The sequence below is a fragment of the Episyrphus balteatus genome, chromosome 3, assembly GCF_945859705.1.
Source record: "Episyrphus balteatus chromosome 3, idEpiBalt1.1, whole genome shotgun sequence".
Classification (NCBI taxonomy): Eukaryota; Metazoa; Arthropoda; class Insecta; order Diptera; family Syrphidae; genus Episyrphus; species Episyrphus balteatus.
The window spans coordinates 39,302,418-39,446,596 of record NC_079136.1 but is presented as its reverse complement, the minus strand read 5'-3'; the positions used below and the strand labels follow the sequence as shown (position 1 = coordinate 39,446,596).

At 29.3% G+C, this 144,179-nt stretch overlaps 1 protein-coding gene across 9 annotated transcripts; it reads right to left on the bottom strand.

Moving 5' to 3' along the window:
* Positions 1 to 27,460: 27,460 nt before the first annotated feature.
* LOC129913486 (neuropeptide F receptor) lies at positions 27,461 to 135,736 on the bottom strand. Of its 9 annotated transcripts, none has more exons than XM_055992194.1 (6): positions 126,453 to 127,520; positions 54,831 to 55,113; positions 54,578 to 54,747; positions 36,478 to 37,048; positions 36,276 to 36,408; positions 32,461 to 33,262 (listed from the first exon to the last, which is right to left on the bottom strand). In XM_055992194.1, exons 1-6 carry the CDS (start codon positions 126,483 to 126,485, stop codon positions 33,220 to 33,222), a joined length of 1,233 nt encoding a protein of 410 aa, XP_055848169.1. In that variant the 5' UTR covers positions 126,486 to 127,520; the 3' UTR covers positions 32,461 to 33,219. The 9 variants fall into 9 exon arrangements, with proteins under 9 accessions (XP_055848164.1, XP_055848170.1, XP_055848163.1 ...); XM_055992191.1 differs by adding an exon at positions 124,937 to 125,156 and having other exon boundaries at positions 32,462 to 33,262; positions 36,276 to 37,048; positions 126,437 to 127,517; XM_055992189.1 differs by lacking the exon at positions 32,461 to 33,262 and adding an exon at positions 27,461 to 27,698 and having other exon boundaries at positions 36,228 to 37,048; positions 126,453 to 127,515.
* Positions 135,737 to 144,179: the final 8,443 nt, after the last annotated feature.

Genomic DNA, 144,179 nt, shown 5'->3' with positions numbered 1-144,179 from the left:
GAAATTTTTCAAAAATACTTTGGAATATTATTTTTAACATAATATGCAAAGAAAAGTATCAAATTCGAGAAGTCGGTTTTAGGTGGCCCACTTGAGAAAATTTGACTTAATGAGAAATTAATATTTTAGAAGAATGGCCACTTTTGTAAGGGATTTCAAATAAGATTAATTTATCCTTTATCCAGGATTGAAAAAAATATCGATTTAAAAAAAATTTATTGGAAATTAAAAAAAAAAATTATTTACTACAGATAAAAAAATTTCCATTAAAAAATATTTATTCAAAAGTGTTTTAGTTACCTTAATGTTAAACAAAATAAAATGCACGACTGGGGTCGCACGTACTTGCTCATATGGTTAAAGTTACTCTAATGTTAAAGTTTTTTACTGAACAAAATTAGAGAAAATTTTATATTTTTAAGGAATTTCATAAGTAGTGAAAAAAAATCTGTTTTTATAGTTGAAAAAAAAAAAAAAAAAACAAATCAAAGTATGCCATTTGATTTCTTGTATAACAATTTTGAGAAAAAAATTTTAATAATTATTTATACCTGTATAAAAATTTTGTAACATTTTTCAAAAAAAAAGTTAGTAGGTATACAATTTTGAAAAAATAATAAATATACAGATGAAAACGAAATTAACAAAAAAAAATTGATATATGTATACCTATTTTAAAAATCCAAAAATGTGTTTTTTAAAAATTTTCTTAAATTTTAATATTACCTTTACCTGAACGCTTTTGTATAAAAATTTTCGTTGTAATCGGGTTAACCTTGTACGAGAAACTGTTAACTACCAATTTTGAAGAAAATCACTTAACTCGTTTAGGCTTTAGCTCGATCTATATACAGACAGACAGACAGAATTGCCGGACCCACTTTTTTGGCACTCTCAATCATCGTTATGTCATGTAAAATTGTTATCTCGAGTTCGATTTTTTTTTTCAAATCCTAAACTCGCAAGTAAAAAACTTAGATTAAAAAAAAAGTTGAAAATTTATTTGCAACTTTATTTGCATCAATGTTTCATTTTTTTTGGTATAACATTTTTTTTTGGAATTTGAAACATTTTGAAAAAAAAAACTTAATAACGGTACCCCTAACAACTCTTGAATTTTTCAAAATTTACAACTTGTTTACCTATAAAAATCGAAAAAAATCATAATTATTGTTAGATCTGAACGTGTTCCTCAAAATTGTTGAGTTATTAATAAGATCGTATATCAAATTATTCCCCACCCATTATTTATTAGTCAAGTTAAAAAAATCTTGTAATTGTCTACAACAACTAACAAGTTAACTCTCTTTGGCTATCTTGACCTTGAGAATTGATACAATTTCCTAGTATGTAATTACTTGCGTTCAACTATTTACGTCAGACATTTGATTTTTTTATATAAAAATGACTGCGCATTACTTTGGTTAATTCAGGTCCGTATCGATCTTCAAATTGAGTTAGGGGAGAGTGGGGCTAAATGTAACAGGGGTAAGAATTAACAGCTAAAAAAAGCGATGTTCCTTTCAATATTAAGAAACGCGTAAAGGAGAAAAATGCTCAATTTTTGCATATCTACCGGCACATTTTCTTCAGATGAAGATTAGACGACAGGGTGAGAAGTTACACTAGTGGTGCCCAAAAAATGCATGTTTGTAACTTTTTTTTTTAATTTTATTTTTGGTCTACCTCTTTACCCGAAAAAGATAGAGTGCTAAGTGTTTTTTTGTTATATGCAACTGTGTTTTGGCTCAAATTGCGTGTATATGTTATGTCTACATCAGTTTCGCTTTTTTTTTAAATTGATTTTATGTGCCAAATTTCATGCTGGGGCTAGTTGTAACATTTTTCCGGGGCAAGTTGTACCATGTAAAAACCTACCTATACTGAAAAATTGTTTACCTAATATAATTAACAACCCTGAATATGAATGCTTGTAAATGAATTTGTATTTATTTTGAAATTGGAAACACATTTTTGAACCACCACTTGAATTCATAAAGCTTATAAAACAATTTATGAATTCAAATAACTTTTATTTAAGACTACTGTCAAATTTTCTCTGGAAATCTTGGATTTGCTCCACTTTTTACAAATTTGCACCAAAATTTCATGACTGAGGTTTGTTTTTATTGTTATTAATTAAAAATAAATAAATATAAACAAATAAAAGTATTTTTCTCTTATTTTTAGTTCTTGGTACAACCTACCCCGGTATGTGTTACACTTTGCCCCGTATGTGGGGTAAGTTGAAACAACACGATTTTTTTTTTGGAAGCTTTATTTTTTAACATTACCGTTATGTTTTGCTAAATTTTTATGATGCATCTTGGAGCTAAAACATGGGTCTTTAATTTAAAAAAGGTCTGGTTGACCCACTTTCAAATTTGTAGGAGAACCATCGATTTTAGAAAAAAGTGTTACATTTGGCCCCACTCTCCCCTATCTGTTCAAACAGGCATGACCGAAAGTAAAATATCGAAATAAAATTTTATTAATTTCATTTGAAACAAAAATCTCCACAAGAAAAAAATTCATTAAAATGTTTGTTCTTGTTGATTCTCATGAATTCGTATGACTAAAATTAACAAAAAAAAAAAAAAATGTTTATTCGCTTGTGATTAATTGCTTATCACCTCTATTGAACAATTCCTATAAAAATAATTTAAAAAAATGGCATACAAAAAAATATTAGTATTATTTTTATTAAGAAATTACCAGAAAATACGTCAAAATATTTCTCAAAATACCATCTTAATTGCTAAGCCTAACCAGGGTGCCTTATACTTTAAAACTACGACACTAATTGTGGCTTTACTTTTCCGGAAGAAAATTCAATCCTAAAAGGAAGAAAATTGAATATTTTACAGTTGCTTTAACAAAGTTGTGAATAACTTTCTTTGATAAAGTTTCAGAAAGTAGCACATGATTAAACAAATTTTTGTTCAACATTTTAACTGTCATTGAAACTTTATTATACTCTTCAAACAAGTATGTACCTCAATTGAATTTGTGCTCAATGAAAAATATGTATGGCAAAGACCGTTCTTATTATTTTCCAGGAGTAGAGGAAAGTTTTCGCAAAAAGTTTCATTTAATTTTGAAAATCAATGGAAAAGTTTTGTCTTCTAAAATAACTTTTAAACCAAAATAAGATTAAAATAAAGGTGCAGAATAAAAATGAAATAAAGGTAGTTTCTAAAGGAAAATTACAAAACTAAGAACTTTATAAGGAATACAATGAAGAACTTGTTAGAAGTTGTTCTTCTGTTAAATTAAACTAAAAATTTGTCATTTTAAGCTGACTTTGATATATTTTAGATAGACTTTAACTTTACTGCCTTAAAGTTGTAAAAAAAAAAACCTGTAGGCATAAATGGGTCAAAAGGCTCTCTCTAACACAGCTTTGTGCGCTCATGGAAAGCTGAATAAAAAATAATATTCCATTGTTATATTTACCTGCATTGCTAAGAAGTTAATAATGAACAAAATATTCCACTATATACAGTGAATGAAAGCAAACTCTATTTTGTTGTGTTTTTAATTAAATTAAAGAGAACATGAACGTAATAAGAGATTTTTTTTTTAGTTTCAAATTGAATGAACAAAAATCAGCAATAGGGTAATTGCGGGAGAGATGCCGCGTCGGGAGAGTTGCCGCAGTCAACTGAAATCATATATCTAGTCGTCCAGGCAAAAAATTTTTTTTTGTAATTTGTTCGTTTAACATTCAAATTAAAACGTAGCAAAAAAAATCTGCACATATTGTATATGTAACGGAAGTTTTTGTCGTTTGTTTTGTTTTTTTCTCGCCTTTTGACTATGGAAATTTTTCAGCCTGTGTTAATTTTTCGTTTCTGAGACAAGTTATTGCGTTTTTTTCTAAATGTAATGATTTTGTTTAGTTAACATGTGTTTCAAGAAGTGATGGATGTGATTTTTTTTTTGTTCTTATTTTTTGTTGTTGTGTGGTGTCGTGCGGCATCTCTCCCTCACAAAAGGGAGAGATGCCGCATTTTTGTTGGGAGAAGATGCCGCATTCTGATTTTAGTGTCTTTTTTCGTTTAAAAGAAAATATTAAGCTTTATTAGGTCACGAAAATGTATCTGTAAGAGTTAAAGAGGAAGTTAGACTAAAGATGTCTTAGAAAAAGCTTTAAAATGCATCGAGAAAGGGATAACCCCGCAACATCTCAGCTTTCAGAAACATCTCTTCTTCCTACAACAATTTCAGAACTGACATTCCCACGTAAGCAATCACGTTCACTCTTGCAATCATTTTGAAAAGGGAATTCACACATCATCTTGTTTCAAAAGCGCTGCTCCAATAAAATTATTTTAAGAAATTCACCACTTCCTGAAAAACCGATGCCCAATTTTTAAAAACTTAAGGTATTTTCAGACGTTTTACCCACTACCTAACTACCTCGTTAAAAAAAAAAAGAAAAACAGGTTAAAAGAAGACAACTATTGAAAAGTGAATGTTGCTTTGGCTGAGCCCGCTGAGAACCGAAAAAATTGTGACCAATGTTGAAAAAACTATTTCTCAACAAAAAAAACAAGAATGTATCCAATGCAAAAAATGTAGCAAACGGGTACTAAAAAATCGTACCCTGTACAAAAAAAAAACGAATTCATCAATCGTACAGATTGTAGGCGTGATGAATAAAGAATACAACACGTTCCACATTAATTAACAAATACAAATTCAATGCATTTACTATGCGGCATCTCTCCCACACATGAAGGGAGAGATGGCCCACTTAATACTTTTTTCTTTATTGTTAATTTCATAAAAAAAATAATTTTTTTTTAGGTTAAGTATTTTTTTAGGATAGTAAACAAACCCATTGTTTAGTTTTTTTAAAAAAATTTAAAATTTTTCACCATTATATAATTTAAAAATTAATTTTCCAAAAACCGCGGCATCTATCCCGCAATTACCCTAAATCATTTTTTTTTCCAAATTCAATTACTTGTTTTGAGGAATTATTATTAAATTCTATTAAGTGTTTTCGAGGTTTTATTTATTATGATGCTTCCACCCCACAAAAGAGGGGATTTTATTTTTATATTGAGTGTGTAGTGAAAGAATTTCATAGAACATCCAAAAGCAACCTAGCAACCACAATATAGACCCCCGGAATAACTATATGTATATAAATTCAATAAAGTACTTGTGATGAAAAGTTCATTGAACTGAATCATTATTAAGTTTTATTATCTATATATATTTTTTTTATGATCAAGGAAACATAAAAAACTCTTTGATAAATTGGATACCATCCGAAACTGATACCATTTTTATTCTTCAAATTTTATTATATTTGGAGATTCACGTGCCACTAACCACTGCCACATTATGGTGGTTATTTTGAGAGTTGAAGTTTTTGATGTTGGTAAGAGAATATTTATTTTTGATTGGTCACATCTTTTCCACATCAAAGGTCAAGCCACAGTCAAATGGAAATATAGAGATTTCAAGTTCTGTCTCGATTGAGAGCTTGTATTTGCTTTTGGTTATGGTTGATTGGACTTTAAACAAGAAACCGCAATCTTTGTGTTCATTCACAGTTAGTTGATGCAGGTGAAGGTAAATATGGTAAACCAGGTAGAAGATATTTCTATATAAAACTTATATATTGAAATAAGCTCATGCTTCATATAGTTAACCATACCACAATGTATATAACCAATATAATGTGCAATCCAAAGAACTGGTCTTTTAATCAAGAAACACAATATGTGAGAATGTGAAGATGTCAGCCAGATGTAATAAAACATGAACTTTTATGGTCATGTTGAATTTTTTCTATGGTAACAAACTATGCGATGAGCATAAAGAAAAAAATATTTTTTTACCGAAACTTGAGAACAAATGTATCTCTATACTTATGTTTAAAATACCGCAAATTTTATTCAGTCCCTATTTGAGATGAAAGTCACTTTTCAACAATTTTGTATATGTTCTTGTAGTTTCATTATTATTTTCATATTATATTATATTCAATTTATTGTCAAAATTTTGAGTTGGTAAATTTAATTTGTTTAATTTTGTATATACCAATTATTTTTTAACCCAAAAAGAATAATTCAAAAGTCCATCTGAAGAGTTTCCAAAAAGTACCACCTACCAAGTTCGACTAAATCTTCAGAAATGCCTAATTCTTCGGAGAAAAAAGAAAACCTAACTGCGGAAGCTAACGTTATGGCAACCAAGGATATTAGTCAAGTGGAAACGCATGCGGTTCAGTCGTTTCACAAACCTCATACCTACAAAATGTTAGGGGTCAATACAAACTGTTTTGATCACAATTAAATGTGTTCTAATTCACTGCGTTACAAAAACAAGGTTTTAAATATCACGTTTTGTAGAGCTAGTTGCACTGATTACGAAACGTCATATAAAAACTCCATAACACCCCCAAAATCTGGAGTTATTGGCAAAAAACGGTTTTTTGGACCTTCACCCATTGAAAAAATTCTAGCTTAGTCAAATCTTAGATTTTTTTTATAGTTTTAGATAGAAGACATTTAGACCTTTTCAAAAATGTACAATGTAACATGTGGTTTGATTAAACCACCTAGAATTTATAAGCTGACAAAGTTCAAAAATTTCATTTTGTTCGTCATTTACCGAACTTTCACATCAATTTAAAGTATATATGTTTTCATTAAAAACATGCTGTTTTAAAAATATATTCTAAAATAATATTTATTTTCAAATCAATCGATGTATTTTTTATGAAAATCAGTTCAAAATTGGCTTAGAAAAAAAATTTACGATTTAAACTCAGATACAAAAATTCGAACTTTAAGGCATAGAACAAAAATGTTATTTTCTCACGTGGTAGGATAACTTGGCCGCCAGGATTTGATAACGGGTTTTTGTAGAGGAGTTCAATAAAAACATTTGTTTTCTATGAGAGGGGCGTCTATCTCCCCCCGTTTAGGTGGGAAGGGCAGTTTTCTAAAAAAAAATTATTAAAATTTAAAAAAAATATTAAAAAAAAAACGGCAACACTTACAATGATAAATATTACCATTCCCGAAAGCCAAAATTGTACATTTAATTTTAATTTTTAAATCAATATATTATAACCAATTGTTTTTGGAATAATCGATTTCAAATTTAAAAATAGGCGAAAAAAAATTTTTTAAAACTCATTTTATAATAGTTTTGTCCAGACTGTGAATTTTAGTAAAAATTTACTCACACAGAAAACTGCCTCAATTGGTTTCTTATCGAACAGTGAAAACTATGTGTTTCTTTGTCTTCTAGTTTTTGAGAAAATTGAAAAATAAAAACAAATACAAACAAAAAATATTTTGAAAAATCTGAAAAAATGAATTCATTAATAACGTTTCGTAATCAGTTTTACAGATCGTGATAGGTCTCCGTCCGCGTATATTTTGAGTGTTACACAGTGTTATTTTCTTGATTTTTTAATTAATTCATTTTTCATAAGCCAGATAAACCTCAGTTGAGGATTATTTATACTATAACAAAAAGAATAAACATTTTTTTTTTATATTGACTCTATTCACCTGATTACTAACGATTGAAAACTCAGGGCTTGGAAGAAACAAAAAAAAAAACATTTTTGGAAATTTAAAAAAAAAATCAAAATTTCAAAATTTCGAAAATATCAGTTGACTTTTTTAGGCAGCAGCTTGAAACAATTCAAAAAACTCAATATTCTCAAAAATGCCTCCTCCGATTTTGTTGTTAAAATTCTACCTATCTAAAATTCATTTTTTTTTTTTTTCTGTTTCCACATATAAATTCGGGTGCTTGACATCGAAAATCATTGATATATCTATTTGCAGCATTCAAAGTTTATTTTATTGTCTATTTCAAGGCTATGCAAAATTAGAATGTGTAAGAAAAATGAAAACACCTAAGAGTAGAATATTCGAAGACTCAGAGAAGACATCAACTTAATTTAAACAAAGTAAGGAAGACAAAGATATTTTGTTTATTTATAAAGTCTGAACTACTTTTATCACTAATATTAAAAGAGTTAGTTCTGAAAACATGTGTCAGTTAACACTAAACACTAAGGAAGCATTTTCTTAAGGGATTTTAGCTTTAATTATAATCTTGGCGAACCTTGGCGAACCTCGGCCACCCGATTAAGAGGCAACTAATAGCTCACCTAGACTAATACAACTTCTAAGGATTTGTAACACAGTGTTATTATTAACTTGCACTCATTTCATTATTAGTGATTGGAACTATCTAATAAAAACTATCAAACTATCGATAGTTGTAAAATATTCATTCATTCGATAGTCTTAAATCATTCATTTAGTTACTATTTTCATTCGAATAGTTTTTTCATTCGATAGTTTTTTATTCGATAGTTTTTTCATTCGAATAGTTTTTTTTTATTCGATAGTTTATTAATTCGAATCGTTTTTTTTATTTGATAGTTTATTCATTAGAAAAGTTTTCTTAAACGATAGTTTTTTTATTTGAATAGTTTTTATCCGATAGTTTATTCGATAGCTTATTTGATGTTTATTCGATAGTTTTTGTTTGATAGTTGTATTCGATAGTTTTTGTTTGAATGAATAAATGAATGAATGAACTATTCGATAGTTCAAATAATTCAGTTACTAATTATCGATAGTTGGAATCATTCGATAGTTCCCATCACTACTCATTACGAAATAATTATGGAAACAAAATTAAAGGCTCCAAAATAGTCCCGAATTTTTTAATGAAATTTTTTTTGAATCGGAAAAAGGAATTTAAATTTTCAATATAATACAGTCAAATAAGGAGAAAAAAGGCGTAAATCTCGGAATGAATGTTAGTAGAAATTTTTTTTGCTCAATATCTTCCTTTTGCCATTCTATAACATATCTCAAAAGTCTAGAAAAATCTCATGTCCGCTTGTCGCGATTTCAAGGTCAAATCGCGAAATGGAGATTTTCAAAATTAGCAAAAATAGGCTATGGTATTATATACACATATGATACATGATTTCAAGGTATTTTTTAATGCTGATTCCAAAAAATCTAAAATTAAGACAATCTGACGTCTCTGGAAAAAGTTATACCTGTTTTTCATCTGTCAACTCATATTATTATAACATTTGCAAACTTACTGCCGAAAAACCCTTAAAAGTTATGGTAGACGAACCAAATTTTGCATGAAGATTTTAGAATCCATCATTATTAAAAATCAAAACAATCCCTTACAAAAAATATGTACTACTACGAAATAATGGTATTTTTTGATGGAGGGGCAAATTTTAGAATATGCACTAAAGAAGATTCTTGTTCATCTTAGGAATAAGTGCAAATAGGCTAATTTTTTCATTTTAATCTTTGTTTGGATATTCTTTAATTACCCTCAAAAATCTAAAAAAATCTTATGTTCGCAAGACCTAACTTTCTTGGTTTGAAAATAAGGTGCAGATTTTAAAAAATTTAATAAGAAAAGTTTAAATTTTTATATGTATACCAACATAAGCGACATGATTTAAAGGTATTTTTTAACACTAATTCCAACAAAACTCACAAACAAGTCAACCTGACCATCCCTGAAAAGTAATGCACCTTATTCATGTTGATCTGACACAAAAATCTGAAGTGTAGTTTTCCAATTTTTTAAAATCTGCACCTTATTTTCAAACCAAGAAAATTAGGACTTGCGGACATGAGTTTTTTTTAGATTTTTGAGGGTAATTAAAGAATATCCAAACAAAGATTAAAATGAAAAAATTAGCCTATTTGCACTTATTCCTAAGATGAACAAGAATCTTCTTTAGTGCATATTCTAAAATTTGCCCCTCCATCAAAAAATACCATTATTTCGTAGGTATATATATTTTTGTAATGGAGTGTTTTGATTTTTAATAATGATGGATTCTAAAATCTTTATGCAAAATTTAGTTCATCTACCATAACTTTTAAGGGTTTTTCGGCAGTAAGTTTTCAACTGTTATAATAATATGAGTTGACAGATGAAAAACAGGTATAACTTTTTCCAGAGACGTCAGATTGTCTTGATTTTAGATTTTTTGGAATCAGTATTAAAAAATACCTTGAAATCATGTATCGTATGTGTATATAATACCATAGCCTATTATTGCTAATTTTGAAAATCTCCATTTCGCGATTTGACCTTGAAATCGCGACAAGCGGACATGAGATTTTTCTAGACTTTTGAGATATGTTATAGAATGGCAAAAGAAAGATATTGAGCAAAAAAAATTTCTACTAACATTCATTCCGAGGTTAAACCCTTATTTGACTGGATTAATAACAAAAAATCGAAATCCTAAAATATTGTATATAGATACTGGAATACTAAATCGAAATTAAAAAAAATCATTTAAATTTTATTAATAAATTAAATAAAATTTTTATTAATGAAATTTTTAATTGAAGGCTTTTACTTTTACTTTTATTATTTTTTTTTTTTTTGAAAAATCAAACACTTACTTAATAAAAATTATCTGCAAAACCCTCTAAATTATAGTGTGTATTTTATACATTAACAAAAACACCAAAATCCTAAAGAGTTTTGATTAAATTCAGAAATTAAAATTTTTTAAAGGATTTCATCTTTATTTTTTTTATTATTGATGCAAACAATGTTTAAATTATAAGCTTTATGAAAAACAAAAATCAATTTTTCCCAAAAAAAAAAAAAAATAAATTTGTAAAATAAAAAAAATATTATTTAATTTAAAAGTATTAAAATTGTTTAGTTATTTAAAAATGTTATATTAAAAAAAAAATAATATAAAATTTGTTTTAATTCATAACAAAAAAAAAAAAAAAACAGTTGTTTTTGATAAGAAAAAATATACTTTTGAAAAGTAAATTACTTTATTATTATTCAAATTAGGTATATAAAGGGTTTTGCAATAAAATCGATGAAATTGAAGCATGTAGTTGTTTCGGAAAATGTAAAAAAAAAAACGGTTCTTTAGGAAATACTGTCAATATCTAATAAGCGAATTGATTGAATATAAATACAGTCGACTCCCTCTAAGTCGAAATTCCTCTCAGTCGAACTTTTTTACCATTTTTAGTGAACAAGTTTGAAGAAAATATATTAAATAAATCCTTCCAACTCGAATTTCCCTCTAACTCGAACCGATTTTCGAGTCCCGTGAAAGTTCGACTTAGAGGGAGTCGACTGTATATGTACAGTAGCGAGCAAAAAAAATGCAAACAATAAAGACATTTGCATTTTTTTGCTCGTCTAAAAACGCATATTTAAGTAGACTTTTGACCAAATTATGGTTTTGGAATAAAATATTCCACAAATTGACTCTGTTTAATGAAAATAAAACAGTTTCAATATGCCAAATTTGGTAATTTAGACCTTGTTCAAAAACTCTTTAAACCTCTTTCGTTTGCATTTTTTTTGCTCGCTACTGTAATTCAATTAAAAAGTTCAATTGACCTGTACTTCGAAGCTTTTCCTCCAGCTATAATGGATTAAGATTTTTACAAAAAATCATTTACTCCCATTGAACATTATGTCCTTTTTAGACCAATTTAAATATTTCTTACGAAAGTGCTTTTAATTTTTGACCAATCATTCTTTTCAATGCACGTGTAACACAAAAGTAATAAACAAAAGTTTAACTCACAAATGATTCATCAAAAAATATATTTTAATAATGAATATGCATAAAAAAGACTAATTCGAATGTTTCCTAAGTTCCTTTTTTTTTTCTTTCAATTATTTTAGTTCCCTTGAAATATTTTGTCATTTCACTTTAATTAAATCCCAAATGGACATATTGTACCATTTCAAACCCAGTTAAAAAAGTTTTGGGTAATACTTTTGTGAGAAAATCTTCTTTTTTTTTTTGTGTACAATGAATTGTAATTTTCTTTTGAATTTCCCTTCATTAATTCACAGGAAATTATGTGATTACAAAAGTTTTCTTTTTTTTTTTTTAAGCTCAAAGCCTTTTTGCGAGAGATATAAAAAGTGTTTTTATTTTTCAATTTAAAATATGTATTCATAAGAAATTCAAAGCCTTTTTATGACAAAAAAAAAAAAAACATTTTTTAATAAGACCAAATAATGCCCTTTAATAAAAAAAAATCAGAAATGAAACTTCATTGTCATTGACAATATTGGTTTCCCATGAATATAAAATGAAAAAATGAAATAAATATGATTTGATATGATTATGACTCGCTGGATTGGATATCCTATGGCTTTTAATAGTGGTAGTTGGGAGAAGTTTATTTTTAGACTCAAAAAGGATAACGAAATTAAATGTAATTTTTGCAAGAAAAGAAAATGGACTGGTTAGTGAATCTATCGCTGATTGTGTTGAAAATAAAGAATGGAGGCTTTAATGCAACAAAAGGTTCAAGATAAGGCGACGCGACATGCTGATATGTAATTATTGAAATTAATTTCAATAATTTACACCTCAATCTTATTTATGGATTTAAATAAGAATTCAGCCATAACCTCGTCAACTTTTCATAGATAAGGTCAACTTTAAAGCTTTTAAAAATCAAAGGCTTCAATAAAGTCAATTACATTCTTAATTATTATTGATTTAAAATTTTATTCATGGCGTGATGATGTGACCAGCAAGTAGAAGTAGGTACTTACCACAAAAGTGTTTAAATATTTTATTTAAATTCTCAAATCGTGATGGTATTTTGCTTGAAAAGTTGTGTATAATTAAGTTTTAAGTTTCTAATTGGTACTTTGGAACAGAAAAGACTACTGCAGCTAATTTAAAGTTCATGCTTATGAAGATTTGTGGTTATTAGCTAGCGCATTAATTTATTAAAAATAATAACTTTATACAAAAATAATTCTAATATAAAATTGAAGGTTAAACGCTTATTTAAAGTCACGTGAGTGGGTAAGTCAAGGATATTTTATATTTCAAACTTGTTGATGCGATCAAATAATATGTAGTTGCATTTCATATTGCATTCAACAACCACTGTAGAATGGAATTCTAGGATGCACACACATTTCCTAGAAAGTTTTACTAATTTACTGTACCAAAGTTTGGTGTTTCACTAGAATAGCCCTTTTCACTCTGGCTCAGTCTAATGTTAGTTATCAGATTTTTAATTAAAAAATATTCTAGTGAAGTTACTAAATGAACATTGATAGATTTCTAGAAAAAAATTTAATTAATGATTTATACCTACTTTTGTGCGTTGCTGTGGTTATGAAACAACCCAACTTTTCACACACATTTTGTCATAACAAGGATTCATTTTTACTTGCTCAATAGGGCAAGTATTGGTTTCGTGTAAAAAAAAAATTCGAGGTTTTAATCAAAACTAACATTACGATGATGGAGGAGTCCGAAAAAGTGGTTTTCGTCATGACGTCCGTCGGTCTGTGCGTCGGTGCGTCGTCACAAAAAGCTGTACATAAAGCTGCAGCCTAAACGGGTTGAGGGATTTTCTTGAAATTTGGTACAGATGATTTTTTTGTATTTTCCAAGGTTGATTTTTTTTTTGTTTTTTAATATCTCGCTTTAAACGTATACCTCCCATACAAAGTTTTGGAGTTATTGCAACTTTCTCGAAAACGGCTCTAACGATTTTGATTAAATTTAACATACGTAATGCTGTTTGCAGTTCTAACATAACTGCGTTTTTAGTTTTTCTCAAAAAATGCGAATAGTGAAAATATGGCATTAACTCTTTTTTAAATCGCGGATGTCGGCTCTTCCAGTACATCTTAATGGAGTTATTGCAATTTTTTCGTAAATGACTCTAACGATTTCGATTAAATTTTACACAAGTAATGTTATACGTAAATCTAACGTAACTGCATTTTTAGTTTTTCTCAAAAAATACGGATAATGGAAATATGACTTTACATTTTTTTTAATCTTTGATGTCGGCTCTTCCCGTACACCGTTAATGAGTTATTACAATTTTCTAGACTAAATTTGACATACATAATGCTTTAAGTGATTTTAATATATGTAGCTAATTGCGTTTTTTGTTTTTGTCAAAAAAACACGAGTAACAAAAATATGGCGTAAGAAAAACTAAAAAAAAATAATTTCGTATTTTTGCATTTCTTATGAAATTCCTTAAAAAAATCAAATTTTAACTAATTCAAAATATTTTTTTTTAATCTTTGACATAAAAGCTACTTTTATCATAAGACCAAGTACGTGCGGCCCCAGTCGTGCATTTTATTACTAGCGATATAGGTACTATATATCAAGTTATGCATTCGTACAAAAAAAAATTGAGATAACATTTTTCCATGACATTACGATGGTAGACAATGCCAAAAAAAGTGGGTCCCGGAAGTCCGTCTGTCTGTCTGTCTGTCAGTCTGTCTGTCTGTAAACAAAGCTACAGCCTAAACGGATGGACCGATTGATGTCAAACTTGGTATGTAGCGTTATTTGGCGACTCTCCAGAGGGATTTTTGGAATTAATTTTTTTGGACCAAAAATAACTGTACTTGTCATATACCGATTTTAGTAAAATTGAAATATCTCAAAAACGGCTCCAACGATTTTGTTTAAAAAATTCAAATGTTAGTTTTAAGCTAAGGTCTATCTTCTAATGAACAAATTTTTTTTTTTTAAATCATTATTAATGGTACCTGCCATAGAACCGTTTTTTTTCAAATCTGATTATCTCCGAAACTGCTTATTCGATTTCAACGAAACTTTTTGTGTAGAAGCATTTATATAATTTAAATATAAACCAAAAATAAAATTTCCAAAAAAATAATTTTTGGGTTTTTAAAAAAATTTTGAAAATTTTTTTAAAATCAAATTTTCTAAAACGGGACATTGAATTTTTTTTGAAATTTTGTTTTTAGATGCTGATTAGTGTTTTCTACAAAATGGCATACTAATTTTATTTTAAAACATTTTTTCCAAAAAATTATTTATAAAAAATTAGTTTTTAAAAAAACGGCTCTAACGATTTTGAAAATTTTTTGTCTAAAAATGCTTCTTAATATATCATTCAAAACTGCATACTTGTTTTGGAGGGCATTTTGATTTCAGATTTTATTTTATTTTTTCAGATTTTATTTTATTTTTTAAAAAAACGATTTTTTTTTTCCAAATTTCTATATAAAAAGTCTTAAAAATTTAAGCAACTTTAACTCTAAGAGCAAGTTCGTGCGACCCAGTCATGCATTTTATTTTAATTCCGTCAAGGGCTGAACCAATTTTTTCAAAATTTAAACATAATAAATTTTATGAATAAATAACACCGGCACACAAAAAAAAACAAGTGTCATGTACCATTATCCAGACCTATCTTTCTATATGTTTTTGGGCACGCTGAATCCGAATTTCAAATCCGTTTAACCCTGTCATCCTCCAGTTTTGAGTAAAATGCAAAAAACTCAAAAAATGGAAGTTTTTTTGCCTTTTTTGGAGTCTTTTTTACATTTTTCTCAAAACTGGAGGGTGTTCGGGCAAAACGGACTTAAAATTCGGATTCAGCGGGTCCAAAAACATATAGAAAGATAGGTCTGGTTCCTGGTACATATAGGAACCAGACCTATCTTTCTATATGTTTTTGGACCCGCTGAATTCGAATTTTAAGTCCATTTTGCCCGAACACCCTTCAGTTTTGAGAAAAATGCAAAAAACTCCAAAAAAGTCATAAAAATTCAAACAAAATGCAGTCACAGCTCAAAACTGGAGGGTGACCAGGCAAAATGGACTTGAAATTCGGATTCAGCGTGCCCAAAAACATATAGAAAGATAGGTCTGCATCCTGGTACATGACACTTTTGTTTTTTTGTGTGTTGGTGTTCAGATTTTCAAAAAATGGTTTGGATTTTCATTTTTTTTTTCTGATAACTCAACGAAATGTTTTAATTTCCAATTTTTATTTTGGATAGATGGATACTATGAATTTCAAGAGCAAGTACGTGCAACCTAGTCGTGTATTTTATTTAAATTTGAAATGCACTCATTCTAAGAATTGTATTGGTGTTTCTGTAATTGAGTTAAAATCTTTTTTTCAGAACCAACACGCAAATTGAATTGGAAATTAGTCATTGGAATGCGAACAGTTGAAATGTATAAACTTTTTCATGTTTTGGAAAAGAAGGTATATGATCCAAAATCATGTTGAAGGATATGAAAGCCAAAGAACGAATTGAAATTGATTCAGGACATAAACAAAAACAGAATAAGAACTGATACTGGATTGAAATAAGCGTTCAAGTTTCAAAGATTCAAGCTCAAAAATATAATTTAAGCTTGATTATTATAGACCAGTGCCAATAATAATTATTGAAAATAAAAACATTATTAGCAGCATATGGGTGGTGGGAAAATTTAGGATAAATGGTATATGAAAGGGGAAAAATAAATTGCCCACAAAAAAATTGGGGGAAAAAATTTTTTTCTATAACTGCAACGGTTTAAAAAAGCAACAAATTTAAACACTTTAAAGCCCAAATGGATTCTTTAAATTAAAGAAAAGGAATATATTGACCTTTCCTTTTAGTTAAGGGGGATTTTTTGGGTCACAGAAGAAAAGGCAAAGTTCTGGCCCCAACTTTATCCATCCTATATTCTTTTGCGCTGGTAGATATCGCTATCACAAGATTCTCACTGCTGATATTTAAAGATATTTGAACTTAATTTAATAGTTGGGAATTATATTTCGCTCTAATGCGGTGTCCAATTTCCTCCATAACAAAATCCACCCATTCTGGAAACCCTCAATCGTGCATAGAGAAAAAATAAAGTAGTGATTAGGTTTGTTTGGGTACTGCCTAAAACAGAAATAATTTTACTTTTGTCAAAAATAATGTACATTAAAGATAATGCACCATTAAAAAGTACCCAAACAATAATTGGGCTTAAAATGGTGAAAAAAGTAGAAATATTTCTGTTTTAGGCAGTACCCAAACAGACCTATTAATTGATTACTATTATACTTTTGGTATATTGAACTTTATTTCTGGTTTATTTAACTTCATTCTGATTAAAATAAAGACCCTGGTTTGCATCAGGAGCTCGTGACATATGCCTTCTATACTCGCTGCTTAGTGCTTCTTTATATCTTTCTTGCAACGTTTGTTGTTTGCATCAAGGCGCAGTTTTTAAAATCAATGTTAGAGGGGCATTTTGACCAAGTTTTGAAAGAAGTAAATCAGATTAGTGGAAGCCAATGTTGGGGGAAATAAGCACCTTTATTTTGAATTTTGAAATTTTGAACTAAAAAAAGGGTAAAAAGTAGTTAAAAATGTAATGAGGAGGGGCTCTAAAATTACTTATTATTTAAATCTTTATAACATTCATTCAAAGTTAGGTAATTTAATTATTTCTTTTATGTAAAAACTTAAAAAAAAAAAAACAGAAATTTAGGAACTTGGCTGACCTTTTTCTGTATCTGTCGGGATATTGGACGGCACTCTATAGAGTGCATAATTGTATATATTATTAAGCTTACTGCACTCATCTTTTGGGTATAGGTATTTGTATATTATTTTGCTTTTAAACTATAGCATATTTTAAGGGGTTTCTCATACTTTTGGCCAAGACTGTAAGATTTGCATAGCTTGTTTGCCTAGCAAAAAAATAGCTATAACCAAAGGAGATGGCACATTTTTGGGCCCAGTGTTTACACTATCGAAATTGGTATCAAATGAAAGGTGATGATAAACACATTACGTGGGTAAAATATTTTCAAAATCGTTAGTGGGGTTTTGGAGATATTGGAGTTTGAAGTTTCGAATTTCAAAACCGAGAATTTTTTCAAACAATTAATCGTAGAATGCGTAGTAATGGATGTACAAAAATAAAGTTGGTATCAAATGAAAGGTATTTCTCTTGTCTATAAATCTATATTAAAAATCTTTTTCTATGTTTAAAAAAAAATTATACATATTAGGTATTTACTTCGCAAAAGGTGATTTTTTTAAGCGAGGCCTTTGGAACATCGAAATATCAAAGTATTCAGTGGTGACATGTACTTTTTTTGTAATTATTACATAGCCTAATGTGCTACCTTTTTATATATATAAAACTGTTCTATAAATCATACAAAAACCTTATAATAAGCAAAATACACAAAAATGCACTGAAATATGCCTATTAACTAATAAGAATAGAAACTAGGGTAATCGAGTTATTCGTTTATACCCGAATGCCGAATACAGTGTTTTTGTGTACCCGAATTTATACTTATGTATATGCATGCATGTTTGCATTTATAATCATTTATTTCATCATAACTTCCAAAATAATTATCGTGATTTGACAAATCAGGTACCTATATCAATAGATAGGCCAGGAAAAATAGATTTTTTTAAGAAAAAAAATTGTAACATTCTGATTTTTGGTAGAAAACTTGGTGTTAGGGTGGTTAACAATCTGTAAAAAGTCCAGAAGTTTCCTCTGTCCGCCATCGCCAGTCCCATTATAAGGGGTCAAAAGTCACAACATTATTTATTTTTAAAACGATAGGTTTCAGACAAAAATTATGTTCTACAAAATTGTAGCTGAGGTTATTTTAATAAAAATTGTCATATTAAGATTTTTTGTATCACTTACCGTTTAGAAATTAAAAAATTTTTGTACATCCATTATTACTCACTCTACGACTAATTGTTTGAAAAAATTCCTGAATTCTCGGTTTTGAAATCCGAAACTTCAAACTGCAATATCTCCAAAACCCAACTAACGATTTTGAAAATATTTTACCCACGTAATGTGCTTATCATCAGCTTTCATTTGATACCAATTTCGATGGTGTACACACTGGGCCCAAGTGCAATAGAAAAATGTGCCATCTCCTTTGTAGAAAATTGTCTCTTTTATTATATTGAAATTCTTCTCATAAAATGTGTCAGAATGGACTCCTTTCGGATGCTATTTTCCCCCAACAAAATTATTTTTCCCCGGACAAAATTTGTTTTCGTAGGTTCATTCTTCGGAAAAGTGTTTGTGTTTTGAACAGTTTTTTTAAACATTCAAATTCCAAGCTTTATAGATTGTAAAATAATAAACCTGTTAACTCACATTCAATTTCTAATTGCCTGTCTGTACGTGACGTTTTCTTATAAGAATATCAATTTTTTGTATTTATGTATAAGAATTATAAATTCATTTCCAAATTAGTCTGTACGTGACAGTGGGGTGCTCTATAAAAGCTCTATAAAACTTTTTATTTATCATCTTTTAACTGACCAAATGATACATACTCCAAGTACCGTTAACTACAAAATTTATCTCCATAAAAAAGAAACTAGTTCCGGCAGCAAATAAATCGCGTAACATATTAAAATGCTGCCAATTTGCAAAACCAATCGATAATGTGTTTTGTTTTATGAACACACCCACACTCAAAACAAATAAATCACTTTGCTATGCGTGGCTGGTTGTGTCACGACTTCACGATCTCGGAACAACTTTATACCTAAACAAGAAAAATAGTATAAAAAAAAATTAAAGAAAATTAGTCAAACTGGTTAAATGACTTTATTTACATAATCATACTTCATCAGACAAACTGCTCGTGTTTCCAAAGAACTATAAAAAAAAAGTTTATAAACAAACTAAATATCAATTTTTGATGAAAAAAAAAAAAAATATCCGGAAACATTCAAAAGAGAAAGATTCTTCTACCAAAAAAAAAAACAGAAATAAGAAAACCCACTAACACATTGACAAAAAAAAATATTATATTTACATTTATTTATTCACAGCAGCACACAGTTATTATAAAAATGTTCTTGACAATGTCATAGTCTTGAACTTATAGATTATAATCATAACGTAAAAGGTATGTATCTTAAAGGTTTCGTCACACTTATCCAGTCCCAGTAAGCCCTGCGACAACTTCCGGAGTTATTTGCACACATTCACCGTACGAGTCAAAATATTTGCATTTTCCTTTCGCTTGAACAGGAGCCACTGGCGCTGCTAGGAGCAATTCGCCTTCAGCAGGTCGGGGTACAATGTAATTGGCAACATTTGCAGGATAAGAATTCACCATCAATATTGGCAATGTTGCGGTGAAAGTGAAGATGAGAAAACCGAAAGTCAGTACTTTTACCCAAGATGTCATTTTGTCTGTTTTTAATAAAAATCTTCTCGTTCCTATATAATGCACACAATACAACACACCTTGAAAAAAAAAAAAATAGCACACCTGAACTCAAGCACACAAAAGTGATACTGAAACTGAAACTGACATTTCGAATTTTCGATTAGATGAGGGTTTAAGTTGGAAGAAAGGTGTTTTGTTCAGAAATGCGCCTTTTTTTTACTGAAGGTAAACCCGTTTACAAATGGAGTTTTCGTTTTCATTTTTTCGTTTTCGCGTCCTATTGTATTATTTTTGCCTGGCTGCTAGATATGCAAATGTTAGAGTAACACACAAACCCAATATCTTATAGACTTTGCATCTTGTTATTGTGACCAGGTTATAACTGTAACACAAAAACAATCTCTTACACTGAAAATAATAAATTTCGTAAAATTACGAAAATCTTTTCATACACTACATTTTCGTTGGCCCAACGAAACTTTCGTTGGCTCAACGAAAATATGTAATTTTTCGTAATATAAAAACCTTCGTCAATTAATGAAAACGTTTCATACACTTTTTCTCCCTTTTTAGTGCCAAAAAATCCAATTCAATGAAAAGATTCATCAATTAACGAAAAATTTCATACTCATTTTAAAGAATGAAAATAAGAATTGTTTCCTTACTTTATCAAAGTTTTAATTAAGTAACGAAAAAATTCATTAACTTATGAAATTCAACATTAACTAACGAAAATATTCATAAACTTATGAAAATCTTCATATACTAATGAAATATTACATTGGCTTATGAAAAAATACATCAGTTAACGAAAAAAAATCGTTGCCTTACAAAACAAAAAAACGTAGACTTGTGTGCATTTCTGTTTTAATATTGAAAATTTAATCTTGTTGGATATAGTTCACATTAGGTTTTTGTTTAAAAATCCATTTAAGTAGAGCTGAATATAAACAATATTTGCGTATTGACGTCTCATTGGTGTCTCACGATAAGTCAGTCAACTGATGAGTCCAAGTGAGTTCCACCGGGATAAGCGCCAATTTTTTGTTTGGACTATTAAATCAATGATTTAACAGGTCCAATTAAATATTTATAAAAAGAAAAATTAATGAAAAAATTCGTAGGTTAACGAAAAAATTCGTTACTCTACGAAAAGAATGTAAGAATAATCTACTAAAAAAATAATTAATACAACGAAAAGTTTCGTTAGCTAACGAATATTTTTTCGTAATTTAATTAAAATATTCATAAAATTTACGAAAAACTTCGTTAGCTTACGAAAGTTTTAATTAAATTTTACGTTAATTGATGAAAAAATTTCGTAAAGTGATGTAAAAATTCATTAATTCTCGATAAAAAAATTTTATGAAAAATTTCATTAAAATACGAAAGTTTTCGTTAATTGATGAAGTTCTTCATTAACGTATGAAAGCCATTTCGTTGAGCCAATTAAATTTTTCATCGGCTGAAAATTAATTAAATTTTCGTTGGCCCAACGAATTTTTTCGTTGTATTTACGTAAGGATTTGGTTCAGTGTATATTGGTATGAAGGTAGCTATATTGATTTATGAGAGATATTTGAGGAATGCAGGGGAATTAATAATGAGGTAAGCATCAGACTTAACCTTTATACCTTGGCTTGGATGATGTATGGACCATACCTAAATGTTTAACTATTGTTTATCTTGTTTGAGGTGAAGGTGGAGAGAGTATGGTTAAGAAATAGCATACAGATACAAAAGCATCTACAGACTAACTAGGTCTTGAGACTTGAAATATCCATGCGTCATTTCAATGAAAACAATTTATTTCAGTGTCCAATGAAGTCACGTGGTAGTCCAGTGATTGTTGTGAAAGTTTTATGTGGGTGACCACGGAGTTTGTAAACCTTCTCTGATTTTTTCTTTCAGTTCTTTTTAGTTAAGGGGGAGTTAATGATTTAGAAGAAAACAATTGAACTATTATATTTAGAAATTTATTATTAATCCAGTCAAATAAGGGTTTAACCTCGGAATGAATGTTAGTAGAATTTTTTTTTGCTCAATATCTTCGTTTTGCCATTCTATAACATATCTCAAAAGTCTAGAAAAATCTCATTTCCGCTTGTCGCGATTTCAAGGTCAAATCGCGAAATGGAGATTTTCATAATTAGCAAAAATAGGCTATGGTATTATATACACATATGATACATGATTTCAAGGTATTTTTTAATGCTGATTCCAAAAAATCTAAAATCAAGACAATCTGACGTCTCTGGAAAAAGTTATACTTGTTTGTCATCTGTCAACTCATATTATTATAACAGTTGCAAACTTACTGCCAAAAAACCCTTAAAAATTATGGTAGATGAACCAAATTTTGCATGAAGATTTTAGAATCCATCATTATTAAAAATCAAAACAATCCATTACAAAAAATATATATACCTACGAAATAATGGTATTTTTTGATGGAGGGGCAAATTTTAGGATATGCACTAAAGAAGATTCTTGTTCATCTTAGGAATAAGTGCTAATAGGCTATTTTTTCATTTTAATCTTTGTTTGGATATTCTTTAACTACCCTCAAAAATCTAAAAAAATCTCATGTCCGCAAGTCCTAATTTTTTTGGTTTGAAGATAAGGTGCAGATTTTAAAAATTGAAAAACTACACTTCAGATATTTGTGTCAGATCAACATGAATAAGGTGGTTTACTTTTCAGGGATGGTCAGGTTGACTTGTTTGTGAGTTTTGTTGGAATAAGTGTTAAAAAATACCTTTAAATCATGTCGCTTATGTTGGTATACATATAAAAATTTAAACTTTTCTTATTAATTTTTTTAAATCTGTACCTTATCTTCAAACCAAGAAAATTAGGACTTGCGGACATGAGATTTTTTTTTAGATTTTTGAGGGTAATTAAAGAATATCCAAACAAAGATTAAAATGAAAAAAAAAGCCTATTAGCACTTATTCCTAAAATGAACAAGAATCTTCTTTAGTGCATATCCTAAAATTTGGCCCTCCATCAAAAAATACCATTATTTCGTAGGTATATATATTTTTTGTAATGGATTGTTTTGATTTTTAATAATGATGGATTCTAAAATCTTCATGCAAAATTTGGTTCATCTACCATAATTTTTAAGGGTTTTTCGGCAGTAAGTTTGCAACTGTTATAATAATATGAGTTGGCAGATGACAAACAAGTATAACTTTTTCCAGAGACGTCAGATTGTCTTGATTTTAGATTTTTTGGAATCAGCATTAAAAAATACCTTGAAATCATGTATCATATGTGTATATTATACCATAGCCTATTTTTGCTAATTTTGAAAATCTCCATTTCGCGATTTGACCTTGAAATCGCGACAAGCGGACATGAGATTTTTCTAGACTTTTGAGATATGTTATAGAATGGCAAAACGAAGATATTGAGCAAAAAAAATTTCTACTAACATTTATTCCGAGATTTACCCCTTTTTTCTCCTTATTTGACTGTATTATATGTTTTTTACTATAATTTATTCCTTTCGCAGGATTTTATAATAATTTTTTATTTTGAGTTTTCTATAGAAAAAAAAGTTACGTATACGCAACAGTGATCCATCTATGAAATGATTGTTGTTGAAAATCCCTTTTGACCTATATTTGGAAAAAAAAAAATTATTAAGAGCATAAGGGTGTTTTTGGATAAATGATATATGAAAGGGGAAAAATAAATTTCCCATAAACAAATTAGGGGAAATTGGGTGGGTGTGTGAAAGAGTGAGGTGTGTGCCAAAAATCGTGATTTTTTACGATTTCTATCAAAAGTAGACGTCCTTTCGAAAAAAGTTAAATACAAAAGTTGTAGATAATTATAAAGATCAACATCTTTTACTCAAACCATTTTTTTGCATAACCTCAAAAATATTGGGAAAATGCAAAAATACGATTGTTTGGTTTTTTATTTTTACCTTTAAAAAAAATTGTTGGATTTTAACAAAACCTAGTCAAATCCTACTTTACCATGTTTTTTTTTTATCTATTTTAAATGATCTTTTAGAAAAATATAAATTTTTGGAGTTTTGACGATTTTATTTTGAAGAAAATAATGAACAAAATTTTGATTTTTTAAAAGTTTTGAATGCTGTTTTTTTACACTAAAACTTTGTTTTTAAGAGTATGTAGAAAAACTACACATTTATTCCTGAAATTATTGATACAAATTGAAAAAAAAAGTGTAAGAATTGAATATGAAAATATTTAAAAACGATTTCTACCGCTATTACAAACATAATTATTTGCGTCAACATGAGTGAAGGTACGTAAAAGCAAGCCTTTTTTTTAATTTATAATGCCCGCAAAGTCGAAAATCTTGATAAGGGATTTTAAAAAAGTATTAACTTTACTATTGAGACCCCCAGACACATTTCAACATCAAAAAATCTGAATTGCAAGAAACTTTGAGTAGTTTCGAGTTCAAACAACTCATCACAAAATGAGTGTTTTTCAAAGTTCATAATTCGATATCTCAAAAACTTGGCACCTTAGAGCCATTATAATGTTAGATTCAAATTAAGGAGGTCAAAGACCATTAGAAAAGTATAATATGGTTTCTAGAGAAAAATATTTCTCGCCAATATTGCTTTCATTTACGGAAAAATCGGTCTTATTGGTGTTTTTCAATTTTTCGCAATACTTTCCATCAAAAACTGGAAAATATATGGTAGGTTATACCCTCAGTTTTAGCATGTGCAAAAAAATTTTCTGACTTCAGATTCGAGTTCCAGCAACCACAAAACCTTCAGAAAAGTATATTTTGATTCTTGGTTAAAAGTCATGTAGATCAATGTTATGAAAGATTTATTTTCAATAATTGGCTTTGCATTTTTATGATAAAACAAAAACATTTCAATTTTTAAATAAAAAAAAAAATATGTAAGACTCAAAATAAAATAATTAATAATATTTTTTAGCGGTTTTTTAGTAGATTTAAAATTTCTTTTATATTTTTTAACTTTCTAAAAATTTTAAAAAAAACTCACTAACTATTTTTTAAAAGGTAATCCAAAATTCCATAAAAATTTAGACCTCGTCTGAAGTGGCGCAACCAAGTGCAATCAACTTTGCGTGCGAAACTGGAAGCAGCGACTTAAGGATAGAGCTAACATGGCGAAGCTTGTTGGTTGAGGCCCAAATCCACAGCGGATTGTAACCGCCTTACGGCGCTGGTCACCCTAACTAAGTAAGTAAGTAAAAAGTTATTTTTTCAGTTTTGCGACTTTTGGTGGTCATGAATAACACATTTGTTTTGCTACATATTATTTTGGAAAATAACTTTTTGCTAATAATATTTCTTAGTTGTGATGTTTTTGACACGATTATACTGAAAAACATTTTTTAATATTGATTTTCATAGCTTGGGTTCAAAAGGATTAAATGGATCTAAAATTCTTGTGAGTATTTTGGTGTGTTACAAATTGTATAGAAAGTCGGAAATATGTTAACAGCAGCAGTTTTATAAAACAAAGAAAAAAAAATGCTGTTCGAGGATATCAGTCAGGTATCTTTGGACACGCCTAGGAAAAGCTCACTTACCCTCAAAAATCATTTTAAGACAGAAAGCAAATCTCTCCTCAAACCTTTTTCACGCACATTTCATTCCATCCCTTGAACTTAACCTCATTCTTGTCTCATCTGGGAAAAGAACCAAAAAATAAGTGTAGAGACTTGAAATTGTTTTTTGAAAAATAAAGTTCTCGGAAACGAGTCAGTCAGTTTTTTCGAAATGTGGTTTAAAGTTGCCTATGAATAGTTATTTTTTCAAATTTTAATCTTAAAAAATTAGTTTTGAAACTTTTTAATATTTTAAATCCAATCAAATGCTACGAGGTTAAAATATTCCTTCATATAGTTTAAGTTATTCACGAGAGAGTTAGAATTCAAGACAACGCTTTTATGCCAGGTAAAGATTCAAAGAGTATTTTTTTTGAGCTTACAGACTTAAAAACAAATAGAAAGAAAGAATTTCGAAATCCACTTTTTTCGCATTCATGACATCTAAATGTTTTTTACTAAAAAAAAGTACGTATTCGCCACAGTGGCCCATGTTAAAAAAGTGATTATAAGATTAATTTGTTTTTTTTTTTTGCAAAATAATCAATTTTCCAAAAATGGATTGCCTACTGAATTTGTTTGAAACATTAAATTGGCGTTAGATCGCAAAAAAATGTTTTTTTTTTTAATAAAACGAATTCAATACCTAGTTAACAATCCAGTAAGAATAGACGATTGTCTATTGTCAAAAAAAGGAAAAAATGTGTAACATGCTGATTTTTGGTATAGAGCTAGGTGTAAGGGTGGTAAAACCTGTGAAAAGCCCTAAAGTTTCATCTATCAGCTAGTCCCTTTTTGAGGGGTCAAATGTCACAACATTTTTTATTTTTAAAATTACAATTTTTACAAAAATTTAGTAGTTTTGTTAGATAGCTATTTTTTCAATCTCAATAGAAAGCAAACCGAATTTAAAAATCAAGTCTTTTCTTATTTATTGCAATCTAGTAGAGTTGTTATCTTTCAGTTGTGAACGATACTTTTATTTTTAAAAAATGGTAGTTATTGAATAGAAGGATTATATTTTTAATAGCAATCCAATTTAAACGTTAATCCTTGAAAAGTTTGATAACATATATGTTAGCAAAAAGTGCATTTTATTCTCCTCTTTTTTCAACATTCATGATAAAATTTTATTTTCGTCATCAATCAAACCGATAAATCCCAACCAACAACATGCATCATATCGATTGCAAAGCATAGCATGTACACAGAATTTATTGCATAACCAAAGGAGTTATGTCTGAATATTTGTTAAATACAAAACCTCCTGGAATTATAGCTTTGAATTTATCAATCATTTTCCAAAAATCTCTAATTACGATGATATTTCTTTTGAAATACTTAATCTCCAGCCATTTTTAATTAAGACTTATTTATGTAATATTCAAAGCAAAAATATTTTGTTCAAGCTGTGTTTTAGAAGTTTGAAATAAAAATGTAAATCTGTATACTTTTACCTACCGCTAACTAGTAAATGGCGCTTAGTAACGGTTACTAAGTTGGTAAAGAAGACGTTAGTATTTCACAGCAATACTTACTTTAAACACAGAAATATTGTCATAATTTATCAGACAAAAAAATTAAAATAAAAGAATAAAAGAAAGAATATTCATTTTAAATTTATTATTTTTTTAAGAAAATTGAATTTTATTTTTATTATACATATAGCAATATTGTTTGTTTTTTTTTTACATAATTCTTTTTTGTAATTATCTAAAATATTTTTTAATAAATATAATAAATTAATAATTGTTTTTGAGCTTTTTTATACATTTTAAAATATTTTTTTTTTTTATTATTATTTATTAAAATATTAATTTACCAAAATCTTATTATCTATATTTTTCGTTATTTTTTTAATTTTAAATAAAAAAATCTTATTATTTGGTCTTAGAACAAAATTTATATATATTTTTTTCATTTTCTGTATAGTTTTTAATAAAATTTAAATACATTTTAATACTTACACAAAATATTATATTATTTATTTATTTTTTATACTTAATTAAAATTATTTAATCAATTTTTTGTTTTTTATTTTTTTTTTAGTTCACATCTACATCACATGTCTTCTTTCAAGTCCTGAAGGTTAACCCTTGAATGAGAAAAGAAATAAAAGAAAAAAAAACAAAAAACTATTAAAATGTTAAATGACTCGTAATATGCAACATTTAATGTCTCTAAAACCAAGAAGGATTGATAACTGATTCAAATGAGATTTGGAAAAAAAATATTTACAAAATTTGACACAGTCGGTTATATACATTTGAGAGTACAAATTTACATTAAATTTATTTGGTGACAATTGAAATAAAGTCCAAAACCCAATGATATCCCAAGAGAAGATATATAGTTATATTTAAACATGAAGAACGTACCTCGTTCCGAGTACTTTAAGTGTCAGTCCGATGCACCCAAATTCGTTGTTTTGCTCAGTCGATAATAAAATAGCAATGATATCAATTTAGTTTTAAAATAATAAGTATCACTTGTTTGTACAACTATCTTTTCTTTAGAATCTAAAAATTATATTTAATCAAAAATTGATAAATGCAATAAAGTCTTTTGGGACAGGAATGTGAATTCAATTCCAAAACTTTTGGTTTTGGACTTTATTGCATTTGACTACCATTCTCCTGAATTCTTAAACCCTGAATCAAATACCCTACAAAAAACTGAACTACCAAGAAGTATAAATTGCAACAACCTGAAATACAGAATCAGAATCCCAGAAATTTTGAATATTCTCAGCTTGATTCCAAGTCCCGAATACAAGAAAGAATTCTAAAATATAAAACCAACTCATGCCAAAACCCTTATATCAAAAACATCAAGAGATAAAACAATACAAACTCTATAATAAACAAAATACCGAAAACCTTATGTAAAAAAATATTGCAGATCCCGAAAGCCGACACTTCAGAAAACTAGAAATTTGGAAATCCTAAATATTTGGGAATCGAAGAAAAAAATAACAAAAATAATAAAAAATTATTAAAATTATTTTTATTTTATTTGGGAATCGTCCAGTATTTATGGAATGTTGCGATAATGTACGGTGGTGTTGTGACATTTTGTGACGGTGTTTTGGAGGTGTTGAGGTGGGTATTAGGCGGTGCTTTGGCGGTGTTGAGACCGTTTTGTGTTAGTGTTGTAAATGTGTTGTGGTGGTGGATGTGTTGTGTTGTGGTGTGTATTTTTGGTGGTGTTGTGGTGGTGTCGTTGCCGTGTTGTACCCGTATTTTGGTAGTGTTGTTGTGGTGGTGTTGTGGGCGTGTTTTACCAGTGTTTAAGTGTTGTGTGGTGGTGTTTTATTGGTGTTGTGGCCTTATTGAGGAGATGCTGTATAAATGTTGTGGCGGTGTTGTGGTAGTGTTGTGTCGGTATTGTGGTGGTTCCTCTGATAATCCAATATCCTCTTCCATAAACCAACTTTATGTACCTACTCTAAATGCAATGAAAGGAGCTTAATGGTTCTCCATTTTGGACTTGAAAATGGATTTTGACAAAAAGTAATTCCTAAATATCGGATTACATTCTTCACAGAAAATGGTTTGAAGTCATTACGTTTGGGCTACATAATATGGATTGCTCTAGCCTACTTAAATTTTTAATGCAGTGTTTTAACTCGGAAAGCTTGCCTTGTATATTTCGACCATGTTTTTGCAAAGGTATTAAAATAAAATAATAAATGAATCTTATGATAAGGTTTAAGCTATATTCCAGCGACTTTGAGCAACACAGATGAATTGAATATTTTTCGAACGTAAACTCAGCCCAAGTAGTAAAGGCTATTCCTTAAAAGGGTTACACTATGAAAATTTTTCATATACCTCAGGACTTCAACTTTCGAGTTTCCTCGATCTGCCAACGTACCTTTGACCGTTGCTGATTAAAAATTAATTCCAAAACCTTTTGTTGCAATTTCGCTTATGTTATGTCACAAAATACTATCATTTATCGAAACTCTTAACGAAACATTACCTGAATCGCTATTATGTAAACGCAAATTATTTATAACTCTCGTTTTTAAAGTCAAAATTTTAAATTTGAATTTTTTTAATCATTTATGAAGAAAAAACCTAAAAGTAGGCAACGATTTGTAACCATTTTTAACCCCTACCACATTTGATCGACCCTGGACACAAAAAACATGTCTACTTCACCCTCAATAAAGAACCTTAAAAGTTTATCTAAAAATCCAGAACTATCAAACTTGAAACCTTTGAAAATTCTTGGAACTTTTACAAGCAACATGCACCTAATATTTTAGATTTTTATGACTTTTTGTAACCCTTTTAAGCCACTTCAAGTCTTTCCATTTTAATCACCACCGCATAATAATTCTTTTTCTAATATATTTTGATTACTTCTTTTTTTTTATTTTTTTATTTCCGATTTAAAAATTTCTGAGAACCCTTTGGTTCCGTATTCAATTTAAAATTGTTTCCTCTTCTATTCTACCAATTCAGTTCATTTCTTGGAAAAAATCATTGTGTTTAGTAATTAATTTGCCAGTTTCAAAAGGATTTTATTTAATACAGATTCAGCAGAGAAAGAAGAGTAGTAACTAAGAAAGTTTACATTTTTATGTGAGAAAATATTTCATCTACACAGATGTTCTTCTTATAATGCATAGTGAAGCAAGTAGAAATTTTTGTTTGTGAAAAACTCAAGCAGTTGAAATTTTAAAAAGAATTTTTTTGTATTCCTGTGTTGCATTGTAAAAACTAGCCACAGTGGTTATATAATTTATTCTTCGTAATTTTGCGAAATGCATTTTGAAATAAGCGAGATTTAAATTTATTAAATTCAAATAGTTTTTAGACATTGTTAGAGTGGTTGGTTGTTTGACATAACATTTACGTTTTGAGATATTTTTTTGATAATACTTGAGTCAAGTAGGTACCTATTTCTTTTTTTTTGGTAAAGAGAATTTATTTGAAAGAAATTTCTGTTTAAAGTTGCCTGGTAAGGGTCGTCTTCCTAAACGAATAGGTTGATTTACATATTTATATCTTAGTTTATAGTGATTTCAGAATTGATTTTTTTTTACCAAAAATAACGGTACTAAAATTTTATTTTTTTTTAAGAATTGTTCCTAACAATTAGGTGAAACAATTCTCACAGGGACTTATTCTATTTCAACGATTTTTTTCCACACAAAAGCATTTATTCATATAGTTTTTATATGAATTAAAAATTTAAATTTTGAAAAAACTAATTTTTGGATTAATAAAAATATCATTACTCAGTTTTCAAAAATAGATTTTTTTTTTCGATTTTGGTTTCAGCTGTGGTGAGTTAAAAAATATTTATTTTCCGAAAAAATCTAAAAAAAAATCTCTCCCATAAGAAGCGCATTGGTTTTTTTTTTTTTGCTAGAAGAACTGTATACTTAGCTTAAATTAAAAACATTTTTTTTTCTAAAAAATAAAAGAGCAATGAAATCAAAGTTGCCGCAACAAACTAGCAACAAAATAGAATACTAACCTTAATTATACTTATAGACCAGGGTCGATAATTTTTGAAACCAAAAAAATTATAGTAGGATGAAACCCATTGGAAAAGGAGGTGAATATGATAAAAATTAAAGGAAAAATAAATTAAGTGGGTGTGTTGAGTTGAGTTTTTAATGGTAAAAAATGGTATATCTCGATTTCCGGCAAAACTACAAGTTCTATGGAAAAAAGTTGTATGGCAAAATTGTAGGTAATGAAAAGATCTACAACTTACACTTCAACAACTTTTTCACATAACCTCAAAATTTATATGAAAAATTAAAAAACCGAGTTTTTGGTTTTTTTATTTTTATCTTTTTCAAAAAAATGTTTTTTTTTCTACGAAATTCGGTGAAAACCTACCTTATTATGTCTCGAATACACAGTAATTTATTTGATTTAAAATATTAATTTTTTAACCCTCTTTTGACTTAATATCAAAAAAACACCCTAATTTTCAATCAAAAAGCTTATATTCGAAAAAAAAATTTGTATCATTATTAACAATTTTGGCCTATTTATTAAAATTTACACTTTAATTACTCCAAAACCATTAGATTTTATGTATCATTGATAAATCTATTGGTTTTTCAGTAGTTAAAGTGTAAATTTTAATAAATAGGCTAAAATTGTTAATAATGATAAAAAAAATTTTTCGAATTTAAGCTTTTTCATTTTTTGCATTTTCCGAGAATATTTACTATGGTATACTAATGTAAATTTATGTTTACACCATCAGAAAGTAGAGATTTTAACCGATTTTTTGAAAAAAACTGATATTTTGACACGTGAATTTTCGATTGAAAATTAGGGTGTTTGTTTTTTTTAATATTAATTCAAAACAAGGTTAAAAAAATTAATATTTTAAATCAAATAAATTACTGTGTATTTGAGACATAATAAAATAGGTTTTCAACAAATTTCGTAGAAAACCAAAAACTCGGTTTTTTAATTTTTCATATAAATTTTGATTTTATGTGAAAAAATTGTTGAAATGTAAGTTGTAGATCTTTTTATTACCTACAATTTTGCCATACAACTTTTTCCATAGAACTTGTAGTTTTGCCGGAAATCGAGATATACCATTTTTTACCATTAAAAACTCAACCCACCCACTTCCCGAACTCGGCTCGCCCGTAATTTATTTTTCCTTTAATTTTTATCATATTCACCTCCTTTTCCAATGGGTTTCATCCTACTATGATTTTTTCTTACTTTTTAATGTTTTTGATGGCTTCGGCACTGGTCTATTAGCGAAACACTCAAAAACAAAAAACTCTCGGAGCAACAAAATCAAAATTGACGTAAATAACCAGCAACAATAACTAATTGAGCGAAATATCCAAAGCTAAAAATATATTTGAGCAAAAAATTAGAATTGCCGCAACTAATTAGCAACCAAATAGCAACAAAACATGCACAGTTTGGATTCGAATCAGGGTCACTTCGCTAAGTTCATACGAACTGAGCGAAAAATTTCGATAAATTCAAAACCAACGGAGCAACAAATAAAAATTTGCCGTAACTAATTAGCAACAAAATAATAACCTACTCCTTATTCGATTTCCGAAAATTCTGGTCAATATTGGGCTGAAAGCTAAATATTGAAAAACGGGCCAAAAAGGTAAGCATTGCTTTTCTATGCCTATAACCTTTGCCTTTGGAAAAAATTATTTTATGCAACGCATGACAAATCATTTATCCTGCAGTGCTTTAAGGCTAAAAGAAACCAGTTAAAAGTCAATTAAAAGGCGGTTTTAACAGTTAACACTTGAAAATATCACACATGAAATATGGAAAGGAATAAATTGGCAAAATGCATATGTGTAAATATAAAAGGGAAAAGGTTGCTAGCAACATGCTAATTTTATCAAAAAAAATTATTTCCGAATACCTTTATTAGCAAAAAATTTCAAAAGTTTACAAAGGGTACTAATAGAAAGACAAACCCTTACAAATGCAGGTTAACGTCAAAACTGAAACAACAGGCTATCACACAGTTTTCGAAAACTAATGATAAGTTTACCTGACCACAATTTGAATTCACTAAACTGCATGCCAATAAAATGTCCATAAGGGTCATCAGTTTGCTTCTTAGTAGATCAATCAATCTAATTATTGAGCAAACAGAGGCCTCACACAGCCCGATACAAGAAACCTAGTTAAGTAAAGAGAGTTCAGTTTTAATTTACTTTTCAAAGCTTTTCAAAAAAAAAAAAAAAAAGAGTGTGTGTACACATGTACACGCGACTGAAGTTATACTTCTCATTCAGTATATGTAAATGAATTTCATTTGATATTTTTAATTTCTATTATGAAGTAATTAATCCACACTTAGTTTTTTTACATTTTTATCAAGTGAACAATAAATTAATTCTTTCATCCTCCTTGAGTCCATGTAATTTTCAATTTATTCTGTGAAATATACTCATGTTGTGCGGTTCAGAACGTACGGTATATGGTTAACGAAAGTAAATGAATTGCGCATAAAATGTGAGATATGGTAATTTTATGAGAATTGTGTGTGCTTCAGCACTAGTAGTAGCAATATGGAACTGGCAGGGTTGCTACAAAGCTCAAAAGTTAGCTGAGCTCAGTTCACAGCCCAGCTCAAATTTTGAGCTAGCTCACTTTTGAGCTATGTACCATAGCTCAGCTCATTTGAGCATTGAGCTGAGCTGAAAGTGAGCTGAGCTGATGGTTGAGCTGAGCTGTTGGGTAAGCTGAGCTGTCGGTGAGCTGAGCTGTTGGGTGAGCTAAGGTAAAGTGAGCTGAGCTGAGCTGTGATGGGTAAGGGGATACATTGATTTTTATTTGGAAAGTATAATGAAATATGAAGATATTTTAAACTTTTATAAAACACCATAGCTTAAGATGTTTGGTTCTAGTTATTAATGGAATTATTTCTACACATGAATATTTTTATAAATAAAACAGATAATTTTTCGTGATCTTTTTTCTTGGTTTTTTAATAGTAAATATATTTCTTTTTTTTAGTAAAATATTTCTTTTTTTATCATAAAAAAAAATTCCGGTACAATCCGGTTTTTCGACTTTTTTCAAAATTCCGTTTGAAAGTTGGGGTACATTTTTTTTCGAAAAATCCCCGAATCTTTGAACGCTCCTGGAAGCTAAACCGCTTGAGAGCAATTTTTGGGAGTGATGCCAAATGATAGCTTGTGTCATGGGCCTACGCTTTGCACATTTTCAGATTTTTAAAATATCGCCTTCCATTTTAAACCGCCACATCATGCTTATTTTATCAGAATCGTGCCTAATTTTTTTACTTTTAAGTTCTCCCGGTTTGAGAACGCGTGGACCTACAGGGACAGGAGTTGTACCCAAATGTAGGTTAGAGTCCCTGCTACCTTTTGGCATCAAAAATTGTATTTTCATTTTCTTCAAAATTCCGCGATATAGGCGTTGGAAGTTGGGGGCGCGAAAAAACTTCTGGGAGCTGAACGCTTTGATCTAGAGACAGGGAAGTGGTGCCATATGAAAGCTTATATTCTCAGCTACCCAATAGTGGTATAATCCGGTTTTTCGATTTTTTTCAAAATTCCGAGAAAATCGTGTTTGAAAGTAAGGGTAAAATTTTGTTTCGAAAAATCCCCGAATCTTTGAACGCTCCTGGAAGCTAAACCGTTTGAGAGCAATTTTTGGGAGTGATGCCAAATGATAGCTTGTGTCATGGGCCTACGCTTTGCACATTTTCAGATTTTTAAAAAATCGCCTTCCATGTTAAACCGCCACATCATGCCTATTTTTTCAGAATCGTGCCTATTTTTTTTTTTACTTTTAAGTTCTCCCGGTTTGAGAACGCGTGGACCTACAGGGATGGGAGTTGTACCCAAATGTAGGTTAGAGTCCCCGCCAGCTTTTGGCATCAAAAAAAATTTTTTCATTTTCTTCAAAACTCCGCGATATAGGCGTTCGAACGCTTTGATCTAGAAACAGGGGAGTGGTGCCATATGAAAGCTTATATTCTCAGCTACCCGATAGTGGTATAATCCGGTTTTTCGATTTTTTTTCAAAAACCCGAGAAAATCGCCTTTGAAAGTTGGGGTAAATTTTTTTTTCGAAAAATCCCCGAATCTTTGAACGCTCCTAGAAGCTAAACCGCTTGAGAGCAATTTTTGGGAGTGATGCCAAATGATAGCTTGTGTCATGGGCCTACGCTTTGCACATTGTCAGATTTTTAAAAAATCGCCTTCCATGTTAAACCGCCACATCATGCCTATTTTTTCAGAATCATGCCTATTTTTTTTTTTTTTACTTTTAAGTTCTCCCGGTTTGAGAACGCGTGGACCTACAGGGATAAGAGTTGTACCCAAATGTAGGTTAGAGTCCCCGCTACCTTTTGGGGGCGCTCACTTTCAGCTCAGCTCACTTTCAGCTCAGCTCAAATGAGCTGAGCTATGGTACCTAGCTCAAAAGTGAGCTAGCTCAAATTTGAGCTGAGCTGTGAGCTGAGCTGAAATGTGAGCTTTTTGCAACCCTGGCAAATTGCCACATGGAAATTACCACATGCAACTTGTCACATGCAACTTGTCACATGTAACTTGCCACATGCAGCCTGCCACATGCAACTTGCCACACGCAACTTGCCACATACAACTTTCCACATGCAACTTGCCACATGCAACTTGCCACATGCAACTTGCCACATACAACTTGCCACATGCAACTTGCCACATGAAACATGTAACTTGCAACGTGTTGTGTGTTTTATGTTTGCCGTACTGCGGCGTACTGCATTTTTAAATACTAAAGTACTGACTACTCTAAAGGTGAAACGACAGCCCTGCTACCCAGGGTGATCGCGTCATAATCCCTTTGACATTCTTGTCAAAAAGTAAATTTTCATACTCACCCTCCCATAAGAAGTATAACTTCAAAAAAAATTCCAGCGAAAATGTTAAAAATCTTATTAAACAAACCAAAATAACATCAAAATGGGTCAATATAGGTAATCAACTACAAGGTACGATTAAGAAACAACCTAAAACCTATCCCTTCTTCTACCATCATTAAAAAGGAATAGAAAGAAAAATTAGGTATTTGTGCCGGGGGGGATTTATTGGGTGCTGTGTTTATAATTTAATGGAAGTAATAACGTTTACTTTTTTTTTGTTTTTGTGTTTTTGGTTAGATTTGTGATTATGTTTTACCGCATCAATGTCGTTACTTCCGTCGACATTGGATTCTCGGTTAACGCCACCGAATCAGTTATGCGCTGTCCTTCGAGCAATTTCAGATCCCCCTTGGTAATGTTGACATGTTTTTGTCTCCGTCTTGTATGCCCTGTCGTACCATTAAGAGCAACATTAGTAGGTTCTTTATAACGGCATAATAATTCTTGAAATTCTTTACGGAAATTATCATTCAGCCATCCATAGAGCAGCGGATTCGAACAGGCCGAACTCATTCCAATCATATGACAAAATGCATATCCCACCATTATCGATTGTGTTACAGCTGACCGCTTTATATCCGCGTACAAATTGAATATATTCAATGGCAGCCATGACACTCCAAAGATAACAGCTATGCTGATGAGCAGGCAATTGGTACGTTTCATGCGACGTCCACGTTCGACTTTTCGTTGTGATGATGTCTGAACAGCTACAACTGTTATGCGACTTTTGAGCTTATTATAAATGCCAAAGTAGGCGCCAGAGACTATAACTATTGGCATTAAATATTGTACGCAGAGGGAAAATATCGAATAGTAGAAACGACCGTGAAGATGAGGCCAGTCTTCTATGCAAAAGGTTATGCTTTTGATGCCAACAGTTTGTAGGAGAATTGGGATGTCGGCGTGCACTAATTGTTTGAAGATGAACATTGGGGAGGCCAGTATTAGGGCTAGCAACCATATTCCGACCAGAATTGAGACAGCTCCCATTAGTTGAAGATTGCTGCGTGTTGGATAAACGATAACCTGGAATTAGAAGAAAAGAAAGGTTGTGAGATTTGATAAGGAACTAAAGGCTTTAGAAATAATCTTTGTATGCAAAGAAATAGTATCGGAGTTATGAATACCAGAGTTATGCGTGTCAAAGTTATGAAAAACCGAAGTTATAAAAATCGAAGTCATGAAAAAACCAGAACACCAAAGCTATAAAATGTGTTTTTGAGTTGGCTACCATTGAGAGGAACGATATACGGTATGATTCAGGAGGAATGGAATGTACCAAAAAGCTAGAGCGTATGGGTTGGGTCCAGACAAGAAAAAATTGTATGGGATGGTAAAGGTTACACAACAATAATGTCTTGTAACTTTTGTATCTTTTTGCAAAACCAAAAACTTGTTTTTGTATCTTGTTTTCAAATAAAGCTGTTCAATGGACTAGTTTTTGAAAAATTAATTTTCAAAATGAAAATTTTGAAAAAAAAAAGTAAAAAAAAAAAGAGTTTTGAACTTATTTTTTTAAAGTTTAAGTAGGTACTAGATTAGTTCTCAAAAATTCTTAAACAAAAACAGAAAGCTGGATTCAAAAAAATATCTTATCGTTTGCGAGAAATAAAAAAAAAACTAAACAAAACTAATATTTAAAAAAAAAAATCCCTAATTTTTTTGGAAAATTAATTTTTCGAAAACCAGTCCAACAGTTTTATTAAAAAAACAACAGAGAAAGTGATCTAGGGGGTGTAAGCTTACTGGATTGCAGTTAATTTAAGACTTCCTGACTAATAAAAAGTTGAGATAATAATCAGAAATGATATGCATCTGTCAGACTTTTTTTACCAAAAAATAACGGTAGGTACCTGTCATATAACGATTTTGGAAAAGTTTAATTTTCTCAAAAACGGCTTTATTGATTTTGTTGAAAAATTCATATACCTACTATGTATGTATAAGTTTGCAAACAAGTTCCAACTTTTGATTTTGAATTTTTTTTTTTTCGAAAATTATTTTTAACTTTAAATGCTATAGGTAGACCTGTTTTATTTTTTAAATCGGATTTTCCTCCATACTCCTAATTCGATTTTATTGCAAATTCAAAAGCATTTATATTTTTAATATAAATCAAAAATAAAATATTGGATTTAAAAAAAAAAAAAAAAATTTTTGAAAATCAAAATTTTCGAAAACGGGTCATTGAATAGTTTTGAAATGAAGATTTAAGGTGTTGATTAATATTGCTACAAAACTAGTATAATATGATCCAATTTTATTAAAGAAAAAAATTTGTCTACAAAAATGTGTCTATAAAAATTTCTTTTAATAAAAAGCGGGTCTAATGATTTTGAAAATATTTTTTCTAAAAATGCATCTCAATAAAATCAATAAATTGAATACTATTGTTTTGGAGCTCAATTTGATTTAAGATGTTGTTTTTTTTTTCCTTTGAAAAACGAATTTAACGTGGTCATCGTCCATATTGCTTTAATTAGCACAGCAGTAAGGCCGTCAGCTTTAGCAGCTTATTGGATTTTATTTTGGCTACTTTTCTTGCAACTAAGGTCATAGAGCGTATCCAGTATTGCGGTATCGTCAGCAAAAGAATCTATACAAAATGGACCCAGAACACTACCTTGTGGTACACCAGCCACTATTTTCTATGAGTCTGAATAAGGTATTCTTTGTTTAGAGTCATTCAGGCAGTCTATCTCAATTTGAATTAGAGGCTTTTGGGCCATATTTTGTCAAAAGAGACACTTCTAAAAAGAACGTTGAACAAATTTTCTTAACTTCAAGGACTTTGATGGACGTTGGTGTGGGACCCATTTTTTTTCTTTTTTGACTGAACACTGAAGACGTTTAGGAAATAGTCTCTGAAAACTTTCGATATTACAGGTAGAAGTGATTTTTTTTATACGATGTTTGGTCAGGTTTCAAGAACATTATATCTTTGTTGGCTTCTAATTGGTTCGGAATATTTTCAATCCTTAAAGTGGAATTCAATTTATAGAGGAGGTTATTTAAAGATTTTTGATATAGCATTCTAAGATTTTCTGCAGTAGGTAATTAAATCATATTGTGATGGAGCTTTTATGACTTGAGCTATCAAGGATATCCTGGCATATCCATTTAGCCTTTCATAATGTCTACAATGTTGTGAGGAATGTGCCATTCAGCAATACGGTTCGAAGAGCTATTGAATAATTAACTACATTCTGCATATTATCTACATATTGATTTGTCTGTAGTCACAAACAGATCATACAGGTACCTATGTGGCTTATTTCATGTATTTGATAGACTCAATTCAAATACCATAAACTCTGTTAGTTGAGGTTGAAAATTGATGCAATTTGATTAATTTCAATAAACTCATATAATTTCGAATATTAAATTACATACCTAAATTATGAGTAATTAAATCCTAACTACACACATGTCAAGATGACATAATTAACATTTTTATATTGCTTGAGGATATTTTCCCTTCTCAATTTATATAGCTTTCTAAATTCGAAATGATTTTAATTGATGTTGAAAATTTAAATTGCTTTATATTGAATTATATGATTTTTATCATCTCCCTATTGCTACTGGTTGGTTTTCACTCTTAATGTTTATATAGGAAATATTTGAAGCATGAATACTTGATTGATTTAATTGCATTTTATCTAATAATCTAGATAATTTATTTACCTACAAATTAATTTTGTGAAATAATTTCCATCAAGTGAGATGTTGAAATTATGATAATTGATTTAAAGGAGATTGAATTATAAATTATGTATTTACTGTTCGGATCAAGTTTATGACATTTTTTCATATGATTAAAAATTAACCCGTAAAATCTTGTTAAATTTTTTCCCTCAAAATTAATGGACGAAATTTTTGTCAATCTTCTTTGAAGAATTAAATTGAAGGTGGAGTACTTTTACAAACCCGGTTCTATCCAGGAAGATAAGGCCTGTTTGTTTAGTCTCAAGTGTCTAATTCAAACCTGTAACGCTTTTGTTGATTTTGCATTATTCCCGATTAGGGTAGGGTGGTTAGGTTAGAGTTGCCTAATTCTGGCCGTCTCCAGTAGCCGGCCACCTTTTAGAAAAATCGTTATAACTAGTGATTTTGTAGGATTTATTCCAAATTTTTGCTGTTATGCTGTTCTTTTAAATGTCCCTCCTAAAGTAACAACATTCTTATTATTCTTGTTATTCAGTTTTCTTTGAAAAAATAACTTTTTGTGAAGTGATCCAATCGGGTATGGTTTTTTTGTAATTTTACTGCCGAAACCCACTATCGTAATTAGTGTTTTGTGGAAACAATTTTCGAGCTAATGCTTTGAAATGTTGTTGTTCTTATTAATCATATATATTATTCTTCAAATAAAATAGGTTTTAAACAGGAATAAGATGCGAACTTTGGTAATTTTAAGGGGGGCCGGAGATAGAACACAAAAAAAGCTTTGAAATTCAAGAGTTTCCTGTATTCGGCCCCCTTTTATTGATAAAAGTTTAAAAATGGGGAAAAATATATACCTTTTTTAATCATTTAATGTTATAACTTATTAACAATCAAAATTGTTTCTAAATTCTTAAAACACAAGGATTTAAATAAAAAACAGTCAACTAATTTAAGCTTGACCTAATAAAGTCAGTGGCCGGAAATAGGACACTAGATGGCCGAAAATAGAAAACAAAGGCCGAATTTAGGAGAATCGGACTTTTTTAGACAAAAACTTAAATAAAATATTTTTGGGAAATATTATTAACTTTTTTTTTAACCATACCGAAAAATTAATAACTAAAGTACATTTTATTTCAAGAATTATTCAAAAATGTTGATATTTGACGTTTCTGTGCTTTATTTTTTGAGACAAAATCCTTAAGGGGCCGGCTACTAGCAACTCTACCCTATATCACTCTATTCCTCACTCTATTCGCTTTGTTTTATATAATGCAACTAGCTGACCCGGCGGACTTCGTTCCGCCATTTCTTGTATTTATTTCTAATTTTCGACTCTGTAATTAGTTAATTTTCAAATGAGAAAGAGGATCAAAACTTGAAAAGTTCATAAAATGAGTTTAAAAATGTTAACTTTTGAACCTTTAGCAAAAGTGGCCCATGCAAAATACTTAGGCATGCGCATAACTAAAACCTTTATTTTCTATTAGTTTGAGATTTTTTGCAGGCTTTTAAAAATTCAAAAAAATTAAAAAAACTACTCAAAAATGTTCCTAAAAATTAGTTGTTTTTCAAAAACTCATATTTCAAAATGAAGTGCCTATGAAAAAAATCCGTTTGAGACACCTAATTTTTTTTAAAGTATCGTTCCAATGGTGTAACTCTTATTTCTGTAAAAAAATTTCCCTACCTGTAATAAGACTTTTGTCGAAGGTCTACCACATGTTTTCACTGCAAAATACCCTTCTTATATATCCTATAAATTTTAGATTTTCTGCAGACTTTTAAAAATTCCAAAAAAAATAAAAGACTACTCAAATGCCCTAAAAATTAGGTTGTTTTTCAAAAATTTTTATTTCAAAATACAGGGCCTATGAAAAAAATCCGTTTTAGAACCCTAATTTTTTTTTTTTTAAATATCTTTCTCATGGTGTAACTCAAATTTCTGTTCAATACATGACTGCAAAAAAACCTTCACAACTTGGTTTTGAAATTTTTCAACACCTTTTTTTACTATTGAATAAATTTGTCTATCATTTAAAAAAAAGTCAACTCTTTACGACTTACCGTTTAGAAAATAGCCTCTTTTTTCAATGTCTTGTTACCCCTATTTACCCTATAAAATCATAAATTTTTGTTTGCCTTAAACCTTCTCCTCTTATGCCTCTTTGATTTAAAAAAAAAAATTAAGAAAATTAGTCAGTCGGTGTGGCCGGTTAGCGAACGTACACAAAACCAAACTTTAATATATATAATAGATCATCCAAATCCCCTAATCTGATTTGAAGTTAAGCCAGAATAACTCAAGAAATTGACAATATAGGGTTCAATAGAATAATTTAAATTCATAAACGTCAAATAAATCAATACATCATTAATTGTCTGTGATGCCAAATGCATAACTCAGCTAATACCTAAATGATACCTACATCTGCAATGTAATTGATCATACATTTTCCTGATTCTGGGTTTGTTTCAAAATTGTTCATCAGAATTTACTGATATCAATTTCCGATAGTGAACGTTCTATTCGATTTATGAATTTGGTGTTAGCGAGCTCGTTTCAGAACTTATACGCATCAGTTCGAATTTTGATGGTTGCATTGATTTATATGTTGTTTTCCTTCAGAGGTATTTGATTCCCTTTATGTTTGCAACTTGAAAGGCTTAACGAATTGTTTAACTATAAACAATTGAATGCAATTCATTTGTACTAAAGGAATCGTTTGGTTTGCCTCCAAATTATAATACCTACCTTATATTAAGATTCATGCATCTACCACTGGATATTGACTTCTATAGCTTCTATGTTACATTTCAAAGTAAGTCGACGTCAACAACTATAATATCAAATTGCAAATATATAAAATATAATTAAAAAAAAACGCTTTTTTCAAAAAGAAAATAAATACGCCATGAAGGCGAAAAAATAAAACGTTCTTGTGAAATGGGTTTAATTTGTATAATGGCCAATGAAAACAACCACAAATCAAAAGAGTTTTTTCTTGATGGAGGCATTTGTGCTGTGTATTCTGCATCCATGAACAGCTTGCGCTACTATTCTTCTATTTTCTACGAACAAAATAAGACAGACGTTTTTATTTTGAAAGAAAGCGCATTCTGATTTAACATCGATTTAATTTTCTTTTGTCTTTATTTTTTTTTTGTGTTTGATATTAAAAAGGATGCACGAATAATAGCTGTTCAAAGCCAAGTTATAAAAAGTGAATTCAAAGAAATAAAGATGTAAAGATAAAAAGTTGCATTTTATTTCTACAGAAATTAATTAATATTTTTAAAAGCTGAGAAAGGAAACACTTTTTGACAAAGCTCTTTGTATGGTCTTATAAAATTTAACCCAACACAAAGTTTGGCATAAGATATTGAAAATTTCTTAGTCTATTACAGTATTTAAGTGAACCCTTTAATATGACTTTTTGGGATGGAATATTTATGCACACGAAGCATTTAACATTTAAGAAGCGTTTTGATCAGCATTTTTTCCTTGGAGTTATTAAAGGATCTATGTTATTTCGAAATAATGAGCAAAACTGAATAGGTATAGGTTCCTATACATAATTGAACATTGTAACGAACTGAAACATTAATCAACATATAAACCTATATATTTTAACAAATACAACAATTACATTTTAAAGTTTAATCTAACTATTCGAATTATTTTGATTTATTTATTGCTAACAAGAAAATCTAGTACATAAGTACATTTCATTTAATGTATGTATAAACATATTTTTGAGTCACTGTCACTTAACGAAATAATCTATTACGTTTTCATTTTACTGCAGTTTATACTTTCGTTCTCTCATATTAAAAGTTAAACCGTAATTTCTAACTGTTACTTATTATGTAATTTTATCGTTTAATGTTAAAATAAAAATCATTCTACTTTGAACCGTCGAAGAGTCAAGAGCTCACAAGAACATTAAGAAGTCTTTTTTTTATTTAAGAAAATAATCAAGACACTTGTAGACCTTCGGGGCTCTGGTGGCTGATCCAACAATAGTTTTAGTATCGTGGACATATGAAGACGCATTTATGCTGTCACTTATGACCCGATATTGAAACTTTCATCAATTTTAATGAGTGGAGAAACCTTTCCACTACAATTGGCGCCCATCGTAAAAAAAAATTAAATATTTATACCAAACATCGAATAATTTGTTCCTATTGATTTGCTTTGCCGTGTGTTTTCCACGTGATCAATAAAAACGCTCCCCGTTATATTTTGTTGTTGTTGCACTGCTGTTGCTGTTAAAGATTGCTGGATAGTAGAATTTTGATAATTTGCTGAAATTTTATAAAGTTTTTGCTGAGGTGTTTTGAAATTTTTGATTGAGGTTTTTGGAGTTTTTGCATTGTTTTTTCTGTGGCAATATATCATGACACGAACTACAGCGAACTCACAAGCCGCTGGTTACACTGGTGTGCAACACTCGCCACCTCCGCCACCGCCGCCGCCTCCACAGAAGGATAAATCACAAAATACAACCAGGCAAAATGATTCTCCTTTAAATGTTACTCAAAGTCAAGTAGGCAATGTCATAAATGAAGGTCAATCTACTAGTAATGCTGCACAGGTTCCAATAAGCATAAGTTTAACTGAAAGCCAATTTTCTAGTCTGTTAGGAAGTCTTAATGTGCGAGAAGGTTCTAGGAGTACATTTAGTTCATGCAATGCAAGGTTTAATGGCGGGAGCAATAGTTCTAAGGTTGAAGATTTCATCGAAACCATAATCGTTTATAAAAATGCTGTGAGCATTTCAGATCAGTTTGCTCTTACTAGTTTTCCTCTTCTACTTGATGGTTATGCTTCATCCTGGTGGCAAGGGGTAAAACATGAAGCAAAAACATTTGATGAAGCAATTGAGTTGCTAAGAACTGCATTCAGTCCTCCAAGACCTGATTGGAGAATATTTGCGGAAATTCTTCAAGATAAGCAAAAGATAAGCGAAACTACAGATTCTTTTATTTGTCGAAAGAGAAGGTTGTGTTCTCAACTAAAGAAAACTTTGCCAGAACAAACGATTATTGATCTGCTGTTTTCCCAAATAAGCCTAAGAATAAGAGAAAGATTGTCCAGAGAAGACGTCCAAACATTCCAAGATCTTTTGAATAGGGCAAGAGAAATTGAACTGTCTCTCAATGAAAACCAAATGAGTACCAAACCTCACCCAGTTGATGTTCCTGAAAAATCCAACTCTAGCATTCGGTGTTCTTTTTGTCGAAAGAAGAATCATTCTGCAGAAGTTTGTTTTAAGAAGCTCGAAAAAGAAAGGAAAATAAATAGTTCTGAAAACACAAAACTGAATTGTTATGGGTGTGGTACCCCTGGGTTTTACCGATCAAATTGCCCTAATTGCAATAAGCATTTAAAAACAGATAGTCCAAAACAACTAGAATTTAATGCAATCTACACAACTCTTGTAGGCAGAAGTGTACCTACGGTAAACATTAATGTTGATGGTTTGAATGGGCAAGCATATTTTGATACTGCGGCAAGAACTAGCGTAGCTGGCTATCAACTTTTCCAGAAACTCAAACAGAAAAATAAGAATTTTCAAAAAGTGTTCGCTGAAATCACACTTGCTGATGGAACAGTCAGAAAAGAACTAGTGTACTCGACAATAGCTTGCATTATCATTGGTAAACGTTTCAAACAAATACGGTTTATCTGCCTACCTAGTGCAAAAGATAATAGAACACTTCTTGGCATAGATTTCTTAGAGCAATCGGGGATAGTACTAGATTTAGCCCAGCGTACATGGCACTACAAAGATGAACCAAACAAGATTTTTGAATTCAAATTGGAGGAATCAAAACTCAATAATGCTGTTTCTTTAAGTGAAGCTAAAATTGAAAAATTAACAAAGCCTGAGTCTCCTATAGAAGATTTCATCACTTGGTTTGAACAAAACAACCAGTCAGAAATAATGAAAACACCAACGAAAAACCGTTTACCGTCAAATGAATATTCACCAGCGGGAATTAATAGAATCTTTGAGAGCGTACTTCCCTTAAGTTACAACACCCCAAATGAATGTAATTTGTTTCCACCATTAAAAAAGCTGAAACAAAATGAAATAGATACAGATTTTATACCTATAAGCTTAAATTCGATCGATGTTGATTTAAGAGATGATGAAGCAGTTCAACTTTCCGAGTCTGAACGGAAAACTTTAAGAGCTTTGATAGAAGATAAGAAACGTCTGTTTGAAAACATTTCCGCACCGATTCAAGGAGTTGAGCACACAATCAAAACAGTTACACATGAACCGATTGCTACAACTCCTTACAGATTATCTCCTACAATGAAAGGCAAATTACGCGAAGAGTTAGACGAAATGCTAAAAAATGGTATTATAGAAGAAACTTCATCAGCTTGGGCTTCACCGGTTGTTTTGATACCAAAGAAAGATGGAAATATACGTTTATGTGTTGACTATAGACGCCTCAATAAGATTACGATTACAGATACGTATCCATTGCCTCGAATAGACGATTTATTGCACGCTGCTAAATCAACACCATTTATGACGACTTTAGATCTGAAATCAGGATATTGGCAAATCAAAATCTCTGATGTTGATAAACCCAAAACGGCTTTCACGACACCTTTCGGAATCTATGCCTTTAATCGTATGCCGTTCGGCTTGAAAAACGCGCCGGCAACGTTTCAACGGATAATCGACAAATTTCGAAACGGGCTCCCCAACATCCTTATACTAGCATACCTAGATGACATAATTATTTGTTCAGAAAATTTTGAAAAACACATTAAAGACTTACAACAAACATTGAATAGACTAAATTCATTCGGCTTTCATCTCAATAGAGAAAAATGTTATTTTTGCAAATCTGAGGTTAAGTATCTCGGGCACATTTTAACAATTGAAGGGTTAAAGATTGACCCGGAGAAAACAGACGCTATTATGAAACGCCCAAGTCCAAAAAATTTGAAGCAGCTCATGTCTTTCTTGCAAACTTGTTCGTGGTTTCGTCGGTTTATACCAGACTTCGCAAAAGTATCTAAGCCCTTGTCAAACCTTACGAAAAAGAACACAAAATGGAAATGGTCAGAGGAAGAACAAACAGCTTTTGAACAACTAAAACAGCTTCTAAGTTCGCCACCTATCCTTCAACAAGTAAAAGAAGATATGCCGTTTTTCTTATGGACGGACGCAAGCAACTATGCGCTTGGAGCTGTTTTGCTCCAGGGGGAGAAATATTATAATCCAATCGAATATGCCAGTCGTCTTCTTATTCCAGCTGAACGCAACTATTCGACAACAGAGCGTGAGGCTTTAGCTGTTGTTTGGGCAGTTCAAAAGTTTCGTGGCTATATTGAGGGAGCGGAAATAACGATTTTAACTGACCATCAGCCACTGAAGTGGTTATTTAGTTTGAAATCACCAACAGGAAGACTTGCTCGTTGGTCCTTGTTACTTCAAACTTACAATATAAACTTAGAGTATACCCCAGGTAAACAAAATGTTGTGGCAGATACATTATCTCGTCCTCCTTGCAATTTAGCCCATACAAACATTGAGTGCGAATGCATGTCGTTTGAAATTGATTTTCCGGCAAAAGGAGCAAAAGAAGTTCGTGACGCTCAGCTAGAGGATCCGGTCATTAAAAAAATCATTGATTCCTTTGAGGCAGATGATGAAAATGTCCAACTTCACACTGGTCGAGGATATATCATGGTTGATGGTATCTTATACCGGTATTGCTCGGAAGAAGTTTCTGAAAACGGACAGCTGGTTGCACCAAGATCAATGCAAGAAAAAATATTATATAACTATCACGATGCTCCAACAGCAGGCCATTATGGTATTGACAAAACAATAAATCGAATTACTCCGCTTTATTACTGGAAAGGTATGCGGTCAGACATAACAAACTACGTAAGAGCATGTCCTGAATGTAAGAAGTACAAACCAACTAACTTAAAACCTATTGGTCTAATGCAAACTGTAAGCAGTAACCAGCGATTTGAAGTTATTTCAGTGGACTTATTTGGTCCACTTCCACGTTCAGAAGACGGACATCAGTGGATTCTTATAGTTGAAGACTTGTGCAGCCGGTGGATAGAGCTTTTTGCACTTAAAGAGGCATCTGCAGAGAATTGTGCTATGAAATTGCTTGATGAAGTTATTCTCCGATATGGGGTACCAAGAAGAATGCATTCAGATAACGGTTCCCAATTTATATCAGCGCTAATGCAAAAACTAACATTCTGTTTGGGTATAAGACAAACGTTTACACCAATTTACCATCCCGAAGCAAATCCAGTAGAAAGAAAAAACAGGGACCTTAAAACACAACTTTCAATATGTGTTGGGCAGAATCATACAGAATGGTATTCGAAATTAGCAGCAATTCGTTTTGCAATGAACACAGCAAAATGTGCAAGTACAGGATACACAGCAGCATACCTTACGTTTGGAAGAGAGCTTCGAACACCGTTCGAAGTACACACGGATTTGAAGCAAGTTGTGCAGTCAGAAAATTTCATTCCTCAAATCACACCTCATTTGTTAAAGCTTGCAGATACGTTAAAAATGGCCAAAGAATCGCAAGAGCTATTACAAGATAAAAACAAAGCATATGTAGACCAAAAACGACGACCTCAACAAGCGTTTAAAGAAGGTGATCTGGTCCTGGTGGATACACACGCGCAAAGTAAAGCAAAGCAAGGTATAACCTCGAAGTTTGTGCCAAGACGTGATGGCCCCTACATTATTCTGAAGAAGAAGGGATCCTCCTGCTATATTTTGTCAGCTACAGACAAACCAGACCAACCCATTGGTTCACATCACGTATCATCACTCACACCATACGATGGTACAATCAACAATCCAATTTATCCTATTCGACCTCGAGGTCGACCTCGCAAATCAGTAGAGTCAGAAGAACCTAATATTCAAACCAATCAAAGTATCGATGTTCCAAGAAACGACGAAGCTACAAATCAATCAATCCCGCAACAAGAGATACAAATATTAAGAAGATCTTCAAGACCCAGACGTATACGAACATATTCCCAATATTCCCAATAGCCTGTCGCATTATCGGGACGTTTTCAGCGACAGAGGGGGAGGTTGTAACGAACTGAAACATTAATCAACATATAAACCTATATATTTTAACAAATACAACAATTACATTTTAAAGTTTAATCTAACTATTCGAATTATTTTGATTTATTTATTGCTAACAAGAAAATCTAGTACATAAGTACATTTCATTTAATGTATGTATAAACATATTTTTGAGTCACTGTCACTTAACGAAATAATCTATTACGTTTTCATTTTACTGCAGTTTATACTTTCGTTCTCTCATATTAAAAGTTAAACCGTAATTTCTAACTGTTACTTATTATGTAATTTTATCGTTTAATGTTAAAATAAAAATCATTCTACTTTGAACCGTCGAAGAGTCAAGAGCTCACAAGAACATTAAGAAGTCTTTTTTTTATTTAAGAAAATAATCAAGACACTTGTAGACCTTCGGGGCTCTGGTGGCTGATCCAACAATAGTTTTAGTATCGTGGACATATGAAGACGCATTTATGCTGTCACTTATGACCCGATATTGAAACTTTCATCAATTTTAATGAGTGGAGAAACCTTTCCACTACAACATGAATTCAATTTAAACTGATTTTTTTATTTAATTTGATTTTTTGAATTTCGAGCTCTCATGAATAATTTTAACATAATACTTAAAATCACCACTTCTTGAGTTAACTAGAGTTAAAATTCATTTGCAAAATTAACTGCCTCTGAAACCGATCAGTGAAAAGATGGCCTAACCTAAGGGATACTTTCAAAACGACCTTTTCACTAATTTTTTGACGGATAGGTACTTATTACTCTTAAGCACTTTTTTAGATCACAACCTCCCCAAGATGGCAATTTGATTTTAAGGAGGCAATTTATAATTATGAAACAGAAAAGTACACTATTTTGCTGTTTAAAAGAAAAAAAAAAAAAAAAAACTCATGTTCCGAACAGCTTTTATTGGTTACACTGGTTTGCAATGAAAAAAGATCTTGAACCCAGCAAAACTTTTCTAAAGAATTTTAGTTTTAATATTAACAGGTCGAAAACTAATTAGTTGTTGAGTAATTTTGATGTCGAATTGTATCATCGTTAAATTTGTGTGTTTACAAATCAATTTATAGAATCACAAAAAGCCACCTAAAATACTATTTTTTTTCTCAAAATTAATTTTTTTCTAAGTGCTCAATAGCTATAACCAATTTATTTTTAAGCAAATTCGAACTTGTAACTTATGATTTGAATTAAAAACATACATTTGTACACTAGCAAAAAAAAATTAAGGGAACAAAAAAATTTAAGGACACATTTAAAAACTTCATTCAATTCTCTACAAAGAAAATAAGTTTGTTTTGTAAAAAAAAATGTTTTCTTATTTTTGAGATTAATTTAGGAAAGAAATCAAAATAGGCATTTTTACGGTTTTTTGGAAAATGTACCGCTATTTAATTTCTATGGGTGAAAAGATTAAACTGAGGCTTAATTATTGAAGCTTAATATACCTGGAATTTATATGCAAAGTTTCAAGCTTATTCATCTAGCAGTTTTTCTGTTGTGAAGGTTTGAACATTTGAGATGAAGTAAAACACAATATTTCTGCAGTTCTAAATGACTTACTTCTTGTTACTTTTTTATGAGCAAAATCAATTTTTTTTTAGTTTATTCCAACATTTAATTGATAAATATCGTTTAAATTTAAGATAAACCAAGAAAAAATTAAAAGTTTTCAAAAAAACTTAAATTTTGAAAAAAAGCTTTTTATACCATTTTTGGATATTTTTCCTTATTTTGAAATTTGTTTTGTTTTTCTTTTTAGAAGTTAGAGAATTGAATGAAGTTTTTAAATGTGTCCTTAAATTTTCTGTTTAGTGATCCGTTGTTGAGATATTGACAGTCAAAGTCAAAAGTATGGTTTTTGGTTTGATGACTGATATTGCAGTGTAAAAAAAATCGTAGAAGTTTGAAACAAAAGGAATTCTTAAGCCAAATAAAAAGCTTTTCTAAAAATAATAATCATTTTATCAGAAAAAATTTTCCCACTTCCTTACGAGAGAAGTAAAAACATAAAAAAATTAGAAAATTTTGGTTTTTGAACATTTGCAACAATTTTGCTATTTTACCGTTAGAAATAAAATAATTTAATATTTAATCCTAAAACAAGAAGAATAGAGCTTTCACATCCTTTTTATTTTATCACGATGCGGTCATTTTTTACTGAGATACAGCCTATCGAAAATCACTAAAAAAATCACGATTTTTTTTGTTCCCTTAATTTTTTGGGCTAGTGTATATTTATGAAAAATACATTTTTTGGATGAAGCATAAAAAAATTTCATTGAAAATTAATTTTTGAGACTTTATTTTATTTCAAAAATAGTGATAAAGTAAGATAAAATAGACAACATGGAATAAACTTGCAAATAGTTTTGAATTCAGCACAGTATAGTCAATTAAAATCACATAACAAAGTTCTTACTCCAGACTTTTTTTTACCGATTTCCAAAAAGGAGGAGGTATTCAATTCGTCTGAATTTTTTTTTTGTTTGTTACCTTATAACTTTGCACTGACTGAACCAACTTTGATAATTCTTTTTGTATTGGAAAGCTGGTGGCTGCAATGTGGTCCCATTTCAATTTCGTTCAGTTATAGCCATAGGAACTATATATTAGAAAAACCAAAAAAGTTTTGATCCATTTAAGTCGGTTTTGTTTTTTTTTTAAATGATTACACTGGTTAACAAGGGTTCTGTTGCCGAAACAAAAATATAATTTTCTGAAGGTTTTCGGTGTGCTGAATACGAATCCGAAGTCAGAAAAAATTGATCAGCTCCCGTTTTTGAAATAATACCGTTAGAAAATGCAAAAAAACATTTTTTTGACTACTTCGGACCTTATTCTTTAATATAAGGAAAATTGTTAGAAGATATTTAGTAACGGTTTCTATAAAAACTATTTTCCGTCTTTCAAGAACTTTTCAAATCTTTCCGATATCTTTGTTATTGCCCGAGATATCTTAAAATGAAGTAAGTGGCTTTGGCTTCATATATCATAAAGGAGATAATGACGTAATAAAATTTATGAAATATGCAAACAACTAAGGATATCTCGAGAAGTAAAAAAGATATCGGAAAGATTTAAACAGATTTAAAAAGTTACTATAAAAACCGTTGCTAAATATGCTCAGACAATTTACCTTATATAAAAGAATAAGGCCCGAAGTACTGCATTTTCTAACGGTATTATATCAAAAACGGGAGCTGATTAATTTTTTCTGACTACGGATTCGAGTTCAACACACCGAAAACCTCCAGAAAAGTATTTTTTTGTTCCGGCAACAAAATAAAAGTTTAATTTTGTTAACCAGTGTTATTATTTTTGCCGTAATCATAAAAAGTTGCTGAAATTTGCGCTGTATACACTTTTTAACGAAAAAGTTTATTTTCTACCCGTCCTTTTAGAAAACGATTTTTTGCAATAGATATATGTTTTATTATACCAGAAGTCATTGGAAAATATCGAGATAATTCTTTCCTTTTATTATTCGCAAACGTTAGACAAAAAAAAAAAAAACATCAACCTCTATTTACAAGGCCACTTCCACCGTGTTTTTATCTGCTTTTCAACGAACTTACGTAGATAGATACATGAATTGGTAAACGCCTATAATCTACTGTAGATTTTTGCTTCAGCCTTTGACCTCCTCCAACTATCTCCGGGTCCTGTAGGGGTGTATTTGAAAACTTGAGTCTTTCTACAACCCCGTGCAATTTTCTGTTGTATCTCCATCTTAATTATCACCAATGTAGACGGGACCAAAAATCAACCAAAGGATTTGTCTCTCAATAATATCCAAAGAGTTGTCATCCGCTACGCCATACAACAGGACTTCGATGATGAGGATTTTGTAAAGGGTATAGGGACACTCTATTTGCTTCAGCGAGGACTTTGTTAAAACTAAGGAACAGGTATGAGTATTAGGGTGTTCGTTATTTTTGAATCAAGTTCCTAAGTGGAAAAGCTGTTTCTAAATAATAAAAAAAAAAATCCCCTAATTTTTTCAGATTTTTATTTTGACGCTAGATGGCGCCCCAATAGGGTTAAAGTTTTTCTCATTTGAAATAGGTATATATGTTGACTTATTAGGCTATTTTTTAGATATAGCCTAAATGTAAAAATGTTTGATAAGGTTCTATTCTATATTAAACACCATTTTCAAAAAGGTATAAACCATTTTTCTAGGACTAGGGGTTTAGTCAGGACATGCATGTCTTTTTTGGGTTTTATTTTATTTTTCATTGTTTTAATAAAACATGCTTGGATTAATTCTTTGCCGCCGGGTACAAAGGGGTTAAGTCACAAAATTTCACTTTCCGGGTTTCGATGAAATAAGAATACCTAACCTCTTTTTTCTCTTTTATTTGGTATCAAAAACATAAATTTAGAACAACTCTTTTCTATAAAAATAAGAGGATCAATGCTCAAAAGTTCATCGATTAGCTCAACTTCACATTTTCAGGCAAACTATCAATTATGACTTAACCCCTTTGTACCCGGCGGCAAAGAATTAACCCTTTGCACTTTTTGATTAGTGCAATTGAACAAGGCATTCTATTTATTTTCACTTGTCAAAAAGTTTTTTTTGTAGAAATCAAAATATAATTTTCTAATGGTTTTTTGTGCGCTGAGCTCGAATCCGAAGTCAGAAAAATTCTATCACATCACAAAAATAGTGTTTTGGACGTTAAAAATTCAATATTTCAAAAACTTTGCACTTTAGAGCTATTCTAATGCTACTTTCAAGTTAAGAAGGTCAAAGGCAATTAAAAAAGTATAATTTAGTTTCTATTGAAAATTATTTCTCTCCAATATTACTGTCATTTACGGAAAAATCGATCTTAAAAATAGTTTTTTTGTTGTTTTTTTTTTTTCAATTTTTCTCAATATTTTCTGAAACAAAAGTACAGTTTTTCCACACAGTCTTAAATAATAGGTCTTAATCAATAATTGCATTCCAAACTTTTCAAAAATCAAAAATTTTTTCGGTAACTTTTTTGTTTGAAAAATAGGCTATTTTTTTCAAATTAAATTCGTCCAAAATCCAAAAATAAACTTTTTGCTCAAAAAACATTTAAAATATATAGAAAATGTAACAAAGTAATTTTTTACCAAGTTTTGTTAAAATCAAACCATTTTTGTAAAAGATGAAAATAAAAAATTAAAAAGTCATATTTTTTTTCAATATTTTTGAGGTTATATAAAAAAATGGTTTGAGAAAAAGTTGTAGACACTTTTACGAACTACAACTTTTCCATTTAATTTTTTTCGATAGAAGGTCTACTTTTGACAGAAATCGTAAAAAACCACGTTTTTTGACACCCACGCCACTTTTTCCCCAATTTGTTTATTTTTAACCTTTCATACACCATTTATCCTAAATTTTCCATTTATTACTTTTTATTGGCACTGGTCTATTATTAAATAATTGGTTTTATAAAAAAAAACCCACTTCATGAAAACAGATGTCAGAAATTGTTATCAAAGAAAAAAGCCTCGATAAAGTCTATCCCCTCTATTTAAATGCACTTACCGTGTTCAAATGAAGTGCTAACATGATATTTCTGATTGCATGCGAAGCAAAATAAACATACAAAGGTACAAAAAGAATTCAACCCTTTCGCTATCACAAATGTTTGCTGATAAAATAGATATTTCCTGATTGGAGTATGCAAATATTATTATTGCGTCCCTTTTGGAACAATGTTTCAAAAATGTTAACCTTTTATCAAAATATAATTACCTGATATCGATCGAATGCTATCGCTGATATCGATATTGTTGATACAAATATACTTGTTGCCTGGAGCATAGCAATCATTTTACAAAGAACCGCACACGTTCCGAATGGCCAAAATTTTGATAGAATTTCCATAAGAGTCAAAGGCATTGTTACCAAACATAATAGCAGATCTGTGTGAAGATAAAAGGAGTCAATTATTATTTTATATATTTCGAATGAAAACATTTTCTTTACTGTTTTCCGGCCATTTTACCTGATATAGCTAAATTGAGGATAAAAAGATTCCGGGCAGTACGCATCATTGGTTTTCGGACGACAGCAATCACAACAAGAATATTGCCAACGGCCCCGAATACAATGAGAACGCTATACATAACAATAAGGATATAATACCAAGGACCATCGATGCTGCGATTTCTTGTGAATCTTTCCAGTAGAACTGGATCCAGGCGGGTTGTTACATTGTTAATGGTAGCATTCAGACGATGTGTATTTTCAATGTAATTGTCGCTATCCTCGGAGTCGTTCATTTTGATCTGAAAGTAAAAAGAGAAATTGAAATCAATTAATTTATACGGGTATAAATTGTTATCCATTGTGTTGCTCATGCCAGAGGCTTAAATGAATGTGATACAAAATTAATTTTAGTGTACAGAAAAATTCTACAAAAAATTTCAGTGAAAAGGAACATAGACTCCCAATGCATTTAGCATTGAAAGGATAGAAGAAAGACCTTAGTTTAAAACTAACATTTGAATTTTTTAAACAAAATCGTTGGGGCCGTTTTCGAGATATTTCAATTTTACTAAAATCGGTATATGACAAGTACCTACCGTTATTTTTGGTCCAAAAAAATTAATTCTAAAAACTTTGTGGAGAGTCGCCAAATAACGCTATATACCAAGTTTGACATTAATCGGTCCTTCCGTTTAGGCTGTAGTTCCTTATGCAGACAGACAGACAGGCGCACTTCCGGGACCCACTTTTTTGGCATTCTCTACCATCGTAATGTCATGGAAAAATGTTATCTCAACTTTTTTTTTGTACGAATGCATAACTTGATATATAGTACCTACACTGAGGGAAAAGCCACCATAAAACAACGTAAATTCAATGAAAACCACATTGATTGATTCGGAATAATTTTGCGTTGAAGATGAACATTTTAAAATCAACGTTAAAAAAAGGTTAATTTTTGATGGTTTCGTATCTTAAAGTCACATAAATCAAAGTAGTCCATCTTTGAAACAACGACGGATCAACTTCAATTTATTTTTTCCCTCAGTGTATTTGGTAAAAGGGCGTTTTTTTTTTTTTGCGGAAATGAGGGAGGGGGTATAAGGACAACAAAACAGTAGTTATTGCCGATTAAACGCAAAAGTTTTTCGACTTCTACACGTAAAATATAACTGAAACCTGTGTGAAAGTTTAAGATAAAACAGGGACAAAGAATCCATAATTTTCTTAAAAATATTTTTGATGAAAGTGTGTTTTTTTTGAGGGGTTGAGTTATATGTGAGAAAGCTTTAATAACCAGATAACATAAATTTTGTTAATTATTAAAACTTCGTGAAAATGTTACTTTTGTTATGTTAAAATTAGGTATTATTTGTTTTTATGTGAAAGGGTGTTTTTTTTTTTTTAATGTTAAGAAAATGTGGGTACATTGAAAAAACTAATAGTGGTAACTATCCCATTGAAATTCAGCTTTTATGTTAAGTGTTAAAAGGGTATTTTTATTTTATTTAATTTTTTTTAGTGAAAATTAAATTTGGTAACAACGTTGAATTTAAGTATAAAGAATTTTCAAAAATGAAATTTGGGTGAAAAGTTGTTTTTTCTAAGCAACATTCAAATCTGTCATTGGTCCCAAAAAGCAAATGATTCGTGTAAAACGTCTAGAAACTTGTTAACGTTCAATTTTTCATTGAAACAAAAAAATAAAGTGAATATAATTGGCTTTTATAGTTTGGCAGAGTTTTTTTCTTCAGAATTTCATTCACAGGAGCCACCTTAAGAAGTCATTCCGACCTGAAAAGATTTTCAACTTAGATAGGTGATGCTTTCATTGATATGCCCCTTGTTAGTCGAAGATGTATTTTAGCCTCCTCAAACCCTTCCCGAATAGCACTGACTCTTTCCCGACTGTTATCCGCCTTGATTTCAATGGATTTCTTGGCTCACAATGCAGTCGTTGTTTTTCGAAATGTGTTATCAATTCACTGCCACTAAAAAAGTCCTTACGACTGGGACAGAATTTCATAAAGATGTCTCGTAGGCATTTTACATACAACATTTTTGAGCTGTAAGGTTTTATCTTGGCTGAAGGCGTTATTTCTCCAAATATTACACTCTGTCAAGTCTTCCTTTTTTGAACTTTGACCATCATTTCCATCTTTTACTTATACTTCTTTGAAGAAACGTTATTTGGCCCGGACTGTTTTTGTGAGCATTTGCAGTATATTTCACTAGATGTTTTGTGAATGTTTTCTTGAGCAATTGTTCATAAGATTAACAAAAAATGTTATAGTTTTCTTATTCTTTCTTAGTGATCGGTATGTTACGTAGTGGTGACTTATACCTGTCTCTCTCAGTCTTTCTAATTGGATAATTCTGGGGTTGTGGTTCTCTTCATTTCTAGCGTCGAAAAGCTTCCTCAAATTCTCTAAACCAATGTTTTTCTAGCGGAACAATATCCAAAAGTCTTCAACTCGTGCTCATTCCTTATCCGAGGTTAAGTGTCGATTTCGTTAACAGAATTGCTTAAGTTACGGAGAATGCTACTTGTACGTCGTAACCTTTACAACATATTTTAAAGAAATTTTCTCTTCCAATTTGATAAAAAATGTTTCAAAAAATCAAGAAAATCATCCTAACCAACTGCTAAGAAGTTTAATAGGATCTATTTGATGACAACGTTACAAACACCAGTGACTTGTTCATCAAAACATCATTTAACTTTAAGTTCAAATTAATATAATTAACAAATTTCTTCTCACTTCCTTTTTATTATTTTAGTAAAAGCCATAATACTAATTAAAAAAACAAACAATCCTTAAAAACCCAAGTTAATCTCGTAAATCTCGTAAAACAACACGTAAAATTCTTCAAACTCAACAACTGTCATTTGTTCTTAACAAAAAGTATATCACATTGACAATGATTATTATAATTTAACAACGTGATGTTTTATACAATTTAAAGACTAATTTAAATATTATGGTCTGTGAGCTGTGCAAATTTCTCATTAAAAAATTCCAGAAAAAATCGTTATTACATTTCACACAAACAAAATTTATGACTATAATCCATTCTTATTTTATTGTGTTCTACAAAAAAAACTTTATAGATGCAATTTTCCTTTGAAAACATAAACATTACGTAAACGGTTAAGTGGACAAAGTGAAATAATTGGGTTATATTCTCATATCCTTGACAAACAGTATTGTCCTTTTTTCCAGGAACACTTTAAAGGTACTTCAATTTCAAAGCTTTTAATGTGTACGAGTGTTGTATGTTAAATTGGAAATGTTTTCTTTTTAGTTAAAATTTTTTGCATTTTTTGGTATTCAATTCCTGAAACTTCTTAATTTCACATCATATTGATTTAGGTGAGAAATGTGTACGTGACAGACAAAATTTTTGAAACATGGCTAAAACCATCAGTAACAGATTGAGAAGTAGGTAACCTCTTTTGCATATAATTTACCATATTCAGGCTTTCAAAACCTGTCCTGATGAAGGTGGAAGGTCAAGACAAAAAAAGGATTGCTTGTTAATGCGTTTGCTACACAGGAGGATCCTGTAGAGTAGACACGAAGGAAGCTGTGTTATATATCCCCTAAAGATATTTTTCGGTGCCTTTCAAAATGAATTATGCAAATTGAATAATGTTTGATTTTTTTTTTTTGTTTTGTTTTGTTTTGTCTTTTTCACAACAGTGAATAAAATACGTGTTGTGTCATTTGCAGGAGAGACCTTAGGGCGTTTTTTGAAATTACCCAGGAAAAAAGCAATTTATATTCAAATGACTTTAAAGATTATGGTTATACCTAGTTTTGAAAAGTAGGCAAATTACATGGAACCTTCACTTAGTTTGTTTTTTTGGTTCAAGAATACAAAGTGGTTTAGTGCTATTGAAGGTGTTAAGTTTTTGGTCTATTTTATTATAAATGGCATAGTTAAGGAAAGCATGTGAGAAAAAGATACAAAAAAATAAAAAAAAAAAGTTTTTGCATTAAATATTCTTTTATCACACAATGTTTCGAAATACGAGGAAGGAAGATAAGAAAAATAATCTTCTATTATATATCGTCGCCGTTCAATGAAAACTCCTTTTTTCACTTTTTGAGAAATCGCATTAGAAATTGGTTATACAATATTAAAAATTCAAAAATGGTCTAATCTTCGTGTTCGTTAACATTTCGGTAAAATAATTGCTTTGTTACAATTGAAAAATAGAGCTTTGGTTATTGGGTAACTTGGAAAATGTAACTGAAGTCGAAATGGACTTAGGGAGTTTTCATTGAACGGCGACGATATATTAAAGTTTGGTTTTGTGTACGTTCGCTAACCGGCCACACCGGCTGACTTATTTTCTTAATTTTTTTTTTAATCAAAGAGGCATAGGAGGAGAAGGTTTAAGGCAAAAAAAAATTTAAGATTTTATAGGGTAAATAGGGGTAACGGGTAACACGATATTGAAAAAAGAGGCTATTTTCTAAACGGTAAGTCGTAAAGAGTTGACTTTTTTTTTAAATGATAGACAAATTTATTCAATAGTTAAAAAAGGTATTGAAAAAATTCAAAAAAATTTCAAAACCAATTTGTGAAGGTTTTTTTGCAGTCATACAAAAGACAAAAGACTAATAATTACAGGTTCGAAAAATTTTGCACATAAATTTGAGTTACACCATGAGAAAGATATTTTAAACAAAAATTAGGGGTCTAAAACGGATTTTTTCCATAGGCCCTGTATTTTGAAATAAAATTTTTTGAAAAACAACCTAATTTTTGGGACATTTTTGAGTAGTCTTTTATTTTGTTGGAATTTTTTAAAGTGTGCAAAAAATCTCAAACTTAAAGTAAATATAGGTTTTAATCATGCGCATGCATGAGTATTTTCCATAGGCCACTTTTGCTAAAAGTTTAAAAGTGAATATTTTTAAACTCATTTTATGAACTTTTCAAGTTTTGATCTGAAAAGTTTTCATTTGAAAATGAACTAATTACAGAGTCGAAAATTAGAAATAAATACAAGAAATGGCGGAACGAAGTCCGCCGGGTCAGCTAGTTGCTTTATAGAGTGAATTTTAAAGTGAGCTGTTGAAATGTGGAGGGATGTTTTGTACCCTGTAAAATACTTTTATTAGTTTATTGAACATTTTATATGCCTGATTTTTTTAAATTTGTCTATTTTGAATACTAATTATATAGACTTCATATTTTTGAATAAGGTTTAGAATATTGTCTCAAGAAAATGAGATAGATCTCAAGAAAATGTAGGCACTGAATAGTGAGATAAGAGCTTAAGTATATGGACAAAATATTGAGAGAGTTACCGTAAAATCAAATTAAATAATTTTTTTGAAAAATATTAAAACAAAATTCTCTGGAAAATTAATTTTTAAAAAACATTTCAATATGATTTTTTTAAGAATAATAATTTCGTGGAAATAGAGTAGGTACCATTTTTTTTTTTTTTTATAAAAAATTTGAAAATTTTTATTTAAAAAAAGATACATATTAAAAAAAATTCAATGATTTTACTTGCTGTTGTAATTAAAAGTACCTTTACATTATTAGTTAATTATTCAAAATGTAAAATTATTATAAGAGCCAATTTTTCTATAGCCAGATAAACCCAAATTGAGACCATATTTTTTTTTTCATTTTTAGTATCAAGATCAAATCATTTTTTATTTTATACCAATTTTAACCTCAGTCCTTATTAGTATCTCGACATTCCACTCTACGAACAAAGGAGACGCTATCTAAGATTTCTTGTTTTTTTTTTTTTGTTCTTTTGTGACTAAATATACATAATTACAAATACAGCCACATTTTGTTCTTTTTTTTTTTTAATTATATCAACGATTAAGGAGTTTGATTACAAACAAAACTTAAAAGAAAAAAAAAAAAACAAATATTTAAAGATTTCGAAAAAGTCAACCAAAATGTTTGTTTTGTGGTGTTCCTATAATTAATTTGAAAACAAAATAATTGTTTTGTTTGCCACGTAGCTTTTAAACAATTAAACTCAGAACCCTTTAGGCTTGCACTTAAGGTCCTTAACAAAAAAAACTGATCACCTCGTTAGAAAACAATTGAACCTTTAACCTTTTTTTCATTTCGGTAAAATAATCACACAAAAAAGGACAGAAGGATTTACAAATTACTTTTAAGTACTAAGGTAGACGTAGGATAAAAGTTTCTTGGTATTCATTGGAATTTTAATTACAGTTCTTCTTTAAATAAATTGAAACAAGGAACAAATTAAAATAAATATTTTCATTTCAAGTAATAACTTAAATCCTAAATACCTTGAACACAAAAATTAAACGCATGGTTAATTTTTCAAGTTGACCAGTTACTAAAGGGTAATATTTATTGTAATAATTTATTTCGTCTTATTAAATTGAAAAATCATTTCTAAGAGTTTAATCATCCATATTCAGTCGGATTCTCTGTTTTTAAATTGTTGTTGCTATTTTTTCGTTTAATTTACAAATATGGTCCTGAAATGACGTTACAAGAAGTCAGTCAGTGTTAATAAATTCTCTGTAGTGGTCCATTCGATATGTATCAATTTGAGGTCATTTTCGGAATGCCTGTTGTCAATTTTTTTTTAATACCACAATGTGGTTTCAGACAATCATGGATCGTCATGAGGCTATAAAATGTCATTATCAGAAAGAAACGTGCTTTTTGTTCAAAAGGACTAATGAATTTATTGTTAAAGAGAGAATATTGCACAATTAATGTAATTTGTCATTCATGAAAATCATGTCATGGGCAATTAAAATACTTCTCTGATGACATAAACAATTTTAAATGTGAAATAATAAAAAAAAAAAATATATCAAATTTGCTGGATATGAATTAAAAATTATGCAATGTTTCTTGCGATAATAAATTGTATAGGACGCATATGTATGTAGGTCATATATAAGGCAATCTAAGAATAAAGCAAATACTACACTGATTTACAAGTAAGAGTTCCTTAAGTTTTTAAAATTAAAAAAAAAATCATAATCTACCCGTAGGTTCTTAAAATGAAAAAAAAACAACATCTCTAATTTTTAGAAACATAAAATTATTAAATCCTTGGAGTTGTTTTTTTGAAAAATAATTTTTTTTTCACAGAAGAAGAAAATTTAAAATTATAAGAAAAAAGTTGGAATATTAACTATTAATCAACATCTTAAACAAAAATCTTTAAAAAATTCAAAAAAATTGATTTTGCAAAAAAAAAATTTTTTAAACACAAACAAATTTTTTCAAAATTGTACTATTTATTAATAAATAAACTATAAAAAAAAAACGATTCTGTGGCAAGATCCGTTAATAATGATTTAAAAAAAAAACATTTTTCATCAAAAGTAAGACCTTGATACAATCCCAAAAAAAATAACGGAATCTTACACTTAATCCTGTTGAACTTTTTTTTTATATAATAATTTATTATTATAAGAAATTTAAAAAAGAATTTTTAGAAAACAAAATTGAAAATTGTTATTTTATAAAATAGTTTTTACTTAATATATAAAAATTGTCAAACATTTGTCATGCCATTAAAAAGTATTAATCAATCAAAAAAAAAAAAAAACAAAGTTTCAAATTAATTCACTGGGCCGTTTTCAAAACAATGATTAAACAAAATTCAAAAACAATTTTATTTTTTTAGTTCCTTTTACTTTTTTCATTTTGGCTGATAAAAAGTTTTATTACAAACAAATTTCGTTCAAATCGATGTAGTCCTTAAAGAGAAAGTCAGAGATAAATACAAAGTTTCTATAGGTAGAAAGTACCGTTAATAACGGTTCTAAAAATATTATTTTTTACTTGCTCAATAGGGCAAGTATTGGTTTCGTGTCGAAAAAAAAAATTTGAGGTTTTAATCAAAACCAACATTACGATGATGGAGAATTCCAAAAAAGTGGGTCTCGCAATTCCGTCCGTGCGTCTGTGCGTCTGTACGTCCATCTGTACACATTTCCACAGCCTAAACGCGTGGATCGATTTTCAGCAAATTTGGTACAGATGATTTTTATGGAATTCTGAAAGTTGGTTTTTTTTTTGGTTTTTTTATATCTCGCTTAGAAAGTGTACCTCCCATACAAATTTTTCAATTAAACCAAATAACTCGAAAACGGCTCTAACGATTTTGATTAAACTTTGCATAGCTATTTTGATTAAAATAATGAATATATACAAATATCAATTAAAACATAATGCGAGTTTGAAGTGATATAATTTCTAAACGGTGAGTGATACAAGAAAACTTTATATTACAATTTTTTTGTAAAATAACTTCAGTTACAATTATGTAGAACATAATTTTTGTATAAAACTAACCTTTTAAAAAATAATAAATGTTTTGAACTTTGTCCCCTTATAATGTCACTACCGGGCAAAGGAAAGTTCAGGACTTTTCATAGATTGTATAAACTATAAACAACCTTTACACCAAGCTGTATACCAAAAATCAGCTTTTTACAATTTTTTTTCATTTCTTTGACAATTTTTGTCTATTTTTAACTGGATTATATTGGCAGGAATTTCAATTCACAAATCTCATAATTAACACTTTTGAAAAAAAAAGTATTGATTCAATAGTTTAGGGTTTAGGCGATAGTTCAAGATAGATACCATAATAGACAGCGCTATAGACAGTAAAAATAGAAATGCGATCGTAATGTGTAATGTCTGATTTATTCACGAGTTCCATATTTTACAAATTATTAAAAACTACGAACCAACATTTTAACGAAAATAGAAATGCACCACAAGTTTAAAACAAAACTATTATTTAAGTCGTACGCATTTTGAAAATTATGTAGGTACTTACATTCAGTTCATAATTCGTTATTCGTTTTGAAAGACATGTCTAAATTTGAACACAAAATATTTTCATGATAACTATTCATCAGTGTTGCTTTTGACATGAAAGCAATTTGAAAAACAAAAGCAGAGAAAATAATAGTTTAATATTTTGTGTGTACATTTTGATGACTGTCATTGAAATGCGTTTGCATTCTAATTACAGAGTAGAAATACAAAATTTTCATTTCGAAGGCATATTATTTTAGATGAGAATTTGTATTCAAATTTCATATAGAAGCCTGGTTTGAAAATCATGAAAGACTTGATGTAGGTTGTAGAATATACATAAATGGTTTAGGCAGAGACAAGAATAATATGCAGTATAAGGGTAAAAGGGTAGCTTTTGCAAATACCAATCATTTTGATATTGTTTTGTGTGATTTTGAGCATCATAACGAGTTTCAGACAAAAGAATACCATTGAAAGGATGATTTTTGCTTTTATAACATCTTCGACTGTGATGTTAAAAAAAACATTCCTCAACTGGTAATTTTTTTTTTTTGAAACGCTGCTAAAAAATTCTCTCTCTCTAAAAAGAAATTTTAAGAATTCAATAAACTGTTGTTTTTTGTTTAGTTTTCTTTAAGCTTCAATAAACATAAAAATTTTCAAAGAAAACTACCTTTAATCCTCCAAGCATCCGTTAAAACTTAAACACCACTTAGAAATTATACTTTTAAGAATCTATAAGCACCTGTGTTGCTGACTTAAAGGAATAAGAACCCTCCACTTTATTACAACACACTGAGATAATAACTTAAAAAAAAAAGAAAACTTTTTACGGTAAGTAATTCAAGCTTCTATATAGTTTACTCTTAATGCTCAATTTTATAATACCCAAGTGTCGTAATAATCTTATAATCACTTACTTTTGGAAAAAGGAAACAGTATTATTTGCTCTTTTGAAAGACATAATGTTTTTCATAGTTTACGAGTATAGTTGTCAAAGGATTTTATGCTATTAAAATGTTTTAAGAAAATAATACGAAATTCTTCTTTTTTGATAGATATTACTGACGGGTTGTGTGTATTAAACTAATGCAAGACTGTACATTAAATATAGAATGTTTGTTCTCACAGTTTGGAATAAAGATACTTCTGATATGTTTATAAAGGACCAGGTAGATACTCTAAAGAAGAAAGGTTTAAGAATCCTTAACCAAAATTTCGATATAAAAATCAGATTTGATAAATAGAGAATGTAAAAAAAGTTGATCTCGTAAACCACTAGAGCGATTATCTACAAATTTGTAAGTTCAATAGATCTAGAAAGAAATTAAAAATTTGTCCCTGAAATTTTACAAATAAAGTCGTAGTTTTTTTGAAAATAAAACAAAAAATTGAACCGTGAGATAACGGTAAAAAGATGTTCTTTTTCTAAACACGTTATATTTTTTGATCCAGAGCACATACAAATTTAATTTTAATTTAGTACGCATTCTAATAATATTACCTTTCATTTGATATGTCACATATAACGGTATGTGCTCTACAAGTTAGAGTTTTTTTTTTTCTTAATACATATGTAATTTTTTATAAAAAAAAATTTTAAAGTTTTTTAAAATAAAGTTGGTATGACACATTGAAGTGAAGTAACTGTTAACTTACAGCCTAAATCAAAATTTTAAGCAATCAATCGAAAATTGGATTTTTCAAAAAAAAAAATAAAAATATTATTTTTTTAATCCAAAAATGTGATTTCAAAATTTTGATTTTGGATTTACATATTGAATAAGCAACATAAATTCTTCTGCATACAAAATTAGTTAAAATTGAACTTGTTATTCGGGGATTTGGTATATGACAGATACCAACCCTTATTTTTTGTTTAAAAATTAATTCCAAAAACCATTCTTTAAAGGGTCCAAAAATTGGTACCAAGTGGCAGACCCGATATTGACAGTTTAAGTGTTTGGGTGTGGTATAAATGGCCAAATAATTAATTAATTCTCAACTCAAGGCTCCCACACATTGCAGAATTTAATGACGAAAAAGTACTAAGGATTTTAAATTCTGTAACAATTGTAAAAAAAATTGGTACCCAAGTTCTCTTATTTTGGAATTAAGTCTAACTAAAAAAATTAAACCTGTGAAGCCATTAAGTTCCATTTTTATTCCATCAAAACCAAAATAGATATTTTTGCAGCAAAAACAAGACCAATGTCAGATTTAATTCTCATCCAACTTAAAACAAAAAAAGGGTAAAGAGCTTTTAAACTGAGTTGAGGATGACAGACGAAAATAAATATACCTACCTACATGACAAAAATATCAATTTTTAATGGATGGTACTCACACAACAAAATATACAAATTCCCATACTATATGGATTTATTGATGCATCACAGATGTGGTAGGAACAGAAGAGTGATGCTGTAATTTCCTTCTGATATTGATTTTATATCAAGAAATATTATTTTTTTAAATCATCATCGAGAGAGAGCTCTTACTCTAAGCGTTGCGGAGCATAAATACATTTTTTATGAGTTTGTATTGCGTAGATTTGAACTTCTGGCAGGATGAAAATTAATCAGAATTTATTAATGCAGATGCACATATCCCACAGCATCTCTGCAATGAGGTGTTTTAAAAATTCCCTTTATTTAACATACTTTTTGTTTATTTGTTTTCATTTAATGAACTTGTATTGATTTAGGTATTTGAGGTTTTGAGGAAAAGCACTTTTATGCATCCTTGATTCAAAACTGAAATGCAATATTTTGGAAACCTTTTAGGCCTATGAATATTATTTAAGGCTTTAATTATTATTGAAAGGTATTCCCAAAAATTAATCTTCAAAACTTAGTCTTCTAAAAGTTAAAATCAACAAAGGCTAAAATATTCGAATATTTTTGGACGTTCCTTGCATTTTTTTTAAAACATTTTTTAGAGTCTTAAAGCTTAGAATGTTTATTGGATCATAAATTTAAACAGTTGTTATTAAGATGCATTTTTAGAAAAAAAATTTTCAAAATCGTTAGAGCTGTTTTTTAAAAAACTAATTTTTTATAAATAATTTTTTGGAAAAAAAGTTTTAAAATAAAATTGATAAAATTGACTCAGTCCGACCAGTCGTTCTTGATATATTAAGACTAATGCGTTTTTCAAAATGGCGGACGCCCTACAAGACCAAACAATACGCAAACTGAGATTTGTACTCAGGATAAACCCCTCTTCAATACTGCATTCAAACTTAACTGACGTCACAACTGTTTTCGGATCCCCTGCATTTGACTACTCATTGACTGAACTAATAATGGTTTTCGAAAAAAGTTTCTAGCCATTAGGTGGGAGTAAAAATGTTGCAGCTCATAAAAGTTTATTTTCCACTTAATTGGTATTTTACGTCTAATGAAGGTATGGAACATTTTTTACTTAGAATTATGATTATAGGTACTATGTATGAACGTAAGCATTCGTTTAAAAAAAAAAAAAAACTATACAGGGTGTCCCAAAAGTTAACGTCGAAACGAAAACGGTAAATAGGGTAGGTGGTGACAGTTATTGGAAAAATAATAAAAAAAAATCGCAGCCATATATTTTGGGAGTTATGGGCATTTGAAAAAAAGTCTAAAAAATGGTCACCCTGTGACAGTTTTCATGTGCCGTGACTACAAATCTTAATTTTTCTCATGTTTTTCTTTTGTTACGGAACCTTGAAGAATAACCCTGCTATCAAATGCATTCAAAAATTTTAAATCAGAAATATTTCCAACAATGTTATACCATTTTGAAAAGAGAATTAAACACACCAACTTTTAAGGCAACTTTCCGAAACATCGTAGTGCATTTTTTTTTACACTACGGCTCATTGAATTAGAGTCATGTAAAATTTTTTAGTACTAAGTTGGTTAAAAAAGTAATATTTTCTTTAAAAGTGATGCAGCTGAGTTAAAATTTTTGAATGCATTTGATAGCAGGGTTATTCAAGGTTCCGTAACAAAAGAAAAAAATGAGAAAAATTAAGATTTGTAGTCACGGCACATGAAAAACCGTCACAGGGTAACCATTTTTTCGACTTTTTTTCAAATGCCCATAACTCCCAAAATATATGGCTGCGATTTTTTTTATTATTTTTCTAATAACTGTCACCACCTACCCTATTTACTATTTTCGTTTCGACGTTAACTTTTGGGACACCCTGTATAGCTATTAATCAAACATGACATTACGATATAGAAGAGAATGCGAAAAAAGTGAATCCTGCAAATCCGTCTGTTAGGTATAATTTTTCCTTAATTTTTATTCTTAAAAAGCCCTTATAGCTACTCTTACCGTAAGTTCGAGTTCTTGCAACCCAATTGAGCATTTTATTTTTTTAAATGAAAATACTAATTAAGTTGAAGCAACAGCTATGTCCTTTTAAAAATGATTTGTTGAGAAAACAATTTGAAATTTGTCTCAATTTTCTTGAAAATACTAGTAATTTATTTGAACAAGTGTTGCCATTTCAGTTCTCATATATACTTAATAATTTATTTCTCAAAAGTTATTTAAAGCTGAACAATTTTGTCGAAATTACATATTGTGACGAAGTTTTGACTAAATGTAACCCTGATTTACATAGAACCAGGTAGAATAAATTTATCTTTCAATTGTTTTCAAGTATTCCGAAAAATTGTTTGAAAATAATATTATTATTCATTTCATGTTTTTTGTTTAAAATTGTCTTTGTTTAATTTATTTCAAAAATTTGGCTTCTTCATTGTTCGTTTAATGTTTAATCAACTTCTGAGAAGCAAAAAAAAAATTGTTTTAAAATTCATTTGTTGCGCTCTGAAGTCTGAACAATCAAAATCATACAAAAAAAGTTTTTACATAGCTATATACTTGAAAAAGAATCCTTTGAAGTTGTTGGAAACGAAATTGTATGATAATTTGATTGAAAGGACAGGTCTTCTTTTTTGTTTGTAAATTGAGCTAAAATAATAAAGAAAATGTATGAGAACGCCTTTTGTCTGGTTGGCTTGTTAATCGAAAAAGGGAGTCGACAAATTAAAGAAATTTATTTTATTGATTAAAGAAAAACACAAACGTATACAAAAGGAAGGACACAATTTTACATCAATAATTACATCATACGGAATTGTTAATTGTATGTGGATGTCACGATGTTCCAGGAATGAGATAAAGGTAAAATGTTGAATAATGGAGGAGAAATAAAAATACCAATATCGTGAAGTCAAAAGTCAAAAAGTCGTATGTTAAAAAACATACATTTTGCAAAATACACATAGGGTAGGATGGTATAAGAGTGCGCGGTTGATAAGAGTGCGCAAGGCCATTTTCTACGGTTTGAAAGGGAATATAAGACTGAATGCACTTATTTTGGAAAGATCTAAATGAGTTTGATCTGCTGTCAAAATTTCATGCAAATGTGTTTGTAAACAGAGGTGCTAGTTAAGTTTAAGTTTTTTAGCACTTTTTTTTCTAATAGGTATTTCTTGCCAAACAAATTAAATTTTCCGCTTAACAACAAAAAATAACAATAAACAAAGTATGGGACATTAAAAAGTCGACAAAAAGAAACATTTGAGGAACACGTAAGACTGGTCATAAAGTGCATTGTGAAATATATATATATTCTTCGATTACATGTCTGAACGTGTAAGAGTGCGCACCATGATGATGTATAAGAGTGCGCGGGTTATAAGAGCAGTAAATGCTATCCAAGGCTTCAAAATAACTGGCATTTGTCCATATACCAGCAAACAGCAGCTAGAAAAAGCAATTCCAACCAAAAAGAAACCAAATAAAAGTTTTACAAAAAACAAGCGAATGGAAGTAACTAGGAAATATTGAAATTTTCTCGGAACCATTAATCGAAGACTAAATTGATTGTTCCTCATGCAAGGAGTGATGGGTTGAAAAATACTCTGTTTATTTAAAGATAGGCAATTTTATTTGCGACTTTTGTGCGAACTTACACCTGTGCGCAACTGCGCACTCTTACAAACTAAGAAGCGCACTCTTACACAATAGGATGTATAAGAGTGCGCAAATTTTCTAATGTGGTATTTTGTTTATAAGTTTTGAATTAATACATTTTTGTTACCAGTTTTAAGTTTTTTTCGTTGCTTTGCATATAAACTAAAAACTATGTATAAAAAAAGTAGTTAAATTCTTTTTGTTATTGTTTTATTTGGTATTTTGTCTAAAATGCGCACTCTTATACCACCTTACCCTACAACGAAAAGATAAAGTTAACTTGTTCATGCTTGTAAGGGAAAGTATTGATTTTGTGTCGTTTTTTTTGTGCATTTAAATAATTGTGACTTCTAGAGTAAGCATTGATGAAGGTAACACACTCTTTTGTTGATTAGCTCGTCCTTCGTTGACACAAAACTGCAAAAGAAAATCGACAGAAACCAATTCAATCCGTAATCTATTCATTTAGTTGGAATCCGTAACAAAAGTGTGAAAACAAAAAGTATTCACGACTTTTAGTATTAGGTAGGAAAGTATGAAACAATAAATGTATTCAAGGAAAAAAGTATGCGCGACAAAAGTTCGAAAAATGGAAAACTATTATTTTGACCGGGTTTTGAGCTGGCAACAATTACAAAGAGAAAAGAGAATTTGCGAAAACAAAATTGGCGGTGGACAATAGACGAATTTATTGTTAGATAGCGCTGGGGTCTCAGAAAAAAAGAGAGTATACAGAAATATTTATTCATAAGGATAGGAGGTCTAAATTTAATTTTCAGTCTCGCAGGTCGCAGCTGCGATGAGCAAGGCAAGAACAAAAGTGTGAATAAATAGACGAATTTATTGTTAGATAGGGCTGGGGTCTCAGAAAAAAAGAGAGTATACCTACAGAAATATTTATTCATAAGGATAGGAGGTCTAAATTTAATTTTCAGTCTCGCAGGTCGCAGCTGCGATGAGCGAGGCAAGAACAAAAGTGTGAAAACAAAAAGTATTCTGGACTTTTATAAGGTAGGAAAGTATGAACACATAAAAGTATTCAAGGAAAAAAGTATGCGCGACAAAAGTTCGAAAATTGAAAATTATTATTTTGACTGGCAAAAGTTACAAAGAGAAATGAGAATTTGCGAAAACAAATGTGGCGATGGACAATTCTGATTGGTCAAGAAAGAATAAATAGACGAATTTATTGTTAAATAGGGCTGGGGTCTCAGAAAAAAAGAGAGTATACAAAAATATTTATTCATTTAATTTTCAGTCCCGCAGCTGCGATGAGGGAGGCAAGATTAAGAGTGCGCTCGATTATTTTTTTTTAATTAGGGAGAGTGGAGTATTTGTATGGAAGGTGGACGTCCCGCGGCCAATATATTGTTATAGGCCAGTCATTATGTCGTAAAAAACGGCTTATAAATGCAAAATGACCGAGAAAGCTAAATTTTGGATATGTTGTAGGGGATGCTTAAAAAAGCTTAACTTGAAGTTTTCGACCAAGATTTCCTATGAGCTTTTTCCGCCACTTTGAAAAAAAGGATAAAATTGGTTTTTTGACAGTAACTCGGCTATCTGACGAGATACGAAGATACCCCTTTCTACCAACTAGTTTGTGGGCAATTTATTTTTTCCCTTTCATTTATCCATTTATCCTAAATTTTCCAACCAGCCATATGCTGCTAATAATTTTTTTATTTTCAAAAGTTATTGACACTGATCTAATTGCAATTTTGATAAACTAAATAATATAGAGATTGAAACAAATTACAAAATGCACACTCAACACAAAAAGCCGGTATATGTACTTACAAAATTTGGGTTAATAAAATTGGGGTTAAAAGAAACCATTACTATTTTCTTCTCATTATTTATTAAATAAATACATACATATGTATGCATGTGTTAATGATATAATAATATAAACATTAAAAAAAACATGAATGATTGTTTTTTTTACAACCGAACGAGCGGCTTTCTTGGCGGTGGGCGCGGACTTAACGACCTTGCGGCCAGCTGGAAGTCGTAATTTTTGTCCAAAAAAAAAACTAAAAATACAAAATTGTAGGTCTGAGTATGGTCTACAAATTTTATGTTAATAATTTTTTCGATATTCATCACACAAAAATAGATAATGTCAAAAAAACAAATGGCATGTCCCAAATTTTTGACTTTTTTAATCGATATCTCGAAAACGGTTCATGATACGCAAAAAATATGTATCCATGAATTGTAGAACATGGTAAAAGCTACAAAAAAGCTTATTGTAAAATTTTCGTATCTCGTCGGATAGCCAAGTTATTGTCAAAAAACCAATTTTATCCTTTTTTTCAAAGTGGCGGAAAAAGCTCATAGGAAATCTTGGTCGAAAACTTCAAGTTAAGCTTTTTTAAGCATCCACTACAACATATCCAAAATTTAGCTTTCTCGGTCATTTTGCATTTCTAAGCCGTTTTTTACGACATAATGACTGGCCTATAACAATATATTGGCCGCGGGACGTCCACCTTCCATACAAAAACTCCACTCTCCCTAATTAAAAAAAAATAATCGAGCGCACTCTTAATCTTGCCTCCCTCATCGCAGCTGCGGGACTGAAAATTAAATGAATAAATATTTTTGTATACTCTCTTTTTTTCTGAGACCCCAGCCCTATTTAACAATAAATTCGTCTATTTATTCTTTCTTGACCAATCAGAATTGTCCATCGCCACATTTGTTTTCGCAAATTCTCATTTCTCTTTTTAACTTTTGCCAGTCAAAATAATAATTTTCAATTTTCGAACTTTTGTCGCGCATACTTTTTTCCTTGAATACTTTTATCTGTTCATACTTTCCTACCTTATAAAAGTCCAGAATACTTTTTGTTTTCACACTTTTGTTCTTGCCTCGCTCATCGCAGCTGCGACCTGCGAGACTGAAAATTAAATTTATACCTCCTATCCTTATGAATAAATATTTCTGTAGGTAAACTCTCTTTTTTTCTGAGACCCCAGCCCTATCTAACAATAAATTCATCTATTTATTCACACTTTGGTTCTTGCCTCGCTCATCGCAGCTGCGAGACTGAAAATTAAATTAAGACCTCCTATCCTTATGAATAAATATTTCTGTAGGTATACTCTCTTTTTTTCTGAGACCCCAGCCCTATCTAACAATAAATTCATCTATTTATTCACACTTTTGTTCTTGCCTCGCTCATCGCAGCTGCGACCTGCGAGACTGAAAATTAAATTTAGACCTCCTATCCTTATAAATAAATATTTCTGTAGGTATACTCTCTTTTTTTCTGAGACCCCAGCCCTATCTAACAATAAATTCGTCTATTTATTCACACTTTTGTTCTTGCCTTGCTCATCGCAGCTGCGACCTGCGAGACTGAAAATTAAATTTAGACCTCCTATCCTTATGAATAAATATTTCTGTATACTCTCTTTTTTTCTGAGACCCCAGCCCTATCTAACAATAAATTCGTCTATTTCTTCCTTCTTGACCAATCAGAATTGTCCACCGCCAATTTTGTTTTCGCAAATTCTCTTTTCTCTTTGTAATTGTTGCCAGCTCAAAACCCGGTCAAAATAATAGTTTTCCATTTTTCGAACTTTTGTCGCGCATACTTTTTTCCTTGAATACATTTATTGTTTCATACTTTCCTACCTAATACTAAAAGTCGTGAATACTTTTTGTTTTCACACTTTTGACGGGTTCCCATTTAGTTGACATGAACATTACAAAAATGGACCAAGATATTTTTCAATAGTCAGTTAAACAGTCAGATAGTACTTATTCCCCTGATAGAGGAAAAATCATTTTTTCAATAGGCAGATATAGCTTATTCCTAGGAATAAAACTATCTGCTTCTTTCAGAGACGAATAAAAATTATTCTAAGGAATAATTTCAACAAAAATATTATGTCAATTGTCAAAGCTGCTTTGAAAGAATTTTGACAAAAAATACAAAGGAACACAAGAAAACAAAAACAATTATGAATAAAAATGACGTTTAATTTTTAATATTTTTGAATTTGAAATTTTTTTTTTAGTTATTCTGTAGAATAAATTAATCTTGATTGAAAAATTCAATGTTGTTATCTGATTGTTTATGAGCCTAATAACTTTATTCGTCGAACAGTTAACTGACTGTTTATTAGAAGATTGAAAAATCGGCTCTAAATCTTTTCTACTTATAATGTCAAAAAGAGTCTTAAAATGTAATATTCTGTTTTTCACAAAAAAACTCTAAACGAATTCTTTCACTGAGTGAGATCTTAAGCACGAATGGACTGCGGATACATGCGGATACTTTTTTAAACCCTTGAAGAAGTCAGAACGTATAATCAAAACTAAGGTCTTGAAACAAAAAGAAATTTTTCTTTCATTTCAAAATCTCACTACACATTTTTTCTTGTGTTTGCATCTTAATAGGATATTAAAAAAATAATAGAAACAAGCTTCATTAGTTTTTAATCAGCTTTCGCACTAAGTTAATTGAGGTCTCTGGAAAAACAAGAACGACGCAAAAAAAAAATACCAGAAGCATTTGCAGCCTACTTCGAAGAAAACGTCACGCCAAATTTCGCCAACTAAGCCTACAACCCAAGTAAATTTGTGCTTTGACTAGGTTTCCAGTCAACTAACCCAACGGCGTATACAAGGGGGGGGTCACGGCGTCATAACCCCCCCCCAAGAACTCAGAACTTTTTTTTTTTTTTTTTTTTTTTTGACGGGAGGAAATCTTTAAAAGACACTTGGCAGTATTCGACACCAAGTAGTGTGGGACTCTTAACCACTAACACCACCTCTTTATCAGGACCAATCTTGAGAGATCGACATCAGATTTTTCTTTCTTAACTTTGTAAAATCACTTTGGGGGAAGTTTAAACTTTTAATACTTTCCACCATAAGCTCATGAGGCTTGGTTCTTCTTAATCTCCGAACATGGTTTCTTGTATTCAAGACGGACACCATTTCAGAATTGGTATGACTTTGCAGTCTCTGATTATGCGATACAGCGTATTTTTTAACAACTTCTGTAACCGTTTCTATTTGTAAGTCACGATGTAGATCGCTATTTCTTATGTACCAAGGTGCATTAACTATTCCACGAAGGACTTTGTTTTGGAATTTTTGGATGATTTCGGTATTTGTTTTTTTTGTACAGCCCCATAATTGGATACCATAGGTCCAAACAGGCTTTAGTACTTGATTATACAGCATTATTTTGTTTTGGGTTGATAAATCAGAGTTGTTACCAAGTAACCAGTACATTTTTCTATATTTCAAGTTTAGTTCTTCACTTTTCTTTTTGATGTGCTCTTTCCACTTTAGCTTTGCATCCAAAGTCATTCCAAGGTATTTGGCCGTATTGGCGTAAGGTACAGCTTGATTATTAATGAATATTGGAATATTGTTTATCTTTTTATTTGTAAAGTTTATATGTGAAGATTTTGTTTCATTGAGTTTGATACGCCATTTTTCGGTCCAATCTCTGACTGTGTCGACGGCATATTGCAGCTTTACTGCTCCCCTAGAGACACATTTGTCGGGTACCAAAATTGCGGTATCATCTGCAAAAGTAGCCATTATGGTGTGATTCCCAACTGGGATATCCCTTGTGTATAGTAAATACAGGGTAGGACCTAGGACACTTCCTTGTGGTACACCGGCTTCTATTTTCTTCAATTCCGAATATTCTTGATCGTACCTTACTCTAAACAATCGGTCTGAGATGTACGATTTTAATATTTCATAGTACTGTCTGGGAAGATTCCTTTGCAGTTTGTACTCAAGTCCCTCATGCCAAACCTTGTCAAAGGCTTGAGCAACATCTAAGAAAATAGCTGAACATACTTGTTTTTCTTCTAATGCTTTTTCTATTACATCCGTTATTCTATGAACTTGGTCTATCGTGGAATGTTTATTTCTAAAGCCAAACTGATGATTTGGGATTAACCTTCTTTCTTCTATAATTTTGCTAAGTCTCTTCAGAAGCAGTTTTTCAAAAACTTTTGCCATAATTGGTATAAGCGATATTGGTCTGTAAGACGTCACTTCTGTAGGTGGCTTACCTTGCTTGGGTATGAAACTTAAAAAAGAATTTGTTATGTCATACTGAAATCTCTTGAGTAATATTATTTTTAAAATGTTGAAGTCTTAGAATATGAACGAAAATTAAAGGTAAAAAAAATTTTTGGTATTCAAACAAACTATTTTACCATATTTTGGGGATGTGGTCATATTTTTAGCGAACGCTATGCTGGATTAGGATTATTTTGATTCGTTCGATAATATTAGTTGAGCTGTGCTGTAGAGTTTTGTATGGAAACAAAATCCCGATAAGTATTATATTCAAAGCTTTTTAAAAGAAATTGAATCTAGTACGTACACAAAAATAATATCTTAAGGGCAAGACACTGCTTACCAGCAAATAAAAGAAGCAGCCATATCTTCTATTTTTTTATATGATGAAGTGAATAAAATATGTTTTAAATAGGGAAGCTTTCTGTCTCCTTGCTGTGTGGAGGTCAATTCTGTTGATAAAATTCGTCATCGGCAAAATGTTAAAGAAGGATATCATTTCTCAAATCTTTTTAGTTTTTTGCATTCAATACATTCGTCTGATAAAATTTGGTGAATTTTGTTTGCTTACAGAATATAACAGTATTTTGTACATACTTAATTTGCTAGATCTGTTGCATTTTTTGAAACAACTATCGATTTGTTAATCATCAATGGCCAGCCAATTATAGAAGCAATGTATAAGCAACCTTATCTAAGGCAATTTAAATATTATTATTAAATATCACTTAGGGCTAATTTTTTGAATAGTTAGATAAACCTAAGTTAGAGCTTATTCCTACGAATAAAAGTTTTTTTTATAGTAACCTTTATTCTTCTGATAGTCTATCTGACGATTGAAAAAGCAGGGCTTAGTCTAATAAATACAACTGAATGATTTTTATATTGTAAACCGCTGATTAATACCTGAAAACGGTTGAATTTCAAAATATCGCCAAAATTATTTTTTTTGTCTTTACTATTATAATAGAGGTATTTTAAATTCCCATACAATTTTAAAACAAAATTTAAAAAAAAAATATATTTTCAATGCAATTTTTTTTACAAAACTTTGCGATTCGTTTGCCTGAGGTTAGGAAGACTTAATTCAAAAGTTAAAACTGTTATTAAGTAAAAACGATTTTTATTTTAACTTTCTGGGCTAGCGGAAAACAATGAACAGTTGTTTTAAGGCAAATTATTCAATCGAAGTACTCTTACAGTACATTTTATTTTTAGGAGAGGATAGCCTCAATTGGTCAAAATTAAAGCCTAGTGCGCTGCTGATAAGAAAGGAAAAATCCCATACAAAAATGAAACAACGAAATGGTAAACCAAAAATTTCGTTCAACTTTTCGTTCTGTAGTACGCTGTTCGGCACAACGAAATTGAAAGTCTAAACTTCTTTTTCGCACACAAACAACTGCCGGGGACATTCATTGTGTGTGGAAAAATGACATTTTGAGTTTTTACTTGCTCTATAGGGCAAGTATTGGTTTCGTGTCGAAAAAAAATTTGAGGTTTTAATCAAAACCAACATTACGATGATGGAGAATTCCAAAAAAGTGGGTCTCGTAATTCCGTCCGTGCTTCTGTACGTCTGTGCGTCCGTGCGGTTGTGCGTCCATCTGTACACATTTCCACAGCCTAAATGGGTGGACGGTTTTTTTTTTCAAATTTGGTACAGATGATTTTTATGGAATTCTGAAAGTTGGTTTTTTTTTGTTTTTTTGTATCTCCCTTAGAAAGTGTACCTCCCATACAAATTTTTCAATTCAAACCAAATAACTCGAAAACGGCTCTAACGATTTTGATTAAACTTTGCAGACGTAATATTCGAAGCAATTGCAATAAAACTGCATTTTTAGTTTTTCTCAAAAAAAGTCAAAAAATTGTACCTCCCATACAAATTTTTCAATTCAAACCAAATAACTCAAAAACGGCTCTAACGATTTTGATTAAACTTTGCATTTTTAGTTTTTCTCAAAAAAGTCAAAAAAGTGTACCTCCCATACAAATTTTTCAATTCAAACCAAATAACTCGAAAACGGCTCTAACGATTTTGATTAAACTTTGCAAACGTAATATTCAAAGCATCTATCTATTTTTTTTTTTTTTTCAAAAAAGTCAAATAAAAAAAAACATTTTTTTTTTCATTTAACAAAATTTTGCCCTAAATGTCGGCTCTTCCCCAACATCAACAAAATTTCTTTAATTTTATATAGAGGCAGCTTTTAAAATCTACAAGTAAACCAACATAAAAGTGTTTTAAACTGCAAGAGCAAGTACGTGCGACCCCAGTCGTGCATTTTATTTCGTTAGTTTTTGTTGTTCATTTTGTCATTGCATGTCTTTCTGCGATGCGTGTTTGCTTTTTTTTCATTTATGTTTTGCAATTTTTGAGTATTTTTCGGTCCAGATTTCGCAAGCATTTCGTTGTCCTCGTGGAGACCGACGAAAAATTTCGTTTCACATCAGCAGCGTTCTAGGCTTTAAGGTTTAACGCTAAACTTAAACGAATCTCATACCGTTTTTGTTTGGTTATTTTTAGAACTATACATTCGGAACTTTCGATTCGAAATGCAAGACGCACAAATTTTAATGTTTAATAATTCAAAAAGCCCATTTTCAGGTTTATGCCTGAAAAAAAAAATTGGCATGACCCCCCCCTAAGAAGCAAACCTGTATACGCCCCTGAACTAACCATTACAAAGCTAATAATTGGGTAAGTCGTCATGAACAGTCCATCAAAAGGAACAATTTTCAGAAATTAAAACAACTATCAGGGTGTACCTTCAAAAGAGATAAGAGCATTCAAATAAATTGAACTCAAAATAAATTTTTTTCCAATCAAACCTAGTGATGATTTTTCTCGTGATGGGCCGATCATGATGGGCCGATCATGATGAGTTGTCCCATGATGGTATGTGCTATAATGTGCTGCGTTAATGTTCTTTGAATATTCTGGATCAGCACTTAACGAAGAGAAAGCAGTTTACTTTTACACCAACACCCATTCAGCAGTATACTACTATATTCAGCAGTATACTACTATATAGTATACTATATAGTATAGTATATAGATCAAATCAATATTGATTTGAATGAGATGACATTCAGGTTGATTGATGGCTCAAAATTATCTGTTTGAGAACTAAACACTATTAGTGATAGATTTTATCAAAGCATCAGCTTTCTGTTTCTGTCACGTTTTATTTTTCAAGAGCAAATGAAACAGCTCTTGAAAAATAAAACTTATCTGAAATATTTCTCATTCCAAAACAAAAAAAAAAAAAATGAATCAATGCAAAACATTAATATTATCATGAGTGTCTGATCACTGTAATGGATACATTTATACATTCTGTACTTTATGTATCTAACATAATATCACAAATAATGTTAGTATTCCCAAAATTCAATACAAACGAAAAAAAAAAAACAATATTGAAAATTTTAGGAACGAAAACACAAATAAAACCTGAACAAATAATGTCCTTGTCGCTATGCTATGGTAGCTACAAGGAGAAGGAGAGCATAATATTGGCACTGGTGATGATGGAGTTTTCCCAGCTGCTTGCTAGTCGTGATAAACAAACAAGGTCACACATTACAGAATGTTCAACATATTTGTTTGCCTTTTTATTCAAATAAATTTGTGTTCTGTTTTTCATTTTACGAGGAGGTAGGTACTCGTCTATTGGACAGGTATTGGTTACGAGGTTTGTTTGCATATGTACGTTCTATTAAGCACCAGCACAGCAAACAGAAGAATTTTTCGTTTCCACGAAATTTTGACTTGCCTTTTAGCAGTTTCGAAATTTAATGTCACAGTTTCATTAGAAAATGTTGGGTACAAAATGATTCTAAGAATGCATTTTTAGTTTTTGTCACAAAATTCAATAACTTGTTGACTGTTAAAGTTGTTATTTTGTTAATTTTTTTCTCTCAGAATTTGTACAACAAATGCAAAAACATGCGACCTAGTTGTCAATTTTATTTTTTATTTTTTTTTTCTTTCTTTTCCCAGGACTAGACAAATATTTGAAAATAGATCCTGATGATTTATTTCATGAATAAATAGAATGTAGGTGTAAGCATAGGTACAAATTGTAATATATTCCACCTACAAAAAAAACAAAGACACATCTGGAAGTAAAAGTGAGTGAAGGTGTATATTTTGTGTGTGCTTCATTACTCTTCATTCTTCTTCGATTAGAATTATATGAATATTTAATAATATTTCTTGTTTATGACAAATAAATAATTTCGTTTTCCTATGCCATTTTGTTTAGTCACATGTCTGGAATAATTGTTATTGATAGAAATTCAAATTTGATCAATGATGAATATGAAAATGAACTGACAATCATAAATACATTTTGGAAAATTTGAATTTTATTTATTCAATTCGAAAAATAAATTTGAACATTTTGAAAAACAAATGTGTGCTCAAATTTATAATAAAGATAAAAATGTACATTTTTGTCGTATTTTTAACTGCGATATACCTAGGCTAACAAAATTTGAGCTCGAGATAACAATCAGAGATGATTTTAGGATGGTATAAGATGCATGCAAAGTGGGTTCTACAATGTTTGGAAGGAAATTACGATTTTTTAAGAACCTAAATCAACGGTTGGGTATAACTAAACTTACATTTCTCAAAAATGCCAAAAATGATTTTGATTGTAACTTTACAGTTTGAAATAAGGGCAATAAAAATGAAGTTTTAGGAAAAAAAAAAATATTATAAATCTTTATGGCCGTTTAAAAAAAAACATTTTGTATGCATACCTTAAAAAAATAAAAACCAGGGGCTTATCGAGAGGGGAGTGTGGGGGGTGTCTCACCCCCCACGATTTTCCAAGTCGGCAAATCAGTCGGCAAAAAATTGATTGAAAAATCATTTGTTGTACGTACACTGAGGGAAAAAACGCAACATAAAATGTAAAATGTTCAACTCTGATTTAATGTTGAAAAAATTAACATAAAACTTCTTTAAAATAAAATTAAAACAACGTAAGAAATTTTTTACTTGCGATATAGGTACTTTAGGGCAAGTTTAGGATTCGTAAAAAAATATCGAACTCGAGATAACAATTTTACATGACATTACGATGATGGAGAATGCCAAAAAAGTGGGTCCGACAATTGTGTCTGTGGTCTGTCCGTCTGTCTGTCTGTCTGTGTGTACCTAGAGCTACAGCCTAAACTAATGGAGCGATTTAATTCAAACTTGGTAGTTAAGAGTTTTGGGTTATTCCCTAGAGGACAAATTGAAATTTTTTTTTAAGACCAAAACTAACGGCACCTGTCATATAACGGAAATAGAAAAGTTAATTTTTTGCAAAAACGGCTCTAACGATTTTGATTAAAATTTTTTTATGTAGTGAAGCACATAAAAGCTTTCTTTGGAAATAAAAAATATATTTTTTAAACCGTCATTAACGGTACCTGCCATAAAACGGTTTTTTTGATTTATGAATTTCTCGTAAATGACAAAACATATTTTGACCAAATTTATATTTTTACAGACACTTTTAAAATATCGTTAATTATTTTAAATTTTAAATTTTTCAAAAAACACATTTTTGAATTTTTAAAAAATATTTCAAAATTTTTTTTTGAAAAATCAATTTTTTGGAAACGGGTTAGTAAAAAATTTTGAAATTCCATTTTTATGTGTAAATTAATTATTTCTTAAAAATGGCATACCAACTTTTTTTTTTTGAAAAATGTTTGAAATTTTTTATTTATAAAAAAATTATTTTTTTAAAAAACGGCTCTAACGATTTGCGAAAATTTTTTTCTAAAAACTCTTTTTTATACAAGAAATAATATGGCATACTTAGTTTTTTGTAAAATATCATACAATATGTACCACTTATGAAATTCCGTGAAAATATCAAATTTTAACTTATTTTGTTCAATGAAAGCCGTTTGCAAGAAAATATTATTCAACTCAGCACATACAAATGAAATTTAAAAAAAAATCATAGAGATGTTTTAAAAAATTGATTTTTCAACAAAATATTTTGAAATATTTTTTTAGAACCCATAAATGTTTATTTTTGAAAATTGTACACAGTTTTTATATCCTTACTTACTAATTACTCACTACTTCTAAGAAATTTGTCAGGAAAGGGCATTAAAGATAATGTATACCTATACATATTTTTGGACCATGGCGGAAACTGTTCCAAATTAACTTTAAGGTTATTAAATTTAATGAAATAAATTAACTATCGTTCAAAAATTGCAGTGATTTTCTCCAAATTGTTGAAAAAATAAATTGCACGACTGGGGTCGCACGTACTTGCTCTTAGAGTTAAAGTTGCTTAAATTTTTAAGACTTTTTATATGTATAGAAATTTGGAAAAAAAAATTCGTTTTTAAAAAAAAATAAAATAAAATCTGAAATTAAATTGCCCTCCAAAACAAATATGCAGTTTTGATTGATATATTAACATGCATTTTTAGACAAAAAATTTTCAAAATCGTTAGAGCCGTTTTTTAAAAAACTAATTTTTTATAAATAATTTTTTGGAAAAAAAGTTTTAAAATAAAATTGGTATGCCATTTTGTAGAAATCACTAGTCAACATCTAAAAACAAAATTTCAAAAAAATTCAATGTCCCGTTTTCGAAAATTTGATTTTTCAAAAAAAAATTTTCAAATTTTTTTTAAAAATCCAAAAATTATTTTTTTCAAAATTTTATTTTTGGCTTATATTTAAATTATATAAATGCTTCTTCACAAAAAGTTTCGTTGAAATCTAATAAGAAGTTTCCGAAATAATCGGATTTGAAAAAAACGGTTCTATGGCAGGTACCGTTAATAATGATTTTCAAAAAAAAAAAAATTTCATTGGAAGATAGACCTTAGCTTAAAACTAACATTTGAATTTTTTAAACAAAATCGTTGGAGCCGTTTTCGAGATATTTCAATTTTACTAAAATCGGTATATGACAAGTACCGTTATTTTTTGTCCAAAAAAATTAATTCCAAAAACCCCTCTGGAGAGTTACCAAATAACGCTACATACCAAGTTTGACATTAATCGGTCCATCCGTTTAGGCTGTAGCTCCTTATACAGACAGACTGACAGACTGACAGACTGACAGACTGACAGACTGACAGACTGACAGACTGACAGACTGACAGACTGACAGACTGACAGACTGACAGACTGACAGACTGACAGACTGACAGACTGACAGACTGACAGACTGACAGACAGACAGACAGACAGACGGACTTCCGGGACCCACTTTTTTGGCATTGTCTACCATCGTAATGTCATGGAAAAATGTTATCTCAACTTTTTTTTTTTGTACGAATGCATAACTTGATTATATAGTACCTATATCGCAAGTAAAAAACATACCTATAAAGGAATTCAATAATTTAATTTTTTTCTTTGATTTTTTTTTAACTAAAGAAACATTGTTAAGAAGAAAAGATCTGATTTTGAATCGAAATTTTTTGAGACTAGATAAGACGTGATAACAATATTAACTTACAATATGAAAATTTGCAGTTCTACTATAAAATCGGCAGCATAGTAAACTAACAGTGCAGGTTATAGGTGTCTTCGAACTTGAAAAAAAGCTATATTCTGCATTTAAGCCATTGAATACTATGCCCCTCACATGTTTAGGTTAAAATAGTAGACACATTATTTTTCTTAAATGGAACTTGATTAAGAGAAAGGGTTGAAAAGTTTAAATATATTTCACTTCGACTCCCGTGACCAGTTGTTCCAGCATATCTCGATATAAATCTACTTATGTACCTTTGTGTCTACTAAAACTTTTTCCTATTCGAGACACCTTCGTTAGGTAAGGTGACCTACCTATAGAAAGGTTTATATGGGTCTACAAAAGGTCAAATTCATTGTTGATCCTAACAAAACTGTCATCGTATCTTTAAATTGAAATTCCCTTTACGCTTTTTTGGGTGATTTTGCTATGTTGACAATATAATTTCCTGAATCTCACGTAGGTACCTAATCCTTCGAAAAAAAAAAAAAACTTCTCATGTTGATACACATGATAAACCATTAATCCCAGCACGAGTTGTTACAAAATGCTTCCAAATCGACCTTCACATTATCACCATAATGCTGTTTTGTTTGCTTACGCACCAAAAAGCATCATCTTTTCTTTTTATCATAGAGGACATTAAGAAATTTTGGCTTTTGAAAGAGAAAATAAATCTTAGATATTTGCAAAGAAACAAAAAAAGGATTTTATTTTTTGCACATAAAATAGAACCACTTATGGTTCAATCTGTAAATCAGGACGAATGTCTTTCGCAAAATTAAACACACAAAATAGCTACCAAATACACACATACACACGTTTCCATTTTATCACTTTCAAGGATAATTTATAACAAAAAGATACCATCCGATTTGTTTCATTTTTTTTTTTCAAGGACATTGTTTTTGGCATTCAACCATTAAGGCATTTATTTCAATGAAATATACGCATTGCATAAATTTACATTATGACCTATAACCTCGAAAGAGTGTGTGTAATATTTTTGTGTAGAAGACACCCACACACACAAAAAACTTCCGCAAAATGATTCTGATAAATAAAATGTGTATAGACACGCACTGTCACCTCATAAAATCTGCGAACCCATAACAAACGCAATGTCACTCCCATGACATTATTTGAGAACGAAGATGGAGGATCAGTGTTATTGATTTCCTTCAGCCAACATGGCAGAACGGATGTGACAATAACATAATACTTTTCATTTTCGTCAATCTTTTTTGTATAAATCAAAAGTGAACTTGTTTGGCATAACACAACGACAAAAATGAATAAAGAAGATTTTTTTTCGAAGAAGCTTGACAGCATTCCATGGCTTCATTTTTAACCTCCTTCTAACTTTTTATATAAACCCTATCTACCCATCTGGTATATTCAACACTGCGTCTTATTATTATTATACCTCCATTGCGTATAAAAGAACCCTCCTTAGAGACCAACTAGCAGAAAATATTTGTTTTCATTTGAATAATGTGCTGGAATATAAACGACAAAATGTGATAAAAAAAACCCAACAAATTTATGAACCATGCAAATGAGTTTGCCTTATTTACTTATTTAAAGGAGCTTATCTAATAAAAATGAAGCAGAAAACCCCAGTGGAAATGGAAGTTTATCATCTTCGGGTTGAATTTTTTTTGTTTTTTTTTTTTTTTTGCTAAGCATGGGGTAGATATTTCAATTTGGTGAAAGTTGGGGTTTTATTTTTGTGAATAAGGATGTGGAAATATTCATAGTAACCTTGGCATGTTTTTGTTTAAACGTCAATTGTTCCCTAGTGATGAAATAATCGACAGATATTTTAGTTGTAAAAGATTTTGGTGAGCTGAAGTTAAAGTTAGAAATACTCTGTGAGTTGGTTGGAAAAGTATAGATTTATGAGGTTTTACTTCTTGTGACTACTCGTGGGGTTACATTTTGGACTTCAACTTTATCACCATCAAGGGGTTAGGTTATAATACAGATGCTACAAGTTTTGAGAATTTTAAATTGAAAGAATGGTGGAAGAAAAACTGTGTTACGAAGCAGCAAAGATTGTACTTCTCTTCATTATCCATGAACTACAGCATCAAAACTCTATTACATCACCCAAAAACGTGTGGAAAGAATTATAGCTTTATACACTGAGAAAAAAAAAATAATTTGAAGTTGAAACGTCGTTGTTTCAAAGTTGAACTACTTTGATTTATGTGACTTTAAGATGCGAAACCATCAAAAATTAACCTATTTTCCACGTTGATTTTAAAATGTTCATCTTCAACGCAAAATCATTCCGAATTATAGTTAAATCAATGTGGTTTTCATTGATTTCACGTTGTTTAATGGTTGCTTTTCCCTCAGTGTATAAAAGAGCAAATTTCAAGGAAAGCATCATGAAAGAAAGTGAACTTTCTTTTTTGAATACCTAATTTCAGTGGACTAAAAAAATAGTATTCCTTAAAAAGCTATTTAATCTCTCTTAGAAAAATTTCTCGAAAACTTTACATTTACTGGTCATCTTATCTGCCGCTATTTTTTTGACATCTGCTTATTTGAGTTCATAAGGTAAAACTCCTGAAAAAAGGTTAATATTGAGTAAATGTGCCTAGACAACTACTAAAAAACATGAAATCTCTTTGATGATGAGATTTAAGAAACCATCAAATCAAAAAGCATTATAGAGTTTTCAAATTTTTTTCAAACTCGTTAAGTTACAAAGCAATTGTAAAGAGAAGAGTAAATTTCGCAATTCAAAACACTTCGTTCAACTCATATAGTTTATGCACTGAGGGAAAAAAAATCATGTGTGCAATTCACACGTGGTAGAAGTGAAACCTTAAAAAATCATTTTTCTTGCAAAAAAAAAATAAAATAGAAAAAATCTACCTATTTTTATTCTATCACCTTCAAATCCATGTTTTTTATATGACAACCTAGATAAATTTTATATCATCTGAAAGCTTGTTGTCTTAGCTCAAAATATATATATCGATCAGGTCTATGAGACATCTACAAAAAGAGCTACAATTTTTTAAACTCGATGAAATTTCATCCAAAAAGCAAAAAAAAACACAAGTATTTTGAGGTATTTTTAAATTTTTTTCAATTTAAGATTGTGTAACTTGTAGAGCACGTAACGTTATGTGTGATATATCAAATAAAAGATTATGTTATCGGCATGCGTATTAAAGTTCAACCAAATTTGTATGTGCACTATATCAAAAGATATAACGTGTGTTGGAAAAGAACATCGTTTTACCGTTATCTCCGAATTTTTAATATGAAATTAATTGAAATTTTGTACAATTATAATTTATTTAATTATCTATCTACAGTACAAATTTCATTCATCTATCTATTAAAACAAAAAATGTATAACAAGTTGAAGTCGTGTCGCGTTTTCGTTTCATCTTGTTTCAAATCACTACGATACTAAAGAAGTTTTCACTTCAAAAAACGCAACGTAAAATGTAAAATGTTCAACGTTGATTTAACGCTGAAAAAATTAACATGAAACTTTTTCAAAATAAAATTGAAACAACGTAAGAAACTTTTTTATTTTTGTCGGAATTCAGCTTTTGCATTTTATCACTCTAATTTTCAACAGTGAGTAGTGAGATAGCGCGTTGGTAAAGCAATCGCCTTGTAACCCAAGAGTTGTAGGTTCGAAGCCCAGCCCATTTTTTCTTTTTTTTTTTAATAAGTTGATTTTTAAGTTGAAACAACTTTGATTAAAGATGTTTTATAACGGTAAACCACTTAAAATTAACGATGTTCTACTTTGATTTTCAAATTTTTGAATCAACGTAATTTCCGTTGATTTTAAGTTGTTTTTTCCCTTAGTGTGTGCACTAGTTTTTTGGACTAGCTCTGGTACTTTTTTTTTTGCGATACCGGTACTTTAGGGCAAGTTTATGATTCCTGAAAAATCGAACTTCAGGTAACAAGTTTTTTTTTACCTTGTTTAAAAAGTGTAGATAGCTCACATACAATTTTTTTTAAGTTATTACATTACTAGTTGTTGTTCTCGAAAATCAAAAAACAAAAATTCATTTTTATATATTTTCGACCCAACCTACATTTTCAAGCCTTTTGTTGCATTTTAAGGCATAACCGGTAGCTAAGAAAGGTTTTAATGTAAACGTTATTGGTACAGTGGTACGTAGTCTTGAAGCACATGCTTCGGTAGATATACATCAAGAATTTTATTTCTTATTTAGTAACGGATCCCGGTGGCGTATACGTAACCTTTTTACTTGCGATATAGGTACTATATATCAAGTTATGCATTCGTTGAGATAACATTTTTCCATGACATTACGATGGTAGAGAATGCCAAAAAAGTGGGTCCCGGAAGTCCGTCTGTCTGTCTGTCTGTCTGTCTGTCTGTCTGTCAGTCTGTATAAGGAGCTACAGCCTAAACGGATCTACCGATTAATGTCAAACTTATTATGTAGCGTTATTTGGCGATTCTCCAGAGGGGTTTTTGGAATTAATTTTTTTGGACCAAAAATAACGGTACTTGTCATATACCGATTTTAGTAAAATTGAAATATCTTGAAAACCTGCTCTAACGATTTTGTTTAAAAAATTCCTCAAGTAGCACACTGGTGTATAAATTGGTGTAAATTCATTAATTTTGGTGTAAAATTGAGGAAATTGAAAAAATATGGTGTATTTCTCAAAATTAGTGGTATAAAAATTATACCACTGTCTTTTCTGTAAAAAATTTCAACATTTTTTTAAGATTCCGTGCAAAAAATACACCGATATTCAGTTGTTTTTATAATATACCATTAATGGTGTATAAAATTATTCGATTCTGAAATCAACCAAAACGGTACATTTTGTAAACTCTCTTTGGTGTAGAAAGCACACCCTGTGGACATAAAATTCACCAGAATGCATAAGTAGGAGACGACATATTTTTCAATGGCCGCCATTTAAAAAAGTAGACAGCAATTAATTAGTTTTCTATAATAGTATATTTATCGACCTAATTATCCCGCAATTTGGTTTTTTCTATGCAGTTTATTATATTATAAAAGAACTCTTCTAAAAAAAATGTAAAAACAACAAAAAAAATAAAATTTTTGAAAAACTGATTTTTAAAATCGAACAAAAAAATCATTAATTCACTGATATTTTTGAGGCGCTCGATTTTTAGAGGGGGTAGTATGTAAAATTAGTACCTAGACAGAATGTGTTTCGTTTTAAAATTAGGCAAACAAATTTATATTTAACCATTAGTTTCTTATGGCAATATTATGAAAGTGAAAAAAAATTCATTTACATTTATTTAATAACAAATGGTGTGAATTAGAATTCATCACACTGTTTGAGGTAAAAAATAAACTTTGGTTCAAATTTTAAATCAGAATAATTTAAATGGTGTATTTTATCCGTAGATTTATTGTGTATTCTTCAATTTCAAAGGGATAATTTTCACCAAAAACCAGATCATTTAATATACCACTAGCGCCATTTATACACCAAAATCGGTATATTTTTTTAACCACCGGAGTTTATTATATACGAGAAAATGGTGTATTTTTTATATTCAAAATGCATATCACGAAAGTGCAAAAAATACACCAAATATTTTGGTGTATTTTAGACTTTTGTGCTACTTGAGTCAAGTGTTAGTTTTAAGCTAAGGTCTATTTTCTAAATTTTTTTTTAAAATCATTATTAACGGTACCTGCCATAGAACCGTTTTTTTTTCAAATCCGATTATCTCCGAAACTGCTTATTCGATTTCAACGAAACTTTTTGTGAGGAAGCATTTATATAATTTAAATATAAGCCAAAAATAAAATTTCCAAAAAGATAATTTTTGAGTTTTTAAAAAAATTTTGAAAAATCAAATTTTCAAAAACGGGACATTGAATTTTTTTGCAATTTTGTTTTTAGATGTCGATTACTGATTTCTACAAAATGGCATACCAATTTTGTTTTAAAACATTTTTTCCAAAAAAATTATTTATAAAAATTTTTTTTTTTTTTAAAACGGCTCTAACAATTTTGAAAATTGTTTTTTCTAAAAATGCATCTTAGTATATCAATCAAAACTGCATACTTGTTTTGGAGGGCAATTTGATTTCAGATTTTATTTTATTTTTTTTTTAAAAACCATTTTTTTTCCAATTTTCTGTATAAAAAGTCTTAAAAATTTAAGCAACTTTAAACCTAAGAGCAAGTACGTGCGACCCAGTCGTGCATTTTATTTATAATAGGTATGGGAAAACTTAAAAAGTTAATAATAAACATTTTTTTTATTTGGTAATTTTCAGGTCTTTTAAGAGATACAAATAGAAAACCTAGATTTAAAATGTATGGACAAATTCTACACCTCCACTCAATATTTCAAACTGAACTGTAAAAGTATTTCATGTCTTGAAAATACTTAAAAATTAATCATTAAAAGAAAACAGTTACCTAAGATCCACAATTTTGCACACTAGATATACCATTCCTCATAAATAAAAGTAAAACTAACTTAGAAACATAAAACAGTTTTATCATGATACTTTAACACATTAACCAATTGCCTTAGTAGTGTGATGGGTCTTAATCTAATCAATCGAGCACAAAATATCCCATATTCATCACTTAGTAACCTATTAAGGATGAAAAAAAAAATCCTCCTTTAAGTCACAACAATCTATCTATGTACATATATCATTTATGTATGGTTTGCAATTTATTTTATTATTCAAGACTTTTATCCTTTAAGCTATGCGTATTTGCATTGGAAAGCAAAAAAAAAAAAAAAAACTTTTATAAGCATCCATCAAATTGATAGATGCCATCTGGGCACCTGAGTCAGTATCAAAATTAATAAAAGTCTTATTTCCATCCAACCTACACATATATTATTTCCTTTATCCTTTGGTTGTATCAAGGTAAAAATATATTCTCAAAAAATTCTTTCTACCTTCAACGCATATATAATACTTTTGCTTTTCCCTTAATTGTTTACCTTGAAGCAAAGTTTTTTGCAAGATTGTAAATTTATTTTTGTTTTTCTTACGAAAATCGTTTAATTCAATTCTGCGACAGCTTTTCTACTTAAAGGGTTTTCTTTTAAAAATCTTGTTTGTTTTTTTTTTTTATATAAAATGATATCTCAAGGCTAGCCATACGAATAAAAAATGTTGGAATTTTATATTCCAAGAATAAAAAAAAAAAATATGAAACATCCTTTTTAAAAAAAAAAGTATCCATACGACCCTTCGGATAAATTTTTCATGTTATTGAGAAACATAAAGTTTAATAAAACAAAATTTCTTGGAATAAACTAGACAGGTAGAGCTACTAGCAATAATAAAACATATATACAGATTTTAAGAACTTCCATGAAAAAAAAAACAGGAAAATGGTAATTTGCAAAAACGTTTATATTGTAACTGTACGGATATTTATTTGGTAAGCTCTCTTTTGAAAATCTTCTTTCCAGTGCCATAAATATTGAATCAAGAGCGACCTTATTCCAAAATTCACCTGAATTTAATATAATTTGATAAAAGTGGATCCCGCAATTGTGTCTGTCCGTATATATCTATCTGCAATATACCAAACTACTGAAGTGTTTTCATACAAACATGGTACTTACCAGTTTTGAGTAATTTCTTAGAGGGAGAATTCGTATGTTTTTAAGGACCAAAACTAACAGTACCTACCATATAACCAAAAGAGAAAAACTATTGTTTTTTGTTTTTTTTTTTTTTTCAAAGAGGCACTTATGATTAAAATTTTGTGTATTAAACTGCAGATACGGTTCAAAAAATATTTTTGTACTCTTTATTCTGATAAACTAGAACGTTTTTTTTTTATTTCTGAATTTCACGTAAACGATAAACTGATTTCAAAGAAAATCTTTTAACAACCAAAATATTAAAATTTTATACATTTTGTGAAGAACACATTTTTTGCATTATTTGTTAAACGTTTACGTATTTCAATTTTTTTTTTTTAGAAAACGGGTCGATGATTTTTTTCGAAATTTGTTTTATGTTTATGAGTGTTGTTTTCAAGATCCGTGTTTTTTTATATGTAAGTATATCCTCTTCATCGAACCTGCTATAGGTAATGCTTTCGAGATATTGCGTTTTGCACGAAAGTTTTGCGAAAATTGACACACTGTTTAGACACTAGACCGATAAATTTTTTTGTAAATGTAAGTTATTTTCATTTTTATGTTAAAAAATAAAAAATAAATTGCACGACTGAGGTCGCACGTACTTGCTCTTATGCTTAAAGTAAATATAATGTTAAAGCTTTTTATTCAAGAAATTTAAAATTAAAAGTAGTATAAAAAAATTAAATCTGTTTTTATAATTAATTAAACCCCGTTTTAAATTATCTTAAAAAAAAAAACAAATATGCCATTTTATTTCTTGTATAAAAAAGTATTTTTAGAAAAAAATTTTCGAAAATTGTAGGAGCCGTTTTTTAAAAAAATAATTTTTTATATATAAAAATTTTTTAACATTTTTCAAAAAAAAAAGGTGGTATGCCATTTTGAAGAAATATTTAATTTACACATAAAAACTAAATTTCAAAATTTTTCATTGATCCATTTTCAAAAAATTGATTTTTCAAAAAAAAATTTTGAAATATTTTTTAAAAAACCAAAAATGCGTTTTTTGAAAATTTTCTAAAATTTTAATATTATCTTTACTTACACACTTTTGTATAAAAATTTTCATTCAAATCGGGTTAATGTTGTACGAGATATTCAGAAACGAAAAAAACCGTTCTATTTTTTTTATTTAAAAAGTTGTCTCTTATGTGTAGTACTACACACAAAAATTTTAATCAAAATCGTTAGAGCCGTTTTTGAAAAAAATTAACTTTTCTATTTTCGTTATATGGCAGGTACCGTTAGTTTTGGTCATAAAAAAAAAATTTCAATTTCCCCTCTAGGGAATCACCAAAAACTGCTAACTACCAAGTTTGAAGAAAATCACTTCACTCGTTTAGGCTGCAGCTCCAGATAGAGACAGACACACAGACAGACAAAATTGCCGGACCCACTTTTTTGGCATTCTCCATCATCGTAATGTCATGTAAAATTGTTATCTCGAGTTCGATTTTTTTTACGAATCCTAAACTTGCCCTATAGTACCTATATCGCAAGTAAAAATTAAATGCACAAGCCGTTTTTTTAACTAAATTTTAATATACAATTTTGTTTTTGAAAAATACTTTAAAAAAAAAAGATGGTTTTCCATTTTTTAGTAATTATTAAGTAATGAGCAAGTACAACAATATAAAAAATTCAATGACCCTTTTTTAAAAAATGTTCGCCCGCCCAATTTTGAAAAAAAATTTGGGTACAACTCCCATCCCTGTAGGTGCACGCGTTCTCAAACCGGGAGAACTTTAAGGTAAAAAAAAGTTAAGCCCGATTCTGAAAAAATCTGCATGATGTGGCGGTTTAACATTTAAGATGATTTTTTAAAAATCTGACAATGTGCAAAGCGTAGGCCCATGACACAAGCTATCATTTGGCATCATTCTTAAAAATTGCTCTCAAGCGGTTTAGCTTCCAGGAGCGTTCAAAGATTCGAGAATTTTTCAAAAAAAAATTTTTACCCCAACTTTCAAACGTGATTTTCTCGGAATTTTGAAAAAAAAAAATCGAGAAACCGAATTATACCACTATCGGGTAGCTGAGAATATAAGCTTTCATATGGCACCCCTAATGTCTCTAGGAATTGATACATTTGCAGATGAGATTTATTTTTTTCTCTCAGCGATAAATCTCACTGGTTGACCGAAACACAAAAAAATACAAAATAAAGGTTTCTGTCAGACCTTGACCGAAATTTTTCTTTCTTAAAAATAAAGGTTATTTTATGACCTTTATTGAAAATGGCGACAAATAAGAGTTATTCGGCTTTGTATTCAAATGGGAAAGAAAAAACCTTCTGCTGAAAAATTTGAAAAATGCACTTGTTGAGTTTTGAAAAAACGCTCCTCAGTTATTAAGGAACCTTTCAAAATGTTGAGATTTATTTCTGATTTCTGGTATACAGACTTAAATTAAAATTCAGAAGGTATAAATGATTTTTGTATTTTTTTTTTTCTTAAATTTTTTAAAGCTTAAATAAATAAAATAAGCTTATTTTCTTTTTTATGAAAAAATTTAAATCTAAACTTAAATCGATTTGTTATTTTTGATGAGTTCTTCAAATCTATTTTATAAAATAATAGGTACACATTTGCTGTTGAAAATAAATATTATTTCAACAACCTCGATAGTATCTTCATTCCTTCATATTGACTAAAATCTACTTAGAAAATTTAATTTAATGACCAAGAAGAAAACAAAAAACAAAACAAAAGCTTGTATCTTCTTAAAACCGGTGGTACACGTGCCAACAATTTAATAATGTTGGTTGGGAATATGATATGATAGTCATAGGCATCAAAAAAATTTCTTTGACGTGTAAAGTATCTAATTTAGAATTAGGGTCGTCCTTTCCTTACACTGACAATGAGTGTGTAAAATGCTCTGCTCGGGTGGTTTTGAATTAAAAAAAATAATTTCGCGATATTGAAATTTATTTTCATTATAAATTAAGACAGGTGTATGAACCTTAAAGTCTCATATATATTTTTTTATTCATAAACGACAATGTGCTGTTAACTGTCATACAAAAAGGTCAAAAGTAATAGTCTCGAATGGTCGAAAAAATAACAATGTTGAAGGTAAATTTTTGTGGGTATGAATATTAAAAATAAAAACTCACAATAGCTTAGGGATACGTTGGATGTTGGTATGAGAATAATAATAATGCATGGATGTAAAATGTGTCAATTCACGTCAAAGTTCATTAACGCAAATTTCATGAGGGAATTAATATTGTTTGCTTTTTCATTTTCGTTTATAGGTATCAAATTTAAAAATAGCAAAAAAAAAATACCCAAGAGCCTTAAAGATTTAATAAAGGTTTGTATGTGATACGCAGTAGACAAGACAACATAAAATCCTGGAAAAAAAAACAAGTTGAAAAGAACCTCCTACATCAAAAGGTTGGTAAAGAGATTTAATTATTTTTAAATGAAAATTCAAAAACAGTTTTTATTTACTTACTTTCATTATACATACATAGTCTAGATAAAAATATCTTTTCGATTTATTGATTTCACTTCTATTTTTAGCACTTTAATGAGAGGACATTAAGGTTTTCATTCAATATTTAAAAATAGTTCATGTATTATCGTTTAAACTTTAAACGAATCCCAGTATCAACTTGAACTTGAAAAGTAAAGCAAAAAGTTCAAAGTCGTGGAGAAATCAAAATTAAAAATAGTGTGTGATTGTCATGTTGTAAATTAGTTATGATTTTAAAAGGATATTTTGATTAAAAAAAGAGTTTATTTAAAATCATTATTTAATATAGGTTTTTAATAGTGTTTTTTTTTTATAGTTTCGGTTTTCAAAAGAGTGATAAAAAAGGAATAGTGTAGAGGAAAATCAATAGCGAAGATAGGAGGAAAACATCGATTGGATCGCAACAGATGGCAGGAAGTAGGATGGGGAGTTTTAAAAAAGGACGAGGTAAAAAAAAAAACAGGGTGATTTCTGGCAAAGACATTTTAATGAATACAAGTTGTAGATTATTATTAAAAGATCCACAACATTTATTTTCTTTATTTATATATTTTACAAAAATGTTTTGATTTTCATTAAATTTAGTTTGAAGCAAAATATTAATTTTTGGATTTAACATGTATTCATAATTTATTGATCATATTTTAGTCATTTTTTTGATTCATTATGATGAAAGTATATAAAATGAAAATTTACTCGAACATAAATACCAAACATTCATTTTTCAATTGTTTTCGTTTTTCCAGTATTTCGCAGAATAACAGGAAAGATTTTCTACAGCATCTTGTAATGAAATTTATAATCGAACAAATCGTTGGTGATGCGTGCAAAGTGGGTAACTCAATTTTTTTTGAAAATGAAATTTTGATGCCATCTGTTAGATTTACTCAATGTCTACAATCCCTCATACCGGGAATCTCCATTTAAGTCATATTAACCGTTGAATTCGTTGAATTTAGAAAAAAGTGTGACTCCGTGGCCAATAAATTTAGTGAGAAAAAAGTATACCTCCATAATTTCTAGTTGCAAAACTATGTAAGTGATATAGTGTTGTGAAAAAAGTCAAATATTCGTGAATAGTTTTTTACTCTAATGAAAAATTTGTGTCGATGGGGTTAAACATTTTGCACGCGTCATTGACGAAATGCTGTTTTGTTCAAAACTCAAACATTTTTCTACCAACTATTTCTATTGAAAATTAAAATTGATTGAGATTCAAAAAAAATAAATCCATATTAGAAACATAAAAACATGCATTTGTACAAAATTTTACCAAAATCAAACTAGTTATTTTCGTTTAATATAAGATTAAAAACCATCAAAATTAGTTTTGTGCCTTTTTCTCAATATTTTTGAGGTTATGTTAGAAATGATCCAATAAATATTGTATTATCAATATCCTTTTGTGATAAATAGTAATTTTTTTACCGGAAATAGTTAAAAATCTAATTGTTTTCACTCCCCCTATCTTTTTGTTTGTCCCCTCAAGACTCTTCCAAATGTGTTTTGATCCAAACAATGGACTGGTGGTGGCGGAAGAGAGTGGGTTGCGATTTTAAACAATTGTTAACAAATGTAACTTTTATTTTGTATACTTAAATGATTTAAATTTTTAAATATTTTTTAAATAACTAAATTGTTGCCTTGCTTAGAGTAAATTTAAAATTTGAATTTCTTATCTTCATTGTTTATTAAACACTTTTTTTATACTTTTGCAACTTTAAGGATTTAGCGATCTAATGTAAAATATTTGAACAAAAATAAATTCAAATGAATTGAAAGTTGTAGTTAAAATAAAAGACCTTCAATTTTTTTTATTTATTTTTAATTAAAATATATTTTTTTTTAAAGACTTTGCTTTCCAAAAATGTTTCATCTTTAAAAATTGTAATACACCATTTACTAGCATGAAACTTGTACTTTAAGATGGTGAAGAAAAAGTAAGCTGCTATATAATTGTAAATTCACCATTTTCCCAACCATCTTTTTTTTCGCTCTTTGAAGTCGGAAAGGGGTCAAAAATGGCCTGAGTTGGATGAACACTATTGTGCCTCTTGAACGCACTTACCATTTTAGGGTTAATTTATAAATTTTTTTAGATCTTAAAACAAAAAGAGATGGATGAAACAGAAAACTCCAATAATGAGAATATAGAACAAGTAAAATTGGTCACTAATCATTTTTAATATTTTTTTAAATTTTCATTTAATATTAATAAAGCCGAAACACTACGCTATATCAATTCAGAATACCATCACTAAAACTGAAATTTAACCAATACAAGAACCAACAAAAGTTTCGGTAAGGTGTATTGTGACATATTTTTACTAAGGGATTAACAATAAAATAAGGACACATTATGTCTGTGACACCCTGTTTTTATACATACCATGGTATAAAATAAAGTTAAACCAAATGTGTGTCAAAGATTACCAGACCAGGGTATAAATACTAAGGTTTTTAGCGTAGAATGGCATCTATACTAGCAGTGTGTCACATATTTGTATAAGACATGAACTATTGAGATAAATAAGCAAAACGACCTCGAAATAATAGTTTCCATGGATGAACTCCACGAGTTTATACTTCAGTTTGCATTCTTTTCTTTACTCTAATGCAAAGCTGAAAACCCCATACAATAAAGCCATGAGTATAAATGCATCTCTGATGATTATTTTATTTATTTCGTCTTTTTTTTTCCCATTTCAAAAGAAACTTTATTTTGTTTCTACTGAATGTATTTGTATATAGCTCTTTTGCAAAACAACTGGTATACATTTTGCATTCATCAATATTCAAGAAGCCATAAAACACCTTTTCCCAGGAATTTGTAAATAAATCTTTCTCCTGCGGGTGTATAAAATGCACCCTAGCAAAATGTTTTTTTTTTTTTTTCTCAAGTATAGAGACAAGAGTATTGCTGTGTGAACTGCAGCGAGGATGGCAAACTATGTTTTCAAATAATTTAATGTTGTTTAAAGGATATTCTTAAGAATTCCGACATCAGAGTCTATGTATACTATACACAAATAAGGAGCTTGAAAATGTATTTATGTTTTTTTTAAATTTGTTTTTAAGTTTCTTTTTTTTTTCTTAAATTGTAATGACTTCTATTTATTTCTCTTCTGTGGCAACTATAAAGGTTAGTGCTTGTCACATCCAATCAATAGCAGCGCTGAGCAGCAATATACCACTTCCGTTTACGTAAATGACAAATTGGGATTTTAAAAACTAATAAACTTTATTTTCGTGTCACAAGTTTAGTTGATTTGAACCAGTTAAAACTAAAAACACTAGGTACAAAAAATTTTAGAGGCGCTTTTTTCCCAATAATTTTTTGATGATGCTGTCATCGAAAGTAATCTAAATATCCTGATTGACCATAAAGAACAGATTCAATTTTTTATTTTAATTAAAGTTGCTTTGACGAAAAAAAAAAACTGAAAACAATTTTAAATAAAAACTTGTATGAAAACAGGAGTGTGTAATTGATGTAGAAACAATAATGTTTTTAGAAGTTGTGCCAAACTGACAGATTCAGGGAACGCTTATTTTTTCTAGAGACAAAAAAAAAAAAAAACAATTTAATTTATATAAGTTTTTCAATTTAGGCACATAACAGTTTTATATTTCGTTGCTTGGAATTGTTTTGTTCCCGTGTAGTAGGAGGTATAGAAAATGCAGCAATTTTGTGATAAGAAAAAATATTTTTTTTAAGGAATGGAACCAATAACACTGGTCAACAAGCTTTTTGCCACAACAACCAAAATATACTTTTCTATATGTTTTTGATATGCTGAACTCGAATCTGAAGTCAGAAAATGTTTATTGGCCTCCGTTTTTGAAATATTACCGTTAGCAAGTGCCGAAAAACGACATTTTGGCTGTTTTCGAGGTTATGTTTTTATGTCGGGTACTTCATTATGAAAAAATTTGTAACGGTATCTATAAGAACTGGTTTTATTCTTCCAAAAACTGTTTAAATCTTTTCGATATCTCTTTTACTGCCCGAGATATTTAAAATTTAAGGAGTGGTCTTTGACTCAGAAATAGCACTGGCCAAACAAATTAAACTTTTTTTGCCACAAGAACCAAAATAAACTTTTCTAAAGGTTTTTGGGTTGCTGAACTCGAATCCACAATCAGGAAAATTCTATTGGCTTCCGTTCTTGAAATATTACCGTTATAAAATGCATGATTGCGGATTCGAGTTCAGCAACCCAAAAACCTCTAGAAAAGTATGTTTTGGTTCTTATGGCAAAAATTGTATGACCAGGGACTTAAACTTTAGATTAAATTTAGTTTCTCTTTGGCTTACTAACTGAAACTTAAGATATCTCGAGCATTAAAAGAGATATCGGGAAAATTTAAACAGTTTCTGAAAGAAGAATATCTGTTCTTATAATCACAAGTACAAATTTGTTTATAATGAATTACCCCTTTTAAAATCAGAAGCTAGAAAACAGCCAAAATGACGTTTTTTAGCATTTTATAACGGTAATATCTCAAAAACGGAGGCCAATCAAATTTTTTTGACTTCAGATTCGATATCAAAAACCTATAGAAAAGTATATCTTGGTTCTTGTGGCAAAAAAAAGTTCAATTTTGTTGACCAGTGTAATATTTTGGATTAAAAATAAAATGAAAAAAAATAAAACAATACAAAATAGTATAAAATTTGGTTTCAAGTCACAAAAAACATCTCCTTGGTTTTGACCTCAAAATTAATTTATTTTCTAGTAAAACAAAGAATTTTTAGAATTTTTTTTTGAAAATCGTTAAATTTTTTTTAAATAGTTTTTTTCTAAGTAAAAAATTTCAAAAATTTTTCGAAAAGAAAATATTAATTGACACATTTATGTTAAAAACAAAGTTTCCATTAAATTTATTCATCCGTTTTCAAAAAATTGATTTAAAAAAAAAAAAAAAAACATTTGGAACTTTTTTTGAAAAACCAAAAATATTTTTTTTTTAATTTTTCTTAATTTTAACCTTGAAGCTGCAAAAAGATTTTTGTACAAGATTTTCGTTGAAATCGTTTAACTTGTTTATGAGAAAGTCAGAAATCAAGAAAACGGTCTAATAGGTAGGGTAAGCGGGGGTACATTTGACACCGGGGCACATTTGACTTTGCGTTTTTTGGTATGATCGTGCCCTTAATAAACAATTGTTTGGATGAAGAAAGAAGCTTAGTTTGATTTAAAGAAATTTTGCGAAATCTCACAGTCTTTCATTAACTTTTCGCGAAGTACCACGTGTTTTTGTGTTTTTTGTATTTCTGATCTAATTTTTGACCACCGGTATGTAAGCGATTTCTGAACCTAATAAAAAATATTTTGATAGCACTATGCTTAAAGTTAAGTAAATTAAAACCAGTTTTGTAAAAAAAAAGTATTAGTTATTGAAAAAAAAAAAGAAAAACAGTTATGAGGCTCCTTAGGGGCACCTTTGACTTTTGCAATGTGGGCACAGTTTTACGTTGATTTTGTTGAATTATATATTTACAAAATTATTTAAAAATAAATCGACATCGATTAATTTTGATTAAGATTTAAATGGAGAGATTTTTTGAAATATTTTATGGTTTTTTGTTTTTTCTTCTTCTTTTTAGAAAAAAAATGTTTTGATTTATTTTTTTCGTTATATTGTTTAATAGATTGTTTAAAACCAAAAATTTTTTTTTCCAACTAAACAAACAATAGACGAGCAAGATCCGCTGATAGTTTTAAAAATATTATGCACACGATGCGGGGTTTAATCCACCATTGTCAAATTTAACCCTTTTAAAGTCAAATGTGCCCACTTTTGACAAATAACTTTTTTTAGAAAACATTATTTTTTTAAAAGTTGTAATGTTGTAAAACAAAAAAATTTACTGTTAGTATTATCTTGAATAGTCAATAAATCAAATACAAAACAAGACATTGGAAAACATTAACAAAAAAACTAAGTGTCAAATGTACCCCCTTCTCCCCTACATGCCATTAGACCGTTAAAAAAATATTTTTTTAATTTAGGACACATATCGTTGTGGTACTCCGATTAGAAAAATATGACAATCAGCCCGCTATGCGAAAAAAAAAATTATGTGAAAAATTCATTTTTTTTATCATTAAAAACCTTACTAAGGACTCGATAACAAGTCATAATAATGCTCTGAATATTGCCCAAAAAAAAAGCTTTATCTTCTTCAAAAAGTTATGAAATCACACCTACTTTTAACGTCTACTTCCTTTTTAGTACCAATCGCTGAATCGCTAATTAATTCTTTCTCTCATAAGAACTTAATATTCAATTCACACTCTGCGCAGAATTTCGACCTAAGGATATTTTTTTTTGTCAAAACTACATCAAATTTATAGAAAAAAAGTCACTATTATAAGATTTACCATTCCATGTGAATTCTCAGATTCAGCTTACCTGAAACAAAACAAAACGAATTATTAGGTTATTTCATGTAAAAAAAATGCATTCGCATGTTATTTTAATTAAATTGTCAAATAATTTTTTATATTAGGTAATACGCAAACATAAATTCAGTTTCCCCCTTTTTTGACTAAAAATTATCGTCAATGGTTTTAACCAATTTTTGTTTTTGGAAGGTATACCTACACTTATATAGATTTTTTGCGTGTATAATAAAGCCTCTAAAGAATATCATTGTTATGAAGAGGTACATCTCATTTTACCCATTCAAACTTGGCCGTAGGTTCTTTCCAATTTTGTAAATTGATTACACGTACACTAGAAATTGCATAATGTGACAAGTGACATCGAATCCCTATGGACAACAAGGTAGAGAAAATATGAATCAAATTTTTGTTTTTGGCATTTTCCCATCCATTTCATCGACATTGATGCTTTTTCTTTTGTTAGGGTATCAACCAATGATACACACAGAGCTTTTGTAATAATTAATTTCGCAATGTGTTTTTCATTTTCATGGATGCTTTCAATCCCTCTTTATTGCAATATTGTGGCGGTTGTCATATCGCCCAAAAATATTTATAGGTATGTAAATTCCCAACAGGCATGAAAGACCTTTTTGTCGGCAGAAATAATGATGTCATGCATAATAATATAGGTACATATTAATTTAATTTTGAAAAACAAAAAAAAAATATCAAATAACATTTGTAGGTACCTAAAACAACTTCAGAATGTTTTGAAAGACTTCCAAATTTATGACATGCGAGAATAATTTCTAATGTAGCTACATATGTTTATGCGCAATTTCATGCAACACATAATTGCGAATTTAACCTTTCTCATCCTTTCGACAACTTAAAGATTAATTTCCCAATTACCCCTTACGACCGGTCTTTAAATGAAATGTCTTTCTCAAACTAACAAAAATAGATTGTCATAATTTAAAGTAATGCCACCTTGCTGTACAATTTTTGGGAATGTCTTTTCTAAGTTGAAATAAATGTAATTTACTGAAGGTTAAATTTGTGAACCCAAAAATGAGCACCAACACTTTATATAGTCCAGGATATAAAAGTTACACAAAAAAAATAAGTTTTGTGTTTATCTCAAAAAAATCGGTAATGGAAATTAATGGCGTTGTCATTTTTTTGAGAAAACTGACACTTTGGTTATTTAAGCATATCCCGTTAAAGGATGGACCGACGTTATTCAAATCGTACAACACCCAAATACTTTTTATCTTTTAAAAGGATTGTGTGTATTCAAATTTTCAAAAAAAAAAAATTGTAAGAAAAATTAAAAAAAAATTGTCTTCACGATTTAAATAAAACAAATTCTGATTCCAAATCGTTAAAGTTTCAATGCTAATCTAATATCTATGAACTTATAATTATTATAAGAGGAAGTACGTACGACCCAGTCGTGCATTTTATTTTATATGACAAGGTTGAAGACTGTAAAAAAAAAGGGGTAAAAGAAATTTTTTTCCCGCTTTTGAGTCAAGTATCATTTTTTTTTAATTCTAAAAATAAAATAGCGCACAAAAAAAATCTAAAATAGTACCTAGATATTTTTCAAAAAATCACATTTCTAATTGCCGAAAAAAAATTGCCTTTTTAATAACTTTATTAAAAGTCTTTTTCGTTTTAGAAAACCGTTCATAACTTGGTTTTGAAATTTTATAAATTTTTTTTTACTTACCGTTTAGAAAATAATTTTTTTCTTGCCATCTCATTTTACCCCTATTTCCCCTTTTTAATGATTGAATTTTTTAGAAATCCTAGATTTTCAAAATTCAAATAGAATAATTTATTGAAAGCTCAAATCTTTTGAAAGCTTGAAAGTTCAAACGGCAACTTTATCATCTTGGACTATAGTGATTTGAAGAGATTTTCAAATGAATTTATATTAAAACGTTATGGTTTGTTTTGCTCTCAAGTCTCATCATACATTTATTTATTTTTGTTGTTGCTGTTTCCCTATAAAAAAAGGACTGTTTTGAAGATGTGAGCATCATCGTTTTGAAATTCCAACGCAATAACAATTTTGTAAATAGGTTAAGGGAAACCTCTGCAAACAGAAACTGTGTGCTTGAATATTTTTAAGGAATAAGCGATAAGGGCAAACCAAAGTGGACATCTGTTTTTGATTGTTTAGAATAAGTGAAAAATCGATGTGGAACTTGATAGTCATTTATTTATGCAGAGAGTACTTTTGAGAGGTTTTGATGTTTATGGATTATGATACTATTAATGAATTTCATAAACAGAAGTTCTTTATAAATTTGAAATTAACTAAATAAAATTTTTGTTTTAAAGTACATTATACTTTCATTAAACCAGTGATTTGAGGTACTTACATTAATTTATACGACTAAATTATAATTTCAAAATATATATAACTTAATGACTTGTTTTGTAGTACATTAAGGATTAATTTACTATAAATGTGTAACTCCTATTATAATACCAGTATGAACTGTTTTCATTTCATTGATTTTAATCTGACACCATCTACCATTGTTAATAGCAATTTAACATCCATTTTAAACCCGTATATCTAAGCTACATACATATATTTATGGGTTTAATTACAACATAAACTTTAATCTTTTAGTTGAACAAGGAAAATCCATTTGTAAAAGCATTTTTGCCTCTGTGTTTTTTTTTAAGCTATAATCCGATGATATTTAGTTTTGTTATTATTTTAACTTTACTTGAACATAAACAACATCGTGTTAAAGGGAAATATAGTTACAATTTATAGTATTTTAATGAGACGGATAGAACATAATTATTATGCCATTTAAACATTATTTTTATAATTTATCGCTAATGTGTTTGAGACAACTCCGATTATATTTTAGGAAAAATTAAAAATCCAAAAAATATTGTGGAAACTTAGAAAGAACGTCAAAATATGTTTAATTTTATAGTCCATTAAGCAGCTTTTAATCGACCTTCACTCGAGTATAATTTTTTATGCAAAGCGAAAATTATGACATCTTTTGATTAGTTTTGAATAAAACAATTATGGTATTGGAACTAAAATGTGAAAACTTTATTGCGTCCCCTAAGATGAGATGTTTTTCTGTCACGTTAGATTCAAAGACTTGCCTATCTAAATTTCTTACGCACTGGTTGTCCCAGCCATTTTTACCGCTTTGAGTTTCAGCTTTCTGACCAAGTCGATGATACTGTAAGGCTCGTATGGCTTGTGGTCGAACCTTCTTTTGCACTCTCCTTTGCCGGTGTACACTGGACCGAAAATTACCCGAAGAATTTATCTCTTAAAGCAACCCAGAAGTGTTTCATCCACTCTTGTAAATTCTCATGCCTCCTCCCCATACAGCAGGACTGGGTCTTGCACAAAGCTTCCTTGGTTTTTTGTTTTCTTAGTCCAAAGAAACAGCGGTTGGCAAGAGCTTTATGAAATCATTTGCATTCGTTGGCAGTCTTTGCCAGTGGCGTATTGAGGGGGGGGGGGGGCTCAGGGGGCTCAAGCCCCCCCCCCCCCCAAACCTTCAAGATCATGTTATTATTTAGCTGATTTCATCATAATGAACATGATTTACTGAAACTTTTTCGTAAATCTTAAAGATTTAGAGGCAGCTCAGATGCTCGAGCCCCCTCCAAAATCTGAAACGGATATTTATGTTTATTTGAGTAAGAGCCTCAGCTGACGTTGAGGGTTGGCGTGATTTTTTTTCGGATTTTAGTTCGATTTGGAATTCTTCAGATCATTTTTTTTTGGTATTTTGACGTCGAATTACATCACCGTTAAATTTTGCAAAACTTCTTATGCAAAATGCAATCTCAAAACGCCGTCTTTTAAAGATATTAGAAATAGAAATTTTTGATATCTCAAAATCTTAGTGGCCAACATAACTGATGGTTTCTCTTAGCAACTTCCATTTTGCGCTTTTGATTTGGATTAAAAAAGCAACATATTACGAAAAAAATAATATGTATTTTGGATTAAACATCAACAAGAACTTCATTGAAAATTAATATTTGAGACTTTCACATTCTGAATTTAACTTTTTGGGCATTCACTTGCCGAAAGTGAAACTAGGAGTTCTGCATTTTTTCACTCATTTAGATTTTCTCATCGAATTCAGTTTACTTTGAATTTAGTGCCTTTTTCAATGAATTTGCAATTTTTGGACAAAATATTATCAAAACTTATATTTTTATTGTTTTTTATAGTTTATTTTTTTTATTTTCTGGATACGCCACTTGTCTTTGCATTCTTTCGCATTCTCTTGCATTCTTTTTGCATTCTTTGTATTCTTTTGCATTCTTTTACCCTTTATGGACCAGCACCTACACCAAACGTGTAAATTTCACAAAATTTCGAACAATTATTTTTAGTTCAAGGATGAATTCATTCAAATACATTCTTGAACTAATAATTAATGGTAAGACTGCCAAGGAATGCAAAGACTGCAATTATTTGAATGCAGTCAAATGAAAGATTAAAATAAAAGATTGCAATCATTTAACGAAAAATTATTGGTGATTGCAAAATTTGAAATCTAAGAGCGGAATTCAGAGTCGTCACTCAAGTAAAAATTTTACTCAAGTGAACGTTTCGTCCCGTTTCTGCGTGAACCACGTATCTAGACACATCAAATTTTGTTCAGTTCTTAAAAGAAATATACATTTTTCTTGAAATTTAAAATATGAAATGAACAAAAAGAAATCAAGTTATGTTTAAGACATATTGATTGAGTTGTTTCTAACCTTAAACCTTTGTATCTATTTTTTCTGTAAGTTTTAGAGCAATTTTTAAGAGAAAAAAACAAATCTTAAAAAAAATATGTTTACGAGGTTCAAGCAGAAAGAGGACGATTTGCTCTTGCGTTTGGTCCACTTCAGCTTATCGTTATGTTAAGAAAACCTAAATGTTTCTTTAATTTCAACTCATGAATACTAAATGAGGAAATTTTGAAGCAAATGCTTGTGCAAACACTCAGAAAATTCATCTTAGACTTGTGCTTGAGGAAAAAAATTTTACTTGAGTGACGACTCTGAATTCCGCTCTAAGTCTCAAATGTATGTCAATAAGTGCAATCTTTTTATTTAATTGTGTAACTGTATTATAAGACTGCATTCTTTTCTCCTTTCTTTCTTTTCTCATGCGTATCTCGTACTTTTTCATGTTATTTCTTTTTTTGTCTTAAAAATCGGTGTTCCTTTATTTGGAACCATATATTGAATAAATGCTTGGTATCAATCGAGACGTTAAAAATTTGGTTGACATTTCGATGATCAGGAAACCGCCCAAGGCCAGGTTCTCTTGAAAATATTGACATTTGAAAATCGAGTGCTTCAGCCATCGGATGATGACATTTCGTACCATCAAAAAGTCAATCAGTCTCTTCGACCATTTAACCAAACTGCCCTTTCCAAATTTGTTGCGCAAACCAAAAGTTTGAAGCTCGCGGCTATTGAGTAATTGAATTTTCCGCTAAAATATACGTCTAAAGTAAGGGGGCCAAATTTAATACACTTAAAAACTAAAGGTTTTGTTGGTATTCAAATTTGTAGCTTTTTAAAAGCTACGCTTAAATAATACTGAAGTTTGCGGACGATTATATAAAAATTATTTTATTTTGATGACCTAAAATTGTAACTAGTTCTCCCGAGTCCGAATTCATTTTTTGTTTCACAAAGTTTTTTGGGAACATCCTTGATCCGTGATTTTTAACATTGTTATTTAGTTAGAGGTGTCAAAAAAAAGCCCTCATTTATATCTTTGAAGTTCCAACAAATACCATTTGATATATTATCCCCACTGTGCAGTCTGCACGTTTAAATTCTTTTAACCTGCAAGTATAATAAATTTATTAAATGCGCATGCCATTTCAAAGTATCAAATTAAATTATTTTATTGCACATTTAACAATGTGCAAACTAAGTAGAAAAATATAATCCCCCAAGATGCATTCTAATCCAAGTGACAAATTCAAATTGAAATGGGACACATCCAGATATAAGAATTAAGCCCATTTAAAATAATTCCATAAGAAATGTGTCCAATGTGGCTTCATTTACCAGCCTTATGTCTTGATTTCATCTTCTCAGTTCTCATGAGCTTAACTTTTTTTCTATGTGCGAATCCCAAGCCAAGCAGCAATCCAATCATATTCAATTGTTTTTCATATCATACAAATGACACTCAGTAAAAATAAAATGTCCTTTTGCTTCACATCCTCCACATCCATGGCATGAATATGAATATCCTGTTCAAAAAAAAACATTCTCAACCAGATGGGTTCATGAGAAACTTTCTTCTTCTTCTCGATTCAGTGAATAAATTCAAATTGTCCTTAGAAAAAAAAGATTGTGTGTTGTCATTGCAATAAATTTTACTGCACATTTGTTAAGTCATAACCATTTGCCAAATAAGGATATGATTTTTTTTTCTTTCTATTTTTGCCTTAATATTTGATACTGAAAATCTTTCTTGTTGATAACAATAAGTAACTGTCCCAAGGAAAGGTATAAACATAACAGTAAAAATTATATACATATCAGGATATTTTCAAGAATATCTTTTTTTATTTTGATTGAAGTGTTGGATGCAGCAGAGGACAAGACAAATAAAAATTTATATTTTTTCAAAAGGTGAGAATATCATTAAAGATAATGTCAGAAATGAGAACTAAATTAAAAAAACAACAACATTTTTTGCTATCATAGATTCATTTATTTGTACATTAACAGCAAAATGATACCTATAAGGAAAATATACGTCGTTCTAAGTCCTGCTAGCCTTGGTTATTCAAAATAAAAAGTGGGTTATGCAATATTATTTTTTATTCTCATTTTTACATCTCTGGCTACATTTCAGCTAAAGAAAAAAGGATATTTAAAGGACAGTGTAGCTTAACTTCTATTTCAAAATTAAAATTTTAAATTCTTAACACGGTTTTAGCTATATTCATATCTGTGCATATTTTTTGTGTAGTAGTTCTTTGTTGGGAGTACCTATATTACGAGAGATTTAGTGTAGTTTTTTTTTTTGTAGAAAGCAGCCACATGCCATCATACATGAATTCATTGATGAAATATGCAAAATTTTAATGAATACCACTGCAATGTGGCAACAGCTTTGACATTTAAATAAAAACTACGACGGATTTTGTAGTTTTTTTTTTTTTATAAAAAAAAAATGGTAATAATCCTAATGGAATTTTTAATGCTAAGCCAAGTTAAAAAAAAAATAATAAAAACCACTTTTGAAAACGCATACCATTCGAATTTCAGAATTCAAATAGAATTTTACAACGATGAAATCCTGTAATATTTAACTTTTAATGTAGTTCATGGCCACAATCTCATTTTTAGCTTTTAGTTCCTCTTAAAATTTTCAGACTTGGGGTATAGTGTATAGACCAAAATTTTACGGTTGGACCGGGAAATGGAACTGGCTTATGCGATATGAATAGGATTTGAAATGATCGCAGTAGCAAGTTTACTGAATTTATACTATTAAATTACCACTCATAACGACTCTTCAAATGTAGCTCCAACACACTCTTTGTTATACAAGCTATTGAATGGTATATCGTTTGATGGTCAAAGTTATTTTATTCAGGATGATGACATATTTTTATCAATCACCTTGACTGAGGCAAAGAAAAATAATGCACAAAGCTAATGAATGCATTTACACATTTTTTTTCATAAAAACTAATATTATAAAAACATGAGTTGGAAAAATTTAATTTAAGTCACCAATATTGGAGAAGGAAATTTTAGACGACTTTATAACTGACGTCTCATTGCTATCGGAGAATTTCATTTACAGAACCTTACAAGATGGAATAATATCTACGATATTGGTAGATTGGTTGTGACACACAAAGCTATCAGAAAAATTACAGAAGTAAAGACATTATGTCATCAAAAAACAACGTCGGCACCTATTAATATGATGTCTGCTGCCACCCAGCAACTTAAAACCGAACAAAGAAAAGGCACGACAAAAAGAATACAAACATTAAAAATAAATCCGATTGGTGCAGATTAAATTAAAATAATATGAAAACTTTTTCCTCAGCATATGGAAATAATATGCACGACTGGATGGTTTAAACGAATCGATCTAGACTTTAAAGGAGATTTAAATGAATAAGCAAAATGACTGACGCCATAGAGGTATGTATAAACTTACCGATTTTTTTTAGATAAAAAACGCAGTTTTATTGTGTCGAATAATTTAACCTGAAAAAATGTTTTAAAATTTGTATTTTTAAAAAACTTCAAAAGTAAAACGTCTCTCTTGGTTTTCAAAACAAAAAACATTCTTAAAATTCTTTGGTAAACAAGAAATCACTTTGTTTGGAGGTTTAAACCGTTTAAAAATATGTTTTTGTATTTAAACATTCAATTCTTCACTGGACGCTCTGTATAACGTTTGGACACTGTGACGTATACGTAACTTTTTTTTTAACTACACACGTCCACAGAAAAAAAAGTGGCCAGTACTTCTGAACGGACCTAGAAATCTTAATTTATCTCGACACGCTGAGTCCAAATCCCAAATAAAAAAAATTACATTAAAAAAAAAAATATTTGTTGCAACTGAAAAAAAATTTGCATAAAATACAATTTTTTGCTGCTAAAAAATATTTCCATTAAAAACAAAATATTTTTTTGCCAATAAAAAAAATTGGAATTGTAAGACATTCGACAAATATGTATTAAAAAGTAAAAAATGTTGTTCACATTTTGCATTGATTTTTTGTTTTTTGTTTTTTTTTTTTGTCAATGCAGAAATTTTTTTTATTTGGCCATACAATTTTTTTTTATTGTAAAATATTTTTATTTGCAATAAAAATTTGTAAATACTTTCAGTTGCAATAATATTTTTTGTTATTGAAACATTTTTTTTATTTGCAATAAATATATTTTTTAAAATTTTTAATGGAAAACAAAATTTTTTACAACCCTACACTATACAGACTCTCTATCGGCCGATAGTTAGCCGATGTTTGTGATCATTCAAACATTTTCATACTGATTAAGAGACCAACTTAACTGCAGAACACTTAAATGAGGTAAGCCATACTAAACGGTGAACTAAAATATTTGAATTTCGATTACCCTTTGCACGAATTGTTAATCTAAGAGAAACTATAAAAACAGTTCCATCACTACGAAATTGAATAGATGAAATATACAATATTATGCCTTTTTTCTTTTTTTTTCACTTTATTCTTACAAATTGAATCATCAAAATCATTTCTTCATAGGTCTATCCCTTCAATTTGCAAATTCATTTTGTGAACTGTGTAATCTTAAACCTTTTTCAACAAACTGTGTGTTTAAGATGATTGCAGGGAATGCAGATTTTATTTTTTACACAGAGGGAATTTCTACCAACTTGAATGAATTCAATTTTTCAGAACGTAAGGATTTAAACTAGAAGAAAAATAGAATAATATATGTTGGTTGGAAATGTTATGATGCAAACTTAACAAGTTCGTGCAATTAGGATGATCTTTTAAAATATGGAGTTATAGTCTAAGAGCCCAGAGCAGATTTTGGGAGTTTTTGGATAACCGAAAATGGGTCATATGTATGTGTAGGTAATAAAGTCCTGATGAAGAATTCGAAAGTCTGGCAGGTTTATTTCACGGCATTCTATGGTTTATGGGGAGCTAAAAAATGCATTTTTTCCGATTTTTGTGTCGAGTATATAACCACATAAATTCATATAGTGAAGATAAAGGGCGATACCTTGATTGAAAAAAGATCGGTCCCAGACGTTTCATTCGCGGCATTACTCTTGCCAGACGTCCTTGAAGATTCGCACAAATTTTTTTTTTTATCAATGGGTAGTGGTAATTTTTTAAGATTTACCACCAGACGGTTATATATCTTGCAAAAAATAATATTCTGACTTTTGTATGAAAATCGCTATTTCGCGAATCTTCAAGGACGTCTGGCAAGAGTAATGCCGCGAATAAAACGTCTGGGACCGAATTTTTTGCAATCAAGGTATCGCCCTTTATCGGCTCTATATGAATTTAAGTGGTTATATACTCAACACAAAAATTGGAAAAAATGCCTTTTTCAACTCCCCATGAACCATAGAATGCCGTGAAATAAACCTGCCAGACTTTTGAATTCTTCATCAAAAACTCCCAAAATCTGCTCTGGGCTCTCGGTCTATTACTATTTTCATGGCTGTACGTGACATTATTTTGTTTTTTTTTTTTTTTTTTTTTTTAATTTCTTTTGATATATTAGAGTTTATTTGTTTGTGTTTTTTTCAAGATGAACAATAGCTTCAACAAATACAATCTTATAGAGTACTTCAAACGAAACAGTCTGAAATTATGGGAGAAAATTTGTCTGTACGTGACGATGGAATTAATCATGGTACAAATCTTCGAATCGCACACAATGTCGTCTCAACAAAATTTGTCACTTTCAAATTTTGAAATTTAAACATGAACTGGCCAAATTGTTGTTGTATTTTGTTTTTTCGAAAAACTGTAGATAAGAATGTTTCAAATAAATTTTAGTCAAATAAATAAATTTTACTCCTCAACTCAGATTGCAATTTAAGTATGGTAGAATTTGAGCATTGAAGATAATCTTTTGCCTAGAAAGTAATACAAAAAAAAAATATAAATTCATTGAGGGATCATCAAATTCACATACTTTGACTTATTTAATTTAACAGAAATAATCAAATTTAACAAAATTTTAATACGTTTTTTCCTATATAACTAAAAACATCATAAAATAATTATCCTCCGAATAAAAAGTTACTCGTGCTTAAATTTAAAAAAATTTTTTTTATCAAATTCATTTCCTATATTAAATTCGAAGGAAAAGGCTAACATTTATCAACAGAACCCAACAAAATGAGCAACATCACACATACCCATACATATATGATTAATGTTATTTTTTTGCCCTACTTCTCTACCCCCAGTCCTTCTCACAACTGTCGACAGAGAGAATAAAAAAAAAAGTCCAGAATCACTATGCTTGAAAAGGATAATATACAGGCCATTCATCAAGGATGCAACAGAGAGGAATTTTAGATTAGATAACAGGAAAATATACCTAAAGGATGTATTTGTATATATGTATATAAATGTACATAAGTTTGATTGAAGGGTATAGGATTTTCAACAACAAAATGACCATCCATCGTTGTCTATCTTTTTTTTTGTTTTTGGTTTAACATTTATGTTGAAAAAGGGATTTGAAAATACAAAACTGAACAACTCTCTAAATCAACTTATCACAGCATGAAACTGTGTCGGGACGAGAGTTGCTTCTGGCGAAATATAGTATTTAATTTTAAATTTATGCACGTGAAGTATAGTTGCCACAGATACTAACAATGTGTATAGTTCAATGAATTCTATTTAAATATTTTTGTTTTTATTTGCCTCTGGGTAAAATAAGACCATTTTTCTATACCCTTTCATTATTGTAATTTGGAAAATAATATAATAAAATGTTTGAAAGAGTAAGGTCGGTTTTGGAGTAACTATCTAGACAAACTCATGCTGGGTGATGGCTTCAATGCTCTTGTTATACATATATATACCTAATTGGTTGCCATAAGAAACTCTTAACAAACCACCATTTTTTTATTTTAAGTTTTTTTTTTTCCAAAAATTATGTTCGTCTTAAAATAACACAATTCTGAATAAATTCTATTGTTAGATAGATCGTCTTTCTATAAAAGACATACAAAATAGAATAGACAACATAATAAAACCTTAAACGTGATTTCTGAAAATTTTTAGACACAACAATTACGCCATTATTGTTATAAATGTGCGATTTGTATAGAAGAAGTCTTTTATCCCGTGTACAAAGATAACACGTGTTATACACGCCCAAGCATCAGGTATAATCAAACGGGTATTTAAATTTATAATCGTAATATTTTCACGTGTTAAAATTCTTGAATTTGTCGATTTTCTATATGGCAAAAAAAAAAAAAAACTATAGAAAATGGATAGCATTGAACTATAAGGTTTGCATTTTTCTTTTTAGCTGTAAATGGACCCCAGATTGTGTGGTATTTGGGGAGAGGGGAAGAGGCATGGGAATTTTGAATACAAGGTTGTTTGTTATACTTATGGGGCATATAAATTCAAGAGAATTGAAAATTATTGATGAAATAGATTCAAGCTCCTTAAGTTTTACAAAAAGCTAAGATTGTTTTTAAATAGCGTGATAGGATCCACAGGAAATATACAGATATAAGTGATAAGGGAGACGGACAGAATCCCCGAAATCCAAAATCCAGAAAGCCCAAAATCCAGAATGCCCCAAATCCTAAAAACCCAAAATTCTGAAAACCCAAAATCCAGAAATGCCAAAATCCAAAAAAGTAAAAACCTCTTCAAAATCATCTGTTATCTTAAATATTACTTAAAATATAAAATAAAACACCAACAATTTAAACATACAATAATATTATATCTTGAATATTAAAACTCATAATTGCATTGATTTAAGTTCAACGATTTTTTCCCACTTAACTCAATAGGAGGAACATGAAATCATCTTGAAAAAGAGATATTAACGGAATTACACAATTATACCTATTGTTTTTACGTGTTTACTTCTTAACTTCACAGTTAGGATTAATTTTTGGAAATCCCGAAAAATTATATAAAATGAAAAATTTGCTCAAGTTTTGATTTTTTGGGATTTTGGTTTTTCGGGATTCTGGGTTTTCCGGATTTTTGGGATTTCCGGTTTTCGGGATTCTGGATTTTTGGGATTTTGAATTTTTTGGGGATTTTGGATTTTCGTGATTTCGGTTTTCGGGATTATGTCCCCAACCCGATCAAAACCGTTAGAACCGTTTTTGGAAAAAAAAAACTTTTCTCTTCTGGTTATACGGCAGGTACCATTAGTTTTTGTCATTGTACCATTAGTTTTGTTCAATTTCCCTCTAGGGTATCATCCACAACTGTTAACTACCAACGGGATTCGGGATTCTCAACATGCCATTAATTAATGTTTTTTTTTTAAATTAATTAAAAAAAAATGAATTAAAAAGGAAAAGAATAGCGTGATTTTAATTTGGTTTTTGACCAAAAATGAGTTAAGATTCCAAGAACCTGCGAAGCGCGAAGCAGACAAGATAAATTACCTAATGTTTAGTAAAGCAAAAACTGTGGACATTGGGCTCGCCTGGCAACTTTATAAGCCTTACTTCGTTGTTCTGCTAAGGATATATAAAATCGCCTGGAAACACTGATAAACTCAAAATATTGGCGTTCTTTCTTCTATAAAAAAAACTTCATTACTAATAATTATCCATTCCCTGAAAATTTTAATTTATTTAATTATACTGGCTGGTGACACAAATCCCTTTTATTAATTGTTGTTTCTAGGTTCATAAATTTATGAACGTTTGTACAATATCTGCAATTTGCATGATGTACATTTTTAACTCTTTTTGTGGCGTTTTTTAATACACCTTTAACCAGTAAACAATAAATCAACCACAAAAGAGGAAATGCACAGAGTGGAAATTCTTCTTGTGTGCCAGCCGTGCATCTATATATTCTTCGCCATTATTGTAGGACGATGATCCATAAATTCTGAATACTTCTCTTAAATAAATTAAGCTTAGTTAATAACAGTCACAGGTAGGTCCATTAGTTAACCGTGGGCACATAGTTAAGTATCTTTCACAACAAGGACAAAATGTGGAATTCAATTCGTTATCCTGTCATTAAATTATGCAACACAAATAATGCATTAAGTATACTTTTCCTTTTAAATTCTTTAAATTTTTCAAATACCTACTTGTCTGTGTTTATATAACTTTTGAAGGACAAAGTATCTTCAAACTTTTGGTTTATTTAAAAAAATTTAACATTTTTAACGAAGCAAACTTTCGAAGTATTATCGTGGGCTTAAAGTACACAAATAAAAACTTAAAAAAACAAAAAAGTTAAATAATTGAACAGAAAAAGTTAAATAATTGAACAAAAAAAGTTCAGTTTGAAATGTACACAATTTCTGTTTTGTGTGCTCATTAAAATCCTGACAAATTTTTGTTGTCAAATTTTATATGTAAATTGAAATACATTTTTATTATGGATGCGAATAAAGTTTAGTATCTAAAATACAGTTCATTCTTCATTAAAAACAATGTACATAATGTAAAATCAGTGCGATATTAAAGCAGCAACTGAAATTAAATTAATTAAAAATTTTCCATCGGTTTTATAGCTTTAAGGAAGAATAGAGGCAAAAATATCATCAAAATGGATTTTCCTTGTTCGAGTAAAAGTTGCAAGTTTATGTTTCATTAAATCACGTAGCGACAACATGACGAATGATTTAGTTTCAGAATAGAAGGTTACATAAAGGATGTTCAAATTCTGTGTGAACTAGCATTCATATAAAAAGTTTAAAACTATTTATGTGGAAGTTAAAACTTCGCACTAATTACCAGATGGTGGGAAGAAAATATGTTAGATATTTTCATTTTCTGCTTTACATATAAACCTCATCACTGCGGTTTTTTCAGTTTTAAAATTTTTGAAGAAAATATTTGGATTAGAAAATTTTCCATTTTTAAACAAATTCAATTTCAAGTATTTGCAAGAAAGAAAACAAGCTAGATTGATTCAGGACGTAAAAACTTTTATACAAATTGTGTTAATTAGTTGCATGAACGAAACATAGATTTCTTCTATAAAAATTGAAAAAATTTGCCCTCAAACACTAAACAAGTGGATTCTCAATAAAAAAAAAATACATATTCGCAACAGTGACCCGACCAGCATTTTTATTTAGGAAATTGTTTATTCTAATTAAGTCAAACTGCTGATTGATTTTTAATATTATTTCATCTATTAAATTGTTTATGTATAGTTTTTTTTTTAGTGAAAGGAAAGAAATAGATTTGTTTATTCTGTGAACTGGAATTTTGATTGATTGTTCGCATTTCTATTGTTTTTTTTTTTCTTTTTTCTTTTAAATAACAATGTTCTTGTGAAATGAAAAGAAAAAACAATAAAACATCCACGTCAAAGTAAATGTTGTAGCATTTTTCTGATAGAGAATGTACGAGCATGGCAAAGGAAATATCATCAAACGTAACAGGAGGAGAATTTTGTTCAATGTCTGTAAACTTATACACAGAGAAAAATATGACCCGCTAAAAACTAACAGATTGCCATATTGTTTTACCTTCCATACATTTCATAAGGAAATCTTATTAAAATCAACGATTAATAAGGTTTTTTTAAGGAGATTTCTTATTATTTTTATTAAGAAAATCTTATTAAAATTTGACTGAAAAGTTGATTTTTTTTGCAACTTAGCACTAGAACAAAAATCGCGATCAATATTTTCATGGCAGGTTGGTTCAGGTGGTAAGGTGGGCGATTAATGATTAGAAGTCCCCAGTTCGATTCCCAGCCTGGTCATCGTTTTTTTATTTTTTTGCAGATTTTAAAACAATAAGGAAAACCCGATTGTTTTAATAAGGTTTCCTTCTTGGATGAAAACCATAGAGAAATCTTATTGTTTTTGTTCTATTTTATGTGGTCTATTTTTCTCTGTGTAGAAACAGAAAACAAAAAGAATGTTTCAGATTGATTGAAATGTTAACATATGTGTTAGGAGTAAAAAAAGAAATATAAAACTTTTCTGAACCCATCCATCTTAAAAGTAAGTACTTAAGAGTGTAGGGAAAAAGTTGCAGTTCTCCTTAAAGGGTCTATATCTTAGTAATATTGAAAAATTGAAACCTTTTGTCAAGTTTGCAGGCTTTGATTTGTCTCAAATTAAATTTAAATGAGTTGAAACAACTTTTACACTCACCTTCTACAAGAAAAAAAAACTTGTGGCCATTCAAAACCCATTTAAGCATTTAAAACATCATTAAATTGTTTCAAAAACCATCAATTCTCATTAAATTCATTAAATTTAGTTTTCATATGGAAACAAAATCCACAATTTGCCAAAGTGGGTTTTATATTCTCACGAAATCAAAACTTCTTAATGAACTTATAGTTCCTAGAAACTTATTACTGCATTGCACATTACATCTTTCAATGCAACCAAATGAAGAAATTAGACGTTTCTCAGTATTATTTTTCGCGTTTATTTTATTTATTAGAACTTCAATAAATATTTTCAATGGTAGTTGATAAGTTTCAAGAACATTTCGGTACGTTGTACGTTTTTTTTTAATCAATTAAATTGAAATGTTTTTATTTTTATTGGTGTTTTTCTATAACAATTCATTGGGTAATAATATTTTTATGCTATGGGAGATAAAAATTCCTATTATAGTTTTAGAAATGAAAGCATTTCATTAGAACACGTTGTGATTTCTCATTTATTTATAAAATGAACGATAAATTCTTTTTACATTTTTCCACATATTTTATAAACAATATGAAATAAAAAATAATCCACCTATACATCTATTTAAATACGAACAATTTAAATCCATAAGCCCTAAAATGTGTTGAGTGGTTGTTTTGTTGCAAATATGTATTTGAATGAAAAATTGTAATAATAAATTTGTTTTTTTTTTGTATTTAAATAAATTTTGTGGTTTTTTTTTTTTAGTTTTGTTAAATATAATTCAATTCATTTAATAACTAAATTTTTTGACCATAAAAGCAAAAATCCAAAGCTAATGCAAAAAAGCAAAGTGTGTTTACTCTATTTTTTTTTTTTAATTTAACGGGAAATTCGTTTCACATTTTATTCAAATATTTTCGAACCAATATTTAAAATAAATGATATACTTACATATGTATTCAAGTGGCAACATTCTAAAAATATGTATAAGCTTAAAAATCTGTTGAATGTTTGCTTGGTTGTAAGTAGCTATTTAAAATGTAATCATTTCGAAAAAATGATAAATACATTTTTGTTTTTTTGTTATTTTTTTTTTTTTTTTGCCTTTCACACTCAAAATATATGACTGTTTTTTAATAATAACATTTACAGAAAAATAAGGAGATAAAAAATCTCTCGTTTATTGGTATTTGAACGAGAAATTTGATTCACAATTTTTTTTAACTTATTTGCATAACAATATGAATAGCAAATAATTCATTCTTCTTCTTCTTCCTTTTTTCTCAGCGCTGTTATGATCTCGATGTCGAGGGGATCATAACCTTCCCACGTTACTGCTTCACACTAGTGATCCGCCTGTGGGGTTCGCAGGGTTGACCTCAGAAATCGGCGGCAAGCCTCCCGGTTTTGTATTGTTCCGTTTCTGAGGCCAACTGAATGCTGGTGTTTTTGCATTTGCTTGTACCAGGAGTTTTTAGGCAAATAATTCATTCAAATTCTAATATTTGTCAACAACCACATCGTTATGCGGTTGTAAGGTTGTAATAATTCAAATGAAACAAAAAAAATTAAACTTGATTTTAAACAGCAAAAATGGGGTTGTTGCCGCCAGCAGTAGCAAATGGAATTGGCTTTTTGTGGACGACTGGAAGTTCTTTGAATAGAAATATTTTTACTTGTTGTTTTTTAAGTTAATTAATATTTAGTTTTTTGTTTTCTAAATTTTGACACAAATTTTTTTATTGTAAAATATCTTCTGAATCAAAAAACTTTTAATTTGTCTTTACGAAAATAAATATTATATCAAATATTAATTTGGATCTAAACATTATAAACATTGGAACACTTGCAACTCAAGGTAAAATATGAGCTATCGAAACATGGTCCTTCGAGCCGGATACTATGAACGAATTCTCAATGTTGTGGATATTTTAAATTGGGTTTTACATGAGTTTTGTGAAAGATCAGAAAATGAAAAATTGCATTTTGATCATAATTGTGTATTTATATATTGTTATTAATATTTTTTTTGTTTTTATCAAGAACAAGAACAAAATGAATCAAGATGAGGGTGAGTTCAGAAACGAAATGTATTTGGACGGAAATGAAAATTGCAGCCAAAGCGGCGCAGGTATGGAAAATAAAATAATCTCAAAAGTTCAGAGTTTGAAAGTTCCAATTCGAGTTTTTGTTGCGCTGACAAAACTTGAATTTGGAATTTCAAGTCTGAAAATCGAGAAAATAAAGAGCTTTATGGATTATGGATTAGATCGTTTTGTGTTGCGCTGACACCATTCGATTTCAGATACCTAAAAATATTTTGGTGAAAGTGCGTTTGCTAAAAGTTTTTGGTATGCTGTTGTGCGTAAAGAGCTTTATGGATTATAGATTGTTTCGTGTTGCGCTGACACCATTCAATTTCAGGCAGAAATTTTTAGTGAAAGTGAATAGGAATTTTAGAATTTAAAAAAGCATTGATCAACCATCTTAATTCATCTTAGCACACAAACAGTAGAAAGAATATATTAAATCTTTTTTCTTTTAATTTAAAATTGTATCTTATGTTATTATGTATGTATAAGTAAAAATTAAGCTAAATTTATTAAATTTTCAAGTCCAACTTAAGGTACTATAAAAGACTCAGTCTTATTTGTACACCATTTTGAAAAATAAAATTGAATTGAAATTGAATTGAATTGAAAGTGCGTTTGCTAAATATTTTTGTATGCTGTAGTGCTAATAGTTCCCTATTTTTAAGTGAAAGTGCGTTCATACAGAAAATATTGGGAGCTATTTATGCCTTTGAATACGTTATTGCACCTACAATTAACAATTTTTTTTTTTGTTTCTAGAGAATTTACCTATACTACTTGATTTCATTATATTGTTCTCAAGTTGTAGTCAAAAGAGCAGATTGTAATATTGCAATGCAATGCAGTTATTTTTTGGAAGTTTTCGTTTATTATTATCTTTTATTTTAAAGGTTCGTCCGGAGCGTTTGTCCGAATAACACGAGAACATCAAGCAGAAATAGATGCTTCTCATACAATCGAGGAAGAGGTAGTTAATTTTAATTGTCAGTCATTACCACAACAGGTTAAAAACTTGGTACCACAATCAATGAGACTGTACCGTGATACTCTGCGACGTGCTGTAAATAGTCACACCAATGAGGAAATCGCTCAATGGTCGGCTGATGAAGCAACGATTCGTCTCAATCGCATTGAAGAGGTTTGGTCTAAATTTGAAACAGATTGGCCATTGCTAGGTCAACAACAGCAACTTACTGAAGAACAATTGGCTGGTTGCAGTGCCTTTTTAGCAGATGCTGAAGAAGAATATTTATCCTATAAATTCAAGCAACGTAGACAAATTTCATCGATCGAGCCGGTCACAACTCTAGCCACACCTTTTGAAGTTTCTCCTTTTCACATTCAGATTTCAGATCCTCCACGCATACCTAAATTTTCGGGTTTGGAAAGTGACTGGGCTAATTTTCGAGCAATATTCGAAGCAGAGGTGCACTGTAAGTCTAAATTTTCCAATTCCCAAAAAATGCGACACCTCTTGGGAGCACTTAAAGGTCGAGCTGAGGCAATATACAAAAACTGGCCAATCAGTGACGGCAATACTTATGAGCACTTATGGAAGGAACTATGCACGCAATATGGCAACGAATATAACACGATTCGTGCCCATATGAGAGCGTTATCAGCACTGAAGCCGTTACATCGTCCGACATGTGATGAAATGCGAAAAATGCTTGATTCTGCACGAAATGCTTTTCGTCAATTGCAGCTATTGCTGACATCAGGTTTACTAGCGGAACATATGCTTCTTTACAAGCTTGAAACACTTTTGGATTCTGAGAGCCAGGTGCAATGGTCAGTACATCGATCACCTGAAGAATTACCAACCCTCTCAGGAATGTTTCGTTTCCTTGAATTACGAGCAAGTCTATTATCTCAGTTGTCAGAAACAAGTTCAAGTTATTACGCACCGTCGAGAAGTGAAAGGCATCATGAAAGTAATGAATTTCGAATAACTGGGAGTAGAGAAAAACGTTTCTTTCATAATCGGGGAACGTCCGATACAAAAACTGTTTCGACTGCAAAGTGAAGCAGAGCATTCACGGGGGGGAATGTGTTGCCGCCAGCAGTAGCAAATGGAATTGGCTTTTTGTGGACGACTGGAAGTTCTTTGAATAGAAATATTTTTACTTGTTGTTTTTTAAGTTAATTAATATTTAGTTTTTTGTTTTCTAAATTTTGTCACAAATTTTTTTATTGTAAAATATCTTCTGAATCAAAAAACTTTTAATTTGTCTTTACGAAAATAAATATTATATCAAATATTAATTTGGATCTAAACATTATAAACAGTGGAACACTTGCAACTCAAGGTAAAATATGAGCTATCGAAACAGGGGTTTTTTAGCATTTTATAACTGCAATAAAAAAAAATTAAAAGGACTATAACTACAAAAAACAACTTATTTCCACTTCGTATTCGTACGAAAAAATAGCGTTTGTATCGCTATTACGTTTTCATCTACACACAATTTTATTTGTTCAAATTCACTGAAAAGTTCTTAAAAGTTGAATAAATGGATAGAGTTTCATGTATAAATTCTTATTAATAAAATATTTTTGTTTCTATTATAGGTTTTCTAGTTGGGTCTGAATGTTTAAAGTCAAAAAAGTGAAAGTAATAGGTACTTACTTTTTTCTCGAGAATGGGATTGGCTCTTTGAATTATTAGGAAGGCTGCCAATTTTTTTTTTCTGGAACATTCGGAATATTGGAAGCCTGTCCCGACATAACGAACTTTTAATTCTTTTTTGTGCGAAAACTCTCTGCATGAAAAAGGGGATGTCTAAAAAGAAAATTATTTTGCCTTGAAGTCAGTAAAACAGTTTTTACATTTAATCGACCTTTCAATAAGTTGTGTAACAATAATCGAAATTTTCAACTAAATTTAATTTAGTACCCTCTGAAAATGCTCCTCAAAAAAAAATTTGTTGTTTCAGATGTAACAATTCCTTAAAATGTTTTCGTACAGCAGCTTTTTCCGTGAGATTAAATCTCTCCGTTTCAATATTGAAACGATTTCCATACAATTTTTTTTTTTTAATATACCCTCAAAATCTGGATTTTGTGGAAAATACAATTTTTTTATCTTCATCACCCCTGATTTACAGCTGTCACCTTTTTTTTCATGTCGAGAGTTTTCGAACGAAAAAGAGTTTAAAAACTTATAATGCCAGAGAAGGTTTCAAATGTCAGCAGTGTTCTGGAAAAATCGACAGGCCAACCTGTTATTCAAAAAGCTTTACCCAATTTCGAGAATACTTATTCTATAAAGAAATCTGTTTTACTTCTTCTTAAACTGAAATTGCTTTATTAAATAAAATAAGTAAAATTGAAACTGACTTACATCAAATAAGCTTTATTATATGACTTTTGTATATCAATTTGATGTTTCCGGGTTTAATATGAAGTTCCGTAAAAAAAAAAAAGAGTAAATTCCCCCTAACATATAATCTTGTTGTGCATCAAATTCCAACAAAATCAAAATCCTTTTCTAACGAATTCATGCAGCACATCAAGTTTCATTTAAAATGAAATCACTCACTCAATGTCATGTGAATCGATATGGAAGGAGATATAAGAACGTTACGAATTCTTTGTTGAATGGAAGAGTACCTACACGGAGAATAAAGACCCCATCAGGACATGCCTCTATTGAAAATTGGTATGATAAACTGCAACTAAATCTGAAGTCACACAAGAATTTAAAAATTTACTAAAATTGTTTTAACTACCAAATATTATGACGAGTTCCACATTAATTTCAAATAATTTCTTCGTTTTTTTAAGAAAAACGTTTAATATTTAGGCACATAGAATTAAGACAGCATCTTCTTATTTTAAGTCAGTTTCTTAAGATTAAAATTCATGTTAAAATGATATAAATATCACCTTTAATTTAACAGAATTTAAGCGGATTCCACTTATTTTAAGCGGAAAGCTTATTGTTTTAAGAGGGCGGAATTTGGAGTCGGAATCATTTTATTTTTTAAAACACCCTTTTTTTCTCCGTGTAGTATCTAATCTTTTGCAACAAAAATGTGTAACTTTTTTATATAAGAAACAAAGATAAAATTTTAAAACCAATAAGTTAATTATAAGCCCAGTCCCGATTCCTTTTAATAAACTAAATTTAGGGTACAATAAAGTAATTTTCAACAATTAAACTAAAAGTGGGCACAGTTGCACAAAAAAACTAAAATGAAGCTCATATTTAGCATTATTTCATTTAAATTGTTGCAACCTAACAACCAGACAACGCAGTGGTTGTTGACAAATATTGGTATTTGAATAAATTATTTGTTTTTTATATTGTTATGCAAATATATGTTAAAAAAAAGTGTGAATCGAATTTCTCGTTAAATAACTAATAAACGAGAGAATTTCAATATTCTATTTGCAAAAAAAAATTGTAAAACATAATAAACAACATAAAAAAACATCACTTTTTTTTAAATAAAAAACAAAATTTTTTATCATTTATTTGAAATGGTTGCATTTTAAATGCTTGCAACCAAGTAAACATTCAACAGATTAAAAAGCTTATCTTTTTAAAATGTTAACACTTGAATACACATTGTACAAGTTAGTAGATTATTTACTTTTAATATTGATTTGAAAATATTTGAATAAATTGTGAAGTAAATATCTCGTTCAATTAACACAAAAAAAAAATAAAAAACACACACACACATTTTACTTTGTTGCATTAGACATGAATTTTTGCTTTTATGGTCAAAAAATTTAGTTATTGAATGAATTTAATTAAATCTAACAAAAGCTAAACGAAAAAAAACAAACAAACACCAAAAAATCTAAAAAACATTATTATCTCAATTTTTTCAACAACTCAATGAATTTAAGTGCTTATGGTTTTAAGTTATTGGTATTTAAATAGATGTAAAGGCGGGCTATTTTTTTTTTTTTTTTTTTTTTGTTTCACATTGTTTTGAAAATATGTGGAAAAATGTAAAAAGAATTTATCGTTCAATTTATAAATAAATGAGAAACCATAACATGTTCCAAGGAATTGCTTTCATTTCTAAAACTATAACAGGAATTTTCATCTCCCATAGTGTAAAAATATTATTACCCAACGAATTATGATAGAAAAAACACTAATAAAAATAACCCAAATTCAGTTAAATTGATTAAAACAAAAAACGTACAACGTACCGAAATGCGCTTGAAACTTATCAACTACCATATTGAAAATATTTATTGAAATTCTTATAATTAAAATAAACGAGAAAAATAATACTGAGAAACTTGAAATTGCTTCACATGTTTGCATTGAAAGATGTTGTTGGCAAGAAAGTGGTAAGTTTTTAGGAACTAAGTTCATTAAAGTATTAAGTTTTGGTTTCGTGAGAATATAAAACCCACTTTGGCAATGTGTGAATTTTGTTTTTATGTAAGATGTTAAATATTTACTAAATTAAAATTAAGGAGAACTTGCGGTTTTTGAACTAAAAAGGAAAGTTTAATTTCAATTTAAGAATAATAAATTTAAAATGGATCAAAGGTTTCAATTTTATATAAATTTATTACTTAGACCTTAAGGAAAAACTGCAACTTTTCAACCATTTTCTTTCAAAGTAAAACACACACTTTATGTTTCTTTTTTTACTGCTCACACTCATGTTAACATATAGATGGATTTGAAACATTCTATATGTTTTCTGTTTCTAGTTTACAGAATTCCTCTTCCTGTAGCGTTTGATGATTTTTCTTTTAACATAACTCGAACATTCCTTGATTGAAAAATGCTATACCTAACATTTAATTTGACGTAGGTGTTTATTTTATTGTTCTTTATTTCCGTTTCACAAGAATATTGTTATTTAAAAGAAGAAAAAAAAAAAAAACAATAGAAATGCGAACAATCAATCAAAATTCCAATTCACAGAATAAACAAAATCTATTATTCTCCTTTCACTAAAAAAAAACTATTCACACATAATAGAGGTAAACAATGAAATTGATGAAATAAAATTAAAAATCAATCAGAAAATTGATTAAATTAGAATAAATTAATTTTCTAAATAAAAATGTTAGTCGGGTCACTGTGGCGTATGAGTATTTTTTTTTTTTTTTTGAATGAGTGTTTGACCAGTCGAGTTGAGGAAACTTGGTACATCCATGCTTCAAATCAAGTAAATTGTATGCGTTATAGTTTTACATTTTGAACAAGTAAAATTTTGTATATAAAAGAGACTAGTGAAATAATATCACTCGAATTTTATAAAAAATACCTGTAATTTGAAGTTAAGTGAAAAAATTTTCAGCCATCTTCTTTAATCCCTTAGTTTTAGAATTCATGATCCTTTCATGTATAACTTTGCTTCCTTTTTTTTATTGTTTAAAGAACAAGAACAAGTTTTTGAGGCTTTTACGTAAAAATCCCGCTAAGTTTTATTAGTTAACATTCTTGAACATGACTTCAGCTTCAACTGGACGCCACTTCACTTTGAACTTCAGCCAAAATAGAACCAAAGTAGAAAAAATCATTTTTTTAAAATGCAATGTCTATTGCAAATAAAAAAAAATTTCATTAAAAAAAATATCTTTTGCAACTGAAAAAAAAAATTGCATTAAAACAATTTTTTTATTGCAACTCAAAAATATTTGCATTGAAAAAAAAAAATATATTTATTGCGACTAAAAATATTTTGCATAAAAAAAAATGTTATTGAAAATAAAATTTTTATTGAATATAAAAATATTTTGCATTAAAAAACAAAATGATTTTGCAAATAAAAACATTTTCTGCATTGAAAAAAAAGCAATGCAAAGTGTGTGCATTAAATATTTTTTTTTTTTTTCATTTATACTATTTCAAATACATATAACATTAAAAGGCCAAATATCCAAAATTTTAAGAAATTCGACAAATATTAAAAAAAAAAATATTTAATGCACACATTTTTTATTTTTTTGTAATGCAGAAAATTTTTTATTTTCAATAACATTTTTTTTTAATGCAAATTTTTTGATATGCAAAAAAATTTTTTTTATTTTCAAATCCAATCTGCACAGAACATGAAATATTGAAAAAGGCTGAGATGACTTTTTCTCAAATGCAAAGTTGAAAGAAATTTACATTTTCACAAAACACTCCTACTCGAGAGTAGATATTTGCTCAGTATAACTTTTATAATTATACATATTACTTTTATTTTGAGCGACGTAAAATCCGTAAAATAAATTTGCTCAAATTCAATAGAATAACGTTGAAATAATTTTACATTTTTTTTTAATCTAAATTGTTTCAGCGTTGAATAACCATAACTTAAACACGTTTAAAAGTTAATGTTAAAAATACTTGATTATTTTTTCAATTTCATTTTTGTTTAAATTGCACCATCTCAATACGATTTCCACTAAATCTTTTACAAATTTACTGTATTTTAAAATCACATATTTTTTTCATTTCTGTGATTCAGTAGAAAAAAAAAACTGAATAGAAATAATGGGTTAAAGTTGAAGAATCACTAAAAATACAACAATATTTTTTTTAAATCCCAAAAACTGCCCCTTTCATTTCCATCGAATGCAAAAAAAAAAAAAAACTAAAACAACGAAAACAAAAACATTAAATACACAACAGGGAATTCTTAATCACATTTAAATCATAATATAAACACTATCAAGTCTAATAAATATGCCTCGCTTAATCGTTTTGTACCAGCCCACCTGATTATTATTTTTTCACAAAAAAAAAAAAAAAAAATATGAAAATATTTGAAAAATACCTATATTTTTTCTTACCATATTGTCATAAAGGTGTGAATTTTCAAACATGTTGTAGAAGAAAATTTTAAATTATGAACAAAAAAAATCCAGGGTCACTGTTGCGTATACGTACTATTTTTTTCTAGTTTTTTTTCTATTTCAAATTACAAACACTTTTTGTTTCACTTTTTCTCATTTAACACTGACATTTTTAATTAGACAGATCATTCCAACAGATTAATTGACCCCCTATCAATAAATGCATCAATAAGGTATTTAATTAAAATCTTTATTGACAAGTTGGCTATTAGTTCTTTTTTGCTTTAATTCAATCAAACGGGTCAGAGAGTCTACATTTTTCCCTCTTTCCAACTTTAGAAATATATCACTAGTAGAAGAGATATCCAAAGCTAATAGTTCTAAAAAATTTGTTGTACAAAGTCGGTGGGTTTTTTATTTTAGTCTTAACATCAAAGTCATTTTCTTTGATGTTTTAATTAGCACTCGTGTAGTGAACGAGAGGGAGCTAATTCTTTATTTTTGTGATCTCACTTCACAGATTATAAACTTTTATTTCAAAAAATCAAATAACAAACGGATGTTACTAGCGATTAACAGTCAATCAGCGTTATATACACACTTCAACATTTAGCCATTTACATGACTAAAATACAAAATAACTACCGCTTTGCCATACACACGAGTACGAAATGGCATTTTATTCGACAAAAAAAAATACGCGTCGCTACCGTCGCGTCGTGTCGTTGTCGTTTGTCTTGGCCAACAGCACGAATACGTTTAATCGTTTAGGATAACCAAAAAGTCTGTTGCCAAAAAGAATTTGAATCAAGGTGAATAATATTGAGCTTTCTTATCTGTGCAATTGAATATGGTTGAAAGACAAACTCTCTACTTTGCGCAGGCTCTTGACTATTCCATTCATAAGATAAGAAGAGTATACCTATCCACCAAAAAGTCTTTTTTTGCATCTTCCAGTGTGAGGATGATTTTTGCCTGAAGGATAACTGCAGATTAAACCTTGATAGAAAGTGTAATATTTTTCGAAGAAAATCCTAAAAGAAACGAAATTTCACCCTTTTCAAGAATCCCTTGACATTTGGGTCTTGATAGACATAATGAAATGATTTAGTTAGAAAGTCTGCAAATAATAGAGATTTTTTAGCTTTTTTTTTTTTGGTCTTGGGATAATCTTTTGTTGGTATTTTTAATTCGATTAAGATAATTTTTATTGGTTGTTTGCATTTTCCAGACAAAACCACAACAAAAGTTATTTTTAAAGAAAATAAAATGAATTTTTATTATCTCACAGCTAGTCCGGATTAAAATGATAGAAAATCAATGATTATGGCAATTTATATGGGTAATAGATGGATATTTTGATTTTGTTTGGTTTCTGAGAAAAAAATTATGATGGTCTTTTATTCGTATTTGTGTATTTGTATGGTAAATAAAGAGAAGTGAAAATATATGTAAATAGATTTGTTTAAAGAAGAATTTAAAATAGGTCCTTCATGTCTAGACAAAAGGTTTCATCAAAATATTTGATTACTAGAGGGATGTTTTTTTTTTTTTTTTCTTGTTCAAATACCAATTGGTTGTCTCATTTTTTGTTTTTGTTTCGCTAATAATAACGAAAGGAATTAATTTAACTGTCAATTTTATTGAATTTTAACCCCATTTTAAATAGAATTGGTCACAAATTTATGGCAATTAATGGGTTGCTGGTATAATATATGTAATTAAAATAACTTACTTGGAATTGCAGAACGTAAACTTATACACATATATAATTTGAAAATGTTTCAGGGCAAGTTTTCAGAGTGTTTTAGACTGGTGTTTCAATAGTTTAGTTAATAATTCTCAGAACAAAAATTGTTCTTTGGGTAAGACGGAGAGTTAGAAAGAGACGCTTTATGTGGACACAATTTATTTTCCTCGAATTCTGATTTTCCAAGTTTTGCAAATGTTCGAATGAATTGAGACTTAATTTGTTTGTAAAGTCTAATAGTCCAGCCAAGTGAAATATTCTGATGTTATTGGAGATACATACTATCTCTATCACGAGCTACAATCTAAATCACAGAAGCAATTTGCTTCAAACTTGGCAGTTAAGTGCTTTTGGTGATTTCCTAGAGGGAGTACTGAAATTTTTTTTAAGGACCAAATTTATGGAACTTTCCATAACTATGACCAAAATTAAAAAAAGTTTTTTTTTTCTCAAAAATGACAATGTTAATTTGAAAAATAAGGTCGTAGGTACTTTCAAAATAAAAAAAAGAGGTTGTCTGTAAAGCCGGTTTACGGACGATGATTTTATGTGATAACGTCGTAAAAAAACAGGTTGTGTGCTTTTAAAATGAGTCAATTGAAGCGTTTATTTATTTCAAACAATCATAATTTACAAGAAAAAGCTAAAAAAAATTACCTTTTTACTTTTCTCATTATATAAATTTTTTTATTTTAAAAGCTTACAAAAAAAATTATAAATAATAAAACCATTTTTGAATTTTTACAATGCGCAAAAAGAATTGAAATAATTTATTAAAAAAAATCATTTCTTATGACAAAAATTCATTTTTTTTTATATAACAACCTATAATAAATTTTATACCACCTATATCTTATTGCTTCAGCTCAAAATATATATATCGATCATGTCTATTAGGCATCTCCAAAAAGAGCTAGAATTTTTTGAACTCGATCAATTTTCATCAAAAAAAGCAAAAAAACATAATTTTATTTTATGTTCTCACGCTATTGAATCATTTTTTTTTTTAGACAACCAATAAAAATTTTATATTATGTAAAAGCTTATAATTTCACCTTTGATATGACGCTTTAATCTTAATTCTAAAACTGAGATTACGGTACTTCCCACACTGGTGGCTGTTCATGATCAACAGATCTCCACAGGTGTTTTGAGGTATTTCGCAAGTTTTTTTATTTAACATTGTGTAGCTTGTTGTGAATGTACAGTTATGTGTGATATACCAAATGAAAGGTAACATCATCAGAATGCTCAATAAAGTTAAATCAAATTTGTATTTGCTTTAGATCAAAAGATAAAACCTGTTGAATAATAAAACTTTATTTTTCCATTATATCAAAATTGTGCTAACAAAATTGATTGAAATTTTGCACAGATATAGTCCTGTCTATAATCTACAACATAAATTTAATTTATTTATCTGTTGAAGAAAAAAAGATAAAAATAAAAAACGGTTAAAAAAGGTAAAAAAAACTTGGGACAAAAAACTTGTTTTTCCCGTTATTCGGTCAAAAACCATTTTGAAATACCAATTTTCAAATGTTGTATGCGCACAGTCATAGACTACATGTTCTATAAGCTTGAGATTTTTTGAATGCTACGAAAAATTTAAAAAAAAATAAAAACTCACCCAAAAATACCCCAAAATAAGTAGGTGTTTTTCAAAAATTCATATTTCGAAACGCGGAGACTTAAAAAAAATCCGTATCAGACACCTAACTTTTTTTATTATCTTTCGAATGACGTTTTTCAAATTGTCAAAAAAAAAACTTCCCTACCTATAATCACTACTTTGTCGAAGGTCTACCTTATGTTTTAATTTTTAGAAAACCATTAATAGCTTGGTTTTGAAATTTTTTAGAATTTTTTTTAATGCCATTGTCAGTCTTGCAATAAATTTGTCTATTGATTAAAAAAATTCTTTACATTGTCGCGTTTAGAAAATAGCCAATATTTTTTGAAATTTTGTTTTACCCCTATTTACCCTATTAAAAGATGGAATTTTTTAAAATCCTTCAAATGTATTGAACTTTAGTTTATTATATTTCAAATAAGCTATTGAAGATTTTTTTATCTCTAATAGTTTAGTTTTAATTTTGAATTTAAATTTTTGCCGCACTGCGAAAGTGCGAGAGTTGAACGTTAGAAAATGGCGTCACTTTTTTGTAGTGGCTGCCATGGTTCATCGATTTATAAGACGTTATCACGTCAAAATTGGTTTTGGACCTCTATTAACCGTTCTTGCTTTAGAACAGATTTCTTGATGTTTGACTTTCTCCTAAGAGAAACACCATTTTCAACCAAAATGTTTATATTTAAAAAAAAAATTAATTAAAAAATTTTGTACATTAAAAAAAAAAGTTAAAAAACTTGTTTGGAAATCAATTTCTTGAAAACAGACCAATGAATTTTATTGAAACTGTGTTTTGCAGATGTTGGTTAATGTTTTCTTTTTAGTGGCATCCAAATTATTTTTTGAAAAATTTTTGGAAAAGAACTATTAATTTAAAAAAAACAGCTCCAACGATTTTTATTTTTTTTTTTCTAAAATTTTTTTGTTAAGTTGTTAAGTTAAAAAAGTTTATCTCAAGTTAAAAACAAAAGTTAAAACCATTTAAAGGGATGTTTTGGTAACTTTAAACAAAATTTTATTTTTTTAAGTTTTTATCGTAAATTTCTTAAAAAAAAAAACAAATTCTTGAGTAAATTTGAGCTCCAATCAAGGTGCACAATTAGTTTTCACTTATAAGATGCATCTACAGAAAACTAAAAAACAAAAAATGCAATCATTAGGTAATGATTTATTGATGAAAAAAAATAAAAATAATGTTTGAAGGTAAGTCAATTTAAAGCAATATTAATTAACAGCAAAAACAAATTAAAAAAAATTGCGAAAAATTAATTTTTCAAAAAAACAAAAAATGTTTTTAATCTATTTTTTGAAAATTTCTTTTTTAATTTATGTTTAAGAGATATAAAAGCTTTTGAAATAAAAATGGAATGGGCATCCTACTCTGTTTCCAGGCCTTTTAGAAAAAATAAGTTCTGCGATCGCATAAACTTTTTAGTATCTGTCGCCTTAAGCTTTCTCGTTAGCCGCAGCATTAGAGGGAAATTCTATCTCCTTTTAATATATTAGAGAACCTCATTGTCTAGAGGTTAACAGTAAAAATAGGTAAATAGAACTTGATGGTTTGCAATACCAATCCGCGAAAAACTTCGTCTATTTAAACTTGATGCACAGTTTGAGGAATAAAACCCTATTAACGCCACTTGTATGTTGAAAAACACTTTTATGACTTACTTTATAAACCTTTTATTGAGTTACAAAGCTAAATTTGGTTAGATTGGATTTGGTTAAGACTTTTTATAATGTCATAGTCATATGCTCCTCCAAACCACAAGTAAAAGCCTTTAAGGTTGTATCGAAAAGTTTAACCTTTATTAATTCGTTCGATCCTGATAAAGGTATACTTCAATTAATATCCCGTTGGATTGGTTGATGTTTGGGTATATCGAAACATTAAAGGCTTAAAAATCAATTTGATGACTGTGTTCCACTCAAAGAAACAAAATACAAAAACCACCTTAATCGAACATGCGGTTTTACCTGGAAGCGACGATAATCATTAACTCTTACTCGTTGTTGTGTAAATCTTCCTCTCATTTCCTGTTTGTCAGACAGCTGCGAGATTTTAAACTGTTCTGATTTAGCTCCTTATAGTAATGAATTCTGTTGGCTTATATCAATCACTAACTGCAATTAACTTTGTATGTACTAAGTGAGTTTTGGTTGTCAACCGACGATTATGTATGATGTTCATTTCTTTCATCATAACTTCTAAACTATTGTTATCCAATTTGACATTTGAGGTATCGTGGGAAGCTATATTGAATTGAACATTTAACTTTAAGATGTAACGTTATTAGTATTTAACGAATTAAATAAATCATAAAGATGCCTCTTACTACTCGACTTTTTAAAGTGAGAAAGTGACTAACTTAAAAGATAGGGGTCAACAAAGATTTCAGAAGTCAGTTCTTGCTGACTGAATATCTTTTTTGGTTTTCAACTTGAAGGAGTTGGAACTTAAAGACAAAAATATTTAAAGTGTTAAGCTGAATTTTTGCTGCCAACACACTTTTTCTCTCTGACCAACAGAAATAGAAAGAATTTAAAATTTTTATTCTCATAAAATTGTCCCAAAAAATGGAGGAAAATTGAAGAATATTTTTATAACTTGGATTTCAAGGAATAATAAAATGCAAAAAAAAATCCTGTTCATTATTTTTGTAATGTCAAGACTAATTTGACTATATTATATGTACTTAATTACTTTGTCCTTTGTCTTTGCATAATTTGTTTTTACTTTTAATGGACTTGCTCTTTTTGTCCTTTGATATTCTTGTAAAATGTCATTTTTTCTTGAATTTTTTAGTTTTCTTCAAGACTACCACGTCTTTCGTCGAAATGACATTTTCCATTTAAAGAAAATTTTCTATCTTTCTTTTCAAAGTGAATGCAGTTTACATTTTTGATCAGAATAAATTTCTATTTAAGAAAAAGATTCTAAAGAAAATTATCATTTTAAGATAATTTAAAGTGTTTTTAGTTTTCAACCTATTTTTATTTGACTACAGTATAATGAGGAAAATGGTGTTTGCCCGATATGTTCATTTATTCCATCATAAATTTTAGACTTATGTTATTTAACCAATAAGGTATTTTTAGATTACTCGTTTGCTGGTTACAAGTTATATGAAATTGCATAAATTTGATAATGACGCCCTCTGTAAGTGAAATTCAAGAAATGTATCTTTAAATTATGTTTATTACGAAATTATAATCCCAAAATAATTTAAATAAATTTTTTTTTTAATAAGGCTATGTGTTAACAGTTTATTTAAATTTCTTATGCTTTTAACAAGACCAACTCTAAACTTCAAAATACATATTTAGCTGTAGTGACAGATTTTGTTAGCAATATTTTACATAAAAAAAATCCTTGAACTTTAAGTGGTTGTAAATTCATTCCATTTTCATATTTGCATTTGAACGTTGTTATAAATTTAAAAATAGCCTTTTTCCCCTTTAAATGACTTTCTTTCAGTTTAAGTTGCTCATCAATTATGTCTTATGTCCTTTATACCTTAATACCTCCAAACCATTTTATGCAAATAGATTAAATCATTTTTCGTAATCAAATGGGATAAGATTAGGTTCCTTTTATGACACTTTTTTTTTTTTTTAAAAGCATTATAAAAGTTGAATTTATGAACATGAACCCATAATTTTTGTACTACATAAAAATGAATGTATCGTTAAATTTTTTAAATCTGAGTGTTCGTATAATCAAGTGAAGCAGAGAGTGTGTGTAAAGAAAATATACTGTATAAAAATCATTTAATGAAATATGGGAAAGGGATAAAAGCTATAGACCACTTAAAAGGATTCACACCAACGAACGTCTTTTGTCCAGTTATATTAACAACATAAAAATGGATATAAATACTTTATTTTGTTGATTTATATGAGAACACATTATTCACTGTTATTTGTGTATGTATTAAAGATAAGATATAAATAGTATTATTGCGACGTAAATCCTTTACATGATGAGGTGTTAGTACAAAAATGAAGTAGGTATTGCTTAAATGGTTAACAAAAAATCTCTCATCAAAACAATTTAAGATTAAATAAAATGCACGACTGGGTCGCACGTACTTGGTCTTATGTTAATAGTAACTCTTATCTTAAATATTTTTATAAAAAAAATTGGAAAAACTATAATTTTATTTATTTTTTTTAATCATTTTTGATAAAGTTAAAAAAATACATAAAATCTGTTTTTATAATTAATAAAACACCGTTTTTAATGACTTTGATCAAAAAAACGAAGTATGCCATCTGATTTCTTGTATTAAAAGGAATTTTCAGAAAACAAATTTGAAAATCGTTAGAGCCGATTTTCAAAAAAATAATATTTTTTATATTAAATTTTCTAACATTTTTCAAAAAAAAAGTTAGTTTGCCATTTTGAAGAAATAACTAAAAAACACTTAAAAACAAATTTTCAAAAAATTTTTATAAGTTGTTTCAAAAACTTGATTTTTCAAAATAAAAATTTGAGATATTTTTTAAAAAATCCAAAAAATAAGTTGATACTGATAAAGAAAATTTCTTTGTAGTAACCCTATTCTAAAAGAAAAATTCTCACACGAATAATTTTGTCATTATATTTCTAGTTTGATGAAATGAGCACATCTTTAAAATTGGCTAACTAAACTAAACAAAGTGTGAGTAGTAAAAAAATTAATAAAATAAATTAAGAATTGTAAGCCTATTCAAATGAAAAAAAAAACACAGTTGACTTCCTTTTCTGTCTAAAAGAAATCTCAGTTTCCATCTCTAAAACAGGAGAAAGTAATGGGTAACCCTACTAAAATGCTTAATCGCACAAAAAATATTTTTTTCAGCCAAAATGATGATATATGATTGTGTTTTTTTAATACTGTTTTACTTGAAACAGATTTCTTCAAAATTTTACGTAATACAAATTTGGTTATCACCTTCAATAAAAGTTCATCAAATTTTAAAACACCCCTGATATTTTTTTAAATTCAGCTCTTCCATAGCCTTTCAAGTTTCCTTTGAGATTGAATCAAATGTTGGTAACATATTATTTTTCTTTTAATTATGATTTTTTAAACGAAAAAAGTTGATATGAACCACTGTGTTTCTACCAAACCCTCCAGCACCCTACAGCTATAATAAAAAAAAACCGACTTATAAGAGACAAAAAAAAACATCAGCTAACAAAACCACATAAATAAACAAAAGTCTCCTTGGTCTACACGTGCTAGGTATCAAAATCAACCCTCCACTTGTTGCTAGGGCAATCTTTTTATTTATGTAATTAAATTTTTTTCTTTTTTATATAAAAAAAAATTAAAACAAAACGGACACGTCTATTGCTTTTAATTTGATTATACATTACCAAAAAGTATATACATATTTAAACTTGATTAAGAAAGGTCATCTTAAGGTTAAAATTTTTTTTTTTTTCATAGTTAGTGTTACCAACCACAAAACGCATTAAATCCTCTTCATGGCCTTGATTTTAATTTATTTAAACAAAATAAAGTGTTAATGCAACCTAATTGAGGAAAACTTTTTATTTTGCACTTCATCTTGTTTCCCATAAATTTCCAGTCTATTTATTTCTTACTCAAACGAAATTCAGAAAATATACACGAAAATATATACCAACTTTGTTTTTACTTAAAAAAAAAATAATCCAAATAGTGGGCTAGTATTTATTTTACTTCCCCTTTCATTCGCCCTCAAAATCTGCATCAATTTGTTTATAGAGATTCCAGAGTTCTTTCACTCTGTTGTTGATTGGTAAATGTTTACAAAGCACTTTCGATACAAAAAAAAATAATAATCAACAGAGAATTCATAAACATATATTTTTTTTTTGTGTTCAACAAGCTCACTTAAACTTACCTTAAATTTATCGAGGTGATTGAATCTGAAAATTGAAAATATTTTTCATAGTAAATTAATACACTGTGGCGTATACGCAACTTTTTTATTCTTTTTTTTTTGAATTTTCTATATTTTACTTTCATTTACCACAAAACATTTTGCATATCACGTATATCACACACTTAAGGGAAATGTAGATTTTATTATGAACCCATAAATTAAGTTCAACTTTAATTGAATAATCGATTTCTGAACGCGACAGCCGCACCAAAATGAGAAGTATAATTACTGTTATCCACTGCTCGTAATCAACATTTCAGATTTGTTGCCACCACGTTTCGAAAAACTAATTTCCCAGCCCCCACTTAACCTTGGGAAAGGATAGAGGAACTATTCATTTGCCTTATATGATTTTGTTGCTGATTGTGGGTGTCGAGTCGATTGGAAATATGAAGCCACAATAACTGTAATTACTGACATTTATTACACCTATCAATAGGCATTCATTTTGGGTATAAATTCAAAATATACTTTTCTTTCTTAATTTTTTCTATATTTGGGTACGAAGGCAATCATTCAAAAAAAAGTGGAACAAATTATTTCAAAAAACACTTGCACTTCACTTATTCATATTCCAAATACTGAATCCGTTCGAACCGTATGCGAAACACGAGAAAACATATAATTCCGTAAAATAAAACAAGCGTTCGATTGGCATTAAGTCTACTTTGGCCAAGAGACCGAAGCCGTTTAAATCAAGACTCAGTCATTTACTCTTAGTTTTGAATAAAATTATTTGCAAAGGTGAATAAATATTTGAGCTTTCTTATCAGTAAAGCTAAATATTCAATTTGATTGAACTCGATTGAATGTTAAAGAATTTCATACGCAAACTCCTTAATTTTCATTCATAAAAACTATAACAAAAATTTTGTATTCGATTATTGTAACGAAAGGATTTAGAAAAAGTGTTAATGCGTACAATCAACTTGCAACACTTATTTGTTTTTAAATAAAGAAGTTAGATTCCCTTTTACAGAAACTTTTTTTATATGAAGCTTGTTTGTTTTTTTTTTATTTTTGGTAGGTAGAAAGAGTATTTAATGAAGTTTATTTTTGATTTTTCGTCTTTACATTGTACACCCTTTATGGATGAATAACAAGGTCAACTTAGTTTGTGGAAAGTCTTTGAGTTTTCTGGGGTATTAAAACCATTAACATTATAAGTTTTTGATGTGTTTTTGATTGATTTTGATTTTTTTTTTTTTTTTTTTTTTTGTAAAAATTAGACGTATCTGAAATAGTAGCTAAAAATTTAGCTTCTAGGTTTAGATGTTTTGGAAACGGTTTGATGATTTTTTTTTCTATTTTTTCGTCTCAAAAAGTGTTGATTTACATTTTCATTAACATGAAATACCAACTTTTTTTGAAAAATGTAAGAAAATTTGTAAAAATATTTTTAAAATGGTCCTAATATTATCATTATTTACAAAAGCATCATTTTTACCTAATAAATCAAATACACGGAGAAAAAAGTGTCACCTTGAAATAAGATGACGCGCATTAGAATAAGGTGATATCCGCTTAAAATAAGGTGAGTTAACTTTTTTCAAACAATCATAATTTACAAGAAAAAGCTAAAAAAAAATACCTTTTTTATATCTCATTATATTAATTTTTTTTATTTTAAAAGCTTACAAAAAAAATTATGCATTTTAAAAGCCAAGTATTTCTTCTTAAGAATAAAACCATTTTTAAATTCTTACAATGCGCAAAAAGTATACAAAAAAATTATTGAAAACAATCATTTTTATCAAAAAAAGCAAAGAAAACATGAATTTTTATCTTCTCACGTCAATAATTCCATTTTTTTCCCTAACAACCTATTAAAAATTTTACACCATCTGAAAGCTTATTGTCTTAATTTATCCTATTGTCTTAGCTCATATAAATATATATATCGATTAGGTCTATGAGACATCTACCAAAAAAAAGAGCTAGAATTTTTTTGAACTCGATCAAATTTCATTAAAAAAGCAAAAAAAAAAACATTTACTTTTATGTTCTCAGGCTATGTAATCAATTTTTTTGTTTGACAACCTATACAAAATATATACCATGTGAAAGCTTATTATTTCATATGACGTATCAATCTCATTTCAAAGATGCCTACAAGAGAAGTTAGAATTTTTTAAAGTCAACCATGTCGAATGGTTGGTGGGGTGGCTGTTCGGGGGGCAACAGATCTCCACTGGTGTTTTGAGGTTTTTCGCAAGTTTCTTGATTTTACATTGTGAAGCTTGTAGTTAGTCTACCGTTGTTTGTGATATACCAAATGAAAGGTACCTAATTGTTTCAGGATGCTAACAAAAGTTTAATAAAATTTCTATCAGCTCTTGGTCAAAAGTTATAACCTGTTGAATTCTAAAATTTTGTTTTACCTTTATCTCAAAATTGTGTTTACGAAAATGATTGAAACTTCGCACACATATAGTCGTAGTTATGGTCTATCATATCCACATACTTTATTCCTGTATCTATTAAAGAAAAAAAGATAAAAATAAAAAACGATGAAAATCGGTTAAAAACGGTAAAAAAACGTGTTTTTTAAAAACTTGTTTCTTCCGTTATTCAGTCAAAATTCATCAAACGATTTCAAGCACATGTAGGTATGCATAAGGCCAAAACCTACATGTTCTATTAGTTTGAGATTTTTTGAACGCTCCAAAAAAAAGCTAAAAATCATAAATTACCCAAAAATACCCCTAAAAAACAAGGTGTTTTTTTTTTTTAATTCATATTTCGAAACGCAGAGTGTTGGAAAAAAATCCGTATCAGACGTCTAATTTTTTTTCCCTCATCTTTCACCTGGCATCTTAAGAATTGTCAAAAAAAATTTCCTTTACCCAAAATCATCATTTTGTCACGTGTACAACGTGCAAACAAAACGTTATAGCTTAGTTTCAAATTTTTTTTAGAATTTTTCCTTAAATGCCGTTATTCTTAAATTAATCTCATCTATCTATAGCAAAAAAAATCAATTCTCTACAACTTCGCGTTTAGATTTTAGCTCAAATTTCATCTTTCCGTTTTACCCCTGTTTACCCTATTAAATGACTGAATTTTTAAAAATCCTTCATTTGGATTAAGCTTTAGGTTATTATCTTTCAAATAAGCTATAGAAGATTTTTGTATCTCTAATAGTTTATTTTTAATTTTTAATTGAAATTTTTTGCCGCACTGCGAAAGTGTAACGTTAGAAAATGGCGTCACTTTTTTGTGGTGGCTGCCATGGTTCATCGATTTATAAGACGTTATAACGTCAAAAATGACCAAAAAAATAACAATTTTAAAATTATAATCACATTTAGCTTTACTTGCAGTTTATCCTTTATCATACTCATTTCCAACAATGGGATAGCACAGTGGTAAGCGGTAGCTACCAGTTCTTTTTTGAAAATTCAAGAAATAAATGTGACTTGTCACCTTAATTTTTGGTGAAAGTCATCTTAGCAAAAAAACATGCAGAAATCCGCTTAAATTAAGGTGCGATCCGCTTAATTCTATGTGGTCTGTTTTCTCCGTGTAGGATACTTCATTTTAGCCCAAAATCGTTTAACCTGTTCGGGTCGCAAATCAGGTAATGCAGTTACAGTATTTATATATATTGGAAATGGTAAAGAACATTATTTAAATTTCTTAAGAAATCAAATAATATTTTTCTTTTTTCATATAAAGCTTTAACACTTAATCTACTTTAACCATACGAGGAAATACGTGCGATCCAGTGTTGCATTTTATTTATAAACGAGTAAATGGGAACGGGTCGTAATTCTGTAATCCAAAATTCTGAATGACCTAGATTCTGTATCTGAATACAAAATTCTGTAGTAAGTTAAAGGTACCTACTTTATTTATTAACTTTTAACAATACACATAATTACAAAAATTCTTTTAAAAATTGTACATTTAAGCATATATTTCTGCTATATGAACATAATTCTGTATTCCATTATTCTGCTTTTCTATTCTTCTGTATTTCAAAATTCTGTAAATCAAAAATTCTCTTTCTAAAAATTCTGCAAATCTAGCTATTATTCTGCTGTTTTAAATTTTGTAATTCCAAATTTCTACATTAAAACTCACACTTACATATGAACAGATTTTTGAATTGTTTGTTGAACAGCTTATTATTCAATTAATAAAGTTACACAGTATACCTATAAAAAAAAACTTTTCAATTACAAAATACAGATGAAGATTCTTAATTTATTAAATAGTGCACCTTACTTAACAATCTTCCATTTATAACTAAACTTCAAACTTCTGCAATGGAAAATACCAAAAATCTGTAAGTAGGTACTCCAAAATTTTGCGTTAATTATTATGAAAAAAGGGCGAACTTGTTTACTATAAGGCATAATCAATTTTTTCTTTTATCATCTTGGATTGCAGAATTTTGAAATCCAGAATTTTATATTTAAATATTTCAAAATAAAGAATTTTGAATTTACAGAATTTTTGAATTTACAGAATTTTTGAAAAAAGCATAATTTTGGAAACCGAATTTTAGCATATATCTGCAGAATTTTGAACCCAACACTTTATAAACTCTCCGAAATCGCAAACTTATCAAATTCCCCAAGTTTCCATCCAGGACGGGTCTTTGTCAACTTCGAGATCATTTTTTATTCTGTTTGGTTCTTTTACTGTTATATGTAGTGCAATCAGATTAAGAATGATTTATGAAGTTTATTTCCATCAATAGCTAGTTTGGGTTCTAAATTCATTTTCATTCATTTTCCAAGAAAACTATCATGAGCCATAAAAACGATCGTTTTCTAACTTGCAAAATATTTTGCATTAGAACATACTCTCAAATGTTTACCTGATGTTTTCGTAATTAACTTGTTATGCTGTTTTTAATTTTATTAAAATTTTGTTTTTAAAAAATTTAGCTTTTTCGTCTTTCGATTTTTATTATGAATTCGACGGTATTATAACTGTCCGACTTATATTATAAGTATTAAACAAAAACAAAATAAATTGAAAATATTAACATAGAATAAAGTGAGTCACAACTATGGAACTTAGGATCGTAATGAATGTAGACAATTTTAATGTTGAATTCAGAAAATTTTAAGAAATTCGAAGAAATTTTCTATTGCCTAAAAATAATTTATACTCTTTCTCATTTGATTTTTACTTGAACTCTTTTGTTTATAGAAACAAAACAATTTAAGCGTGTTTAATTTATTTTTAGAATTTGTGTAGAATTAAAGTGTTTAGTAATAACGCACAAACTTGCTTATAAATAAGTAACAAACTAAAATTTCTCTATCAAATTTAATAGGTGTTACCTAACGCACAATTGTACATAAATACAGTATAAATGCAATAAATTTTCATGTCAATTTCAACTGATAAAATCTGTCAAGTTAGTGCATTTATAAAACTAAAATATTAAATATGAACAAAAAATGTAATACACTTTTGTATTTTATTTCAAGTCCTCCTGCAGAGACCATAAATTGATATTCTGTTTATGTATTCAATGTGAACAAAACGTATAAAAGAAAACTTACGTTATTTATTTTTCTATGGCGGGCCCCAAAGAACCAAGAACATCAATTTGAAATTTATGATTATAGAGCTTCGGTTTGATGGGTACATAAATTTTATTTTGCTTTGATTTTATTTTATTTTTACTTCTCGATACGATGTTCACGTTCAACATCGAAATTCATCGAGAAATTAATAAATTGATATAAAAAAAAAAAATTTCCAAACGCAATTCTTAATTCTTGTGGGATTTTTTGAAATTGGCATGTTAAAAAAATTGTTTTTGTAATAATAAATGTATCATCACAAAAGAACAACTTGATTTTGTTTTTTCTTTTTATTTACGACTTTTTTACCTTTTGCTTAATTGTTTCAAAAATGAATATGATTTGGCGAAATCCAGGTAACCTTGTTTCGTAGGTACTCCGTATTGAATTTAATTTTTTAATAAATGTATCCATCATTATAATCATAACGCCAGATCAATTAAATAAATTAATTATTCTTAACACATACAAAATAAATCAGAAAAAAATCTAACAATAGGTACTACGAAAAATATTCTTAATATCGTTAAGGTATTAGATGCAATAATCGAATACCATATTTGTAAGCCTATACTCCTTTTACCATTTACCAGTCTAGTCTACCTTCCTTATCTTAAATTTTATTCATTGTTATAAAAATGTTAATTAAATAATGATTATTATTTAAAATGAGGTGAATGGCGTTCCATTTATATTATTTTGTATTTCACCCTTTGAATTTAAATGAGAAAAGTGATATGTATTGAAGGTTCAGGTACTTTACTTAGTAACATACATTCAGTTTCGAGACTAAGAAAAATGACAAATGAATGAGGCAGCACTTTTGATAATACGTGACAAATAATCCAAAACACACGAAAAAAGACTGCTGGAGGCGGTTTTGTAGTTTGAAAAAAAAAATGAATATTTTGTCACTTGTCATCAAAACAATGTATGTGAATAGTTTCCACCTTGAGGAAATTTCGGTCATGACACGTTACACTACACAACAATATAGGCTTGTTTTTGGTGTGCCTAATTGTTTTTTATTTTATTAATTATTTAGAACTCTCTCTAAGGATGAATTTTCAAAATAAAATAACAAATGATTTTTTTTAAATCAGTTTTGTCATTAACGAGAGTGTGAGGAAATAATAGAAAACATAAATAGGGGAAGTGGGGGCAAGACACAAGACCGCCCACTTAGTGTTTGACTATCTTAAAAACCAATAAAAAACATCTTTTAAATAGAATAAAGTTTTAATTCACTAAGTTTAATGTTTTTTTCAGAAACTCTTATTATTATAAAAAAAAATAAAAAAATACTGAACAAAAGATAATACGTTTTGAAAAAAACATCAAACAAAAAACCACATGGGGGTAAGACCGCCCTATCAAATTTTGTTGGTAGAAAGACCTTTTCTATTGTTTTAAATGCAGAATATTTGTAACAATAACACAATTATGCTATATTTTCATTAGTTCTCACTCCAGCCCAAGCTTTTTGGTACCATTTGGTACACATTTTGCACTTAATCCAACAATACTTTGGATTGGATCAAGAAAACAGTTGCAGATAGAAGGTACAAATACAATCTTCAAAGTCCTCTTAATCAGAATCATCAATTACAGTATTGTTTGGAGCCTGTTGCTTAGCTTTTTTGAAGATTTAAGGGTGGACTTCTTTTTTCACTTTGTTTAAGCTACCAGAGCTTCCAATTTCGCCCATGGGCGGTCTTGCCCCAGTGATATTATATTTGATGTTCTGTATTATTTTTGTTTTTAATTAATCTTTATGACTTCTTCTTTCGCAGACAAAAATTTTCAGTAGGTATTCACTTTCTATTATTAAAAAAGGAAAAGTTAAAAATTTAAATTATTTCAGTGTCAAAAATGAAACTGACTTTTCACATAAACAATAGCAATTTGATGAAAAATCACAAAATTTACCGTAACTCTTCAGGGTCTTAACGGAAATTGCTAAAACTTACAGACGTGATCGATCGTACCAAAGGGCACCTATTTTATATTGCAAGTGTTGCTAATTTTACTTTTTTTTCATACAACATAGTACAAAAACCGTCTTGCCCCCATAGGTGGTCTTGCCCCCACTTCCCCTATCTGTTCAAGTATATTTGCGTCAGTTAACGCAAACATTTTTAGCGAAAATTGTTGTAGCCGTTTTTGATAAAAATGCCTGTGCACACACAACACATGCTTCACGCGATTAAAAATTTAAAAATCGTGTCTACAGTCATTGAAATCGTTGTCATCTAATTTGCGACTGAATATTGGTGCGACAAAAATCTCATGTGTGTTCCTATTCTTATGGTTCGAGTTTCCTAAACCCGTTTGCTGAATCGAAACTTAAGTATTTAAGTTCTACATAAATCCTTATGTGATAGTTTACGCAGAGGACAAAGTAGAGAATAAGAGTTTATGTTCAACATAAATTATAAGTATCGATTCAGCAAATGGGATTTAAAGTTTTAAAACTTCTTATACCTACAAAAATTTGGAAAATGTATTTGATTTTAAAGTTCAAGTGACCTCAACTCCAAATTTATAAAGCGTTTCGCCCAGGTACGACAGTGGGCTCATCAGTTAGATCTGTCGTACCCTTACTAAGACGCCTTATTTTGGTCGATGTTTACCGACACTATATAAAACTCACAGCATGAATATACTGTGAATTCTAATATTCAAAGGGAATTTGTTTAAATTCAGACCTTAGAAAAATGTATGCCCGTGGTCAGGCTGATATAATAACGAAGAAAAAAATAACTGTCGTACCTGGGCGAAACGCTTTATAAATTTGGAGTTGAGGTCACTTGAACTTTAAAATTGAATTATATTCAATCGCTCCACTTAAAATAGAAATAATTTAAATAATT

What these genes read in the sequence shown, in the direction of transcription:
- LOC129913486 (XM_055992187.1), bottom strand. Translation starts at nt 126,485, where the DNA reads ATGTTTGAAAATTCACACCTTTATGACAATATG. An exon ending in CACACCTTTATGACAATATG is followed by an intron (nt 55,114 to 126,452) that starts GTAAGAAAAAAT and finishes TTTTACTTTCAG; the next exon opens with ATCAAAATGAACGACTCCGA. An exon ending in CCTCAATTTAGCTATATCAG is followed by an intron (nt 54,748 to 54,830) that starts GTAAAATGGCCG and finishes ATCTTCACACAG; the next exon opens with ATCTGCTATTATGTTTGGTA.